A 112894-nucleotide genomic window follows, 5' to 3' on the forward strand; every position below is an offset into this window, starting at 1 on the left:
CGGGGTGTCCGGCGAGAGACTGCAGGGGGTGAATCCGACTGGCCAGTGGCTCACTTCCTGCCGTCAGCTCTTGGTCCTATTCAGCTCGGCCTTGGGGTCATGTGACCTCCCAGGCAGGTCACTCTGTGTCCGGAGTGACTGCCCCTGGCTCTGCCTCCAGTGAGGCCTGGAGTCCCTTCTCCTGCAGGGCCCCAAGGAGGCCTAGTGATCCGGGTGGCCTGCTGCCCCGGGCACCCGGGGCCAGATGCACTGCCTCACAGCAGGCCCTGCCGTCAGTGGGGGACCTCTGTCCTCAAAGGCTGGACCCGTCAGCCAGCAGCCCCAAAACACACCCACCAACCACACACTTGGTGTCCCCACGGGCAAAACTGCCCCCAAGAGGAGAGTGGAGAGGCCCAGACTAGCTCCGGCTCTCTGGGTAAAAGCCACATGCAACCTCTAAGAAGCCTGGTGAATGGACAGACAGACAGATGAGCCTCCGTGAGACCCAAGGCCCCACAGCTCCTGGTTGAAAGAGGAAAGAGACAGACAGGGAGGGAGGACGGTTTGGCCACAGGCCGAGTGGCCTCCTGGTCCTGGTGTCCTCGCCATTCAGGCAGAGTGGGGGTGGGTTGTGGCCCTGGGGCCAGGAGCCCCTGGACTGGACCCCGGCTCTGCCTCCTAGAGGCTGTGTGTCTCCGGACGGTTTGCCGGGCCTCTCTGTGACTGTGCGTCCTCGCCTGTTCCCTAGGGGTCAAAGGGCACAGACCACTGAGGGCCGTTAGGAGGGGTCAGGGAGTTAGTGCTTACTCAGCACTTATAACAGCACCTGGTGCAGAGCAAAGGCAGGGTGACCGGGCCCTCACAGCGTCACCCAACCACCCCTCCATCATTTAGGGAATGTTTCCCCGTCAGGAGCTGGTGCCAGGCCCGGGCTGCGCCCTGTTGGAAGGAGATGAGCCAAAGGGAAATACGGCACACGTACAACTGCTAAGGAACCCGAGGGGCAGGAAGGAGCTCTGGGGTGGTCCGGGAAGGCTTCCTGGAAGAGGAGCACTTCAGCCAGGTGGGAGGCACGGGCTGGCAGCAACGGGCTGGTGGCTGGAGAGCGACATCTGGGGGCTGATGGCCTCCCGACCCCCGGCCGACCCCGCTCTCCTCAGGTGCGTCAGTGAATCCTGAGGTTGGGGTCCCAACGCGCTAGCGCGACTCATGAGGCAGGACCCCTGGGGGCCTGGCCTGCCCCGACCCTGTGCAGTTCTGAGGTGTCAGGCCCGCAGGCCTCCGGCCCTTGCCAGGGCCCACGGCCATCAGGAGGTGCGGCTGAGAGCCCTGCTGGGAACCTGGGGCCAGCCTGGGCAGAGGCTTCGCCCGGGAGCAGGTGGGCCGCGCTGACTCCCCGGAACACAGCCAGCCCACAACACGGGCCCGCACCAGCCTGCCCCGGCAGGCCCTCGGCCCCAGCTCACCATGACACAGCCTTTGGGGCCCAGCCCAGCAGCCACTCCTCTGGGAAGCATTCCCGACCCCCAGGCTGGGCTGGGGTCTCCATGGAGTCTCTGACCTCGGGGCTTTTCTGTGTGACATGGACGGAGAGCACAGTCCCCCTCTCCATGAGAGGAGAACCAGACCAGCTCAATCGGAAGAGGAAACATATGAACACACTCACAGCCAAGCCTGGGGCACCCTTCAGGCACGGCTGGATCCAGGACTAAAGGGCCCTGCCTCCCTCTGTGTTGGCTCATGTCACCGCAGCTCCGGGCCCACATGCTCCCCAGCCTGCAGCCCTGGTAGGACCAGAGGTTTCGTCTGCCCAGCTGCTCTACAAGCCATTTCAGAACGGGACTCACTGGCTCAAGTTACCTGCCAACCCCTGAAGCATGAGGGACTGGGGTGAGCCGGACCTGGACCACATGGCCTGAGAATGGGGGGGGAGGAGCTGGCAGGGCAGCACCCCAACAGGCTCCCGGCACTGGCCTCCCCTCAGACCACCTGCTGCTGGGGCAAAAACAGTGTGGAAACACCTGTATGCCAGCGTCGCCCAGCACTGGGCCAGCCACCGAGCAAGGGCTGGCGCCCACTGGTTTGGGGCAGGCTCCTCGGGGCCCAGGCACACGCTGTTCCCTCTGCCTGGAACAGCCCAGCACCTCCCGGCGAGCACCTCCTTTCCTCGCAGGCCTGCGCTCCTAACCAGGCACCTGCCCTTCAGCTCTGGTGCTCGGCCTCCGGACCGCCCGCCCTTCATGGGTCCCGCCTCCTCCCCTCTGCCCTGCACCCTGGAGCACCGCTGCAGGTCTGTGCTCCGGGTCAACGGTTCTCTCCCCGGCTGTTCCATTCATGGAGCTGAAGGTTTCAACATTGATATTTTCGTTTGTAAAAGTGCCACTTGGTGGCTTTTCAAACCGGCGTGGTCTCTTTTCCTAATAGACTCTCGTACCTTTTTGATCCTTTCCCTTACCCCATCTTGTATCGCTTCATCTGCTCCAAGCATTCAGCTGTCTGAGGTTTGGGGGGTAGCTCCATCTTCGTCATCGCTCCGGACTCTCCCCCATGATGGCTTTTCCCCTGTTGTCCCGTTTTTCTTTGTATTGGGTCTCTATTTGGTTGGGCACTGTCACCTCTTGGAACCCCAAGGCCTGACAGGGGACGCTTTCCCCCAGCCAGCGCTCACAAAGGGGCTCCCCAGTTCTGGGGCTGCTCTTCCGCCCCTGGGGGCCCCCAGCTCCAGCTCTGCAAGGGGTAACGTCTGCTCAGGGGAATCAGCAGCTCCCCTCCAGGTGCGCTCCTGCAGCCCTGAGGCAGACGCCCTCCCTTCCGGCAGGCGGGGTGGGAAGGGACCACGCTCTCTGTAAGGGGGTCTCCCCCGTTAAGGATCTCGGCTCACGAGAGAGGAGTCTCAGGGCCCGTCCTCCTCACTACCCCCCCGCCCTGCTTCCATCCTGTGGGGTCGAGTGTCCAGCAGACGCTGGTGTTCCTCTGCCTGTCCCAGCTGTTCCTGGGTTTGTTTCTTCAGGAGCCTGGCAAGGCTGTGAGGCTACGAGTGTGGACAACGCCGGGGTCCCCCAGCAGCGCTCTGGCCTCTTACGGCACCTGCTCGCCCCACTGTTGGAAGTCAAGTCCAGCAGCAGCTATGCCCGTGATCTCTGGGCACTACCGTGGGAGTCTGTCCCGGATTATCATGGTGGGCCCAGCGTCATCAGGAGGGTCCTTAGAAAGTGGGAGCGGAGGCAGAGAACCAGCGCCAGAGCGAGGCAGAGTGAGGGAGGCCCCCCACCCCGCCCCGTGCCGGCCCCTGCTGGCGTCGAGAGCCAAGGACTGGCCCAGCCCAGGAGGCGTGTGGTCTGAGAAACAGGTCAGGCAGGGGAGCAGGTGCCCCCACCCCGGAGCCCCCAGAAAAAACACTGTGCCGCTCTTTCGGCCGAGACCCATGTTGGACCCCCGACCTCGGAACCGCAGGATAGAAAGTGTGTTTCTTAAGTCACGAGGTTTGTGGGCTGCTGTTACATCAGCCATAGGAAACGAATTCACCCTGTTTCTCGGGGGAGGGGACAGAGGCCCAGAGAGGAGAAGGGACCTGCCCAAGCCACAGCTAGTGGCACCGCCAGGCCCCCTGCCTCCTTGTCCGGTGCTCCTTGTCCAGCCCACTCTCCTTCCCGCACGGCGGTGGCAGGCCAGACACCCACTGCCAGTCCCCCAGAGGGGAGAGGGTGGTGAAGCGAGCCGGGTCCATCCTTCTGGGCGCACCGGGAAGGCACATGCCCCCTGAGTCATGCGAAACACACAATTAGCCAATTTCAACAGAAGTTGGGACTTGTAGGAGCCCAACGCTGTGCCAATGGCCTCTCCTTGTCCTCTGTCCCCTGACGTAGGCGGTGGCAACGTGCCACAGACGTCAACAGAATCTGGAGCTTCTCAGCTTCCTGGGCACCCAGCACCCCACCTCCTGCAGCCTGGAGGCCAGCCAGGCGGCGCTGGCCTGTGGACAGTGTCCTCATCCATCTCCACGCCTCTGGGTCGGGGCACGGAGATGGACGAGGAGGACATGCCTGTCAGTCTGCCGTCCTGGGAAGCTGTGGGCGTGGGGGGGCTGCGTATCTCGGCGGGCAGGTCGCCTCACTGCAGCAGGGCCCCCGCCCCTGCATCCCGGGCTCCCTGCTGCCTGGGGCCGGAGCCAGGGCCTGGGCAGTACAGCCGTCCCTGCACCCCCTGGGTGACTCCAGGAGCCCCCCCAGCCCTCAGACCAGCTTTCCCAAGGGGACCTCTGCTGGCCCTGGTGACAAAGGGGCCCCTCTCAAAAGATGGCCACCTCGGCCTGCCTTTCCTGCCCGGCAAGGCAGGCCACCAGGGGCCCCTCACTGTCGCTGGCTCCTTAGGGATGGAGCCTGTTGGCTCAGAAGCCACTGGTCTCTGACACACCATATCTCGTATCTCGGTGGCCAGGTGGCCAAAGTCCCTGTGCTCCCTGGAATCTGGGACTCCCTTTAGGCCCGATGGCACCGCACCCTGGCCCGGGTGGAGGCAGAAGTAGCAGGGCCGTCGGGCTCAGGGTCAGGCTGGGGGACAGGGTGCTCCCCGCCCCACCTGGTGCCCCAGGTCCTGCCCCAGCACCCTCGACTAGCGGCTCTCTCCCTGTCCTCATGGCGGTGGGCCCTCCTTGCTGCCTCTGGGCACCCGGAGCTGAGCCACAGGCCTGTGCTCTGTCCCCAGCACGTCCCCACGGCAGGCGCAGGACTCCGGTGCTGAGTGTGGCTCAGGGGCTGTGGCCAGGGACATTTCATCACCGCAGAGGTGAAGACAGCTGTGACCTTGCAGCCGCTACTTCCTGGAGCTGGGCCTTTGAGGTGCCGTCTCCCCTCCCTGCACCGTGCTGTGTCCCCCAGATGGGGGGCACTGGGGGCCCTCCAGGGAAGGGGACCCCTGCGGGGGATGAGGTGGGGGAGGGGGCTGGCTGCCCCATCAGAATGCCTGCTGTGTGCGTGGTACCCCGGCTCCTCTCCAGCCTGAGGCCTCTCCAGCCACCTCCCATCAGCCACAGGGACAGTTTGGAAGTGTAAGTCGCCACACAGCCCCCTCCTGCTCTCAGCTGCCGCTGTCTTCATGCGATGCCCAGGAAACCCCGAGTCCTGGCCGTGGTCCTTGGGACCCTCCCCACTCATGCCCCCACCCCCGCGCTCCTGCCTCGGGGCTCCAGCCCTGGCTCCTCCTGGCAGGCTCTTCTCCCCGTCGCCGACCTTCGTGTCCGTCACCCGAAGCGGCGCGTCTCCGTGCGCTCACTGCCCGAGTCCTCTCGTGAGCGAACCCTCTGCATGAGGGCAGGAGCTGCGTGTCCCATTCCCCGTGGGGTGGGACGGGCAGTGAAGGAATAAATGGATGACTTCGTGAGTGAGCGGGGCAGGAGAAAGCGGGGGGCAGGGTACCAAGTGCCTGGAGTGCCCCGTGCCAAATGGCTTCTAAGAGCGGGTGGGGGCCCCTCCAGTCCAACCGTGGCGTCAGGGGGTGGGTGACGGTGTCTGGGAGGGGCCTCGGCCTGCCTCACCCCACCAATCCTGCCGCAGGCCGCTGCTAGCGCCCGTCCCTGTACCCACGGGGTGGGGGGCAAAGAAAGTCCCCCAGCACAGTCCCCCGTGAGCTGGTGATGACAGTGTGGCCGAGGCTACAACGTCAAATATAAAAACAGACAATAATTTCAACAACAGGCTGTGTGCAGTTTTGAAGAGAGAAGGGCCCCAGGTCGCCTCCCCCCACTCCAAGGCGAAGGCCCTCGAGAGCGGTCAGAGGGCGGGAGCGGCCGAATGCCCACCGGGCCGAGGACGCACTTGGCGGGGCCGCGCAGCGTGGCTCAGCCGGGCCGGGAGCGGCGCCGACTCCTGCCACAGCCGGACCGTCCTGGAAACACTGTGCGAGTGACAGGGGCGGGACACGGGGGGCCACGCACTGTGTGGTCCCGGTTTTCAGGTGAGGAAACAGGCGCGTCTGCCGAGGCAGGGCCCCCACCCCCAGGTGGGTGTGGGGGCGGGGCTGGAGGGAGGCCTGCGGTGGGCTGGGGTTTTTACAGAGGGGGGATGTGGGGGAAATGACGCTGGCAAGACGGCACCGCCCTCCACGTGGGCTCATGAGAACGCAGGTGTGCGTGTGCGTGTGCGTGGTGGGGGGTGACGTCAAGGACCGCGGCTGTGACGACAGTGACAGAACCAGGCTGTGTCCCTCTGTGGACGCTGGCACAGCCGAGTCCCCCCGGTGGCACCCATGCTCCCCTTTCCTGCCCCGCACAGACGTGGCCCCCACTGGGCTCCGTTCCTGCCATGGGAGACCTTCCTCGGAGCCGGGGGACTGGACTTGGCCGTTCTTTGTCCGTGAGTTCAGGTCATTGTGTGGGGTGGGTGACCGGGCCTGGCGGGAGAGGTCTGCGTTTGAGCCCCAGCGCCCCCACCCCCAGGCCTTGCGCTCTGAGCCTCTTTGCCAGGAGTGCAGCAGAGCTGTGCCCTTGCCCTGCAGAGAGCCCAGGAACCGGGTGTGGCCGTGTGGGGCCCCAGGGGCCACCCAGCCTGGGTGTTCACGCACCCTCAGCCTGGGTCCTGTCACCCTGTCTGCCACCTGCTACCAACCCCCTCCTGGGGGCAGCACTCGAGGCCTTGGTGCAGGGAGAGAGGTAGGCACCCACCGTCTCCGGCAGGGCAGAGACTGTGCTCGGCCACTAGAGGCCAGTGCAGCCCCACCTGGGACCCCGTGGCCTGCCTGGGACAGGTTGGGCGCTCCCTGGACAGGGTGGGGTCCAGCTGCCTTGAGTCCCAGGTGCCCCGGGACATGAGACCTCGCCCACAGTGCCCCTGTCTGTAATTTGGGGAGCCAGGCCCTGGGCATCCCAGCTTCCAGAAACTTCAGGGAGGCCCTGAGGGGGTGGAGCTCTCCAGGAGGGCCTCCCCTCTGGGGGTCCCAGAGACCACCCACAAGGGCCCCCGAAGCCCGAAAAAAAACCCCGAGGCCATGTTTTAATGGCTCTGGCAGCTTCCAAACAGAACAATGATTTTCCATTTGTCAGGATGTCATCTGGGCCTCTCTGGGAAGTACAACCGTGGATGGGCCACGGGCGCGACAGGGCCCCTCATGGCTCTGCCCTGCGAACGTGCTGGGGAGGCCCAGTCCCACTCCTGTTCCACGGTTGCACTTTCACAGTTTCCCACGAGCCACGCTGCACCAAGGGGGGCCCTGCCCGGGGGGGCGGCAAAGGAGCTCTGTCCCCGAGAGACTTTCCCTCTGAATTCCGAAAAAAGGGCGAAGTGGAGCCCAGCCCAACCTGCTTCCCACCTGCCACTGATGGGAAGCTCCTGCTGGCTCCTGGCTGCTGAAAGACGGGCCCAGGAAGTCAGCGTGGGGGACGGATTCCAGAACTGGTGCGGGTTCCGGTCTCGCCCCTGGCAGGAAAACGCCGGGAGCGGCGGTTCGGATCAGGCGCGGCACTGCAGACCCGTGGCTCTGTCTGGTTTTGCGTTTCACTTCAGGTGAAACACCCTGGGGTGCACGTCAAGTATAAACATCAATTACGGTTCACCGGCCGAGGAGCGGCGGCAGCTGCGTTGGATGTGTGCCGCGCCCTTCCTGCCCCGGCTCTCAGGGACCTGGACGGAGCCATGGCTGGACTCCGGGCCCCCCACCCCGAAGGTGGCGGCCCTCGAGGTGCCCCGAGAGTCAGTGCAAGGGAGGAGAGACCAGTTTGCTGCTTCTAGTCACCCCCCTGGGGGGAAGCCGGTGGGCAGGACACGGCCTCTCAGGTGGTGCTGGCCAGGCTGCCGCCCACCCCGCGGTCCTTCCTGACACCCCAGGCCAGTGCCCGCGCCTTCCAGGCCTCAGTTCCCTTCCAGGGACGCCCTGGGGGGGGGACAGGACCCCTGGCGGAGCCCAGGCCCCCCCAGAGTCAGATGAAAGCACTGCCCCTGCCTGCCTGTGAGCACGGCCTCCTGCCCCTGAACCCGCAACTTCAGCCACGACCTTGGAGACAGTGATGACCTCCTGCTCTGTGACAAGAACACAACAGTAAAGCTTAGCCCTGGGAAGTCTGCCCCTGAGCCGGACCCTCGCCAGCCTCATTAGACGGATGATGTCGTCAGCCTCCCACCAACACTAGGAAGCTAGACTGTTGTCACCCCCAGTCAGAATGAGGAGGGAGGCCCCTGGCCAAGGTCACCCAAGTAGGGAGTGGTGGAGGAGAACCTTGACCCCGGAAGGCCTCAGCCACCACAGATTTGTGGTCAAGGTTGTGCTGAAGCAACTGGACGGCCTGCAGCCGGGTCACGGCACAGCCTGCGCTTTAATCCCCGAGCCCACTTCAAACCGCGCCCGCCTGCCGAACGGTGCCCAAAGCACATGCGCAGAGGTCGGTGTCAGGTCACAAAGCAGATGCTTCGCTGACCTTCGGGTCACGACATGGATAATCTCCGACCCCCAGCCCCCTCCGACCACACCTGTGTCGTCTCCTTGCTGCTCACAGCCTGTCCACCTGCCAGGTGTGGTGGGGCTGGCCCTGCTTCTGCTGAAGGGCGACTGGACCCACCGTTGGCTCCTGGCCTTTTGCTGGACACCCTGTTAGGGAGCTGTGTCCCTGAGTCCCCTCCCAGGCCCTGGGACAAGGAAGTGGCTCGGGGCAGCCTCTGCTGGTACCCTCCAGCCCGCAGGTGTCCTATTGCAGGGAAGCCTGCCCACACCCAAACTCACTCGCTGCCTGTGAATCTCCAAACACCAGCAAGTACCATGCAACAGGACCTTCTGTTTATTTAAACCCAGCCCCCCTACTTCAAGTCCTATTGCGTAACATGAAGTCCCCAGTTCTTCAGGTGAGCCCCAGAGTCTCTTTGCCCTGGCTGGCCAGGGAGCTGACCCCTCTGAGACTCCAGCGGGTCCTCTGGGCTTGCCTGGCCCTGGCACGCCTGCCCTCTGACCCTCTCCAGGAAGAGGAAGGGAGGTCTGGGGAGGTCCTAGAGGGTCACAGTTGAGGGACAGACTTCTGCCTTCCGCCCCTCCCTCCCGGGCGCTGGCCAGTGGAAAGTCCCGGATTAAAAGTTCCCAAAGTCAGGCCACCTTCCAGGTCCATGGTAACGTCTTCGGACCGTTGCTAATGGGAAGAAAACACTCCTGTTTGGCTTCAACCCGGAAACATCGTTTTCTGCAACTTGGAGCAATAGTGGTTGGGGTCATTTATTTATTTGTTTCCATCCGCGTTCCACACCCACCTGCCCTCAGCTGTGAAAGGCAGCAGCCCAATCGAAAGGACCCGCACTAGCGACCAGTTTGAAATATCTGATCGCCCCCCCCCATTTCTACCCACCCCGGGGCCTTCTCTGCAGGAGCGTCCCCACCGGCACCGCCCCAACGACCCGGGCGGAATCAGTTCTAGCGCCCAGAGCTCTAGGGCGGCGGGGGGTGAGTGGGTCCCGGCCAGGGGGGCACAGTGCCCAGGCACCACTAGCCTCCTCCATTCCGCGCCCTCAGCCGGGCCCTGCAGGAGACGGGGGCGGGGGCCGTGCGGTCACACGGTGCCGAATCCCCCAGGCGGTTCCTGCTTCTCCGCTTCTCGGCCCCCCGCCCCCCCCCCCCGCGACAGTCCCTGCGGTCTGGATTCTGGAGTAGCCGCCGGCTCCGGGACCGGACAGCGGGTCCGGGGACCCTCGGGCCATGGCACGTGCGCGATCGGAGCTCGCCTCGGTCGACCCCGCTCCCAGAACCAATTGTCAGCCCCGACTTTCTCTTTCCGTTAAAAGTGCTTTCAACCAAGTGGGACCTGAATCCAGTTGCTTTCATATTGGGTTTCAAAGCCCGAGTTTTTCCGGGAAGGGGGGGCTGTGCGCGGAGGCACTTTAGCCTCCCGCTTTTGCTGTGAAGGTGTAAATGCGACGGGCAGCCGCCTCGGTCCTTAACGGGGTCGCGCGCTCGGCCCTCTCACCCAGACCTCGGTCCGAGACTCTCTTCCCCCCGGAACCCGCCCGTGCGGAGGCGGGGCAGCGGTTCCCGCGGAGCAGTTCCAACCGGGAGGGGTGCGGGGGCCTTCGGCCTAGCCGGGCCCCCGACCAACCGAGCCGCCGCCCCACTGGTAGCGGACGCCCGGGCCTCGAGCCCCGCCTTCCCCGGCCCGGCCCCCTCGGCCCCGCCCCCCAGGGAGGCAGCAGATGAGTCGGTCCGCCCCCCCCCCCCTGCCCGGGCTGCGCCCCCGCGTCTCCATAGCGATCTTCCCGGCGCGCACCTCTGGGCCGGCTCCCCCCGGGCTGAACAATACTCGGCTGGGCCAGGGGCGGGGCCGGGCCGGGGGCGGGGAGAGCGCGGGCGGAGGGGGCGCGGGGCGAGCGCACCGCCCAGGCAGCAGCCGGCCGCCGGGGTCTGGGCGGCGCGGAGCGACCCAGCCCGCTCCGAGAGCGCAGCCCCCGCCCTGCGCCCGGCCCGCCCCGCTTCCCACGCCGCCCGGCCGAGCCCGCGCAGGAGCCACCTGGAGCCGCCGCCACCGCAGGTTGATGCGCGGCGCCCTCCCGGGACGCGAGGAGGAGCCATCTTGAAACCAACTTATCAAACTTTCGCAAAGTGCTCTCGAAGTGGAAGCTGCGGGGGAGACCGGGAGCGCGGCCCCCGGTGTTCCCGCCGGGGCCCCCGGGGAGGCAGGGCACGGGCCGCCCGGAGGATCGGGCACCGGGCGCGCGGGAGCCGCCCCCCGGCCGCGCCGGGTGGATGAGGAGCCGCGCCGGGTGCATGGATTGTGCTCCAGCGCCGGGCTCGGGCTCCGGCTCCGGGCCATGGCGCCGCCGCCGCCCGCGCTGCCCGCGCTGCTGCTCCTGGCTGCCGCCGCCGCCCTACCGGTGTTGGGGCTTCGAGTGGCTGCTTGGGAGCTGCGCGTGCCCGGCGGGGCCCGCGCCTTCGCCCTCGGTCCCGGCTGGACCTACGCGCTGGACGCCGCGCGCACCCCCCGGGTGCTACGAGAGCTGCTAGACCTGAGCCGCGACGGGCGGCTGGGTGGGCGTCGGCGAGGGCCGGGTGCGGGGCCCCGGGGCTGCGCGCGCCTTGGGGGACGCCCGCTGCCGCTGCAAGTGCACCTGGCAGCCCGCGGCGCCCCGACGGCGCTGAGCCTCCGTCTGCGGGCGCGCGCGCACGGTCCGGGCTGCAGCGCCCGGCTGCGGCCTCGTCGGCCGAGCAGCGCGGAGCTGCGCGCGAGGGCTGTGCTCACGGCGCCCGGGCCTGGCGCGGCGCTCTGCTTCCCGGCCACCGCGGGCGGTGGGGCCGTTCTGCACTCGGCGCTGGCGGCCCTGACCACCTTCCCGGCCTGCAGCTGCCCGCTGCACCCCGGACGCCGCTGCCCACGCCTCGCCGTCTGCCTGCCGCCCGGTGGCTCAGCCCGCCTGCGCCTGCTGTGTGCCCTGAGGCGCGGGGCCGGCGCCATCCGGGTGGAGCTGGAGTTAGAGGCGGCAGCGGGGACGCCCTCCCCGTCGCTGTCGCCCAGGCAGCCGCCGCCAACCGGGCCCCAGGCCGAGACCCAGGCGCGGGCGGCGAGGCGGGCCCGGCGGGGCGCCGGCGGCAGCACCAGCCCGCAGTTCCCGCTGCCCAGCTACCAGGTGTCGGTGCCTGAGAACGAGCCGGCGGGCACCACTGTCATCGAGCTGCGCGCGCACGACCCCGACGAGGGCGAGGCCGGGCGGCTGAGCTACCAGATGGAGGCGCTGTTCGACGAGCGCTCCAACGGCTTCTTCCTCATCGACGCCGGCACGGGCGCGGTGAGCACGGCCCGCCCGCTGGACCGCGAGACCAAGGACACGCACGTGCTCAAGGTGAGCGCCGTGGACCACGGCTTGCCGCGGCGCTCGGCCGCAACCTACCTCACTGTCACCGTCAGCGACACCAACGACCATAGCCCGGTGTTTGAGCAGTCCGAGTACCGGGAGCGCGTGCGCGAGAACCTGGAGGTGGGCTACGAGGTACTGACCATCCGTGCCACCGACGGCGACGCGCCCTCCAACGCCAATATGCGCTACCGCCTGCTGGAAGGCTCCGGCGGAGTCTTTGAGATCGACGCGCGCTCGGGCGTGGTGCGCACCCGGGCGGCCGTGGACCGGGAGCAGGAAGCCGAGTTCCAGCTGCTGGTCGAGGCCAACGACCAGGGCCGGAACCCGGGCCCGCGCAGCGCCACGGCCACCGTGCACATCGTGGTGGAGGACGAAAACGACAACTACCCCCAGTTCAGCGAGAAGCGGTACGTGGTCCAGGTGCCCGAGGACGTGGTGGTGAACACGCCCGTGCTGCGCGTGCAGGCGACAGATCGAGACCAGGGCCAGAACGCGGCCGTGCACTACAGCATCGTCAGCGGGAACCTGAAAGGCCAATTCTACCTGCACTCGCTGAGCGGCAGCCTGGACGTGATCAACCCACTAGACTTCGAGGCCATCCGGGAGTACACGCTGCGCGTCAAGGCCCAGGACGGGGGCCGGCCCCCGCTCATCAATGCCTCGGGGCTGGTCTCGGTGCAAGTGCTGGACGTGAACGACAACGCGCCCATCTTCGTGAGCAGCCCCTTCCAGGCGGCCGTGCTGGAGAACGTGCCGCTGGGCCACTCGGTGCTGCACATTCAGGCGGTGGACGCAGACGCGGGCGAGAACGCGAGGCTTCGCTACCGCCTGGTGGACACGGCTTCGGCCCCCGTGGGCGGCGCCGGGGCCCAGGACCCTGCCTCGGCCGCTGACTTCCCGTTCCAGATCCACAACAGCTCGGGCTGGATCACTGTGTGCGCGGAGCTGGACCGCGAGGAGGTGGAGCACTACAGCTTCGCGGTGGAGGCGGTGGACCACGGCTCGCCGCCCATGAGCTCCTCCGCCAGCGTGTCCATCACGGTGCTGGACGTGAACGACAACGACCCCGCGTTCACGCAGCCCACGTACGAGCTGCGCCTGAACGAGGACGCCGCCGTGGGGAGCAGCGTGCTGACACTGCGGGCCCGTGACCGCGACGCCAACAGCGTGATCACCTACCAGCTCACCGGCGGCAACACCCGCAACCGCTTCGCGCTGAGCAGCCAGAGCGGCGGCGGACTCATCACGCTGGCGCTGCCGCTGGACTATAAGCAGGAGCGGCAGTACGTGCTGGCGGTGACCGCCTCGGACGGCACGCGCTCGCACACCGCGCAGGTCTTCATCAACGTCACTGATGCCAACACCCACCGGCCGGTCTTCCAGAGCTCCCACTACACGGTGAGCGTCAGCGAGGACCGGCCTGTGGGCACCTCCATCGCCACCATCAGCGCCACCGACGAGGACACGGGCGAGAACGCCCGCATCACCTACGTGCTGGAGGACCCCGTGCCGCAGTTCCGCATCAACCCCGACGGCGGCACGGTCTACACCATGACGGAGCTGGACTACGAGGACCAGGCCGCCTACACGCTGGCCATCACAGCCCGAGACAACGGCATCCCTCAGAAGTCCGACACCACCTCCCTGGAGATCCTCATCCTGGACGCCAACGACAACGCGCCCCGCTTCCTGCGCGATTTCTACCAGGGCTCGGTCTTCGAGGACGCCCCCCCGTCCACCAGCGTCCTCCAGGTCTCGGCCACCGATCGGGACTCCGGCCCCAACGGCCGCCTGCTCTACACCTTCCAGGGCGGGGACGATGGGGACGGGGACTTCTATATTGAGCCCACGTCGGGCGTGATCCGCACCCAGCGTCGGCTGGACCGCGAGAACGTGGCCGTGTACAGCCTCCGGGTCCTGGCTGTGGACCGGGGGAGCCCTGCGCCCCTCAGTGCCTTTGTGGAGGTCCAGGTGACAGTCTTGGACATTAACGACAACCCCCCAGTGTTTGAGAGGGATGAGCTGGAGCTGTTTGTCGAGGAGAACAGCCCCGTGGGGTCCGTGGTGGCGAGGATCCGAGCCGAGGACCCCGACGAGGGCCCCAACGCGCAGATCATGTATCAGATCGTGGAGGGCAACGTGCCCGAGGTCTTCCAGCTGGACCTGCTGAGCGGGGACCTGCGCGCCCTGGTCGAGCTGGACTTCGAGGCGCAGCGTGAGTTCGTGCTGGTGGTGCAGGCCACCTCGGCGCCCCTGGTGAGCCGGGCCACCGTGCGCATCCGCCTCCTGGACCAGAACGACAACCCGCCGGTGCTGCCGGACTTCCAGATCCTCTTCAACCACTACGTCACCAACAAGTCCAACAGCTTCCCCGCTGGTGTGATTGGCCGCATCCCAGCCCACGACCCCGACCTCTCCGACAGCCTCAACTACACCTTCCTGCAGGGCAATGAGCTGCAGCTGCTGCTGCTGGACGCGGCCACGGGTGAGCTGCAGCTCAGCCGCGACCTGGACAACAACCGGCCGCTGGAGGCGCTCATGGAGGTGTCTGTCTCCGGTGAGTGGCCCTTGGGGCTCCTGCCGAGCCGCCCGGGAGCGGCGGGGCCCTGCCAGGGGCCTGCCCGGCGTGCTGGGGCGCATCCGGGCAGGGCCCAGGCAACACTTCGGGGATTTGTGGCCTCTGGTGGGGAGCTGGGAGCGGGAAGGAGGGGGCTCCCCACCCCCTCCAAGGGAGTGGGAGGGACACGGCGCTGCTTCCCTTAGCATTTTTTCTGGGAGCAGGCCTGGGCTTCTTCAAGTTCAAGACCAGGGCTTCTTGGTGCTTTCCTCGGCTGGCCGTGGCTGCCGTGCTGTGCTAGTAAAATCCAGTCTCGGGGTTTTCTGAGTCATCTGGTTTGCTTGGGAATGCTTTGCAGTCAGCCACACACCTGTCTGGAAAGATCAAAGGTCACTGCCCACCTCATGTGCCAATTAGTTTTTGGGTGGGACGGCTGGAAATTGCTGGCTGGGTCCCTGAGTCACCCTGTAATGCGGCTGCAGTCACTCCCTGGTGTCTCTTTCCTGTCTTCTCCAGATAATGACAGCTGGGGGGGGGGGTGTGCTCTGTGTGGGGGTGCTGTGAAAAGCAGAGCCACGTTTGATCTCGGTTTCTGCACCAGACACAGGCTCCTCACCCAGTTGGGATGCAGCGACCGGCCCAGGTCGCTGGGGGAGCTGGAGCGGGCCCCCCCCCCCCGCACTGGGGCTGGAGGGGGAGCAGGAGAGGGAGGAAGCCTCACCCCAGCCAGCCAAGTGCTTGGCGGCAGTTGGTCCCCAGGTGCCCTGCAGGGCCTGTGGGGCCGGGGAGAGGGAGACCAACCTGGGTGTGGGGTGGAGGTTGGGGAACAATAAAGGGACCCCTGACGACTGCTCTGGGGCCCATGTGAGGACGTAATCAGCTGGTGTGGACAGGTACTGCAATTATCACTAAAAAAGTTTCGGATCCGAGGGTCGAGTCAACGTTTCACCTTGTTTGCACAATAGATTATTAGGATACACTATCACCGTGGGAGCCCTGGAAGAATTAAAATGTTTATTTTCTAACTGCTTCTACAGTTGGCTGTAGCTCTTCATATGCTGAGGGTGCTTAGCAAACAGGTTCTGGCTGTTTGCCTGTAAGAGCTGGAACTTGCGGTCCTGCGCTGAAGGGGTGCGGCCCTCGGACCCCGATTCGGGCCGTCGGGTCTCTCTGCAGATGACCGTTCTAGCTTCGAGAGGCGGTGAATGTGTGTGCAGAACACGGAACAGCCGCTCGGGGGGGATTGTTAACGAGGGTCACGGCTACTCGGAGCAGGGACACGGTTTTCTTCAAAACACCTCTTTCCTAAATTCCACTTGCACGTTCTTATTATTGTACCTGGGAGATAAAACAGAGCAGGAACTTTAGATTAAACGCCACTTGGCAGGACCACAGGGTGTGGATTTTGCAGGGATGCAGCGCCTTAGTGGGAATGGTTGCCTGCTGGGATCAGGGATGTTTTAGGTCGGCAGCCTCTGGAATGTGGGCCCCCCGTGTTGGCCGGATAACAGGGTTTAGGGGGGATTTCATTCAAAAGAAGATAGTTACTGAAGGCTGCCTCGCCTACGGGGGGGGGGGGAGTCCGAAGTCTAGACCAGGGTGCAGGGTGGGTGGGGCAATCCATGCACTTCGCAGCGGGTGTCCCTGGGATCCAGTTCTGGGCTCTGACTCCTATGGGGCCCCCCCTCGCTTGACCAGGCGCCGGGGCTCCCACGTTGCCCCCCACAGGTCATGATGAGGACCTCTCGCTGGGTGTCCAGAGTTTCCTATGATTCGTATTTACTGTGTCACTCAGCATCCTGGGAGGCTTAGTGGGGTTCACCTGCGGCCTGTGTCACTGAGGAGGGGAATGGAGGCTCAGAGGGGCTGGCTGCCTTCTGGGCCCCCACAGCCAGGGAGCGGGAGGGCCAGGGATCGACCTGTGGAGCGAGCCCACCCCCTGCTTCCCCGAGTCAGAGTGTTTGAGAAATGAGTTGCAGGGCTGCTCTGTGTGCATGGCGGACCCTGCCTCCAGTTAAAGTGGGCACCTGTGGGTGCTCTGTGTGACCCGCCCCCAGGCCGCTGGACTCGGCTTTCACGCTCCCAGGATGCGAGCCGCCATAAACCGCGAAGTCTGCAATTCCAACAGTAATGCACTGTGTAGGAAGGAGACAAAGCGGAGGCATCGGCCCTTGAATAATTACCCGGAGCCGATTCTTAAGGTTTATTGGGGAACGGTGGAGAGCTGTTGTTTCAAACCCAAAGGCTTCCCGTTTACAGCCGTGCCCTAAAGCCTCTGATGCAGTCTTACCGCCCTGGGGGTGTGGCCCCAACAGCCCAGGCTGGGTTTTGTGGGCCCCTGGCCAGGAAGGGCAGCGAGCCTCCAGCCAGGCGCCTGCTGGGAAGGTGACTGTGGGGGTGGGTGGTGCCATGGGGGCGGTGCCTTTTTGGGCGGAGCCTGTGGGGGCGGGGCCTGAGTGGAGGTCCAGTACTTTCCTGGGGGCGGGGCTTCAGCAGTCACTCCCTCTGTGAGTACGTGGTATGGACCGTTTTTTTGTAGCGCACCAAGGATGAAACGCTATCTGGAGCTCTTTTGAATTCCTGATCTAGTCCAGTTCAACTAGCTGCCATTTTGGAGTGGCATCCAGCCATACAAGACGTGTCCTTTGCACGCGATGGGTTTTGAATCACATTTGAAATTTCGGGGTCGGGACTTTTGGTCATAAATGTTTAGGAAAACCGTGTCTGAGTTTGTCGGGGCACTTGGCCAGTGACCCAGGGGGGCAGCCGAGCATGGAGTGCTTGGTGCCTGCTTCTAGATGTTGGTGTTTGGGTGACAGTGACAGTTTTAACCCAGTGTGACGTGGCTGCAGAACATGCCATTGGGTTGCTGCTGGCCCTGCGTTGGGGTGTGCGGCGGACCCGTGGACAAGGGGAATGGAGCGTTTGTGGGGTAAACGTGATGGGCGGGCGAGTTGTTCACACACGCCAGGAAATACTGCAACGGTGAGGTAGGCTGGGCTAACCTTGCTGCCGTTTACTTTGGTGGGGAGAACGTGGTTTAATGTCGTCCGGGCCGGATGAAGTCTTAGAAAGGATTTGCCTGGTTAAATACAGGATGTCGTCGGGGCCCTTACACGGGCGGCTGCAAACGAGGAGGCAGGAGGGGGCTGTTGTGCCGGGCAGCTGCTGAACCATTTGCTGCTGAACCTCCGAGGCTGTCCAGCCGGGCTCTCCCGCGCCTTGGAGTCAGGTGCTCTGGGGAGCTTGTTCACTGCCTAAGGGCTTGGATAACTCCGGGGAGAGTTTTTCGCCAACGTGCTTTAGAAACAAAGGAGTGTCTGTTCACTTGTTGAACACTACTGTGTGCCAGGCCTACTGTGTGTGAGTCCCTGGAGAGCCCTTGTGGAGGCTGGGTGGAGACTGAAAATGTATAAATGCGTCCCTGGCAGGGGGAACCTGGGAGGCCGGCTAGAGGGTCTGGGGCAGGGGGTTGGGGAAGCTGGGGCTGCTGACGGGGAGGGGGAGAGGGCCTGGCCGGGCTCAGGTGCTGGGGGGTAGGGGTGACGGAGCGGCCCTGTGAGGTTAGATGGTCAGATGTGGACGTGATGTTAGCTTCGGTCTCCAAACGTTCGGCGTGCTGGGAGCGCCCCCAGGCACCGCCATGGGAGCCCGTGCATTCCCCAACAGCAGCCTTCTGGGGGGGTCTCCACCACCCTGTCCACCTAGTCAAGGAATGAGCAGGGCCCCCGGGGCTGGGGCTGTGCTTTCTAGGGCAAAGGACTCTGGGAGCATGAGGATGCGGGTGAGGGAGGTGCATCCCCGGCTCGGGGGCCTCGCGGGGGTCGGCTTTGGACCTTCTGCAGCTGCGGCACCTTTGAGATTGTCACAAAGATGGTCAGACCTTCAGGTCTGGGTCAGAGACCCCAGCTGGGGTCACGGCCAGGGGCGGTCAGCCAGGCTGACAAACAGATGGTGGGGGCCAGGCTGGTCGTGACCTGCCTGCGGACGTGTGAGGGCGGCAGGGCAAGGAGGCCTGTGATGAGGATGGAGATGGGCTCAGGCACCGCCTCCTGGAGCTGTGCACGGAGTGGCCTGTCGGGCGGGAAGGACCAGCGCGAGGGCTGGGGCAGGAGCAACCCGAGGGCCTGGGGCCTTGAGGGCTGGGGAGATGGAGGGTTCTGGGGGGTTGCCAGTGGCAGGGACCCTGAGGACAGAGATGTGACTTGGGTCAGCCAAGGGGTGGCTCTTGGTGGCCTTTGTGACAGCCAGAGGGTGCTGGGGGGCTTGGGAGCCCGCTGGGGGCGAGTGAGTTCAGAGGGGAGGCGGGATGGTGGTGGAGACTTGGGCGCCGAGGTGACCTGGGTGGAGGTGGCGGTGAAGAGGTGGCTGTGTTACCTCACACAGTAGTGCCAGCCCGTCCTCGACTCCGCCCACCCGTCCGGGGGCGCGCCCAGCGGGCACGGCGCCTTTCGGGGTCACTGGGTGTGGAAGCCTTGTCTCGATGGTGACCATGAGGCTGTGTGGCCACGCTGAGTGTGGCCAGGCTGCAGGATGGGGGCGGGTGGGGATAGTGATGACCACTTCCTGTTGGGTCACACAGCCACCGGCTGGCAGGTGACCTGAGGCCTCCATCTGGCCTCACCTACCAACTAGGCTGACAATTTTTTTTAAATCTAGGAAAAAGCCCTGGCTGGTGTAGCTCAGAGGATTGAGCCTGGGCCTGCGAACCAAAAGATCGCGGTTCGATTCCCAGTCAGGGCACATGCCTGGCTTGCAGGCCAGTTCCCAGCAGGGGACGCACGAGAGGCAACCATACATTGATATTTCTCTCCCTCTCTCCTTCTCTTCCCTTCTAAAGATAAATAAATAAAAAACCTTAAAAAAATCCTTGCTCTTATAAAAAAAGTCGAGGAAAAGTCCCAGGTGCCTGAGCCCCCCAGGGGAGGGTGGGTTGCTGAGGTCACACCTGGGAAAGTGACATGTTGTTGGCAGGGTCTGGTGCCGTGATGACAGCCGCTCTGGGCTGCGCACACCTGCCCGTGGAGGAGCTGGCAGGTGGGACGACGGGTGCCAGGCCTTGGCTGCACCGCCCGAGCCCGGGGCCCTGCTGAGCACTCAGGAGTGAGCAGGGTAGATTTTATCTGGCAGGCGGAACGTGTGGAAAATATTCCTGGGTTTGGCGTGATTCCGTTCAGCTCGAAGCCTTGGGGGAAATAGTTTTCTGGTTTTTCTTCTTGTAACCAAACACGTAGGCTCCTAGGAAAGTGCTAGAATCAGATTCCTGGGGGCGGGGGCAGGGAGTCCTCTGTCCTCTTGGGTCCTGCGTGTTGGTGTGGGACTCGGGGCCGGGGGTCCTGAGGAGATGCCGGAGGGCCGGGGTCTTGGCTGTGGAGGTCGGGGGGCCACCTGATATTCGTGGGGGATGGTGGGGGCACACCCTCTGCTCGCTCCTGTGGGCCTGGCACACAGTAGGTGCTTGGCCAGTACCCGTGGGGACATGGGGGCGTCCTCGGCACTGGGGCCCGGAGCAGAGACCAGGAGGACACGGGTGCCCGGGCTCCCCTGTGGCGGGGGCCCTGCAGCCCTGGGCTCACAGGCCCGGCCCCCGTGCACCGTGACGCCAGCAGGCGAAGGGTCTGGGAGGCCTGAGCAGTGGCCACTTCCCCCGGAGCCTCTCCATGGGGCCTCACTGTCACTGCGGGTGGGCGGGGGGCGAGCAGGGGACCCTGCCTGGCTGTCCTTTCCCCAGGAGTCCGCAGGGGCCCCAGGATAGCGAGATGGGAGAGGCTGTCGCCCCCTGCGCCCTCTGTGTAGAAAGTGCCTAGGAGGGACGGGTGCCCGAACCTCTCAGGCCACCCCTGCTGCCTGGCCGGAGCCAAGGTCAGGTTTTCGGGCCCTGCTCCTGAGGGTCCCCACCCCCCACCCCCGGAGCTGATGGGGCGGGTTTGCTCTGTCCGGTGTTTGGATTGTTACGGACACACCCGCACACGCCATAGTCACACTGTGCAGAAGGCTGCTGGGCCGGGGGACTCGGACGGACTGCCGTCTGGGCTTATGTATGAGTGTGGGAACCCCAGGTCCCTCTGTGCCTAGTGCTGGCTCTGAGGGCACCCCTGAACCACTGCCCTCCCTGGTGGAAGCCATCCCTGTCCCCCCTCCCCCAGTCCTGGGCTCTGCCCTCCTCCGCTCCCCTGGGACTCCGAGGGCCGGTGGGCGGGTGGTGGCTGACCTCTGCAGACCTGGGCGGGCCACCGTGGAGGAGCTGCCCCACAGCTGGACGGAGCACCAGGCGGTCACATAAGAGCTCTGCCGCCACACTGTCCCGGTCTGTGCGTCACTCACTCCCCGGGCACGTGCCCGGGGTCTGCCCCCGCATCTCACTGAAATTGCAGAGGACCCGGGGTCACAGGCAAAGGGAGGCTGGGGAGCTCATGGCAGCGGGCAGAGCTCACCCCTGTGGCTGAGCACTCTGACCCCTGTGCGACGCCCCTCTGGTCACACTGAGGGGTGACGGCTGAGCCCTTGGGGGGGGGCAGGGCTGTGTCCCGGGGACAGAAGCTCCATGTGGGAGCAGCCACGTTGCCCAAAGCAGGAGGGCTGAGGGGCCGTGTGCATCGTGCCAGGTTCCACGGAAGCCCCCAAGCTGCCTGCCTTGTCCCCTCCTGGTGAGCAGGGGCGGCCGGGGGGCCACACTGCAGGATGGAAGGGATGGGTCCCGGTGGAGCGTCCCCCAGTCTCTGAAGGGTCGCCCGTGGTGAAGTTGTGTTACAGGAAACCAAGGAATGCAGGAGCGGTGTGCACCAGGTGCAGGGAGGGACCAGGTGTGGGGTCGGCAGACACTGGTGGCCCCCACATGCAGCAGTCGGCTGACATGCGCCTGAGGGGCTTCCCAGCTCCCGCACGGGTTTCTCTGGACTGAGAGCTGCCTGCCTCCCCTCCTTCCCTCCACCCCACCTTCCTCTCCCTCCCTCTTCCGCCCTCCTGCAACCCATTGATCAACATCTTTCTTTTTTCTCTAGTGGTCTGTTTTCATTGTCAGTTCTGTATCTTTTTTTTTTTTTTTAGTTCTGTATCTTTTAAAAATCTTTTTAGGATCTTATTTTTAGAGAGAAAGAAAGGGAGGAAGAAAGAGGAAGAGAAACATCTCTATGTGAGAGAAACATTGATCAGTTGCCTCTTGCACACCACACCCCCCGCACTGGGGACCTGGCGAGGAATCGAACCGGCAACCTTTCAGTTCATGCTCGCGCTCAGTCCACTCAGCCACACCAGCCGGGGCTCTTTTTAGGATTTTAAAAACGTCTAATCTAAATGATACTTTGTTAAGGTAAACTAACTCAAGTAAAATCACACAGGACGTTAACATTTGGAGATAACAACTCTCTCCCAGGGCAATAAACGTTGATCGGTGAGCTGATTGAGAAACACGGTTTTCTCAGAGCGAAGGGGTGTCTGTGGTCGGTGGAGACGGCCACCCAGGGCCACGGGCCCAGCAGCTGCCCCTTACCCTGTCACGGGGCGCCTCTGGTGCCGGAGAGCTCATGAGTGTGCGCTGGCCCTGACGCCTGCCCACACCCACTGTGGCCGATGGCTGACACTGGTCAGGGCAGCCTCTCGGGGACAGTCATGGCCCAGGCCCCGGCCTCCTTGTACGTTGTTCTGTTGCTTAGGGATCAGAATACCAGCCCGGGGGTCTGGCTGTGACTGGGGACCCTTTTCTTGCCATACCCGTTGCAGGTGCTGAGAAAAGACTCTGTCCCCTGAATTAGCCGAGCGTGGCTCGGGACGAGGCCCCCCGTGCGTTGTCGGCAGGGGCTCCTCTCTTCCTAGACCACCGAGGAAACGAAGCGGCCTCGTGGCTTGGTGGGCGAGCCCCTGCCTCCAGGGGTCCCTCAGGACAGAGGGGCCGGGCTGTGCCTGCGGGGACTCCAGGCGGGCGCTGAGATGACAGCGCAGCCCGCAGGGGCCTTCCTGCCCCGATGTCAGGGGCACAGCTGTGGGCGTCGCCTTTCCAACTCTGCTGTCTCTGGTGAGCGTGGAAAATTCCCTGACGTGCCACTGAAATTCCCCTGCTGCTCCCCCCCCCCCCCCCCGTCAGTCTTCAAAGAGAGGATGGAACATATTCAGGTCTGCTGTTGGGAGAGATTTCCCGTGCATCCGGCACGTGGCCGCCGGAGGTCAGGGGTGCGTGTGTGTTTGGGCAGGACAGGAAGGCCAGGGCCCCGAGCGGAGGTGTGTTTGTGCGACAGGGGTGCCCGGGAAGGCCCTGAGTGACTCCACCCCCACCGCTGGACGGCGCCTCTTAGTGCAAAACAAAATGATGACCACCGATGGGGTCTGCTCCCAGGGAGACCCGGGCAGGGGACCCCGAGCAGGAAGCTGGGGGCTGCGGGCAGGCAGCTGCCCGAGTGCCCGGCCGGCCAAGGAGCCCGTGGTGTTTGCAGCGGGAATCCTGTTTCCCTCCGCTTGCTTCCGTCACTCACCGGCCTGGCCTTTTTTAAACCCAAAGCGAATGTGGGACCATGTGAAAATGACCGAGCTCCTTCAGGGGCCAAACTTGTACTTGGCAGCTCCTTTCTCTGCAGCTGGGGAAACTGAGGCAGGGGCCTGGGGCCGGGTTTTTGTACCTCTGTGCACGGACCCACCAGGCGAGGGCCCACCTTGGCCAGGAGGCTCTTGACTCTCCTTTCCTGGACCCCAAGCTCATTAAAGTGCATGCTTCCCCGAGGTCTGGTCTTCGAGGTCGTCCTGCAGGCTCTTGGTCAGAGGCTGCTGCCCCCCGGGCGTGGAGCGGCCTCCCCGGTGCCGTCTGGGAGGGGCCTTTGGTGCCTCTGGCGAGTGGCCCGGTCGCCCAGGTCTGCAGCATGGATGACTCCTGATAGCCGTCTCATGTACCATGCGTGTGTGTACGTGTGTGCGTGTGTGCCCACGTCACAGTTCACGAGACGTCAGGGCCACCATGTCACAGTGGACAGTCAGTTATGGCGGCTGTCACTTTCTGGAACATTTTCATCATTCCGAGATTGTATCCTTTTTTTACACTTTAATATCGGATGGTGTTTTCCAAACCGAACATTCACAACTGTCTCTTATTTATTTTATTGATATTTTATGGTGTCAAAATATCAACATTCACCTGTGCCGAAAGGTGGGGGTGGGCTGCTGTTAGCCGCGTGGAGGTTGACTGTGTGCTGTGGCCGGGGGCCTCCGCTCCGACCGCATCGGCTCCGGAGGCCTGGCTGTGCTATTGTGTCACGTGGGACCCCTCCCTCCGGGACCTGCTCCTGGAACTCGTGCCGAGTGGCAGAGGGGAAACTCACTGTGCTGCCCCCTGGACATTGCGTGTCCCCTCGGCCCCCCTTGTCTGCCCTGCTCCTCCCACTGCCCCTGAACCTCCTTCCTGTCCAGGCCTGGAGCTGCCCAGAGCCCCGGTGAGCTCTGGTGCCCACTGAGCCACAGTGCATGGTGGTCCCTGGACCCCGGGGCCGGCCACGCTCTGGAGGTGCTGGGAGAGGCCAGTCTGGGCAGGTGTTTCCAGACGGGGGAGGGCTGGGTGCTTCCCACAGGAAACCTGGAAAACCTCACCCTCCGAGGTGTCCTCTCCACCCCTTGCTTTTAGAAGGTGAGTTTCACTCACCAGATGGACCGGTTGGTCCATCCGGGAGACAGACGCCTCTCTGGGCACCTCGGGCTACGGCGAGGGCTTGTGCGCTGGCACCGGGGCCAGAGGTGCAGAGCAGTGGTCGGATCCCACTAGGGCCTCCGTCCCCCTCTGCACCGTGGGGGACAGGTGACGTCACCTTCTTTGGGGTGTCCGTGCTGGCAGGGGTAGGGCCAGGTCAACGGGCCAGGACACTCCTTCAGGACACCCTGTCCTCACAGGGCATTGAGGGTTTGAAGATGACCCATTCCGATGGGTGCCTAAGGGGGAGGGCCGGGAGGGACCTGTGGGCCACCAGGGCAGCCTTGGCCTTGAGGACGAGCACAGGCAAAACCATGGTGTGCAGGTGCCCGGTGGCCCCTCCTCATCAGGTTGGGTGTGTGGCCCCATCCCTGCCTTCCGAAGGTGCCTCGGATGTGGCCTGCGGAGATTTCGGTGGCCACCAGACGGAGGGGCTGGCGGGCTCAGGCGGGCAGGCGGGCAGGCGGGCGCCCAGGGCCTTTCCTGCAGCGACTTGCCTGCCGCCTGCGTGGGGATGACTCAGGCGGTGCCCAGGCCGCTGGGTCCCCGAGGCGCTTTGCCGAGCGGGAAGCTCTGGGCTCCTGGGGCGGCTCTGACTTCTAGACGTCGTGCTGCTCTTGATGCCCTGACAGGGGTGGGAGGAGGAGGGGCAGTGCACAGGGATGGGGCGGGGGGAGTGACGGCTGTTCGTGGCTTCCGGTGGGGATGCGCTGAAGCAAGGTGTCTCCTGGGTACATGTCCCCCGGCCTGGTTCTGCTGCTTGGCAGCCAGGGAGGCTGGGTCTCGGCCTCCGGGTCAGATGTGGACTGAAGCTGGGCCTGTGGCTTCACCCAGTGGGACATGAGGGGCCTCGTTGGATGCTGGGGCTTCCGTGTCCCAGGCTGGCAGTGCAGGTGCGGCACAAACAGCGAGGCTTAGGCCCCATCACCTCGCAGCCTCACTCCGTCCTCCGCACGTCCTCTCGGGGCCTCGGTGAGAGGCCCTGGTGTTGGGGCCAAGCCGGGGCGAGAGACCCACGGCCGAGGTCAGAGCACGGTCAAGGTCAGAGTCAAGTCCGGTCTCAAGGACATGTTCTGGGGCTGGGAGGTGAGGGAGATGCGGACGTGACAGGTGAAGAGCTGGGACAAGCAGCAGCCAGTCTTTGTCAATCTCAGGAAATGCCACTTAGCTGCCCCTGGGGCCGTTTCCCAGCCAGGAGGTGTTGAGAGCTCTCGGTGCAGAGGACCCGGCCTGGGGATGGAAGGACAGACAGGATGGCAGGGGGTGGCACCCCCAGGCAGCGACTCCTCACAGGGGGCCCTCGAAGCTGCTCTCCGTCCCCGAGTCTCGGGCAGAGGACGTCACTTCAGGTCCTGGAACAGGGACCTGAGTGCGCAGGTCACCTGCACATGCTCGTGGGTGTCACTGCCCCGGACCCGGGTGCGGAAAAGAACTCGGCCGACCTGGGGTCCTAGAAAAGCCTCCCTCAGGAGCCCACAGGGGGAGGTTCCGGATCGTCCATTTCTACCTCCCTGTGCACTCACAGGCTGTTGTGCCCACAGCCCCGGCTTCCTTGGGGCTGGCCGCTGCTGGGAGAGAAAGGCAGCAGGTCCACATGCCCCTGAGGGCCTCCTGCCTTCGGGTCACTGCGCAGCGCTGGGTCCCGACCGGGGAGGTCACCCACTGTGGTGGGGCTTCCTCTGCACCCACGGGCTGTGGGGTGGCTGGACGCACGACGTCCCGTGTCAGGCAGAGGCGGCCAGCACTCGGGGCCACACGGGGCTGCTCCAGGGAGCTCAGAGTGGCCCAGGGCCGGTGGCAGGCAGACCTCGCGGTGACGAGAGAGGGGTGGGCCTGGTGTGTGCTGTTTCGGGCTGCATCCTGCTGCACGTTCCCCTTAGGGGCTCCGCACCTGCGCACCTCGCCTTCCCCACCTGTGAGTGCGGCGCGTCTGCCTCTTCTCGTGACGGAAGCCCTCAAGGATGAAACACTCGCCAAGGGACCAACAAGCCTGGCTGCCATTGTCGCCGCTGTTACCGGTGTGACCCCTGGGGCCCCTGGGCCACCCGACTCCAGGCTGGCCTTGGGGCCAGGCCTGTGCCGGCCCAGGGACCGCAGGACAGAAATGACTTGTGCTTCCCAAGGCAACGGGACGGGGCCTGTCGTAGCAGAATGGAACTGGCTGACGCCGGCAGGAAACCCATCACTCCACAGTTACGTGGCCGGACAAGGGCTTGGGGAAGCTCTCACTGGGTGCCTGGGCTGAGGCCTGAGAGGAGAGGCCGGCGGGTCGGCAGCGCCCGGGGACTGCAGGGTGGATGCTGGGGGGCCCACCCTTGTCAGTGAGACAAGGTCCGCTGCTGCCCCTCCGCCCTCTGCCCTCAGCCTCACCACCCCACCCCCCATGCCCCATAATGCCTTGCTCACTCTAGAAAGGTCTGGCAAGAGGGAGAAGCATGAAGGAGAAAGCAGGAAACCATCCCAAACCCCAGGCCCAGAGACAGTCCTCGTTCCCCTCATGCAGGAGGCCCTGCCTGCCTCCGGGTGGTGGCCCGGACTCCTCCCTGCCTGGGGACCTCACCTTCCTCCTGGCTGGAGGCCTGTTGCCATGGCAATGGGCACTCCCTCTGCTTTCGGGAGGCAGCTCGGGCACTTGCACTGAAGAGCCGTCCCTTTGTCCGGGGACAATGGGGTCCTCCGGGCTCACTTTAATTACCTTGGGGGGGGCCGGGTCGGAGGAGCTGCCCTCTGTGTAGAAGGAGCCTCGTTTCCCGAAACGCGGACGCTTGGATCCCCTGCTTTCTGAGCCCCGTGTCGCATTCCAGGTGACTTTTAGGACTTCAGCTTCCAGGGCCAGAGACAGGGTACCAGGTGCGCCTCCCGCCCGGACGTCTGCCTTCTCCTCTGGGCGCAGAGGGTCCAGAGCCGGCGTCGAGGATCAGAGGAGTGTGTGGCTGCTGCCCTGTGTCCCGAGCCCGAGGACTGGGCACTGGGGCTGGGGGAGGTGGGGGGCACTCTGGGCCTTCCCTGCCTCACCCACTCACCGTGTGCCGACTCTCCACAGCCTCTGTCCCCAGGAGTGCCTCGATGGGCCTCGTCAGGCCCCTTCCCCAGCAGGAGGGTGTCCCTTCCTCAGAGGGCTCCCCGAGCCGGCTCCCTGAGGCCGGCGGCAAAGGGGTGATGAGGGCCGCTGTGCACGAGTCACGAGAAGGGGCATCCTGGCACCCCGGCTGCAGGCCCGCCGGTTCTGCCCCGCTCGTCCTGTCCCTGTGGTGTCCGAGAGCCTGGCTGTGCCTGGTCCCCCAGTGCTGCGCTTCGGGGCCATCTGCACCGCCCTCCCCAGAGCAGGCCCTGGAGATGCTGTTGACTGTCTAGGACTGGAGGGAGGGGCAGGCACAGGGAGGGACACTCAGGAGCGACGGGGCGTGACAGCTCCTTTCAAACAGAGCAGAGCGGACACTGGGCCCTGTGCTGTCCTGCCTGGGATGGCAGTCAAACCCGAAGGTCCACAGCGTTCCAGAACCTTCCCGCCACTCGGAGGGTGTGGTCACAGCCCTAGAGCCGCTCAGGTGGCAGGTGGCCTGCCCTGTGATCGTCCCCGTGTCCCCGGTTCCCAGACACAGGCCTGGCTCAGCCGTTCAGGGCCCATTCTCGCACTGCGGGCTTTCTCAGCACCCCCACCCCGTGGGAATGTGCTATTTATAGATGCCTGATGCGTTCACGCCTTGGAAGCTGGCATTTCTCAGCCCCGGCCAGACCCAGACCCCCACGCTTGGTGGCTCGGTTGCTGGGTCATTCGGCCACTGTGGGGAAATGGCACAGGGAACTGGGCCGCAGGCTGACCACGAGCGAGTGTCTGCGGTGAGGTCAGCAGTGTCATTGTCCCAAGCCAGTGCGGAGGGGGGAGGCCGCTGTGAGGGTGTCAGGGACACTTGGAATTCGGCAAGTAAGTGAGTCCTTTAGGGATAGGGACGGGAAGGGCTGCAAGTGCGTGACAAATGCCACACAACAAAGGCTCTCCCAGGAGGCCACAGAGGGGCCGCTGGGCCAGGGACCGGTGGCCGGGTGACCCGGTGACCAAGCAGATGATGAGATAACAAGAGAGAAAGCAGAGCCGCCTGCTGCTCTGAGTCCCCCGTTCCCACAGGCCCCCCCCCGCTCCACCTCCCCCCAGGCGCACAGTGTGGGCGCAGGGGCCCAGAAAGCACGCCCGCCGGGGGGCCAGAGCCGGCGCCCAGGAGGCCTGGTTGGGGCTGAGAAGGCTTCCTGCACAGATGCCTGTGGGGGCCTGCCCTGAGCCCCGCTTTCTGGGGGAGGTGGGGGCCCCACATGGGCAGGGGCCTCCTGGGCTGGGCAGCCCTGTCCTGTGTGCCCACCTGGGCAGGGGCCGCCGTGGGGGCCAGGGGGCGGTTCCCACCGAGTGCAGAGGTCTCCAGGCCTGTCCCAGCAGCCCCACCGGGGACGCCCCTGCCTGAGGGCCGAGTCTCAGGGACCCTGGCCTGGTGGGGGGCTGTGGGAGACCCTGGGGCCAGGACCAGCCGGCCCAAGACAGCAGGCACTCCGCATGGGCACTGCGGCATGGGGCTCCCTTCAAGGAGCCCCCCGCCGGGGAAGGCAGGTGAGGGGCACACAGGGGACAGCATGGGAAGGTGGACGGAGGTGCTGGGGGCGGGCGGGCACATTTCTGCACCAGGGCAGCCAGCCCATCTTCACTGGGCACCGACGCCGTGTCAGGTGGTGTTCGGTTTGGGGGACATGGCGGGGAACAAGCAGGAAGCCTGCCGCCCTCACGGTGCTCACCTGGGGTCGGGGCCCTGCCTGACTGGATGGCGGCTCCCCAGTGCTCCAGGGCTGGTGGGGGGCGCGGCGGGAGAGGAGTGTCCGGGACAGGTCAGCTGGGCTGGGGGCTGTGAGCTGGGGGGAGGAGCGACCTGAGGGGATCTGCACTCCCAGGACAGCCCTGACCCTGCCACTGACCCTGACCCCGACCCCGCACGTGACCCTGACCCTGCACTCGGTGCTGGATGGGGCTCTCAGCACAGGGTCCCCTTCTCCGCCCCCCCCCCTCCGGACAAGTGCACATTTGCCCTCTGGAGGGGAGCTGGGGACTTGACCTTCATGGGGGCCCGGCCGGCCCCTAGGCTGCCCTCAGCCGTTGCAGGCTCGGGGCGGACGGAGACACCCCCTCCCTGACTGTGGGTGCCCGGCTGCTGCCCTGGCCCACTCCACTGGCGCCGGTTTTCACACGTTTGGGGGAAAGTGCCTACTGTGCGCATGGTGCATCCAAGCTGTGCAGGCAGCTCCCCCCCCACTGCCTCTGCTCCTGGATACTGGGTCAGGGTCAGGGTCAGGGTTAGTGGTGGGGTCAGCGCTGGCCTCCAGAGAGGCCCCCTGGTTGGCTGCATGCCGATGACCACAGGGCTCTGAGAGTCAGAGTCCAGCGCCCGGCCTTGGCCTGTCTGCCCGTCGGTGAGTCCTGGCCTTTTGCTTCCCTGGGGGGCTGTGTGCCCAACGACTGTTCTAGGGCTTCCATGCTGTATGTTCTAGAAGCTTCCTCCTGAAGGAGCAGTCTTGGAAAGGGGTCAGCATCCTAGGAGGTGAGACACCTCTGTGGACCTGCTGGGACCTGGGTGGGGCCGGGGCCAAGGGGACCCCTGGCACCAGGGAGGGGGGCAGCGCAGGGGAGCCCCTGTCCTGCGGGTGTGGCGTGCTCTCAGCTGCCCTGGAACATCTGGTGTGACAGGGTCCCTGGGGGCCGATGCAGAATCTTTCTGGCTGGAGCGGGGCCTCAGAGAGCCCCTGCTGATGGACCCTCACTCCCGCCCCGTCGGCAGGCTGGGTTCCTGGTGAAGGACGCCGCTCCCGAGGGTGCCTGCTGGGAGCCCGCTGGGTGCTCAGGTCCTGGCCCTGGAGGAAGCCTCAGGGGGCTGCAAGAGCCACCCTGTCACATAGTCCCTGGAGCGGGTGGGGACAGAGCTGGGTAGTGTTCCAGAGTCGCCCTGGTAGAGGCTGCGTCCAGCGGAAGTCCTGCAGGTGCTGACCAAGAGCCCTGGGGTGTGGGGGAGTCCCCCCCCCGGCCACTCCCAGGGGCGCCCTCCTGTGCCACCCTCTGCCTGGGGCGGGGACGTGTCCGAGTCCCTGTGCGTCCCCACGGAGTGTGAGTCCTCCAAAGGGCACCTTGCCTCTGGCTTTGGCCCAGGTCAGTCCGGACCCCGAGGGGAGGGGGGTGGGGGCGGGTCAGAGAAAGGCAGGAGAGTGTGGCGATGTGGGCGTGGGGACCTGGCAACCCGGCTGTGCCACCTCATGTCTCAGAACCTCCATTTGTTCCCGTGACGAGGGCGTGGTCCCTGTCTCACAGGTGTTTATAAAGCAAAGTGCTGCCCCTGTCGCCAGGGTCCTGGCAGAATCGTGCTTGTCACCTGTGGTTTCGGTGGCTGATCTCCCAGTGAAATGCCTTCTCTGGCGTAGAGCGGTTTTCTGAGCAAAAAATGTAACGGACACCCCCCCCCCTGCCCCTCAGGATCGGTGAGTCGGTGAATCCCAGGCCCTCACTGCCTCCCGGGCCCGCCCGAAGGACAGAGCGGGTGCGGGTTCCATTCTCTCTGAGAGTTCAGGACGCGCCGACCACTCTGCCAGAGAAGAGTCAGACAACGTCAGGCACCGTTGGGGGGGAGCAGCCCTCCCAGTGGACGGGCAGGTGCCTTCAGTTCGTCCTCACTGGGGGTGTTCGGTGTCTCAGGCGGCGGTTTGGGTTTAAAAACAGCGGTTTAGTCCTGCCCTCGTTGGGGGCGAGGGGGTGCAACCTGCGATTGGCTGTGCGGCCACATCTCGGGGTTGGGGCAGGGCCACTAGTGCGGTCAGAGCCCCGGCCAGGCCCCAGCCGTGCTCCGCCACCGCGGTGGGGACAGGTCGCTGAGTCCCGTTCTGCCCTAGAAGGCCCGCAGCCGCCCTGAGCCCAGATCCGACACGGCCGTAAAGGGCGCTTCGGAAAAAACAGTGTGGGGCGTCCAAGGGCCCGCAGAACCGTTGTTGTGAAGCCCCCCAAAGGTCACGCAGCGCAGGTGTGGGCCCGCTGACCTCTGTTCTCCTGTGACAGCTTACCGGCATCGTCCACGCCCCCTTTGGAAGCCAGGGTCCCACCCGTCTTTTTGCCGGCGGCCTTTGTGCTGGGCTCCCATTCAGCCGGCGGGGTCTGAAAAACCACAGGGCCGCCCCCTGTCATTGTCCCCGAGGTTACTCCTCGGCCGCCTGCCCGCTGGCCCGTGTGGGGCTCCCCATCTCCGTGGTTACCAGCACCGCTGAACATGCGATCCCAGAGCCTTGGGGGAGGGGCCGCACAGCTTTATATAAAAGGCGTCTCCAGCAGGCAGGTGAAACCCGGCACCACCAGGAGCTTTCCTTGTGTCCCTCTGTCCCTCAGGGGCTGCGAGCCCCGAGCCCCGCTGTCTTGTTGGAGCGGGGCTGGGGGGTCACAGCGGGAGAGACCGGCCCCGAGGGATGGCGGGCACTCCCAGGGTCCTGGTGTGGTCTGGAGGCAGGCAGGGCTCTGGCTATGGGGAGGGGGCTCTGAGGGGTGAACGCAGAGGATGCTGGGAGCTGTGGGGAAGGGTGGATGGGCGAGGGGCACAGGGGAAAACGGACTCGATGCCGTTCTCAGGTTCCTGCAGAGCACGCCCCATTCTGGGGTGTTGACGGACCTCTGGGTGTGTCCCTTCGAACTCTTACAGCAGCGCAGTGGCCGTCCTGGGGACAGGAGTGGGCAAATGTGCCGGGGCTTCTTGGAATTGGGTGCGCGGATTGGATTTAGCGCGCCGGCAGAGGTGGGGCGTCTGAGTTTTGTTGACTTGCCAAATCGCCTTCTAGAGACGCCTCGCTAGTGGGCGTTCTTGCCGCCAGCTCAGAGGTCTGCCCACGTGCCTGCCCCGGGCTCCATGCTACGGCCGTCTAACGTGCCGGCCCCTCTGATGGGCACCGGCCAGTCCGCCGTTCAACTTCGCCCGGCGCCTCCTCCGGGAGCTTCTCTCCAAGGCCGCGCTGGCCGTTGGCACTTCCTGGGCGGCCCGCCGGTCCCTCGTCTTTCCCTCTCGGCAGTTTCCAGTTTGGGGCTTAGCATTCCTGACCCAGCACAGAAAAGCGTCCCGTGTCGTAATTAAATTTTTTTACAGTCTTAGGGTGTGTGGCTCTGTAAGTTGCCGAGTTCATCTTGGGGAGATGGTGTGAGGGAAAGGCTTAGTGTTCCCAGCTGTCTCGACACCTTTCGTGTGCAGAATCCGCCGCCCCTCTCCTCGAAACGTCACCCTGGTCACAACCTGCACAGGGACAGTCCCGTCCCCCACGCCGTGGTCGGGTTAGAGCGCGTCACGAGTGTCAGAGGCGCTTGCCTCCTGCCATCATTCCCGCGTGGCTTTGCCAGGCTCTGCCTGCCCACGTTCTCTTCTGTGTGAGCTGAACCAGTCAGCACTGAAGACCCACTGAGTTCTGTGCAATCCCCTTGGCATTTCGCAGAGAATCAATCGCATTGTGTTCACGGGCCCCTTTGTGTGGTGGGTTGAACGGTGCCCCCGGAAAGGTGAGCCTGCCCGGATCCTGTGGTTGCGACCTTCTGCACAGCCGCAGGGTCTCAGGGTCGCAGATGCAGTCCGGCTCCACATTTCCTGTGAGAGTATCTCAAGGCAGGCAGCCCTCACTCCACGGCAGATGCTGAGGGGAGAAGATGCAGGGCAAGGGCCACGCGGAGACACAGCAGGGACCGTGGGGATGTGGCCTGGCGCCAGGGGTTGCCCGGGATTGCCTTTCCCTCCAGACACTGGCTGGGGAGAGCCGAGAACACGAGTCAGCCTCCGGCCTCCGCCCTGTGAGGCCTCCACCCTGTGAGCCGTGCCTCCTGTGGCCACCACCCACGTGGCGGTGGTTTGTTACAGTGGCGGCAGGAAAGGAAAGCGCCTCGAGACAAAGTAGCATCTTCGTAATATTGTCTTTCTACTTAGAAATATGGTCTGTTGTTTCTTTTCTTAGCTCCGTGTGTTGTGTGTTGCAGTAAATTAGTCCTGGCCTCCATGTCGCAGGCTCATTTCTAGGGATCGCTCGGGTTTTGGCTGCTGTTGCGAAAAACACTCGCTTTCCATTGCGCACCCCCGGCCGGCTCCTGCTGGGTGCTGGAGAGCCGGGAGCTTCGCCCAGCGCTGTTGCAGCAGCCACCTCCTCCAGCTCTCTCGTGAATTAAAATAATTTCTCAGTCGACGCGTCCGGGAGAGTGTCTCATCGGCTCCCAATAACACACGTTCTCTTCTTCTCTTTCAGCTGTTTTCTCTCTTTTCCCCACAGTCTTACTCTGTGGTCCGCTGGTCTGTGCTGTCTCGGGCCCCGCACAGCCCTGTTTATTTGCTCACCAGCAGGATTTGGACCTGCTGGGCCTGCCCTGGACCCCAGGCTGTGGGGGACACTCGTTGTAGGTAGTGAATTAGCTCGCTTTTGGCAGCTTGTGAAAACTTAAATTGTTCATTCACCCCATCGGCATTAATTTAGTTTTTACTCTTTGCCAAACTTTGCTGTAGATGGTGGTGTACAATGTTGTATTAGAAATCTTAGCCAATGCAGTAAGACAAGAAAAATAGGTGTCCTCATAATGAGGTAGATATATATATATACACACACACACACACACGCCAGTGTTACAGATGCAATGGTTACCTACAAGAAAAATCCGAAAGAACATTCAAATAAGCGATTAAAATAATTAATGAGGCCCTGGCTGGTGTAGCTCAGTGGATTGAGCACGGTCTGTGAACTAAGGGGTCGCTGGTTCGATTCCTAGTCGGGGCACATGCCTGGGTTGCGGGCCGGGTCCCCAGTGGGGCCATGTGAAAGGCAACCACACATTGATGTTTCTCTCCCTCTCTTTCTCTCTCCATTCCTTCTCTCTAAAAGTAAATAAGTAAATTTAAAAAAATAATAATAATTAGTGAGTTCAGCAGCAAGATTGTTGGACACTTGGGTGATTAAGAAATCAACTGTGTTTCTGTACATCGGCAGTGAGCGGAGCAGCGGGATGTAATGTCTTCGATAGCAGAGAAAGATCAAATAACCAGAAAGAAGTGCAGTAAAAATAGGCCCCAAACCACAAACCGTGACTGTGAGAAGTTCAGCAGGACTTAAGTAACTGGGGATTAACTGTTCTGGGGACAGGCAGACTCGGTACCGTGAAGATGTCACTTCCCCCCAGACCGCTGTCAGGGTTCTGTGTCAGACTACCCAAAACGCGCAGGGTTTTTAGGGGAGATGGAGAAAACATTGACAAGCTGATTCTAACATCCGTATGTAAAAACATATGACTTCACATGCATGAATACACACTAATGTACATGTAGTTTCTTTGTATAAACAAAATTGTATGCAAATTTTATACGTACATGAAATTGGCCAAGAAGAGCCCAGGTGGTCTCAAGGCGGGGGACCGGGTCTGCCGGAGGCTGAGGCTGTTGGAGAGTCACTGTGAGGAGCAGGGTCTGCCGGCAGGCAGGGACCCTCGGGGGACCCTCGGACCTTCGGGCAGACCACTGGGGTCAACTGGGAGCCCAGAAAACCGACGCCCCAGGTCAGAAAGTGCGGCTGATTGAGTAATGAGGAATAAAGAATTCACGGAGCTGAATGACACTCCTGGAGGATGATTCTGGGCCGTTTTTTTCCCCTTATATGCTTTATTCTGAATGTGGTCTCCTGACTTTCTGATCCGCTGGGTCTGATCTATCCTTGAACCCAGCAGGTCCTGCCCCTGATGGCGAGGGGCCGATGCGGTGGTTCCTCAAGGTTCTTCCAAGCACCTGGGCGCCCCAAGGTCACATCACCTTGGGGCCCAGTCTGTAGCTCTGCCTGGAACGGGCGGGTGTGGGGCCCCAAGGCTTTGTAGAGGGACAAGCCCCTCCCTCCGCGCTCCCTGGGGGCAATCGAGATTCCTGCAGGGTTGGGAGGGGAGGGTTACCTCGGGGGCAGGTGGTGCTCTGGTTGGCTGGAAAGGATTTGGTTTTTAGTCTGTTTTCTTAGGTTCTTTTTTCCCAAGAAATGTTCCATGTTTTCCGTGTTTATTATGTCTACCTTTTAATCTCTCGTCCTGATACCGGGAGTTATGTCTAGTCTGGAAGGAACTGCATCTTGGCAGGAACAACAGCAGGTCCTGGCTCCGGAAAGCAGGCCTCTGTTCCGTGGACCAGAGTCGTAAAGAGGCCGTTTTGCTCCTTGGAGTTAGGGCAGGAGGACTCCTGCTGGGGCCTGATGCGGGGCTGTTTCTGAGTGGAAACTCCCTCTGCTCCCCGAGGCTTCTTTGTATCAATAATGCAGACGAGTGTAACCAAGACCACTGGCGGCCAACGTGTTGTCAAGGTGAATTTTGCAATGAGAAGTGGACCTTCCGCTTTGCGACAGGACTGGCCCGCGGGCACGGCCGTCTGTCTGTCTGCAGCCCCCGGCTCATTCCCAGCCTCATTCCCGCATCTGCCTGCAGCCTGGGCAGTGTCCCGGGGGCGGACGTCGGGCTTTGGCCACCGTGGATCCTGGCGGTCCGCCACCCCCTTCGAGTCTGCCTCCAGGCTGCCCAGCCTGGTGCCGGGACACCAGGCCCCGTGTGCATTTTAGCTCAGCCTCACGTGCCCGCGTAAGAACAAATGGACCTCATCTTTCTCCTCTTTGCTAGTTTGCAAGAGAAACTTAAAAGAAAAAACCTCCGTTTTTTCAAATTACAGTGGTTCTCAGATGGGGGTGATTTTGTGCCCCAAGCCCTCAAGACATTTGGTGATGCCTGGAGACATTTTTGCTGTCCCAGTGGGGACGGGAGAGTGTTACTGGCATCTAGAGACCCGCAGGGACGCTGCTCAGCGTCCTTCACGCAGGGGACCCCCCTCGCAACAGAGAGCGCCCGGGTGCGAGCGTCTGCGGGGCCCGGGAGGAGCAGCCCGGCCTCGGAGGCTGTGCGCGGCCTGGGTTTCCACTCTGTGCTGCGGGCGGGTCCCACTCTGGGTGTGGGGGGACGCAGCAGGGGCCCAGCGCTCCCCCTCGGACCTGGGTTTGCATTTTGGCACGTCAGTAACCAGCCCAGCGACCATGAGCCAGTCAGTTAACCTCCTGCTCCCCGGGGCCTGGCATATGAAACGGGGCAAATGCAGCTGCCTCACTAGGGCCCTGGGAGGAGGAGGGTGGGCACAGGCTGGGCGGAGGCCCAGCAGTGGGCGGGGCCGTGAGGATGGGGTGCCGCCGGGAACCCGGCTGTGCCTGAGGACAGGCGTCTGCAGGAGTTTGGGGTAGATTTTTCTGTTGTTTGAAGAGTGAACCCCACTGCCCGCCCCCCACGTCTACAGGCTACAGCAGGTGTTCCAGAAGCAGCCGAGGGAGAGGCCCCGCACCCCATGTCACCGGTGGTCATAGCCCCAGAGGGCACGGGTGAGGGGTGTCTTTGCCTGGACGCTCACTGTGACATGACACGATTAGACCAAAAACTGGAACCTTTGAGTGGGGGCTGCAGGTTGGGTTGCAGGAGCCCAGCTGGGCCACAGCCTCTCTGGGGAGCTTGGAAAATCTCTCCTCGGGTCCTGTCCTGTCGGACGTGAAGGAGAGCCCAGGGTCTGTGCTTCTGAGGGCCCCCGTTGGCCAGCGGGAATGGGGACCGTGCCTGCGCTCCAGGGACTCTGTGAGTGTCCTCAGAGCCTTCGTCTCCCCGTGGCTTTGCCTCTGCCCGGGCTCCTCCTGGGTGGCACTGAGCCCCTGGTGCCAGGCAGGCCTGTCTTCAAGCGTCCGCCCTTCTCAGGGGCCGGCCGTGGGTCAGGGACCCAGGTGGTTAGAGCCACACTCCCCTTTGACAGGCCCATCGGGCCCGCACACGTGCACACACATGTGCACACACGTGTACGCGCACAATTCTCTGGGGCCTCCGTGGGTGCCCCACAGGCCACGTTTCCCCGTGCTGCACACAGTGGCTCAGCCGCCGATCTCCCAGGAACACCTGGGACACACGCGTCCCTGCTGGCCGCTGTGCCCTTGAGTTTGGGAGGGGATTGCCGGCCTGCAGTGTATCTCTGCTTCGTGTCCGGGGGAAGGCCCCACAGCGGCCATTGTCACAGGTGAGGCGAGGGACAGGTGGACACCGGCCCGGGACACTGGCCCGGGGCACATGCTGACCACAAACCCTGGCTTGGCTGCGCTTCGCACCCCAAGTGGCCGGTGGTCCTCCTGCAGCCGAAGCTCAGGACGGCCACCTGCCACTGCCCCCAGGCGCCCCTCCCCCACCTGCCACTGCCCCAGGCGCCCCTCCCCCACCTGCCACTCTCACCCTGGACGTCCCCCAGGACACTTTCACACAGCGCTTGTCTGAGGCCCATCTGTCGCCCGGCCTGGCTGTGGCCGCCCGGAGGGCAGGGCTGGGGGCTCCCTCTCCGCTGCCAGACCTGGTCCTGGCACACATTCGACGAATGTGCACATTCGCCGAATTATCGAGGGAGGACAATTCTAATTAGCTTCTCTGTGTTTGGGCTGCAGATTTGGGTCTTTAAAGGAATCGCTGCCGTAATCATCTCTCATTATCGTGGACTGTAAACGAGTCCCCAGTGGTGTCCCGGCAAACTTACACGTCCTTCTCCGGACCCCAGGGCACGGCGGAGGGGCTCCAATGGGCTACTTTTAGGTTGTCTCTTAATCACTCAGTAACAGGGTATCTGATACTAGTCCGATCTCTTCCGTCCGTGGGGACCCGGGCACACGGCACCGGGAGAGAACTTGGAGCAGGGACTCTCCTTCGGAAGCTGGGCAGTGTGTGCAAGTGTGCACGAGTGGGACTGTGTGAGTGTGTATGTGAGTGTGCACGAGTGCAAGTATGTGTGTGTGCACAAGTGTGTCAGTGTGCACGTGTGGGTGTGTCTGTGAGTGTGAGGGGGCATTAAATGGAGGGTGGGTGGGGCCGGGGGGCCGGGCCACGTGCACAGTAGGTGCTCAGTGGAGACCCCTCCTGGGAGCCAGGTGGCCTGTGGCGGGGGAACAGAGAGGGGACCCAGCTGCCACAGGGAACAGCGGCCGACAGGTAGGGGTGCAGCGGGTATCGGGCCAGGACGCATTGCAGCGAACATTCCGTGTGGACTGTGCGCTCATGGGACTTTGTGAAGGACCTGAAACATGAAGGTGTGTGAAGATCGGGAATAGACTGGGCAGGCGAAGGGGTCATTGTCTTATGATAACGTCCCACAGCGGTTCCCCGAAGCAGAACCCGGTCCTGTGTCCCTGTCTGCCCGAGGGCATCCAGACCACTCCAGGTCTGGTCCATTCTGCGGACACAATGGTACCGCCCACCCCCGTGAACCCGGGGTGCAGACGTAGCTGGGCACAGACCGGGAGCGGTGCCCACTGCCAGTCTGGGAGACGCAGCCTCAGCCCCTCGGCAGTTTGGAGCACCAGACCCGTGTTACGACAGGGAAGGTGTCAGCCAGCCAGGCGTTATCGTCAGCTTCGCCAGGCTGTCCCCTCCCGTCCAGCTCCCCGACAGTGAGCCAGACGGACGCTGCCCCACGGGCCTCGTGCCGTCCGAGTGCCGTTCTGAGCCTCCTCGCATCTCCTCACCCGCAGACCTCAGAATGGGCCTGCTGCTTGTTAATGACAGGCAGTGGGGGGGCGGGGGGGTGCTAACAAAGGCAGAGGAAGGCGGCCAGTGCAGGACAAATGTGTGGGGGGGGCGCAGGCTGCTCTCCCGCGAGAACCAGGTCCAGGTGGGGAAGAGTTTTCGGCTGCCACTGGAGACTCTGGGCTGAGCTCCCCATCTGGGGGTGCAGGGGGCACAGAGGCCTGAAAGGAGACTCAGTCGCAGGAAGGCTTGTGTGTCGGTGGTGGAACAACGGCGAGAAGAGCGGGCGCCCCAGCTCGAGTTCCCCTGGCTGAGGTTTTCTCCGGCTGCGTCCACGGAGGCCTCTGGTTAATCATCTCAAGCCTATTCTCACCGTCCAACCTCATGCTGACTCAGCCTCTTGAAATTCAGGATTGGAATTTTCTTAGCAAATATTTAACCAGGAAAAAAAAGAACACCCCCCTTTTCTGTTCTCAGACGTTACGATGTAAGCTACAAATTAACAGCCGTCTGGGCCAATATTTGAGCTTTTCTCTAAAAGAGAATGACTCGCTGGCTCTTCACTCACCTGGAGGGAGGGGGTCCCTGAAAGTGGCGAAGAAGATCCGTGGGTGGCTGTCCCCACAGAGAGCGGGGGTCCAGGCCCGGTGCCGCCCCTCGCCTGGCAGCGTGTGGGTGACATCCCTGAGGGCCCACTCCAGTGTCTCCGATGGCCATAGGGACACTGCCGGCCGTACCTCCTGCCTGACCAGAGTGGGCACGGCGGGGCAGTCCTGCCTCAGGCCGTCCTGGGCGGCCCCACCTCCTGTCCGACCGGAGGTGTCAGGGGTTCAGCAAAGCCCCTCAGTGGCATTCGCGTCTCAGAAGCAGTGACAGTGAGTGGGGAGACATTTCCGGGTCAGGAGGTGGCCCCTCCAGTCCCCATCCCATGCTGAGCCCCCTGTCCCTTGCAGGAGGCCAAGGCTGCTGAAACTGCTGCTGGGGGCTGAGCCGGGCTGGGGGCGTGGGGCTGTCCCCTGCAAGGGGCGAGCAGCCAGGCAGGAGGGCCATGGGGACGCCAGGCCCCTTGTCCCCGCCCGCCGGCAGCCCTGTCTCTGTCACCCCCAAGTGTTTGGGCTGAAGTGCCTCAGGCCCTGCCCTGCAGCCGGGTCAGGTGGGGAGCGGGCAGTGGAGCGGGACCTCTGCCTGCGTCCCGCCCGAGGGCCCTGTGCTCCCTTGAGTTTACTTTCCTGGAGGCAAAGGAAACAGTGTCTGAGGCTGCTGCTCCAGGCACCTTTGTTGTTACCCATTTGCTCTTAATAGGTACAAATTATTGGTATCGAGGTCCTGGCGGCTCCTTCTCCTCATTAAGCCTCTGCAGTTAATAATCACTTTCCCTCTCAAAAGTGCCTGTGGACAGCAGAGCGGGGTGGGGGTGGGGGGTGGCCCAGCCTCCCTGTGCCATTTCAGGAGGATCGGGACGCGGGTCCCTGTGACTCCAGGGCTGCGTGTCCTGGGCACCCCTGGGCCCCAAGTCCCTCATCACGGGGCCGCAGAAGCTGCTCTGCCCATCACAGGGCCACAGGAGAAGCAGGAGAGAGACTCATGTGACTGTGACGTCGTCACACACCTCGAGGGGTCTGGGACCCTGTCGTCTCGGGTTAGCTGATGGGGAAACCGAGGCACAGCGCGGTCCGGGGCCTTGTCTCCGGTGGTCCCCAGACGCAGCCAGCATTCGGAGGCACAGCTGACAAGCCTGGGTGGTTGAGGGTCAGACAAGGGTCTGGGGGGTCACGTCAGAGAAATGGAAGCTTCCAGTAGCAGACGAAGCACTGTCCACCCATGCGGGCGACATGGGCAGCGCTCCAGGTCAGAAGCGAGGCGGAGAGGCGGCACACGCGTGCACTCACCCACCTGTCACCCCTCTCCGGGAGACGGGCAAGGCCACCACCGCTGGACTGTCCGGGAGGCGGGAGCGCTGCTCGCCGGTGCTGGTGGAGGTGGAGGCCTGGCCGAGCGCCCTCGGGCTCAGCGGCCGACAGGCGGCGGGGTCAGTGTGTGTGAGAGATGACGCCCTGCCCGCACTCCCCAGGGCTGTGTCCAGGGCTGGAGAGCACGGGGGTGTCCTCGGCAGGTGGCCGGGCCACATGGTCCTGCTGGAAGGTGCCCTTTGGCTGAGGAGAAGGCCAGGCGCCCAGTTGCTCACCGGTTCTTTTAAATCTGTTTTGGCGATTGATCTTGGCCTCTGGGATCTTGGCCCGGGTCCCAGGATGGGGCAGCAGGGCGGAGGGGTGGTGGGGAGGCCGCCAGGAGGCTCGGAGGCCATGGCCGGCCTCCTGGTGGCAGAGCCTGGGTCAGCCTGGCCGCCGCCACCCTCACCAGCAGGGCGGGGAGTGAGGTCAGGCTTCCGGGTTCCTGCAGATTCTTCTGTTGGTACTTGAAATGCACGGAAACCAGGACGGCAGAAGAGTCTGGCGACTCTCGGCGTGGCCCCCCCCGAAGCTGGAGGTGGCGTGTTTTTGCCGTGGCAGGTGACCCTCCCATGTTCAAGGGTCTGTCTGCGGTGTGGACAGCTGCCTGGGCAGGAGCCCGGCACTTCACGGGAGCCGGTGGGGTCCCTCGTGGCCAAGGGGGGAGGTGAGGACTTGGGCTCCAGACCAGGAGAAACCAGGGCCTGGGCTGCCAGGGGAGGTCAGAGGGCCCTCCCTCCCCGTCTTGGCAAACACGGGGACAGGGAAGTGCCAGGCAGAGCCGCGCCGCCTCTGCAGCCACACCTGGACGATGCCTGCCAGGTGGGGGCCGCCGGGTCAACAAAGCATCGAGGGCCAGTGCGAGTCCATCTGGGGTTTGTGCTACATCTGCCGAGCAGCCTCTTCACCAGCCTGTGTGCCCGCCTGGCCTGACACCAGCATCTGTCCCCTCCGTCCCCTGAACGCTCGTGGGACGTGAGGAGCCTGTGTCCCGAGGCGCAGGTTCCAGGCTCAGATTTTCTGCCCACGAAGAAGAGAAACCAGATGCTGGGCTGAGTAGGGTCTCGGCGATGCGAGCCCGATAGGAACGTCGGTGCAGGGCCCCCTGGGCGGGGCTGGGCCACGGCACAAGGCGCTTGCCCTGTGTCCGCCCGCCAAAGCCGGGAGGCCGGCGGCACCGGAGCCGCCCCACCCCAGGCCCGCCAGTCCGGCTCCCGTCCCCCTGGCGCCTCCGTGCGGCGGTATTGGGGGTGGGCCCGAGCAGGTGCAGCCGAGGAAAGCTCCGAGAGGGCTCGCCGGGGTTCGGGCCGGCCCTCACCCCACACCTGGGGGACACACCAGGAGACCACAGGCGAGGGGCAGAGGTGGGAGGGACGCGTCTGCTCGCCAAGGAACGCCAGGACTGCCGGCCACCACAAGAGAGCCACGGAACGGAGCCACAGAACGGAGCCTCCAGGAAGAACCGCTCTGCGTCCCCCGGGCTGGGGCGCCTGGCCCCCAGACCCACGGGAGAGTCTGGGCAGCCCCGGACAGCCACGGCCTCCGTGGACCGCTGGTGCCAGGCCTCGCTGGAGGGCCATTTCTCCCTTTGGGAGGGGCCCCACCCGTCCTCGGAGACCCACCCTCCCCCTCCTCCCGCGTCAGCGCCGCGTCTTGCACATGCAGCCCAGGGCCTCTGCCCCCGGGGGTGGGCCCTCCGGAGGGGTCGTGACCACGGACAGCCGTTACCCCCGAAGGCTGCACCTCCTTGGGTGCCTGGTCTGGGGTCTGCAGGAGGCACCTGCCCACGAGGGTCCCACGGGTGCACACTCTGCCATCTGTTCTGTCTCTTTCACACCGTGACTCATGGACAGCTCCCTGGGTCAGAAATCCAGCCTGGGCAACAATCACAAAGCAGATTCGCTGTGTCCAGGCACAAAGTGTCTGGGACGGTTCGTCATCTTGGAAGGAACTGGGGGGGGGGGGGTCGGACAGAGATGAACAAGTAAGAATAAAACCAGCTGCAACGGACGAGGAGGCCAGCGCTCCCGGCAGAGGACAAGGTGCTGGAAGGCCCTGGGGCAGAGGGAGGGAGCCTGGTGACATGGAGGTGTCACTACGACGAGGAGAGGGAGGGTGACATGGGGTCAGCGGCGCCGGTCTTATTCTAGGTGTTGTTGGGGCCACGAGGAGGCCGCTGGGACTGCGGAGGGAGGCAGAGGCAGTCGAAGGTCCGTCCCCCCGCCGCCCCCCCCACCGGGGAGGAGGAGGAAGGGCCCGTGGACCCCTCGGGCTTTGCCATTTTCTCTCGCCTGTGTTTACTTCTCTCACTCCTTGTCCACAGTCACCATGGGTCCCTGGCATGTGAGCGGCAGACGGGGTCTGGGCTGCAGACAGAGCAGCCTCTGCTGGACGGGCCCCTGGGTCTGAGACCAGCCTTGGGGTCCCCTCCCCTTGCCCAGGTCACGCATGTGGTCAGATCCACGAGGCCTGGCTGTGGCAGTGACGGGGCGCCCTGCGGGGAGCGGGGGCTCATGTTCTCAGGCACAAGGGGGCCGGTGTCTCAGCTTTTCTCACCCGTCCCGTGGGTGATGCCGGTTTTCTCGGAATCTGTCACTGCGACCGTCCCCCGCCCCCCGAGCGCCCAGTGTCTTGGGATTTGTGGGGTGCGGTTCCATTCCTCCATTGTTTGCTTTGTGCTTCACGAGGGTGGAGGGCTGTACAGAAATGGGGGACACAGGCAGGGAGCCACGCTGGGGGGAGGGGAAGGGTGCGGGTCTGGCTGCAGGGACACTGATCTGAGCAGAGTCACAAGGATGTGGCTTTGCAGGTTTTCTCGAGTCCCTCGGTGCGTTAGAAGTGGGCCTGGGAGGTGGGTGAAGGTCCTCTGTGTAGGGGGGCGCCGTGCTGGTCAGGTGCTGGGAAGGCTGACGGCTGCCCCCTCGCCGTCCTGGGGAGCCCCTGGGGCCAGCCTTGGACAACCCCTTGGTTCTGGGCTCAGAGCCGATGGTGCTCAGCCCTGGAACCAAAACATCCTGTCCTTTTCTGTCTCAGAAATCCACGTCTCACGACTCGTTTGCTTGCTTTGGCTGAGATGTGTCCATCTCCCACCCCGTGTTGCCAAGCGTGTCCTGGGTGCTGGGCACACAGAGATGAGGCGGGAGGAGGGACCTTCGCTGCAGCCCGCCCAGGCGCGCCTGGGTGGGACGGTCCTCAACACTGGGGGGGTCCGAGCTGGGCCAGTGTGACGGGCAGGACAAGGGGTGGGGTCTCCTGGTGGCTGGAACAGCTGCAGAGGCACAAAACTGGGGCTCAGGGTCCCCACGTGCCTGGAGCGGAGTGAGTGGGGGGTCTCAGGGTGACCAGGGGCTGGATCAGGGTGGCCGTGGGATGTCTCACTGAGCGGTTTCTGAGCAGGAGGGATGTGGGGGGGGCTGGGCTTTCGGAAGCCGGTGTGGAGGGAGGGAGAGGAACACGGGGGTGGCTCGCAGGTGGGACTGGGCCTCCCATGGGCAGGCACCGTGTGACCCGCCCCCGCTTGTGTCTCGCAGATGGCGTCCACAGCGTCACGGCACTCTGCACCCTGAGGGTCACCATCATCACGGACGACATGCTGACCAACAGCATCACCGTCCGCCTGGAGAACATGTCGCAGGAGAAGTTCCTGTCCCCGCTGCTGTCCCTGTTCGTGGAGGGGGTGGCCGCGGTGCTGTCCACCCCCAAGGACGCCGTCTTCGTGTTCAACATCCAGAACGACACGGACGTCAGCGCCAACATCCTGAACGTGACCTTCTCCGCGCTGCTCCCCGGCGGCGTGCGCGGCCGGTTCTTCCCCTCGGAGGACCTGCAGGAGCAGATCTACCTGAACCGCACGCTGCTGACCGCCGTGTCCGCCCAGCGCGTGCTGCCCTTCGACGACAACATCTGTCTGCGCGAGCCCTGCGAGAACTACATGAAGTGCGTGTCGGTGCTCAAGTTCGACAGCTCGGCGCCCTTCATCAGCTCCACCACCGTGCTCTTCCGGCCCATCCACCCCATCACCGGCCTGCGCTGCCGCTGCCCGCCCGGCTTCACCGGCGACTACTGTGAGACGGAGATCGACCTGTGCTACTCCGGCCCCTGCGGCGCCAACGGCCGCTGCCGCCGCCGCGAGGGCGGCTACAGCTGCGAGTGTGCGGAGGGCTTCACAGGTAGGTGCCGCCCGCGAGGGCCCCGCGGGCGCGGCTGGTCGGGGGAGGGGGGGGCTGCGGGCCCCTCTGCCCCGCCCGAGGCCCCAGACTCACACATCTCAGGGTTCTCGGGGACGGGGTTTCCTTTGTCCACTGCCCTGCTGGGGACACAGGCCCCGGGCCGGGGTGTCCGCCTGTTCCCTTTTCCCGACAACGGCTCTGAGGTCCCCCAGACCCAAGTGGCATCTGTCACTTGTGAGAACAGACTTCTCCTGGGGAAGGTCTGCGTGCCTGGCTATGCTCCTCGGAGGTGGCTTCCGCGGAAGGCACTTCTTCCCGGAGGATTCGGGCCTCTGGTCTCGGCCGGCAGCACAGCCGAAGTCGGGGATGGAAGTCAGAGCCGGTGATCACTGGGGCCTGGAACGAGGTCCCAGCTTTCACACCCGGCTGTCACCGCAGAGATGACTCACCTTCTCTGCCGGGAACCGCTCCTGCAGTCACCGGGACCCAGAGCAAACAGGGCGGCGTCCTAGGCGGCCCAGGCTGATTTTAAAAACGCAAGCCCGCCCAAAGCAGCACACAGCCTCGAGTTCCTGCCTTGTCTTCGCCGCCCCCACGCACGGGGAGCGGGGGGCACGGGGGCACTTGCAGAAGGAGCTTGCGGTGGCCCCACTACACGCTGGCTGGCTTTTCAGGGAGCCGTCTGGGGATCAGCGGGGCTGGATTCACACGGTGGGGTGGCTTTGAGCTTCTTCCTGCGACTGTCTGCTGTGTCCCTGCTTTAGGTGAATGGCTGGGAAGCCGTCGTCCGCCCGTGCGGCCTGAGTTTACCGAGCTCAGACGGGTTTACGGCATTAGCAGGCAGTTCTGAAGCCGGAAGAGCCAGGGAGCCGGGCTGGGCCCTGGAGGAAGCAGGCGGCAGCTGTGCCCTGAGCTCCCGTCAGACAGGAGGGGCGGCCGCCCGAGGGATCGGGTCTGGCAGCCTGGGAAGGGGGTGTGCACCCCAGCTTGCCAAATCGTCCGGTTTTCATCTGGGGGGAACAGCCCAGGGGCGGTGAAGGCGCGCGATTACCTGGCCCACGTCCTCCCCGGCCCTGCCGTCAGCGGCCAGCTGTCCTTCTGTCCCCCCAGCTGTCCTTCTGTCCTTCCAGTCGGGTCCGCAGGTCTCTCCCCACTGTCTCACTCAGTGAGTGTTGTTAACCCGAATTCCTGGCTGCACTGGGGCTCGGTGGTGAGCGGGGAACACGAGGGAGACCCCTGGCCCCTTCCTCCCTTCTTGAGTTTGTCGGGGGCTGGGGAGGGGGCTCTGGTTCTGCCCAGGAGACCTGGACGCCCCCCCAAGTGTTAGTGGCACCATGCTGTGAGGAGGTCACCACTGGGAAGGTTGCTGTCCCTCCCCACTTCACGGTGTGGAGCCGGCCTCTCCGCCGCTGTGGAAGTGGTGTGTCCTGGGACCCCCGGGACGGGCCCACCTCACTCCAGGGAGCCGTCACCGTCCTACCACACGGGGATTGATCGGGTACCTGCTGTGTGTCCCCCCAGCTCGCACTGGCCCGATCGGTGGGCCGCCCACGCCGAGCCGTGAGGTTGGCCCTTTCCCTGGACGAGACGTGTCCATGGGGCCCTGGTGGGGGAGACCCTCCAGCAGCCCCTGCTCTGGTGGGGGGCCTAGGCTGGGGTCTAACAGGGTCGAGGGTCCCAGCACCACCTGGTGGACCGCAGCAGCGGGCCTGGGTCTGGGCAGGGTAAACCGAGGCTGCTAGGGACCCACAGATGCCCAGGTCCTCTGCAAAGAGGGGTTGATCTGTGAGCTCCCCAAGTTCTCAAATCTCGTTTTCATCTCGGGAGTCGTAAATAATGACCAGGAGACGGCCTGGCCTGTCATTGCCAGAAGTCCCGCTGGCCTGGTAGGGAGGCTGGGGGGCGAATCGGAGCGTCTCGGGCGCTGAGACGAGGGTGTGTGTTTCCCTCGGAGATGGGCTGATTCGGGCCGATTTCCGCTCCTTGGCTCCTTCCTCTCTTCCTTCCTCTCTTCCTTTGAAGCCCTTGCTCTCCTGCGTGGAGGTAATTGAGCCCATTTCTTCCTGGTGAAAGCGGCGCTGTCGTCGTGAGGGTCTAATTACGTGCTCCGGGTAAGCCGAGCCGGGGCCTGGCGTTCCGGCAGCTTCCTGTGCTGCCAACGCCAGCTTGGTGGGCGGAGGGAGGGTCCGTGGGCTCAGAGATGCCCCTGTCGGCGCTCCCGTGGGTCCTGAGTCCGCCTTGGCCTGGGGGAGGTTCCGAGGTCCCGGGAGAGCTGTCCCCGCTCGCTGCCTCCCTCAGAACCCCCCACAGAGCCACCCCTGCTCCCGGAAGTTTCTGGAAGGGGTCCCGCTTCCTCGGGTGCCATCGTCCCTGTCCCTCCGGGCTTCCTGGGGGTCGTGTTTATGTGTTGGTGGCTCCCCTCTCTCCCTGAGGGTCATTTGCTGACCTCCCTGTCCCTCAGGCCGGGGGGTCAGGGGTTAACGGGCTCGTTCCTCACGCTGACCCGAGCACTTTGCTGCTCTTGTCATCGCGCTGGAGAGGACAGGACACCCTTTGTTCCTTTGCCCCTTTCTGTGCGGACCCCAGGATGACCGTGGCAGTTCGGTTCTAGCCGGGGCGGGCCCCGTGCTCACTGCACGGCGGTGTGTGACTCCGCCGAGTGCCCGGGCAGGCCCTGCCCCTCTGTCTCAGGGCGCCGTCCCTCCCACTGTGGAGACACAGGCCCGATCTCATCTCGGGCCAGGCTGGGTCTGCCCACAGGGCACAGTCCCGAGGAGGCGTGTTGGAGGGGAGGCCTGGCGTGGCTCCCACCGTGCAGCAGCCCCCGGTGCCTCCTGGGCGTTTATTCTTGAGCCTCTATAGCCCCCCGGGCAGCCTGCGGCTCCCAGAGGGGTTTTGGGGACCCCCGCAAACCGTGCTGCCTCTGGGAGGCATCCCGGGGCTTCCAAGCCCCCTGTCCCAGGGGACAGACACCGTGTCACGACGGCAGCGGTTCAGCTGGGGTGTGACCAGGCTGGGGGGCCCGCAGGTCTGTAGCCACTCAGGAGAGTGTCAGCGAGGCCGGCTTAGAGCTTCGTACCAGCTCCCCCAGGAGGGGACGCCCAGCTGTCCTGTGTGAGGGATTCCCTGGGACCCTGGCTGTCCCCCACGGTAACGTATTTCCACTGTCATGGTACCTACGACGAACTCCCAGAGTGATCCCGGGCTGAACCCCGTGCGTCCATGTTCAAAGTGTCACGTGGGCTCCGAGCTGTGCCCTCCCCTGTGGAGGGACGGCCCCAGGACTCGGGGACTCGAGGCTGCAGAGGTGCAGGGTTAAAGCCCTGCTCCCAAGCATCCGTCCTCACGTCGAGTCTGGTGCTTAAACCAGGGAGCTCTTCCGGTTCAGAATGGAAAGCGAGACCTAGTCTGGAACTAAGTGCTCAGATAAAGCAGGCGGAGTCCTGCCTCTGCGGTTCGGTTGGCTCCTGGGCCACTTTCTTTCCCTGGAAGGTCGCTGACAGAGGCGGTGGTGTGGATGCACTCAGCCAGCACCTCCTAGGAGCTCTCTGCGCAGTTCCCACCCATCCCCCACCCCCAGATCCGGGGCTCTGGCTGCATCAGCCCCTCCCCCCGCTGGGCAGAGTGCACAGGACAGCCAACTGCCGTGGGGACAAGGTGGAACCCCAGAGCGACCTGCGTTTCTCCCCGGGGCTGCATGAGCGTCCCAGGCTGCTGTATTGGAGGCCACAGACCTGGGGGCTGAAAACTGCGGAGACCGACTCTCTCCGGGTTCAGGAGGCGAAGGCCGAAATGAGGGTGCGGGCTCACTCACGCTCCCCCGGATGCTCCAGGGGGCGGTCCTGCCTGCCCCTTCCTAGCTTCCGTGGCCCCGGGCAACCCTCAAGTTCCCTGGCGTCTGCGGCAGGCCAGTCTCGGCCCCTGTCCTCTCACGGTCTCCTCCCTGTCTGTGTCCCCTCAGAGTCCTTCCCTCCTTTTCCTGCAAGGACACCGGTCACTGCACCAGGCCCTGCTCACCCAGTGTCATCTCATTCTCGCCTGGTCCCATCAGCAAGAGCCTGCTTCCAAATACGGTGGCCGTCACTGGCTCCCGGGCTCAGGCCTGGGGCGTGCGATTTGGGGGACCCAGTTTCACCAGCTCAAGGCTCTGCTGGACAGCGGCCACTTCTTGTCACCTGGCTTGTCCAGCATTTGTTCACCGGGGCCAGAGGACACACTGGGTGGGGACAGGCTCCGTGGCTCGTTTGCCTGTTGGAGATTTGAACTCGAGAGCAGGGAAGCGAGCTCCATGTCCCACTCGGGTCGTTCTGGGCATGAGGGATGAGTCAACCAGAAACAAAAGCCGGCACCACAAGTCTGACCTTGGCTGGAGAAGCGGCTGAAGACACACCTCGCACAGTCCGGACCCCTCCTGAGGCCCCCCTGTGCCATCGGAGTTGGGCAGAGGCTCCTGGGCTGGTTCTGCGTGGGTCCCCTCCGCAGGCTCTGAGCGCCCAGCGTGGCGGCAGCCGGCTCATCCTCCGTGGCCACAGGTCCTATTCCGGACCCTCGTCCCCCTCCCTCTCCTGGGGACCTTGCCGTTGCCTCAGGCCCCCAGCACCTCCAAGTCGCCTCCCACATCAGAGTCCCGGTCTGAACCAGCCCCTGCGAAGCCCCTAGTGCCCTGAGGTCACCTGTCCTCAGGCTGCCGGGAAGGAGGGTGTGGACATCGTGGGGGCCTGCCGACCAGGCCCCTGGCTCCCACTGGGCCTGGCCCCTCAGCGCTCAGCACGTATTTGCGGCAGGAATGAGTGACCCAGGCCTTGGACATGGGCACCAATGGGGGGGTTGGCTGCACCCACTGTTTCTCTGGAGGCACGGGAGTGGCTGGGGGCCGGGCCCGGGCACCCACACCTGGGTCCTCTGAGTCATGTGGACGAGTGGCTGTCTCCCTCTGGCTCTCCTGGGCGGGGGTCTGCAGGCTGGCGGTGGGGGGCAGACTTAGGAGACGGAGCTGCCGTTACAGCTGGAGGGGGGGCCAGTGGCGAGCAGGGCCACTGGGCTGCCCTGTGACTCCAGGTGATGAGGCAGGAATGCACGTTCTCGGTCTGGCCGTGGACCTGGCCCCAGTGGCTGCCCCCTCTCCGGGCAGGAAGGGGGGTCTGCACCGCGGGGGCTGAGCCGCTGTCTTGTTCCGTGATGGGGGTGTTGGTTAGCATTCCAGCTGCGCCGGGGCACGTCGCTGTTTGAGAGTTGGCTCCAGTCCCCACCTAACCGATAGCGCAGGGAGGGGGCGCCCCTCCCAGCCTCGAGGCACAGCTGCTGGGGCCCCATGCCACCAAGGTTGTCTTTGCCTGCCCGGCGGGATTGAGCCCAGAACCCTGCTGCCCCCCCCCACTCTGTCCTCCCGGGTTGGAAGTCTTTCAGGGCCATGGTGTAGCTGACTTGGGGGCTGGTCATTTTCTGTGCCCCCACCTCACCGTGAGCGAGAGGAGTGGAGGGCGGGCCGAGCCCCCTGGGCTGAAAGGACAGGTCCCCAGCGTGGGCGGGGCTGGGACTGGCTGGCCAGGACCCTCTGCAGTGAGTGCCGGGAGGTGAAACCGCCCACAGCTCGTCCAGGGGAGAGGGTCCGGCCCCCAGACCTGCAGGGCCTCCTTCAGGATCCGCCAAACTGCAGGTTCAGGGGAGTCTTTTTTTCTGCTGGAATGCACTTTTAATTTATGTTTTTAAAATGGGTGTGTTCGGGGTTCTGGGAATTTGGTCCAAGGACAATACCAAAGTCACAGTAAGAAGGCCCCACCCAGGACCAGCCTGCGGGGGCCCCAGCTTCCGCCTTCCCTCCCTGCAGGTGCGACACGGTGCTGGAGGTGGGGGCTTGGTGGCCTGGGAGGGGAGGGCCCGGCAGGTGTCTGGGCTCCCCCAGGTGGTGAGAAAGTCAAACAAAGTTGAGAGGAGAGGTGTGTCAGGCAGCTGGGGCAGGGGAGAGAGAAGGGGGGTGGCCCCAGCCTCAGGAGCCCCGGGGGCCAAGGGCTCACCGTGGGGCTTTGCGGAATTCGCTCACTGCTGCCGGACACCAGCCTTCCCCACGTGCAGGGCAAGAAACAGCACTCCTGCCGTCTGGGAGGGAGTACAGCCAGGGAAACTGAGGCCCTGGTCAGGATCTTGCTTGAAAATCTCCGTCCCAGGCAGTGGCATGGTGGGGGGAGGGGCAGGGGCTGCAGGGGTGCTGAGGCCCGCGGGGGCCGGAGGACCAGTGGGCGCATTTTCAGTGTTGAGTCATTGGGGACGCAGCCACCCCCTCTCAGGCACCCTCAGGTGCCTGTCCTTTGCCTGGGACCTTGTGCCGCCCCTGCTGGAGCAGGTCTAGACAGTGGCCACAGCGTGTCTCTGTGAGGGTGAACACCTGGACAACGGGCTCAACTTCCGAGTAGGGACGGGCTTCCACAGGGTGGGGTGGTCTTCAGGCTGCCGCGTCAGGGGGTGTGCTGGGCCCTCCGCGCCCCACGTGCATCCCGATCTGGGCGCACACTTCCCACGCTTCCCACGGCCTTCGGAAATTCGGGCTTTTCTAGTCCCAGTCCCTTAGCTGTTTCTTAGGACTGGAGGCAATTTGTCTCCTTGCTGAAAAACACCAGTCGTCAAACCTGAACTGCCCTTCCCCTCCCCCGCCCTCCCAGCTCCCCACCACCCGGGGGCTCGGCCCGGCTGTGTGCCCCTGTCTGCCTGGCCCCCATCTCTGTCCTCCCCGCCCCGCCTTCCACACACATCCCCGTGCAGCCCGGCTGCGAGGCTCCCACCCGGGCGCTGTTTTTCCATCCCGATTCCTTCGCCTGTAAAGAATTTCCTTTTGTTGTGAGTTCTATTCTCTGGGCTCCGCCCATGTCCCGGTTTCTGAGGTGGGGGCGTGTTGCTGGGCCTGTGCTCCGTTCGTGACCCTGAGCTGGTGGCTGTGCCTGTGAGCTGTGGGCTCGAGTCCTGTGGAGCGGGGGGCTTCTCTGGAGGCCTGGACGCCTCAAACCAAGGGTCTGTGTGTCTGACACTGGCTGGGGGCCCCTGGGCAGTCGGACAGTGTCGCCTCGCCCCCAAGCCTGGTGTGGGACAGGCGTCCAGTGACAGGGACTCGGGTGAGGCTTCGGGGTTTGGCTGCTGGAAGCTTCTGTGTTGTAGTGATGCGTTTTTTTCATGGAGGGGTCACGTTTTCTGTTCGGGGCTCTGCCGGAGCTGCCCTGTCTGTCATCCCAGGGGCCGGGGGGGCTGCATGCATTATTCAGGGGGGTATCGGTTTGCCCAGGTGAACCCGATCCGGGCGTGGGGGTGGGGCCCTCGGTAATAGCGGGCGTAGAGGGAGGGTGGGATTTTCCTCCAAGTTTCGAATGACTCGGGAGCATGCGTGCACCCCAAGCAGAACACTGGGACGAAAGGAGGAGGCCGAGTTTATTGAGAGTGAGAGTTCCTGGAAAGAGAAAGTTAAATCTCGATAGTAGTGCACCTCCCAGAACGGAGATTTCATTCAAGCCCTGTCTCTCGTGAGGGCGGTGTAATGAACACTGTAGATACGGGACTCACTCAGCTCGATCCCAATCACTCACCTCAGATCAGAGGAATTTCAGAATTAGGAACCATTGTGTTCTGTCTCCTCCCGACTCCTCGCTCAGCGACATCATGGGGGCAGTTTGACGTGGGCTGTGATGGGGGTGGGGGACGTGCCCCATGGAAATGACCAAGAGCTACAAACCAGGGCGCCCCCGCCGGGCTGGCTGGTGGGATTTGCTAACACACCACTGCATGAAATATATACATTTAAGGGAGCACAGAAGCGGGTTAACACACAGTTTAAACAAAGCCAGGGTGGGCGCTGTGGACTGGGCAGGAGACCCCTGGTCAGGCGCCCGCGTGCACCTGGGCCCTGACTGAAGGCTCCAGAACCGGATGTGAGACCCTGACCCAGCCGGCCCAGTTCACCCGAAACCCAAACGCCGAGAGTTCTCACTGCCTTTTATTAAAAGGGCGTGTTTGACTGTAGAATTCTTCGTCTATTACATCAACATATTTCCAACCCTATATGAATCAAATGCATGAATTATGTCGGTTTTACAGCTTTTCACAGCTTTCATTGTTGGCTTGGCGTTGGGAATCCCGGCATGTTATGACTTCACTTCACAGGCGCCCGGCCCCTCGGGTCCTGCCGGTCATTGGCGGCCCCTCTGCGTGCTGGGCCGTCACGCATGCCCTCCACGCCGGAGGTGATGGTTAGGTGCTCACCGTGTGCCCAGTCGTCTCAGATCTGGTCCCCAGACAGACCTGGCCCCGGCCCCGGAGCCTGCTGAGTAGGGGTGGCCGCACCCCACATGTGTCCCCAGAGCTGTGACCAGTCCTCTGTAGAGGGGAGACCCTGGGCCCATTGGGAGTCTGTCCTGGGCCCCTGGGCTGCTCTGGCCGGTGGGCAGAACCTCCAGAAACAGCCAGGCACAGGGAAGCCATCCACGGAGGCCAGGAGACATGACCGGAGGAGGGTGCCCACTGGGTCCTGGTGGTCAGTAGTGGTGAGCCCCTGCATCGGCCCGATGGACCGCCACCCTGCAGACTCCATGTCCAGCGTGTGGGGTCGGTGAGTGTAGGCTGTCTGGGCAGGTGGCCGAGGGCCAGCAGGCCCCAGGCAGAGGGACATCACGGAGTGGAGGGGTGACCCTTGGCTTGGGCCAGCTGGGCCGACCTTCCCAAGAGCCCCGCCCTGTGTTACTGGTGAGCCAGCCAGTGTGTAAGGCGCTGGGCAGCTGGCGGGGGGCAGAGGCCCGAGAGGAGGTTGCTGTGGTCATGTGGGGGGTGGAAGTGCAGACCCGGGTGCAGGCCCCCTCGGTTTGCCTCGCTGAACAGGCAGTGACCCCCCCTCCAGGTGGGAGACCCCGAGGGGAACAGAGGGGAAGATCGGGTTTGAGGCCGGGCTGCAGGGGAGACGTGGGCGGCCGTGGCCGTGGGACGCTGCCTGGCCCGGGCCTGGCCCCGGGGCTCCACCCCGTACCCGCCCAGAGAGAGGGGTAAAGGGCTGGGTGAGAGCCTGTCCCCAGGGCACAGAGCCCAGAGCCTGGCGAATGGCTTGGGACCTGGGGACATAGCCCCTGCATGGTCACACGCCGCTGCGCCGCGGGTCCCAGTGTGTGCGGCCACCAGCATTTTCCATGACCGTAATTTTAGGGCAGACACAAAGGGCACTGTGGTGTGCGAGAGCCCCCCCCCCCCACATCAGTGTCTGGAGCCTCGAGACGTGACTTCACTTGGGAACAGGGTCTTCCCAGGTGTAGTCGGTTAGTTGTTGAGATGGAATCAGTGCTCAGGGTCCTTACAGAGAGAGGAGAAGGACGTTCGGGATGAAGGGCGGACGCATGTGACAATGGAGGCAGAGACCAGATGGTGGGTCCACGAGCGGGGGGCACCCCCAGGGCCGGAAGAGGCGGGAAGCACCGGCCCCCAGAGCGTCGGGGAGCCTGGCCCATCTGCTCCCGGATGCGGGGCGTCTGGCTCCAGACCGAGTGAGAACGAACGTGTGCCGTGTGAGTCCCTGGTTTGTGGGACTTCTGTGCAGCAGCCCTAGGGGACAGTACAACTGTCCCACCTGAAACGAAACAAAAGTAACTTCAGAGTCGAAGCAAAATAAGCACCCGCTTCATGGAGACTGAGGTGGTGTTTGCAGCTCATCAGAAGCAGCAGGTCCTCAGGTGGCCGGAGGAGGGTCCGCTCACTTCCTCAGCCCCCTGCAGGGGGCATGCCGGATGCCTGAAGTCAGCCAGAGGCAGGGCCCCCACCCCCGGCGTGCCCCATTCCCAACGAGGTCGCCCTGCGCCCCTGGAAGCTGCATTTGGAAGCAGGAACTCCAGTGGTGAAGTCAAATTCAGATTCTTCCGGACAGTGAAGATCTTGCTCCCTGGCTGTGCAGGGGACCTGCCTTCCTCTGGGCCGAGGTGACAAGTGGCCTCCTACAGGATGCGGCGGAGGCCGGGTGGGGCCAGCCAGCCTCCGGAGCACAGGGGGGCGGTGGGGTGAGTCCAGGCTTCCCGGTCCATGGCAAAGGCAGAGCTGGGCACGGCGGTAGCCAGCCCGGGGGCGTTGCTCTCACCTGGGTGCACGACGGACCCACTGGACCGGAGCCCGGGTGGTACGTTCTGGAACGCCACAGGGCGGGGTGCCTGGGAAGGGCTCGGCTGGCCTCCCTTTGTTTGTCGTCACGGTTTGGGGAGCACGCCCCACCCTGTCCTTTCACGGTGGCTTTACTTTGCCAGCGTACACTGTACTTGGCCACCGAGACGCCTAGCAAACACTCCCGAATGTCACCGGTATTGTGAAAGCAGAGATTAGAGAACTTGAAGCCTGTGAGGGCATCTAAAGTTGACGCACAGAATTGCAGAAGGCTGCAGAAGGGGCCAGGAGTGCTGGTTCCTTTGTGTGTGTTTGTGGGGGTGAGCGTGTGGGTGCACACGTGTGTGTGTGTGTGACTGAGTGTGGCTGAGGGGTGAGTACTCATGTCGGACACATGATAGAAACATGAGCGCAACAATCACCGGGCGTTCCAAGGAAAGGAAATGGATGTTGCGCATAAAATGCAAAACGGTGCTGAACCTCATCAAAGCTACATGCAAATAAAACACCTTTGAGATTCGGTCCTCCTTAATGCGGAACCCTTCTCGGACTGGCCGTACCAGGAGGGCGTGTAAGTTGGGCAAGACCAACACGGAGACCTCGGTAGCTTTCCATTCTGCGCTTCGTGACTTTTCCAAAGACAGGTGCTGGAACGCTATTTGAAGTAGAACAGAACCGTAGCCCATCAACTACAGAACAGGGAACACGGCGGTTGCGGCTCTGACGGATGCTCTTCACGGAACACGACTCGGCCCCTAAAGAGGAATGAGATCTGTGCTCCGACGGGAGGACCCAGGACCCAGCGCTGGGCAGACGCCGGGATGGTTCCCTGTGGGGGCGAGGGAGTACTTTTATTTTAAAATGCATTCATTTAAACATCAGTCATTGGCAAGGAGTGTCCATGGGAGAATTTCTGGGTGAATTTCTGGTTGTTGGAGCTGCTGACGGCCAGCAGGTCTGTGAGGGGCATGCGGCGTCCACCCTGTGTGGGTGGGGGCCGTCCTCAACGCCCAGGACCACAGGGGCCCCCCAGCCAGCCTGCTGTCGCCTGGCCTGGTGGCCGGCTCAGCACCCACGGGTGAGCCCAGGGGCCCTCCCCACTGACAGTCTGAGTGTCCTGGGTCCGACAGGCCTGGGGGAGCAGGGGGTCAGCCTGAGCTGCCTGGTCATCCTGTGCGGAAGCTTCTGGAGCCCTCCTGTCACCAAGGGGTCAGGCTGCAGGGAGGACACGGGCACAGTGGAGCCTCCTCCCGGTGAGCTCACAGGCTGGTGGGACAGACGCGTGTGATCGAACAGACTGGAGTTCAGCTGGGGGGCAGGGCTGTGCTCGGGAGGCGGCCAGGAGGAGGCCCGGGCGCCGTGTGATGCCAGCCAGCACGCTCCAGGGACTCGGTCACGGCTCTCAGGCGCCCGACTGTTGCAGCGGGCACGGGCGTGGGGAGAGAGCCCCCGGCTCAGCCATCGAGGGATCGGGTGCCGAGCAGGGCTCTATGCTGCGAGTTTCTCTGCCCGCTGGGAACGGGGACCCCAGCCGGCCTGGGACAGGGACAGGGACAGGGCTGGTGTGACCCGGGCCCCTGACAAATCCAGGGGGAGCTTAGGGGAACCCGCCGACCCCCACCCTCTGATCACCCCCTAGAGCTGGGGGCCATGCTTCCCATGAAGACACAGGTCCAGTGGAGGCCAGCCCCGCTGTGTCCCCCGGTGACTTGCCCGTCTCAGCAGCGGACCCCCAGGTGCCTTTCGGGGGCCCCGGGCTGGTCTGCTGCTCCCTCGGGCCACGGCGTGACCCCCGTCCTGCACCCCTCCCCCACCGCAGGCGAGCACTGCGAGGTGAATGCGCGCTCCGGCCGCTGCGCCCACGGCGTGTGCAAGAACGGCGGCACCTGCGTGAACCTGCTCATCGGGGGCTTCCACTGCGTGTGCCCCCCCGGCGACTTCGAGCGGCCCTACTGCGAGGTGACCACACGCAGCTTCCCGCCCCAGTCCTTCGTCACCTTCCGCGGCCTCCGGCAGCGCTTCCACTTCAGCGTCTCGCTCACGTGAGTGTGTCCGCGAGGACTGTGGCGGCGGCGGCGGGCTGTGTGCTGTGCTCGTGAGTGTGCGTTGGTGTCTCTCCCCCGAGAGAGTTCGGATGCAATTTAACTTTTACCAATCCGCCATTCCCAGTTACGGAGTTTCTGCCACGCTTAACTTAGTAGAGTGGGCGGCGGTTTTACATTTGGTCCTTTGTGCCAGTGTCCAGGGGGACCCTGAGGGGCACGGTCTCCCGGTGGGAGTGCTGTGTCCTGGGTCCCTCCGAGGGGCCCCCTGGGCCCGGGCGGCTCCTTCTCTGCTGACCTCTGGAGATCAGGGCACCACAGGCTGGATGGAACGGGCTCCTCTCTGGGGGCCCCACCCCTGAAAAGGGGGTGCAGCCGGCCAACAGGCCCTGTCGGGTGCTTGTGTGAACAGTCCGAAAGCCTGCACCACCATCACCCCAAAACGCAGCAGAGCCAGAGGGGGGGCTCTGGCTTGACTCCAGGGAAAGGGGGGCGGGGAAATACGGGGCGCCTGCCCTCGGTTCACTGAGTACTGTCACACGCGGGGTGGTCCTCCAGCAGAGGAGAATCAGAACCATCTCCAGAAGTGTCCCCAGGGGGCTTCGAATGGAGCAGGGGAGACCCACGGAGTCGGTGCTGGGGAGCGCTCCCACAAAGCAGACAGAGCTTGGGGCGGCCGAGGAGCCTGCTCATGGAAGCCCCAGTGAACCTCAGAGCTTTGCTGGCTGGGATGTTGACGTGCCCACGCCCCGGCTTGCTGACGTGTCCGCGTGCACGTCCCCCGGGTGCCCCACACGCAGCAGGTCCCAGGGGAGCCCCCTCAAGCCCATCTCAAGTCCCTCCACCTCCTGTCTCCCACATCCGGGCACTTTTCTCCTTCCTGTCGCCCAGCACTCGGCCACCCCCACTGTCCCCTCTCCCTGTCTCCCCGGTGACTCCTAGTGTGGCAGCACTGGGGTCCCCGTCCACCAGGCTGCTGGCCCACCTGCCACCTGGGGAAGAGCCCAAACTTCTTCAGGTGCACGGGGCCCTCCGTGGTCTGATCCCTGGTGACGGCCGGTTCTGGCACCTTGCACTCTGGGACGTGGTCACCTCACTGCCTTCTCGTTGCCTGGACCTGCCCAGCCGCGAAGGGCCACTTCCTCTCCCGGCTCCGGCCAGCCCTGTCCCTCCCCACTGCTTCCTTCAGGAAGCCCTCCTGACCTGGGCCGGCAAAGCCTGCATTCCAGCTCTGGCGGGAAGGCCCGGCCACTGCCCGCTTGTCCGCTGCCTCAGGCCTCTGCCGCCCTTGCTCATGGGCCCGGCCTCCCGCCCCCGACTGCCCGCACAGGCCCTGTCGCGGGCACTTGCTGGACGTCCAGCGGGTTCCCACGTCGTGGCCGGGATCTGCCTGGGATTGGTGGGGGTGGGAGGCCGTGCCGACTTCCTGGGCCTGACTTTTGTCCTGGTTGTCAGATTACTGGATTGTGCTAAAGTCTCCAAAGCAGATGCCCATCTTTCCTGAAACCTTTAGTTAAGTGGCCACGTAGGGTCCCTGGCTGCCAGCTGCAGACCCCCAGAGGGATAGCCGTGCCTGTCCCCTGGTGGTCCTGGAGCTCCTCAGGGGCCTTGCGTCCTGTGTCCCTCCCCTCAGGCCCCAGGGCTCAGCAGTCTGCCACAAATGGTGAAGGCGCCCTGGTGCCGGAGGTGGGCAGGGCGGGCCCATGGCAAACCTGCCGGAAACAAAGGAAGTCTGTTGACTCCAGACTTAGAGATTGAAAAATAAAATGTTTAATTAAATGTCCATGCGACATCACGTTCTGCCTGCTTGCTTGTCAAATATAGTATTTTTAGATGCTCTCATTTGACGGCAATTTATGGACGCTCTCCGGTACAAGCGGTGTTGGCCAGGACGTGAGGACCACTGCAAAACCACGTGTGTTTTGTAGGGAAACTGCCCTCAAAGCAAAGTCACACACCTCGGGCAGAAGTGCAGCTACACCCGGGGCGGGGCGGCCTTGGGTGGGGCCTCGAGGGAGAGGGGGCCTGGGCCTCCCGAGGGGCGCACCCGTGAGAAAGGCGGGCTGGGGCACTCGCCCGCCGGGGCTTTTGTTTCGGGCGGTTACTTTCTCTTGCGGCTTCTCCTCTTTCCAGTCTCTGTTTGCCCAGCGCCTGCCCCCCCAGCGGCCCCCCGAGTTCCCAGCTGCCTCTGCGCCCCTCCTCTCTGCCCCAAGCTTTGTTCTCTCCTTCCCGGCCCTGCCCCCACCTCTGGCACCATCAAGACACCCCCCCTTGGCCCTGGGTTCGTTCCTGAGCCCTGGTCTCCAGCGGGTCAGTGATGCCGACCTGGGGGTGCCCTGCGGGGCCACCGGACAGGCTGGCTCTCACCCTGGTCCACAAAGGAACCTACAACAGTGGGGCCCCCGAAGGGAACAGGGTGGGACCTGGCGAGGCGCCACTCGGGAAACGAGCCTGCCAGTTGAGTTGGACCAGTCTTACTCCCCCCCCTTCCCGGTGCCCGCTCCCCGCGCCCGCCCCCTCCCGCGCCCGCCCCCTCCTCCCCCTGCCCAAAGCCCTGATTTCAACTTCACCGCGCAGGGTTTTTCTCGAGCTTGTCAGCAGCTCTGCCGCGGTTTTTCCGGAGGGATCCGAGGTCTGACGGAACCGTGGCTGTGCTGTCACTCCGGGCTGAGGTCCAGTGCCCGGGGCTGGTCCCGACAGACTCTGGGGTCAACCAGCCTCGAATCAAAGCGGGGCATTTCCCCCATTAAATCTCCGAAGAGACGGACGTTCAGTTAACCCAGGAAATAGCCCCAAGTTCACTCGGGAGGCCTGGCAGGTTCTCTGTGACGGGGGTGTCGGGAGGTGCGAGGTGGCCCCAGGTGCCTGGACCACGGGTCAGGGACCCGTGGGCCTGACCAATCGGCTGCCCCTGGACTGTGGGCTGGGAGGGGGCTTCCTCTCTTGTCGTGAGTGGGTTCTACTGCTGGAGGCGCAGAGTCCGACAGGCCTGCTTGTGCTCGCCCACCTGCCGCCCCTCACCTTCCTCCTTGTCCGTCCTGCACACGTCACTGAGCCCTCGAGTGGACGGGGCCCTGCTGTGGACGCCGGGACACAGCAGGGAGCGAGGGCCACATGCTCTCAGACGCAAGCAAATAAGGACGGTTTCAGAAGTGCCCTGAATGGTGTGACAGACCAATGGGCTGGGGGACGCCAGTTAGATACGACCAGTGGGGGAGCAGGCCCTGGAGGGACCCTGAGAGGCCTGCAGAGCCGGGGGCTTCCTGCAGGGGTCGCTGCGGGCGCGGGGCCCTGGGGCCGGAGCACGCAGTGTGTGCGTGAGGCCGCAGGGCCCAGCACGGCCGAGGGTGGTGGGGGGACCGGGGCCCTGGGTCTGCCACGCGGGGTCTGCATTTCGTGGCCAACGGTGCCCTGTGTCTGTTGTGTCCAAACGTCTCCGACGGGCAGGGCGGCTTCCTAGAACGGGGCACAAACGTGGCCTTTCCGCGCGGCCTCGGCCGTGGCAATCAAAGCCGCCCGCGGAGTCCGGTTTGCCTCCCCCAGAGGGGCTCTAAGCAGGTTTGATGGGCTGTCAGCACCCGGTGGGCAGAAGGCACCTGGGACTCGCCTTCCCTGCGTGTGGCCCTCGCCCTCGCCGCCTGGGGGCCGGCCCGGCGGGCGGCGTCTGGGAGCCCGCGGCCTCCGTGACGCGCTCCCGCCCGGCCCGCAGGTTCGCCACCCGGGAGAGGAACGCGCTGCTGCTGTACAACGGCCGCTTCAACGAGAAGCACGACTTCATCGCCCTGGAGATCGTGGAGGAGCAGGTGCAGCTCACCTTCTCGGCAGGTAGGGCCTCGCAGGGGACCCCGAGATTCCTCTTCCACACGCGGGGTCTGTCCGGGGCGAGAACCCGGACATAGGGAGATGGCGTCGGTGACGCCGACTCTGCGGAAAACCGGCCCAGGTGGCCAGAGCCGGGGCCGGGTGGGAGGGAGGACATGTCCTGAGCCGTCAGCGGGTCATCGGGGTTGTGAGGGCCCGCACACGGACTGTTGGGGGACCTGCGGCCCTGGTGGGCCGCTGACCTCTGTCTTCTCTGCTCCCCAACTCTGCAGGCGAGACCAGGACCACGGTGGCACCACAGGTTCCCGGGGGCGTCAGCGACGGGCGCTGGCACTCGGTGCAGGTGCAGTATTACAACAAGGTAGGGCGGGCGCCGCGCCCACCTCCCGCTGGACCCCAAGGCTCCCCAGTCCTCGGACTTCATCCTCTGAAATGTTGAAAATGCAGCTCGAGAAGCCCCTTAGGGAACGAGCGTCCGTTGGGGGGCTGTGCAAACCTGCCGGGCAGGGTGCCGGGCGGGGCCCACCCCACGGAGCCCCAGGGAGCGGGGTGGGGGCAGGAGACAGGACCAGAGAGCGCCCTGCACCAGGGGGAGGATGCAGAAATGCATTCGCTGTAGCCGCCTTGGCCCAGTCATTGCCGGCGTTCAAATGCGGCTCCGGTGTCAAACCACCCCTCTCCCCCGGAATAACCAGAGCGCCTGGAGGTCTCCGAGGAAACGCTGTGGAGGTGCGGCCACTTTCGCTTTCCTTTGGTTTTGCTGTTCGCTGACCTGTGAGGAAACACAGGGTTGGTTTTTGCATCAACACACTCAGGTCTCCATCACTGTGGCTTCACCAACCAGACTTCTCCCCCCGGGAAACTCGGGGCGTCTTCCCCTCGGGTCTGCCTGGGCCTCGCCCCAGCCCAGGGCGCTCGCAGGGCTGGGCCTCTGAGGGACGGGCGGGCAGCCTTTTCTTCCCTCCGCATCGCGGCATCTCAGGGGTTCGCCTCACCAGGGACCGGCGGTCCTGGACCTCATCTCCCCAGCCTGTCACCGGCTGCCCCGCTGCCCCCTGGAGCTGCCCTCACAGTTCACGTCCTGCCCTGGGTGTCATTTCCCAACTGCCCCAAACAGGCCCCTGGCGATGATCACCCCGCTCGGTGACCCCAGTTTCTGCTGGATGCCCCTGACCCGTGGGTGGGAGATGCCTGTGTCACCCAGGCCTGGGCCGGGCAGCTTCTGACCACACTGGGCCTGTGGGCTTCGCTCACCGTGAGGGTGAAGGAGAGTTTTCGGGGATCTGGGGCACCCGTCTGAAGTGACTGGTTGGGGGACCGGCTAGTGTTCTCCTGGGGATGTTGAACTCTCCTGTCCAGGCAGGGCTGATGAGGACCCTGGTGGGCAGCAGCGGTCCCGTGATAGTGACCCCTCCTAGTCCAAGGACAGGGACCAGGGGCCAGTGGTTTTTCAGCCCACAGACATCCAGGTTTTCATCCCGACATTGCCTACACTCTCGCGTAGAGAGTGGGCGCTCTCGACTGCCCGCTGCTCCAGAGTGGACAGTTGGCGAGAACGTTCGTGTCCCCCGGGCGGCCTGGGCTCCCCTCTGAGCTGGAGTCCACTCTGGCCCTGCCCGCTGTTGGCGGGCGCAGCCCCCGTGGTGTGTGCCTCCCGAGGCCTGCGAGCTGAGCCGGGCAGGGTGCAGGCCAGGCAGAAGGCCGGGCGACCGACCCTCTGGGGGTCATGCTCTGTGTCCGGGAAACTGAGCATGTGCCACGTTCCTGGTGTGGGAGCCCGTCCCCCAGGGCTGGCGGAGGCTCTGGCTGTGACGGAGCCAGCCCCGTCAGGGAGGCTGCGGGAATTGGCTGCCGGTGGCTAGAGCAGCAGCGGGTCGTGGTCTAGCGGAGACGGCACTCCTGGCATGGCCACCCCGGCTGAGGTCCTCCTGCACTGCCATCCCTCTGCACACCGGTGCCAACCGGGGGGCCTGCTCACTGGCAGCAACCCCCCCAGCGAGCCCTGAGCCGTGTGTTCGCCACTGTAGAGGCCCCGGAGCGTCCAGAGGGAGGAAGGGCCTCGCCGGTGATGACAGGCAGCTGTCATCTCCGGGGTGCCGCTGGGTGCAGCTGGATGGCTGATCCTGCCATCCTGGCAGATCCTTCTGTCTCCAGGGGTGCTGTTCAGCGGCGCCCCAGAGTGGGATTAAGCCCTTCCTCTCCAAACCCAGCTATTTCTTCTCTCGCCCACGGTGGTTTGGTGGAGGAAACTGAGCCCTGTGCGCTGTATCTTGCGGCCTTACTATGTGATTGGGTTGGGCCCTGCACGGGCAACGCGCCAATTGTGGGGTCGGCCTGCAGGGCCACTGGGACTTCTGTCTTGGTGCTTGGTGCTTAGCCAAGGAGGCCCCTTGGTCCCCGGCCTTCTCCTGCACCCTACCCTGTGCTGTCCTGTGACCAACGCGCTCTCAGGTGCCCTCTGGAACCCCGTCTCTCCGGGGTGGAGTCTGTTCACGGTTTCACGAGTCCTGGGTGGAAAACCCCTGGGGCCCCTCGGACCCTCCCCCAGTTGTCTTGGGGGCCCTCCCACCTGGGCTGTTAGGCAGGGAAGCAGAGGGACCTTGGTGTTATTCCCAGGAGGGCTTCTGACCCAAGGGGGTTTGTGGGGAAGTGCAGGGCCCGGGCTGTGACCATCCTTAGTCCCCGAGGAAGGGGACAAGATGGCGTGATGCCAGAAAGAGGGGGTCATGGGGAAGAGCCACCCTGGCAGAGCTTTAGCTGGCGGTGAGGGACGCAGCCAGCCGAGGCCGTCCTGACCGCTGTCCCCCCAGTCCCTCTGGTCTTCCGCTGGGCTCCCTTTGGCCAAAGCTGGCCAGAGGCTAGAGGACGGGGACCCCTTGGTAGGGACCACGTGGGCTGGCCCCCAGGCAGGGAGCAGGGCAGGCAGTTTGCTTTCTCCACCTGGTGACATTTTACGTGAGAAGGTCCGTTGCCATTCGTCACCATCAGTGAGACTGAGGGCCCGCAGAAGTCGGGCATCTCTCCTGGAGGTGATTTTGGAGGCAGGCAGTCTGCACAAGCAGGTCGGCCCCGTCCAGAGCAGGGGGAGCAGCAGAGCCCCGCCCCACACCCACCCACGGAGCCGCCTGGGGGCTGGCTGGGAGGATTTGGGGTCATCCCTCGTCAAAGATGGGCATTTTTCTCGAGGCTTTTGTGTAGGATGGGTAAACCTTCCTCCCCGCAGTCTGGACGGGAGTGAATGCACCGGGTGGGGCATCCGTGTCTGGAAGCCATTCCGAGTGCTTCTTCACACCGGGGACTCAGGTGTAGCTGGGACCAGGGCCTTTCAGGTGTCTGGCCAGTCCCTGCCCCTCCGCCCCACCCTCCCCCCGGGCACAGGCCAGGCACAGGGACATCCATGTGGCTGTGTTCTTTGTCATAGGGCCCCAAAGTGCCTGACCTTGTCATAAGTGTCTGGGAAGGTGGAAAGTGGCTGTCAGCAGGGAGTACCAGGAATGTGCTTTCTCCCCCCGACGGTGGGAATGGCAGCAGCTGGATTTGCCATTTTCCACAGGAGTGGGTCCGCGTCTCGCGGAATCGGCTTCTAGAAACTAGCCGAGCGCATGTGCCAGGACGCGGGTTGTGCCCCGGAGGGTTCGTCCGCCAGCTGTAGCCTCCGTGACAGCCACACCGGTGCTGTCGTCACGGTGGGGGCAGCGGCGGTCTTCCGACTCCGCCCGGCCCTCCGAGTTCAAGGTCAGCTTTTCACCGGCTTGCTTCCCGTTTGCTTGTGCTAGTGGCTTCCACGGGCTCCTGTTCAAGGCAAAGCACTAGCAGGCATTGTTCCCATTGCCACCGTGCTCAGATCATTCGATGTTTGGCCCGCGGCTGAGATTTGGCTAAAAGAACACGGGCACAAGAGCCGGTCTTTTGCCCTGGCTGGTGTGGCTCAGTGGACTGAGCGTCGGCCTGCGATCCAAAGGGTCACCAGTTCAATTCCCGGTCTGGGCACATGCCTGGGTTTCGGGCCAGGTCCCCCGGTTGCAGGGCACGTGAGAGGCAACCACACATGGATGTTTTTCTCCCTCTCTTTCTCCTTCCCTTCCCCTCTCTCTGTAAATAAATATTTTTAAAAAAAGAAAGAAGAGCGAGCCTTTTGACAGCCCCCCCCATCCTTTTATTAGTGCTCCGCTACATTTTGGCACAAAAAGACATTTCGTGCTTGTTTTGTATTTCCCCAAGCCAGCCCTGGAATCGGCCATTTACCCTCAGAAGTCTGGATTCTTTCAGGAAAGAATGGTATTTAGAATCCGAGGCACTGGGGTGTGGTGGGCTCATCGCTGGGGTGTCCCCCCCAGTCTCTCTCTCTCTCTCACGTTGGGCAGAGCCTGCACACGTGTACATATGAACATGTGTGTGTGTATAGGCATGTGCACACACTCATATACACACTTACCTGGACTGAAATTCGCATTTATTTCTACCTCTGATTGCTGAAAATCTTGGATTCCATACAACACTATGGAGTTCATTCTAGCTTTACGCCTTTATATTTATAATCCTTTTCTCTCTCAGTATCAAACCTTGTTCCCATTACCCTCAATGTAGTTCTTTCTTTTTTCAGTCATTATTTAAATCACCTCCCCTGCCACGAGCTCACCGCCTCACTCCACCACCGCCCCCAGCCCCGCCCCGCTCCCCCTGCAGCTGTCCTTCCCATGCTGCCCTGGGCGTAAGCTGCTGCCTTGCGGGCCTTGCCTGTGCCGGCTGACTTCAGGGGGTGTTGCGAATCGAAGGCCTGACGGAGATTGATGGAAGCCTTCAGTTACTCACAAAAAGAGGGAGGAAGTTGGTTAGGAGTTTTTACAGATGTAAACAAAATGAAATGCAGAATAGCAAAACGTGGGATACAGCTAATGCAGTGCTGAGAGGAAAATTCATAGTACCAAAAATCCATGTGAAAAGAGAAGTAGTCTCAAATCAATCATCTAAGCACCTGCCTGAAGAACCTGGAAAAAGAAAAGCAAAACAAACCCAAAGCAAGTAGGAGGAAGGAAAGAATAAAGAGAAGAGCAGAAACCAGTCAGGTTTTTATTTTTTTAATAAAAAATTTTATTTATTTACATTTTTAAAGAGAGGGTAAGGAGGGAGAAAAAGAGGAAGAGAAACATCAATATCAATCAGTTTCCTCTCGTACACTCCCAACTGGGGCCCTGGCCCACAACTCAGGCATGGGCCTTGATCAGGAATCGAACTGGTGACCTTTCAGTTTGCTCAATTCACTGAGCCACACTAGCCAGGGCAGAAACCAGCCATGTGGAAACCGTAAAAACAACAGAGAATCAGTGAAACAAAGATCAGTGATCAGCTTCGGAAAGATCAGTAATGTTGACAGACTTCCAGCAATACCGACAAGGAGAGAAGACATTAATTACTAACATCCAAAATAAATTCCCAATTCCTCAAAAATGACAAACTACCACAATTCATCCAATACGGAAAGTAATTTGAATGACCGTGTTACTTTTTCTTTAATGTTTTATTTATTTATTTTTAGAGAAGGAAAGGGAGAGAGAAAGGGAGAGAAACATCAATGTGTAGTAGCCTCTTTAGCGCCCCCTACTGGGGACCTGGCCTGCATGTGCCCTAGACTGGGAATCGAACCAGTGACCCTTTGATTCACTGACTGGCTCTCAATCCACTGAGCCACACCAGCCAGGGCAAATGACCATGTTACTGGTAAGGAAACGGACTCCGTAATTTAAAAACTTTCCAAAACAAAATCTCCAGTCCCAGATGCTGTCCCCGGAGGATTCTAGCACCTTCTTAGAGAGTTACATGAATTAGAGTTCTCTCTTAGAGAGAACACGGGTGCAGCCACTGCCGGCTTCCGGGCCTGCACCCGAAAACAGCTGTGCGCAGCAGAGGTTTTTGCACCCACCCCAGCCAGGGGCCGGGGCAGCAGGGGTGGCCGGGGAGCGGCGGCCCGCGGGGGCCTGGTGCCGACGGAACCACTCCGGGTGCTGACTGTCAGCGCCCGCATCTGGCTGCGACACTCTGCTGCCCGTGGCAGGATGTTCGGCCAGGATGGAAACTGGGCGGCAGACACACACACCAGGTCCCTCCATAGTATTTTTACTGGCACGTGCACCTAAAATGATCTCGAAATAAAGCGCTTAGTTAAAAGGACTTTGAGGGCTGTACGGACATGTGCTGGTATGGGCGTATGTATGTTCGTCCTGAAGGGTGGCTCCCCTGCCTGGAAACACGAGACATTTGTCCTCCTCCACGGCCCCCCTGCAGCGGGCGCTGTTGAGGCTCCTCTTGTGGCTGTCTCCCCACAGGAGGCTGCCTTTGGGAATGAGGCTGGGGAGGAAGGAGGCCGCTTTTGTGTTCATTTTATGCCTTTCTGGGCTGTTTTGGGCATCGCACAAGTTCTCGTGAGAACACGCAGCCGGAGCCCTTCTGGGTGATAGGATTTGGAACCATTTTTGATTTCTCACTTTAAACTTTCTGTTCAGAAGGAGACATCTGATGGGAAGAACGTGCGAGGTAAGGAAGCTACACTGTTCTACCGTTTAGGCGAGCCTCTGCCCGGGCCCCGAAGGCTTCAGTCGGGGCAGGGCCAGGCGGGCGCGCTTCCCCCTCTGCACCGGGGACTCCCCGGCAGAGCTCCGCCTGCCGACCGTTGCAGAGTGGACAGTGGCCAGGGGAACGTGTGGGGACACCCCACGTGCTTGCTCCTCCCCTGCAGGCCCCCTGACCCAGGCGGGCGGACACTCGTTTTTCTCCGACTGTGTTTCCTGCTGACCGGCCGTCTGCTGGGCGTGCTGGTCTGCGTGGTGTCCGCCCCCGTCCATTACTACTGAATAGCCCGCTGCCATAGCAGGTGGGGCACTCCCTGGGCCTGAGGGGCCAGAGGGTGAAGCATGTCTCCCTGGAAACAGCCTCCGTGGGGGGCCAGGCCAGCACTGGGGGGCGGGGGCGGGCGGGGAGGCAGGCGCTGCGGCCGGGTCACCTGCTTCCTTTCCAAAACACGGCCGTCAGATGGCAGAGAGTCACCTGCTACGGAAACAGTTATTCCCAGAGACAAACGCGCCCCACCCTGGCCCGCGTGTCCGCCCACGACTGTCATGGAAAGTCCCGCAGGCCTGGGCAGCCGCCGACTGCCCCCCACCATGTCAGGGCCCCATCCTCACCCAGTTCCTCCCCTCGCTGCCAAGGCTTTGAAATGGAAAGCAACCCAGCAACCCCCTTCCCCCCCGGCTCTCTGCCCTTCCACCCTCTGCCCCCACCCCCGGGACAGGGGCACTTAGGGTCTGAGGTTCTGCTGTCGCCCTCGGAAGGGGAGGAAATGGAGGCCCAGAGCCAGGCGTGGGGCCTGGAGGCCGTCCCCTCGCCCCGTGTGCGGCGCTGACAGTCCTCCCGTCCTCCCCCTGGCCTCTCCGTGCTCCCTCCCAGCCGGCTAAGCGGCCCCCCGATTTTCACCTAGTGCCCAGCATGTCGCCTTCACGGCCCGTGGACGGGGAAGGCAGGGAGGGGGTGCTGGTGGGGTTCTGGGGTCTCGCTTCTGTGCAGACTCCGGATAGAGGGGGCTGGGTGGGTTCCCAGCAGGAGCAGGCTGGGCCTTGCAGGAGTGTGCTCGTGTGCACAGGTGAGTGTGCACTAGGGGGTGTGTGTAGTGCGAGCACACACACGAGTGTGCGTGAGGCTGTGAGCGTGCACGTCGATTGTAAGCCCTTCTCCCTTTGTCCGGGGAGGCTTTGTGAAGACACGTCCGGTGGCCTGAAGTCCTCGTGGCCCGGACTGCCGCTCTCCTGTCCCGACACGGTCTGTGCTCTCATCCCGAGACAGTGCAGGCTCAGCCGGGAGCCCCCCAGACACCAGGTCCCTGTGCCCGCCCCTCCCCACCTCCAGTCCAGCTGGAAGTGGGCAACAGTCAGACTTGTGGATCCCACTCGTGGGGGACACGAGCCTCTGTGGGTTGCCCAAGGCCCCAGTTTTTGTGAGGCAACCACAAAGAGATGTCTTCCCCAGCACCCCAAGAAGGTGCTGTTTAAATGGATGGACCCCCCGATGTTGAGAACTGGACATGTGTCGCTGGACAAAGGACCCCTCTGATACAAACTCCCGGTTCCCAAAAGACGCGGGGGCCCTGGTGGCTGTGCCCAGCGGGGACAATGGCTGGGAGCTTTTGTCTGGTGAAGGGCTGGGCGGGGGAGAGGCTGGCACCGCGCCCCAGGGGTGGTGTCCAGGACACAGGCCGTTCCCACGGAGACCCCTGTGGCCCGGGAGACGCACACACACACGCAGTGTGCAGCCTCGGCCTCCTGGGGCTGAGCATGTCGTCCGTCCGTCCCTGTGTCTGCGTCAGACTTGTCAGTGAACCCGGATTCAAAGGCAGCTCTGGTGGGATTGCTTTATAGGAAACTCCAAGGTTGCTCTGAGCATAAGGGAATCTTTCCTTTTTGCCGCCGCCCCGATGAACAGCGTCTGCCGGCATCTTCCAGCGTGTTCTGGGCCTGCGGGACTGAGGAGGGGCCGGACGCGGCAGGTCGCCCTGCATCCGGGCCCAAGAGCAGCCTCGTGACACGCAGTTATGCCCCGTTGCTCCTTTTTTCTTTAAAGACGTAAAAATAACTTATCTTTTTACTTATTTAAAAAAGTTTTAGTTGTTGGATTTAGAGAGAGGACGTGGGAACAGAGAAACACCGATTTGTTGTTCTGCTTGTTTATGTATCGGGATGACGCTCTAACCAATGGAGCTGCTCAGCCAGGGCTGATGTAATACGTATAAGTGTTTGTGTGTGTGTGTGTATATATATATATATATAATATATATATATATATATGAATTATTTGTAGAGAGAGGGGAAGGGAGGGAGGGAGAGAAACATCAGTGTGTGGTTGCCTCTCACACGCCCCCTACTGGGGACCTGGCCTGCAACCCAGGCATGTGCCCTGACTGGGAATCGAACCAGCGACCCTTTAGTTCACAGGTGGGTACTCAATCCGCTGAGCCACACCAGCCAAGGCTGAAATTGTATTTTTTAGTGTAGAGAAATCGAGACAGAACTGCAGTGTGAACAGGCACTTGCGCATTTCTGGGTTTTCCCTCCGTTTTTCTAGCAACCACACGGCACAGCGAGCTCGTGTGGACCTTGCCCCTCCACGGACGGATCTCATTCCGACCCACAGGGCGGCGTTACTTTAACCCCCATTTTAGCCGAGACCCGGGCACAGGAAGCCAGGGACTTTCCTGAGTGGAGTCGGGATGCTCCCTGGACACCCCGTGGCCCCCCAGCCGTGGCCCTCCCGGCGGGGCCCTGCGTGGGTGTGTTGGCCGGCCCAGGGCAGGCTCTCTTCCTCCGTCCCCAGGTGACCGTGGAGGCGGTAGCTATGCACTTACCTGGCTTCTGGGAGAGGCCGCCCCTGCTCATGTGAGGGAGGCGGGAGCCGCTGCCCCCCTCAGCCGGCACTGCCGGCAGCAGGAGCCGGCGTTGTCTCCCGTGGGGGGAGTGGGACCCGGCGTCCTCTCTCGAGCCTGTAAGTGGCCGTGGTTGCCGCGCACGCCCTGAGGGGACGCCTGGTCCTCCCCGGGTTGGCCCTTCCGGCGTCTTAAAGGAAGAAGGTCAAGCGGGGTCTGGGCTTTTTTTGTCCTTAACGTCCAACTCAAAAGTAGTAAATATTTTCGCAACTGATTTTTGAGGAACCCTGAGTTCCTGCTGACAAGCTAGCTGGCTGACGACAGCGAAGGGACTTTCTGACGTTGCAGAACTGCACCCCCGCCACCAACTGAAAATGGGGGTGTGGTGGACAGGGAGGCTCCGGGCTCGGCCCCTCGGGGCAGCTCCAGAGGGAGGCCAGCGCCAGGCCCGGAACAGCCGTTCTGTGCTCAGGGGGACACCAAGTCCTGGGCCGAGTCCGAAGACGTGGCCAGTTGCACGGCCTTGGCGAAGCTGGGACGGTCAGCGCAGGTCTTGCCGTGGGGCAGATGCGGGGTGCGGGCGGACTGGACAGGCGTGGGGTCCCTTCCTTTCGTCTGGGCGCGGCCGAGCTGTCCTGGGCCCCGGCATCTGGTGTGAGTGGGCCGGTGAGGCCCCTGCAGCAGGAGCTGGGGGTAGGGGGGTGGGCAGGTGTGCGAGGCCAGCACAGATAAGGAAAATCCTGGACGAGACCCAGAGGGTCTAGGTGTGAGCAAGGGGGGGAGTGTCAGGGCACACCTGCCAGGTCCCTTAACCCGCCTTCCTGTCTGCCCCCTCCCTGCGTGGGAGTGGGGGGGTTGGCTCCCCAGCTGCTCAGCCCCTTGGGCCCGAAGCACCAGTGTGGAGGGGGCTCCTGGGAGGGACCCCAGCCTGCCTGAGAGACAGGAGGGGATCATATCCACCCACGTGTTACTGGTGGGGAAGCTGAGGCTCAGAGAGCGGCCACCTGCCTACAGGCGCAGACCCCTGGCGGGGCGTTTGGGTTCTCAAAAGCCCATGGGAGGCCTCTCGGGAATTCGGTTAGGATCCTGGGAGCGTGCGCATCTGGGCCTTTTCCCCCTGTGATCTCATCCACCAATGAGCTTCAGAGAAATGCCGTGTGTGCGCCGAGGGGGCACTTGTCATGGTGTGCCAGGACCGGCGGGGTCTGCCCACGTTTCTCAGGGCGACGGCGGCCCCGCACGCTGTGCTCAGCTCGCCCACCCGTCGCCGGGGCTGAGCCTCGCGCTGCGAGGAGCGGCGACACGGTGCCCGTTCAAGGCTGCGTTGTGACCCTTTACGACATCCCTGCCAGCCGTCCAGCCGTCTGTGAATTCTTCGATGTGGAGACTGCTCACCCGTCTGTGACACAGAGCGTGAGTCCATTTGTGTCCCAAGACACGGCCCCGCTGGCGTCTGGTTTCAAGGCGCCCACGCCCCTCCCCCTGCACCCAGCATTTGAAATCGAACCCCCACCGGCCTCCCCAGGAGGAATCGTCTGCAGCAGGTTGAAAGGCTGTGGAAATGTGAGCGCTTCGTGAGGGCCGCACGCCTTTGTGCACCGAAAGCCCCGCCGGCTACTTCAGAACCTGGAAATGGAAGCCGCGGGCGGGCCTGCGCAGAGAGGGGGAAAAAGAATAGCGCCCCCCCCCCCCCCCGCAAGTGGTTACTCTGGCTGCTTGGCCGAGAATCAGGCACCCAGATCTGCACAGACTGGCAACGCTCGTGGCCTTGTGGTCCCCCCTGCAGTACGTGGCGGCCCTACGGGGGTTTTCTGAGACGGTGGCAGCAGTGAGGACAGCGGGTCTGTCCTCGCCGGCCCCCGGCCCCCCGCCTGCGCTCCTGGAGGGGGCAGGCCTCACCACCTGGCGGGTTCACCTCCAGTTCACACATCCTGTGCCGGCCTCGCCCCTGCGTGTCCAGGCCTGGAGCTGCAGGGGAGGGCGGGGGTCCCCCGGGCTTTGGATGGCTGCCCCACGGGGCCCAGCCAGGCCCCAGGAGGGAAGTGCAGGGACCCTGGTCTTCACCTGCCCTGTGCCCGGCACCTGCCTGCTGTGAGAGTGGAGAAAATACTCGGACGCGGCCATGCCATCGTCCTGTTCTGCCAACGTGGGGCAACCGTGGAAGATCCGTCTTAGAAAGGCAAGGGGCAGCCCCCCCCATCCTCCTCTTTACACGCTGCTGCCCGCCACCCGTGTCGGCCAGGCACGCGTCCCCATCGACCCGCACCGTGCCTCATCCTCCGTACTGCTCAGGCCGCCCCAGCCCCTGCCTCCAGCACGAGAGGCTGCCGCGTGGACCTCAGCCGGCCACTGGCGTCCATGCGTCTGTGTGTCCTGTCCTGATTTCCGCCCTCCAACAAACGCCTGTGACCGAGCCCAGGTCGCGCACGCCTGCGGGCGTCTTAATTCCCCCCCCCCCCCCCGAGCCGCCTGCCGGTGCAGTCACTTCTCACCTCTGGGTCTAACAGACAGCTTCCCCTCTCCCACGGCGCTTTGTCGTCGCCACCCTGGAGACAGGGAGGCTGCGTCGTGCGTCTCCCCTGCTTTCACAAGTGAAAATGGGGGAGAAGCTCCCAAAGGTCTCCCAGGGCGAGCGTGGTCAGGGGCATGGGAGACCCGCCCAGGAGACAGCGTTGGTGTGGAGTTCACACACACAAAACGAACCGCCCGAGGCAAACGAGGCGTAGTGGGCAACCCCGGCTCTGCGGAGACCGAAGGTATCTCCTCACCCCAAAATGCAGCTTTGCACCCGTGCACTCACTCCCAGTGCCCGCAGCCCTGCAAATCACGGTCTCCTCTCTGTCCACGGACTTGCCTGTTCTGGACATTTCATGTAAACCGGGTTACGCATGCCACACGTAACCTTCTGTGACTGGCGTCTTCCACGGAGTGTAATGTGTTGGAGGTTCATCCACACTGTAGTGGGTGTCGGTGCTTCGTTCCTTTTCATGACTGAGTAATATTCCACGAATAGACATACCACAATTTGTTTATCCACTACTCTGTTGATGGACATTTGGGTCATTGCACCTTTTAGCTCTTGGGAACGTCTGTGAACAAGCTTTTGTCTGCGAGTCCCTACCTATCTTCAGTCCTCAAGGGTCTGTCCCCGTGAGTGGAACGGCTGGCTCATGTGCCGACTCTGTGCCTGACACGTAGAGGACCCGTTCCATGCATCTGAGTGAACGGCAGTGCCCTTTGCCTGTGACCCACAAGCTTTCCCCACGCCCCCCATGTCCTTGTGGTGACAGTTGGCAGGAGTGTTACAGCAGGTGGCCCTTCCTGCTGCTGGTTCTGGAGCATCAGGAGGAGGAGACGGGTGGTGCCCCATGCAGTGGGGAGCAGGCCCCCAGGTGGCGTGGCTTCCGCCCGACGCGTCCCTGTGCGGCTCTCTGGCCGGTCCTTTTCTTCCTAACGTGCAAGTGCTCCGCGCTGCGGCCCGAACGGCGCGCGGGAGTGGGAACAGAGGTCGGGGCACCGGACGCGGTCTGCCGCAGACCAAGCGCTGCCCTGCCAGGCGGGCTTGTGGTCGGTTGGGCGGCGCCCGGCTCGGAGGTCTGTCTGAACAGGGGCAAGTGCTGCTCTAAATACAGGGGTTGGCTTAGTTTTCTCTCGCCTCCTGTTTTTTCTCGCTGTTTTTGCCTGAGTGCGTAGCTCTGAGCTGCTGACGACGAGCAGCAATTTACAGTGAGTGCGGTTTTGTAAACAGCGGCTTCGTGCCATCAAAGCTTCCGGCCCAAGTCCCGTTCCCTCGGAGGCTCACACCCACCCCAACCATCCAAATTACAAGTTGTGGGGGAACACGGGGCACGCGCAGCCTGGGGACCGCGCTGTCGGGGCGCACCTGCCACTTAGACACCCCTAATGGGCGCCGTCCGTGTTTGCGGCCCGGGCCCCTGGCCCAGAGCAAGGAAACGGGTTGTTTTTATTCTCACCCAACTGCTGCTTAACCGAAGGCGAGCCCGTTAAGGACGCAGCCTCGCAGACCTCCTGCCGCACGCGGGGAGAGCGTCCCGGAGCTGGGAGGCCAGGCGGGGCGGTGAGTGCTGCCCGCCCTGGGGATCGCCTGCGAAGGCTCCAGGGGGCACTCCTGTGGGTGCCTGTCACCCTCCCAGCCCCTGTGACGCAGGAAGGACAGGCATTCTGGTCTCGTGTCCTCATCTGGTAGAGAAACTGAGGCACGGCGACAGGCGTGGGCCCGGTCGGTTGGTTGCCCGGAGTGGGGCAGGAGGCTTCCCCAGGGGTGCTGTGGGTGGGCGGGGCTGCCTGGCTGCGCCCTTGCCACCGAAGCCCCACCTCCCACCCTCCAGCCCAGCGTCCTCAAACATATGACGCTTCTCTCTTACCTGGTTGATTACTTCCCTCTTTTTTTTTAAGATTATTTATATTTATTTTCAAAGAGAGAAAGGGAGGGAGAAAGAGAGAAATATCAATGTGTGGGTGCCTCTGGAGCGCCTCCCACTGGGGGCCTGACCCACAACCCAGGCCTGTGCCCTGACTCGGAATGGAACTGGCGACTCTTTGATTCACAGGCCGGCACTCAATCCACTGAGCCGCACCAGCCAGGGCTACTTCCCTCTTAAAAGGCACTGAGGGTGGTTCGTTTGTACTCTCTGTGTTTCTACAACGGTCTGTGTCCAATGTTGCGGTACGAAAGCACACGAGGGCATCCTGTCGTGAGCTCGGGGTGTCCTCAGAGCAGCGTGTGGAGGCGTGGAGCCCGCTGTTTTGGGGGAGCTGGGAAGGACGTGGCTCCCCCTCTGCCACACTGGACGAAGGGGGTCTCTCCGGCAGGGAAGGAGCTGCTGCACCTCCCGAAGGCCCGTGTGGGGCCTTCCAGGCGAACCTCGGGCCGCCCACAGCGACAGGGCTGTTGTCAGGCCGTGCGGACGGGGACGGGGAGGGGCGCTGAGCGGCCGGTGCACGTTACGTGGTCGGCACGCACGGGCGCAACGCCTCCCACCGCAGTCCTGCCTGCCTGCCTGGCGTCCTTGCAGGGCAGGCCAGGAGACAGGTGGGGGCTGCCCAGGTAGACAGGGCGGGCCATTGGAGGCAGCCCCCCCAGGAGGGAGCCTGCTTCTTCCGGGGGTGGGCAGGTCTCCCCGGAAGTCGCTGTCTCCAGACGAGTTCCTGTAACTCGCCCTGGGCAGGGACCAGCGTGTGAGAGACCCGTGGGGATGGCCCTGGAGCAGAGGACAAGCCCAGGAGGGACCCTGGGGGCTGGGCGGGGGCGTCCTGGTGTCTGTGGGGAAGGCACACGGGCGGGGTGAGCGGGAACCCGGTAGGCTGCACGGACTCACTCACAGGCAGAAGCAGATTTTCAGGGGGACGGTCCCAGGGCTCCAGTGTGGGCAGCCGAACAGAAAACCACCAAACGGGGGGCTTTGAACAACAGGCTCACTGCCCCTGAGTCTGGAGGCCTGATGTCCGAGCCCTGGGTGCCGGCAGGGCCTTGCCCCTCTGAGGGCTTCGGGGGAGGGTCCCTCCTGCCTCGCCCAGCTCCCGGTGGCCCCAGTTCCCGGGCTCCTGGGCTCCTGTCCCACCACTCCCGTCTCTGCCTCACTGTCATGTGACGCTGTCCCACGCGTCTCTGCCTCTGTGGCTGTCTCCTTAAAGGGACACCGGGTGTTGGATTAGGGCCTGCCACACCGCAGTGAGACCTCATCCTAATCAACTACGTCTGCGAGACCCCTTGCTCCACACAAGGTCACGCTCTGAGTTCTGGGGAGGGGTGCCCTCTAAACCCAGAGTAGCTGGTTTGGGGGACTAAAAACTGGGCTGTGGGTGCCCCTTGTCACGTGCCATCCTGGTGTCCCCATCCCTCCATGCGCGGGGGCACGTGTGCAGGCCAGCGTGTGGGCCGAGCACACCGGTGGGGGACCCTCTGACACCCCCTGTGCTTTCTCATCCGACAGCCCAACATCGGCCGCCTGGGCCTGCCCCACGGGCCGTCCGGAGAGAAGGTGGCCGTGGTGACCGTGGACGACTGCGACACCGCTGTGGCCGTGCGTTTCAGCAGCTTTGTCGGGAACTACAGCTGCGCAGCCCAGGGCACTCAGAGCGGCTCCAAGAAGTGAGCATCCCGGGAGGGGAGGCAGGCGTCCAGCCCACCACGGCCACGGCTCCAAAGGGGGTCACGGGGCAGGACCCCCACGCAGCACACTCTGGGAGCCCCAATTTGGGCCGGAGGCAAATTCCCTCTCCTATGTGGGGGCACCTTCTAGAACCTTCTAGAATCGGTGGCCTTAGATGCACCTGCCATGGTTGCGTCCAGACCAGCCCAGGGCAGTGACGGCTGGGTTGCCAACCCCGGAAACCGTCCCCAGCCCTGTCCCCACTGGATGCATGGCTGTGTCCCGCCACGCACTGGCCTCTGTGACTTGGTGTCCGGTCAGTAGAGCCCGTCCGCGGCCCCCGCAGACCTGGAGCTTTAACTGTGACTCTGGAACAAGCGCCAATGCAGACACCGTGGCACTCTCGGGGGTCCTCTCTGTGGTGCGGCTCCGGAGGTTCTCAGTGGACTCGTTCCCACCTGGGCTGTGGCAGAATGTGACTAGGTTTTGAAGGCCACGGTTAGAGCGGTCTGAGCGACGCTGAGCACCTGCTGTGGGCTTGAGACAGTCCCTGGCCCATCTCACCAGATCCCACCCGCCCCGACCTGCGACCCGGGTGGGACCACGCCCATTTTACTGAGAAGGCACCCCTTCCGGGGGATCTGACCCCTTGCCCGTGGCCGTGTGGTTGTTCACGCAGAACCAGGGTTCTGGTCACTAGGGGCTGGAGGAAGGTCGCACCACTGACTGGGCCTGACTGGAAGGTCAGGGTCAGATGCAGGTGCAAGGAGACTGGGTCTGGGGGGCGGGAAGTAGGGCTGCCTGCCTCCCTGGTTCCCTGCTCCATTGATTATTGGCATTCAAGGTGACAGGTGTGCCGTGATGCAGAGGCCACGTGACATCACAGCGGGGCCCTGTGGTCCCCGTTCCCACCCGGCGGTCACAGAGGTCGGCTTTGCCTCCCCAGGTCCCTGGATCTGACGGGCCCCCTGCTCCTGGGGGGCGTCCCCAACCTGCCCGAGGACTTCCCGGTGCAGAGCCGCCACTTTGTGGGCTGCATGCGGAACCTGTCTGTCGACGGGAGGAACGTGGACATGGCCAGCTTCATTGCCAACAACGGCACCAGGGCAGGTACGGCACGCCCGCCGGGGTCACGGGCCGTGGTGGCTGTACCACACGGGGGAGGGCGGCGTCCACGTCCCGGGCAGTAACTGTTCCTAGAACCAGGCCCGAGTGTGTCGGGCCTGTGCCTGCAGGAGGGGAGCCGGAGCCCAGGCTCACAGATGTGCTGTCTCCGGGACTGGGGGTCCTGCACTGTGGGGGGGGGGTGACTCTGCCCAGCTGGCCTGCCACCCACCCCGGGGCGGCCCGGCCAGCTGGCAGGGTGGCCCGAAGGCCGGGTCTCTGCCCCTGGTGGAGGGTCTCGGGGCTGCCAGCCTCTGGCTGCCACTCACTGGGCTCAGAGTCCCCGCAGCAGGGTCTGTGTTAGGGCACAGTGACAGCCCCTGTGTCCGGTTTCTGCTCTGTCTAGGCTGCTCTGCTCAGAGGAACTTCTGTGACGGGGTCTGGTGTCAGAACGGGGGCACCTGCGTGAACAGGTGGAACGCGTACCTCTGCCAGTGCCCGCTCCGCTTCGGGGGGAAGAACTGCGAACACGGTGAGGGCCGGGCGCCTGGGTCTGGCGGGAAGGCCCGGGCTGGGGCCGGAGGCTGGGGGACTGTGGGAGCGTCCCAGCTGGTGGGACTGGACTGGGGCGGGGCATCTGGGACAGGGCAGGACAGGGCACCTCAGTTCAGTTCCCGCGGGGCCAGCATTCAGTTCAAGACCCGGAGGGCCAGGCAGGTGGGGCATCGAGGGCCACTGGTGAGCTGCCTGCACCAGGCTGAGGCCCAAAGGGACGGTCCCCAGGCCCCGGCCTCGGGGGGCCCTCCAGCCAACTGCTTCCTCACTGGACCCTGTGGGCTTCTGCAGAGCCCGTGGCCCCTGGGTTCGGAGGGTCAGACTCCTACAGGCAGAGGGCTGAGACTCACCTTTGCACGAAAGTGAAAAAGGCCCAGATTCCTCAGCCCCCACCCCAGTCCCACCTCCCCGGGAGCTTGTCCCCACCCCACCTGACGTCAGGAGGTCCCGTGTCTGTGTCCACAGTCATGCCGCACCCCCAGCGCTTCAGCGGGGAGAGCGTTGTGTCCTGGAGCGGCCTGGACATCACCATCTCCGTGCCCTGGTACCTGGGGCTCATGTTCCGGACCCGGCAGGAGGACGGCGTGTTGCTGGTGGCCACGGCGGGCGGGTCCTCCCGGCTCCATCTCGAGGTGGGTGAGAACCACGTGCCGCCCTGGACCCGAAGGACAGGTGACGGCTGAGTGACGCAACCAGAGCACTCGGCAGCACCGCCCCAGAATCGCGGGCTGCCCAGTGCCCGCACAGAGGGCACCCCAACATGCCACCGTCCCACACCGGCCCGGTGGGCTCTCCCGTGAGGGGGAGAGAGGAGACACAGGCACACTTTCCCGGGTGGCCGCACAGTCGTGCGCACACCAGGGAGAGGAGCCAGGAACACGGTGTCAGTGACCACCCACCGGGCAACCTTCCAGCCCTCTCTGTCCCCCACCGTGTCCGGGGCACAGAGCATGTTCAGAGCTGGGTGGACCCCGGGCCCAGCCCCCCAGGGCTCAGCCGCAGTGTGTCCTGACCGGCAGCCTGGGCTCCGGGTGTTCAGACTGGAGGAGGCAGTGGGCACCTCCGGGGGTACATGGCAGGCTTCCGTCGGCCGTTCCTTCCTGGAGGCGCACCCGGCTAGCAGCTCCCCGAGTCTTCCCTGCAAGTCAGCTGCCTGTCACATGTGTTCTCTTCACTTTGGCCCTTCCTGCTCCGTTCATTTAAAACGTTAGGTGAGCAGTAGAATTCTGGAAGACTTTGGAAAGATTATTGGAACGCACGCGGTCCCCTGGTTTTTTCTGCCCCCTTCCCAGCTCCACAGACACTTCCCTCCAGGAAGCAGCTACTCAACTCCGGGGGCTGCCCTGTCCCAGTCCCTGTCCTTGGGGCAGGTGCCCCGGGCAGACCCCGCCCTCCCTGCATCTAGGAGACACTGCATGTGAGGTGGCAAACCGGGGCCTAGAGGCTCTGAGCTCCGGGTGCCATGGGTCGTGCATCATCCAGGTGCTGCGACACCCACAGGGCCGCGTCCCGTCACCCGAGGGCTACCCATCTGGGAACGCTTCCCTGTGGCAGGGGCAGAGGCAGGGGACAGAGGCGCTGCCCAGCGTCCCCTGTGAGCTCCCTGCTGGAGGACCATGGGGACAGGGCTCCCAGTGGGCTGGCGGATCATGAAGACAGAGCCCCGAGGGGCATCATTAGCCCTGCCGGGCAGGAGCTGGGGCCCGGAGCCCGGACCGCGGCCTCCGTCTGTGGGCCCACCTGTCCCTCCCCTGCGTCACCGCTGAGAGCGTTTTCGGACTCGAGTCGGACCGTACCGACGGCCCTTGTGCATCCAGGTGGTCGCAGCCGACGTTTTGCCCTCGTTAACTTGTCATCTTCTCCGTGCCCCGGCAGCCCCAGGAGCCCGCTCTGGGCCAAAACTCGGCAAGGACGGCTCTGCCCGGGGATGGCGTTTTTCTTTGCGGTTGTTTTACTGTTGGAACAAATTAAACGGGCTGTTTTTGGTTCAGGGGATGAATCGGAGCTTGCACGTCGTCATTTGGCACCAGGGTCTCTGTCGGAAAAAAGGACGCTCCCAGTAGGAACAGCCCTGAGGCCACAGGCTCTCATATTGTTTGAGTAATTATGTTATGGGTGGCTGATCCAAAAATGAAGGGTTTTTTTGCCTGCGAGAGTGGGGGCCTCTGTGTGTGTGTGTGGGGGAATCTGCCAGGCCCCAGTGGCCACCCAGAAGGCCACCCCGGGGCAGTTTCCAAAGGCAGGTCATCCGGGCGCTCCGGGAGCACTCTGGCTTATTTCCGCGGGACACACGTGGAAGGCGGGCCCCCCTCAGGTGCGTGGGCTCCGCGGGCAGCAGGGTCTCTCGGCCTCCACGGGAGGCCAGACGAGCGGCGTGGTCGCCCTGCGGCGTAGGCCATTGAGTGATTGCTCCCCGGTGCCCTGCATCCGCCCGCACGGTCAGTGGGGTCACCGAGCTATTGTCAAATGCCACTCCTAAATCCGGTGACAGACCCGCAGTGGCAGCAGGTACCACCTTGGTCCCGGGATCGGTCCTGCAGGGACCGCCAGTGTGTGGGGGCGTGTGCCATTTTTATTGTTGCCCACAGGCTTTGGGTTTGGTTAGGACGGCGAAGAGCCAGCAGGGGCCAGTGAGGCACAGGCTCACGTCTGCGGGAACAAGGAGGCAAAGTGCAGAAAGGATGAAACCCTGTCCCGAGTGACCGTCGACCAGGACTCAAGACCGGGACGTGTTACTAGTTGCATTTTCTTTGTGGTCGGCTGCAGTATTTCCTATTTTCCGTCATGATTCTTCTCTGGTCCATGCGATGTTTAGGGAGCACTGGTATATTTTGGAAGGAGCACACAGGCCCACTTTCTGGGGCGTTGTTCTGGACTGTTCTGGCACAGGTGCAGGTCCGAGAGCGTCCGCGCGGCATTTCAGAGCCGAGACCGGTGCGGACTTGCTCCCAGCGCGGTGCAGCCGTCGTGACTCCGGCGGAGGCTGAGGAGTGTGTGCCCTGCGGCCGCTCTGTGTGCATCGGGCGGGGACCCTTGCTCACGGGCATTTGAATCTTCTGTGTTCATCGCTTTGTTTCATTTTGTTCTCTTCTCAGTTACCGAGAGAAGTGAGTTAAAACTCTCCAACCTGCCCGGCTGCTGTGGGTCAGCGGATTGAGTGCAGGCTGCGAACCAAAGGGTCGCTGGTTTGATTCCCAGTCAGGGCACAGGGTGGGATTATGGGCCGGGTCCCCAGTAGGGACCACCTGAGAGGCAACCACACACTGATGTTTCTCTCTTTCTTTCTCCCTCCCTTCCCCCCTCTCTAAAAATAAATAAATAAATAAAATATCTTTAAAAAGTTCTCCAACCTTGATTTCCTGGCTGGGCCAGGTGGCTCAGTGGTTGGAACATGGTCAGGTGCACCAGAAAGTTGTGGGTTCGATACCCTGTTTTGGGTGTGATCCCTGGTCGGAGTGTGTGTGGGAAACAACTGGTTGATGTTTCTCTTTCTCTCTCAAATCAATAAACTTAGTAAGATTTTTAAAAAACACCAACTTTCATTGTGGGTGTATCTCTTTAGTTCCGACGGGGTGGGTTTTGAGGCTGTGTTGTTAGATTGTACGGAGTTAGAGTTGTTTTCCTGGAAAAATCGATTGTTATCGTTATGAAAACGCTCTCTGTCCCTGGTGATTAATTTGGCCTAAACCCCACCTTGTCTCGGGTCACGGTGGCGACACCAGCCCGCTTCTGGTTGGTGTTTCTGGGACGCATCTGTCCCTCCCCCTTTACTGGAGCATTGCCACGTCCTTGCATTTTCGGCACGGCTCCCGTGCATTCATAGTTCTGTTTTTTTTTTCTTTTTTCCAAGTTTATTGGACCATTTTGACACAAAATTGTGACAGCAGTGTGCTGTGTGTCTGCTTTTAGCAAATTCTTGTATCACCGTTATACAATTTGGAGATGCCACGATCACTGTACCAGATTTGCCGGAGATGACACGCTAAGGTGCCATGTTCACCAAAAGGAAAGTTAAATGCCCTTGATGGCGACCATGTCCGAGGAGGTTTGTTTTTACTCTACCTCAGTTGCAGTTGCATTTAAACGCGAGGTTAATGTCAGTGTTATTTTCCGGCCTTTCTCACATGAGTGTAAACATGGTAACTTGGCTCTGATCTTACGAGATGCACCTTTACCCTTGGAAACGATGGTCTGGTGGTCGCCCGCCCGTGCCCCAGGTCATTCTGTGGTCCCGTCATTTGCCTCACGCCTGCGTCCGATGAGCCCGCTTCCAGCCCTTTCCTGCCTACCCTGGTTTGCAGGCCCCTTGTTGGGTCTCTGGGCACTCGGTTGTCTCGACCGGGTGCTGGGTGCCATACTGAAGAGAGAATGGGGCGCCGGCCCGGTGGTGGCACCCTGCCTCTCAGGAGCGCTTGGACGACAGGCAGCCCGGCCGGGGCTACCTCCGAAACCCAGGGCTGCCTGGCTGGCGGCCACCGGGGGCACCCGCCCAGCTCCTCCCTGCCACTTTCTGCTTCCTCACTGGCGGGGGCTCTGTCACTTGGCGGTACCTTGACCTTGAGTGCCTCTGGTGCTTTCAAACGGGAGGCTTCATTCTCGTTGAGTTTTCCCAGGTGTTCTCGGGAGGGGGCGAGGCCCCATCACCCAGTCCTTCCTGAGGGGACGCGTGATCTTGGCATTGCCCTGGCTATGTGTCCTTAAAACGTGACTGTCCCCGGCCGGTTATGGCGCTGGATTCTGTCTTTCTGTTCCTGTACTTGAACAATCTCATCTCCTAAAGGGTGACATTTGCTTCCAAAATAGGTAGTCACCGTACTGTGTGGCCGTTCCCGTACCTAGTTCTAATGAGAGCTTGTCCTGGACCTCCGTCAGCCGCTGACATTTCTCCCCCTAGACAAGGGCGCATGCTTCTGAGGGGTGTCATGGGCAGGGAGAAACGATAGGTGCCCAAGTGTGCAGTCTGCCCTGGGTGCGATGCCCGTAGTCACTCTGACGACCCCCCCTCACAGATCCTAGACAGCCACATCCAGTTCGAGGTGTCCCACGGCCCCACGGACGTGGCATCCATGAGGCTGTCCAGGTCACGCGTGACTGATGGGGAGTGGCACCACCTGCTGATAGAGCTGAAGAGCGCCAAGGAGGGCAAAGACATCAAGTACCTGGCGGTCATGACCTTGGACTACGGCATGGACCAGGTGAGTTGGCGCCTGCACCCTCTTCGGACAAGGCCCCTGCGTCGGGTCTGGGGGAAGACCGAGTGACCCTTCATGCACTAGGACCCTTGGAGATTTGGGGGTTCACACCCTGAGCCCCCCGGAGTTTCAACCTCACATTCTGCCTTACGCTGAGGCCCCGGGCATCTGCACCTCATCCCTTTTCTTGAGGGTCAGCTCCTGGGGTCAGGAACTGGACTCTGCCCATGTGTCCCAACGTGTGCTTTCAGCAGGGGTCTCTTTTAGCAAAAGTGTCTTTTGAGATACAGTTGTGTGCCCTGCACTGGGCCTTTGGGTGCAAAGAATAATACCGCCTGGGCTGCTGCCCTCAGAGTGGACGGTGTATGCAGGTGGGTGAGCAGTGAAACCCAGGTCCCTGGGGGGGTCCCCGAGGAGCGCCCGCCCCAGAGGGCACGTGCGATCCCAGGCAGGGTGCACTGGGAGAGCCCTTGCTGAACCCCGAGGATTTCCATGGTTTGCAGCCAGGTAACAAGAGGCGTGTCCTACAGGACGCCCACACTTACGGGTGATTGCCAAGTGCTCTTGGCGTCCAGATCCGCTCACACCTGGTGCTGAGAGCAGACGGCAGGCCCTAGTCCACGGCCACACCTTCCCAGCCCAGGCCTGGCGGGACCGCCTTAGGCCCTCCAGCAGTGGACGTATTTCCTTCTGCTGCTGACTCCCCCCTTTCACCAAGCCCTTCCTCACACAGTGGCCGGTTTTGCAGGTGGGAGGTTTGCCCCCGCCCCATGAGTAGACCGTCTTGATGGGGCTGGGATGCAGATGTGCGCCATGTGTCTGGGTTCCTGTGCCCGCCCTTCACCCACAGACTGCGGCGTTTCCTCTGAGAAGGCTGAGCCCGGCCCCCCGTGGAAGGCCCAGGTGGCCTCGGACTGTGGGACATTTGTCAGAGCAGCCATGTTTGGGTTTTGAGCACACTGTTCTCAGCCCGAAGGTGTTTCCAGAATGGTGGATGTAGCCCCTCCTCTCCGCAGGACACGGTGCAGATCGGGAACCGGCTCCCAGGGTTGAAGATGAGGAGCGTTGTGGTGGGGGGCTTGTCTGAAGACACAGTCTTGGTGCGCCGTGGGTTCCGGGGCTGCATGCAGGTAGGACGGGGTGCGGGGCCATGCCTCTCGCTGGCTCGGGGCCTTGGGCACCGCACCGGGTGCTGACGGTCAGACTGCTAGTGTCCGGCAAACTGGTACTTTAAGAGCCACCCCAACCTGAACAAATGCAGTTTCCAACATCAACCCCTCTTCCCCACGTTCCCCACCTTCTCTCCCCGAAGCCCCCGACTCCCTGCCACAGTCGGCCACCTACGGCTCTGCTTTCATGGCATGGCCAGAACTGGCCCCTCACAGCCTGCACCGGCCCCACCTGGCCACCTCACCTGCACAGATCCCACACTTGTCCCCTCATCCAGCTGTTCCAGCAGCTGCTCGTAGAATAGCCCAGCTCATGGCCCCTGGGCTCCCACTGCAGGGAAGTAAACTATATTCCTTCACCTCGCCACCACCCCCGCCCAGGCCCTTTCCCTGAGCCCCTCCCCCGGCCCTCTGCTGTGCTCTGGCCACCGGCCTCCTGCCCTGGACCTCGCCGGGTGTGGCCCCACTGCGGTGCCTTGTGTGGGGGCCCCTCTTCCCGGGATGCCCCCTGCCCTTCACAGTCATACCTTCCGTGACCTTCCTTGCCATGCGCACAGGGGTTACTGGGGCCTGGGAGCGTCCTGTCTTCATTTCCGGGGGCCTTTCTCCCCACCTGGAAATGCAGCCTGGTGGAGGCAGGGTGGCCTCGTTCTGCCGTCACCCCACCTCCTGTCCCCTTCAACTCCACCAATCCCAGGGTCACAGATAAACGACGTGTTGCTTTGGAAATGAGGGACCGGGCAGAATCGGGGTTCCTTAACCCCCAGGGCCCTATCAGGGTTCCTCCAGCCCCAGGCCTGTGACTAAGTTGTGGGCTGCCCTTTCTTAAACTCAGGGTGTGAGGATGGGGGAGACGTCCACCAACATCGCCATGCTGAACATGGACGACGCCCTCAAGGTCAGGGTGAAGGACGGCTGTGACGTGGGGGACCCATGTGCCTCCAGCCCTTGCCCTCAGCACAGCCAGTGCCGTGACACTTGGGACAGCTATGTCTGCGTCTGTGACAACGGTGAGTGCCCACTGCCCATCCCCCTCCCTGATGCCTGTGAGCCCAGCCGAGGGTGACCCCTTTGGTATTGCAAGTGCAGTGAGGAAAGCTGAGTGGGGTGGCGGCTGCCCCACCAGTTCTCGTGCGTCTGGGAGCCCCGAGCTCTGGTTTGGAACCGAGGAGCGGCCTTCTCTGCTTGAACGTGTCCCATCCTCACTCGGCAGGGGGGCCCTCCGGGCTCCATCCTCAGGGCCTGTGAGGAGATGAGGGGGAAAACATCAGGGAAAAGCCCACACTTTAACAAGCGTACTTGCAGTGTTTGCTCTGAACTCTGAGGTGCCATGGTCGTGCCCAACTTGCCCCCCCACCGTGTGTCCTGGGGTGGCCAAACCCTGCTATCCCGTTACCCGCTGTCCTGGGGCATCGGGAAGCCCTCTGGTCTGTCCATCCGAGTCTGACCCACCGAATGCACGTGCTCCCTGTGACTTTGCCGGGTGGCCTGGCTCGTTGTGTCCGGGGGAGTGCACGTGCCAAGATGTCGTGCACAGAGGGTCTGGTCCCGGGAGGCGGGCCTGCCCCGCCAGTGCCAGCTCTGGGGTGGGGGTCATGCCGGCCTGTCCCCCCAGGGTACTTCGGAAGGAAGTGTATGGATGTCTGTCACCTGAACCCCTGTGAGCACATGGCAGCCTGCGTGCACAGCCCGGGTGCCCCGCGGGGCTACGAGTGCGAGTGTGGGTCCCTCCACTACGGGCAGTACTGCGAGAACAGGTGAGAAACGCCCCCCGCACCACCACCTCCTGTCCCCACGGGTGCTGCCCTGACACGGTGGCTCCTCTAGTCACTTCACCCGAATTACGTGCGATTCTGGGTGAAGGACCTATTTTTTCCTCAAACTTGGCATGAAATACATGAGCATCTGATTGGGCATCCCAAACTCAGCCTCGGGGAGCAAGCTCCACTATTGAACCTACGAACAGCTCGTTTACCTGGAGCCCACTGGGCTCAGAGCAGGCCGGCCCTGAGACACGGGAAGACGTGTGTCGCCGTGCAACACACTGTTGCTGTGCCTGACGTGCACGGAAGTCCCGGGGCCGTCGCAGGCAAATCGCTTTCCCCAGCTGGGTGCCTGCTTCCCCGCTGGCCGTGGTCCTCAGCCCGCACCAGCCGCTTGGTCACCTGGCGGGGCCTGGGAGCCGCGGTGGGAGGAGGCTGCCTGCGGAGCCCAGTGGGCCAGGCCTGGGGGCTGTGCTGTCCCACCGTGTCCTGCGCTTGGGAGGCAGACAGGCCAGGAGGGGCCTGCTGTGCACGTGGGAACAGAGCTTGGCTCTGTGGGGGCCTTGGGGCCAGGGGTCTGGGGCTCAGAGGCCCCGGTTCCCTTACGGAGCAAGGTTGGAGCAGGCAGGAGCCAGAGTGGGGGGGCAGCTTGGAGGCCGCGCGTGTCCCCAAGGCCTGGTGCTGCAGGCCTTCTGGGCTGAGGAGGCGGTGAGAGAAGCAGGCAGCCAAGGCCCTGGGGTCCCCACACGGTAGGTGCAGGGCCATAAACACCAGACTGGAGCCCCCAGGTTCAGGAACTTCACTCTGCTTGTTTTCGTGGCTCTACTGTGTACACAACCAGTGCTCAATGATGGCTCATCAGGTGAACGAGAGTATGAGGTAGACAGGTACGTGGGTGTGGTGCCACCAGTCAGGGTAGGAAGCACTTGATCTTGAGAAACCTGAGGGATGTTGGTGGGGTGATGTCACACAGGTAGGCGGGTCTGCAGACGATGCTCAGGTGAGCCATCAGGTCAGGAGCAGTGGTAGGGTGACCGCAATAGGCAGCAGCCAGCACCTGGGAGGTGGTGCTGGCCTTGTCACCTTCAACATCACTCTCACCTCAGTCTCCAGGTGCAGGATGACGAGGTGGAACTGGGCGGGTGGCGATTCGGAGCCCATGGGGTCTTGCCCCTGGTTACTCGGAGCTGAGGCAGGTGGCATTCTGTGCAAAGCGGCTCTGAGCCTCCGTGGGCCGGCGTCTGTCCCTGGGGCCTGGGACCCAGGCTCAGTGTCCTCTGTGTGGGGCCTGGGCCAGTTGTCCCTGAGCCCATGGCCCGGCATCATAGTGTGGGTGCTAAGACAGAGTCAACACGTGTGTGTCCTGCTGACAGCAAGCCTGGGCTAGGGTTCTCACCTGTGTCTTCCCGGGAGAAGAAAAAAGGAAGCAAGCTATTTAAAAGTAGCAGTTCTGTAGGCAGAACCCTTCCAGATGCGGGTCCCTCAAGGCTGGGATTAGGCCACGAAATTCTAAGACCCCTAAGGGCACAGGCAGGTGGGGGAACCTGAAGCCCTGGAAGGGGAAGGCAGGCCCAGGACCAGCCGGCGAAGGCCCCGCCTCCAACAGGCCTCTCCAAGGACCGTGATGCACCCTTCCGCCTGCCGCCTTATCTTCCTGACAGGGTGGACCTTCCGTGCCCCAAAGGCTGGTGGGGGAACCCCGTGTGCGGACCCTGCCACTGCGAGGTCAGCAAAGGCTTCGACCCCGACTGCAACAAGACCAGCGGGCAGTGCCAGTGCAAGGTGAGGCCCGGCCCACAGGTGGCCAGCGGGGGCGCGTCCCCCACCTGCACCCTGAGTGCTGAGCCTGGGGGATGGCCCCACGTGTACCTGGACACAGTCACACATGTCCTGAGCCCAGGGAAATCAGTGCACACACACACTGTTATGGTTGAGGGTTTGTGCTGCCCCCCGAGGGGCTGAGTACCCCCAGGCTGGTTTTCACCTGTGAGCTGGTTTGGACCCTGGGAACTGGGTCCTCAGAGCCACAACCTGTAACAGGAAAGTGAGCTGCTGGCTCGGCTTTGGCATGAGCTACAGTTCTCCTAGCAGGCCATTGTCCTGGTCTTTTATCCAGCCAGCATTCAGTGACGCTCAAAACTGTCAAATATGAGAAGCCTAGAACACACCCCACCTCCCCAGTCGGACTCCTGTTTGTGATGGCGCATGCGGGGCCTCTTGTCCCAGCCCAGAGCCACACTGCCACCTGGAGTCTGAGCGCAAAGCTCTGCCCTTCACATCCTGTCTAAGCGCAGAGCCCCGCCTCTTGCTTCCTCTCAGAGTGCAGAGCCCCGCCCACTGACTCGTGTCAGAGCGCAAAGCCCCATCCCTGCCTGGTATCTGGGAGCAAAGTCCCATCCCCACCTGCTGTCTGAGTGCAGATCCCCATTCTCGCCTCCTGTCTGAGCTCAGAGACCCGCCTCTCACCTGGAATCTAAGTGCAAAGCCCTTTAGCGCCTACTGTCTGAGCAGAGCCCCGCTCCCTGACTCCAGTCTCGGTGCAGAACCCCCCCCCCCATCTTGAGTCCTAGTGCAAAGCCGAATTCTGGTCTCCTGTCTGAGCCCAGAGCACTGCCCTCCACTTTGCGTCTGAGCACAGAGCCCCATCCTTGCCTTGAGTCCAAGGATGGCGGGAACCTGGAGGTGGCCCAGGACTCAGCCCTGGCGGCCCCGCCGGCTCTGGAGCCCCACACGCTGCTCCTGGCGTTTGTAGGAGAACCACTACCAGCCCCTGGACCAGGACGCCTGCCTGCCCTGCGACTGCTTCCCGGACGGCTCCCACAGCCGCACCTGCGACATGGACACGGGGCAGTGTGCCTGCAAGCCCGGCGTCATCGGCCGCCAGTGCAACCGCTGTGACAACCCTTTCGCCGAGGTCACCACGCTCGGCTGTGAAGGTCTGCAGTGCCCCTTGACCCCCTTCAGGCCGTGTGGTGGGCACAGGCTGCTGGGCATGTGTGTCTGGGTCTGGGGAACACTCAGTAGCTTCAGGGTCTGGCTGTGCCCACGGGGCCCCTATGAACTTGGCCCATCACCAGAGCCGGGGTCACCCCCACCCATTCTCACTGCTGGGTGAGAGGCACCAGGGGTACGTTTTGCTGGGGGCAGAGGGCTCTGCATGTGCGGGGCGTGGCTGAGGGCTTTCCTGCCTCTGTCCCCCAGTGATCTACAGCGGGTGTCCCAGAGCGTTTGAAGCCGGCATCTGGTGGCCGCAGACCAAGTTTGGGCAGCCCGCTGCAGTGCCCTGCCCCAAGGGGTCGGTGGGTGAGTGCCGTGGCCTGTGACGTCCACTCGCAGCAGGAAATTCGGGGGGACGCATGTGGTTTGCGGGAGAACTGGGGAGGCAGTGGAACTCATGTTCAGTGTTGAAAACCTTGTTCAGCCAGAGTGTTGGGGGAAAATAAGGAACTTTTTCCCCTTAATGATAAATGGGAAAACCTGGGAAGGGTGCAATGGCCGCCCACAGAGCGCTGGAGACATGTGAGCTGTTTCTCTGCTCAGCCTGGGGGTTCCCTTTGCAAAATGGGGTAGGAGCTGCATCCACCCTTGAAAAGGTGTCGGGAGAGGGCACAGCTTCTGGCAGGAGTGGGGTGTGCGTGGATGTGTGGGCACTCGGCTGACAGTTGAGCTGGCTTGTGTCACAGACTTGTTCCGATGTCTGCTCCTTGTGGTTGTGGTCCCTGCTCGGCCCTGGGCCAGCGAGGGGTGCACATCTCCCCCAGGGTTCACACCCCAGGCAGCACGTGGCGTTTCAGTACCCCCCGGACAAACACACGTTCATCAGCAATTGGAACTTCAGGTTTTGCGAGTACGCTCTCTTCCCCAGGGAACGCAGTTCGGCACTGCAGTGGCGAGAAGGGCTGGCGGCCCCCTGAGCTCTTCAACTGCACCTCGGCCTCGTTCGTGCAGCTCAAGGCCACGGTAGGGGCGGGCATGGGGAGGGGCCGTTGGGATGGCTGGGCGTCCAGGCAGCTGGGGCCCTGCGGCCAGACATTGGCCTGGCTCAGGGCACATCTCCTCTTTCTCCCTGGAGACCCAGCTCTGAGTCTGATTCTGCAAGCTCCGAGTCCCCAGGGTTGAGTCCCTGGGTCGTGTCCCCGGGCCGAGCCCCAGGGTCAAGCCTGCCTGGGCCCCTTTCACCCTTCCCCTCAGCGCCTCAGCTGGTGTATTTCTCCAGCTGCTTTTCGGCCCAGCCTTTTCTGTTCCGCAGTGGTCAGCCAGGCTCACTTTGGGATTTGGGGGTTTTCTCAAGTTCTTTCCTGACAAGGCAGTTTCCACCGGAAAGTGGTGTGGGTTTCTGAGCAAGGAGGACCCCACGCAGCCACACGGTGGGTTAGCAGACATCGCCTTTGCTCCCTCGTTCCAGAATGAGAAGCTGAGCCGCAATGAGACCCGGCTGGACGGCGCCGGGGCCCTGCGGCTGGCCAAGGCGCTGCGGAACGCCACGCAGCACACGGGCGCGCTCTTCGGCCACGACGTGCGCACGGCCTACCAGCTGTTGGCCCGCGTCCTGCAGCACGAGAGCCACCAGCGGGGCTTCGAGCTGGCTGCCACTCGGGACGCCGACTTCCACGAGGTAGGAGGGTGGGGACGCGTCCCTCGGGCAGCCCCACACGGGCAGGGTGGTGGCCGTAGTGCGTGCTGGGTTGTGCGAGACCGCTGTGCCCAGCGTCCTCCTGGCCAAACTCCCCTTCACAAACGTGAGCCCAGGCCAGTCCCTTGACCAGTGAAACTGATTACGGGTGTGAGAGCATCTCAGGAAGGGCGCAGGCGGGTCACCATCGCGAGGACGGAAACAGGGATGGCCGCCAGCAGCTGATGGTTTAGCTCAGGCCAGGCGGTGCTCTGTGTGGTTTACGTGAATTAGCTCACTGATTCTGCACCCACATCCGTGATGTGGTATAGACACCCCTCAGCTTACAGGTAAGGAAACTGAGGCACGGAGCACCAAGGGCGCACAGCTCCTGAAAAGGGGGATTCTGGGGCCCCTGCTCCGACCCACACCCCCTGAGGTCCGGCTCTCGGAAGGCATGGCCTCTCCAACATGGACCCTCCTGCTCACCCATGTTAAGTCATTGGCTCCTAAGGAACATCTGTTCAGAACGAATGGGGAGGAGACCTGTTCCTCCTGATGTTTGCAAACTGCACTTGGGGCACAGTGCCCCCTCGCTTCCACTCCTGTTCTCTCTAGGGTTCCATGTCCACACAGAGCCCCCGGAGATCCCCCTGTCCATGGAGAGCCCTGGGGGGGTCCTCTGTGTCTGCACAGGTCCTTGGGGGTCCTCCCTGTCTGCACCGAGCACTGGGGGGGTCCCCCTGTCCACACTGAGCCCCGGGGATCCCCCTGTCTGCGCAGAGCTCTGGGGGAGTCCTTCATGTCCATGCAGAGCCCCAGGGGGTCCTCGTTGTGCACACAGGCCCCCAGGGCCCAGGCAGGGAGGGTCCCCTCACCTGCACTTCAATCCAGGCCTGAGAGTTTGGGCCAATGGACTTTGTCCCTGCTCCCGATTCTTTGAGAACGCAAGTTCCCCTCCTAGTTTCTGTCTTGGGCTGGGCTCCCGAGCCCCGGAGACCCCCGAGTGTCTGCCCCTCGTTGCCGCAGCCCCGATCACACAGACCCTGCGCGTCACCACACTGGCACCTGCTGTCTCCTCCCCGATCGGGCCTCCTGGGCCGGCCGCACCCACACGCTAAGCAGGTCTGTCCATGTGCCCCCCAGGACGTGGTGCACGCCGGCAGCGCCCTGCTGGGGCCGGGCACCAGGGCGGCGTGGGAGCACATCCAGCGGAGCGAGGAGGGCGCGGCCCGGCTGCTGAGCCGCTTCGAGGACTACCTGGACAACGTGGCGCGCAACCTGCGGAGGACCTACCTGAGGCCCTTCGTCATCGTCACTGCCAACATGAGTAAGGTCCCGGAGCCGGCATGGGCGGTGGGCACGCTCCCTGGGCAGGACTGGGCCATCCGGGTGCCCCACCGCAGCTCTGCCGTCTCTCAGCAGGGGGTCGACAGCGCTGACTCCCTTTTCCTTGCTGTAAAATCTCCACACTGGACCTTCTTTGTCCAGCCTGTTCACGGGTGACCTGTAGCAATGCCCACGTCCTCCCACATGCCCAGGAGTTCGGGGACCGGCATGGGCAGAGGAGGCGAGGTGCCACTGTCGGGCCCTCCATGGTCCTCGGTCCTTTCGGAGCTGAGGGGTGGGCCCGGGGGCTCAGGCCCAGGGAGGGACTGGGTGGCAGACAGGGCCAGCGCCACCAGGAAAACAGACACCTCGTGAACTGAGTCCCCCCAGTGCTCAGGACACACTGCTCTGGGGTCAGGGGTCAGGGGTTAACCAGTCAGGTTCCTTAATTAGAAGTGCCCCTCCCCCCCGCCCACAGCCGGGCGGTGCTGGCATAGCCCCGGCCCATAGGAGCTGGCCAAGCAGGAAGCTCCTCACTGCCCCCCGCAGGTGCAGGGGCGCTCAGGTGGACCCAGGGATTGTCCCTTCCCGAACACGGCCCCTTGGTTTGCCCAATTATCTATCACTGGACCGGTCTGTGACCCACGGCGTCCCTGCGAGGGAGGGGCGGGGGGCGTGCACTGCTCACAGGTCACGCTGTCGCCTCCGATGCTGCCCTGTGAGTCCGGACCCTGACGGTCCTCAGGTGCCTGGTCAGCGACCGGACCTGCCGAGTGTTCTCTCCCCTTCCTGCTTAGGACACCGCTGCGTGACCTCGGGTTTAAAGAGCTCAGGGGCACAGGAGATTCTGGTTTTCAGACTGTGGGTCGGGGCAGCGGTCCCCGACAGCTTCCGGGGCAGGGCTCTGAGCCGCCTGTGACGGAAGTCACTGTGCCTACAGTCCTGGCCGTCGACATCTTTGACAAGTTCAACTTCACGGGAGCCTGGGTGCCGTGGTTCCAGGACGTCCGTGACGATTTCCCGGAAGAGCTGGCGTCCTCCGTGTTCTTCTCAGCCGACTTCTTCAAAGCCCCGGAAAGGAGAGGTGAGGCGCCTGAAAACCAGGGGGACCCCAGCGGTCCTGCCGCCAGGGGCAGGCGCTCTGCGGGGGGAGGGGATACCGGCTCACAGCAGAACACCTCCTGGGGACGCGTGGCGCAGGCCTCCCTGGAGTTGGGGGGCTGGCCGGGGCGTCTGCTGCTGTCAGACCCGGGTGGCAGAGCTGTGTCACCTCCCACAGCTGCCTAGGTGTCCCCCAGGAGACCGGCTTTCCACCACCCCCACCACCCCCCATAGGTCGACTCGTGCTTGGCCCACCTTCCACCTGCCTCCTCGGGCATCCCAGGCTGGCGACCTCCACCCTGGGACCCTGACCTCCCTCGGGGCCCAGGTCCCTTCTCTGCCCTGACTGTCCCCTGGGCGGGCTCTCTGCCCAGCCCGGGCCTCGCCGCCCATGCCCACGCCCTGACCCACTCTCGGCCCCGACAGCGGAGGGGGTGCTGCCTGCTCTGCTGGGGTGAGGCACCCAATGCCTGGCCCGCGGGGGGCCTCCCAGACCCCCTGGCCAGCCTGCTGGTCAGCAGGAGACACGCTGAGCCCGTCGGGTTGTGGGAAATGGAGGCTTTAGACCCAGTGATTTATTTGCGGTGGTGCGAGCCCAGGAGGAGATGGACTCGCTGTCCATGCCAAGGCCGCTCCCGAGAGGCTGCCGTGCCCGGGACACTGTCCGGCGCCGCCTGGCCCCTTGTGCGACACTCCTGGGGAGATGGCACCAGCCCTCCAGTGCCCATGATTCCGCCCCGTCTCCCGGTCCTCCTGTGCGGGGACGAGAGAGTCCCGGGCTGCTTGTCCCACTTGGGACAGTATCCTCGAGGCCTGTCCACATGGAGCCGGTCGCTAGGCGTGCAGCCCCCACCCTCCCGCTGTTGCTCCCGTTGCAGACGGCCCCGCGGTGAGGCCCATCGGTCGGAGGGCCGCCCCGCAGACCCCGCACCCTGGGCCCAGCACCGAGAGGGAGGCCCCGTTCAGGAGGCAGAAGAGGCACCCGGAGGAGCCCGGCCAGTTCGCCGTCGCCCTGGTCGCCATCTACCGGACGCTGGGGCAGCTGCTGCCGGAGCACTACGACCCTGACCGCCGCAGCCTCCGGTAAGGCCGCGGGAGTGCGGGCGGCCCGGTCTGGAGGGGCCGGACTCTGCGCATCAGCATCTGCACCTCCCCGCCCTGGCTGGGTGGTCCGTTGGAGAGGTTACGGGTTCAATCCCCTGCCCGGGTGCGCAGGGGAGGCAGCCGATGGTTGTGTCTCTCTCACGTCGCTCCTTCTCCCCACCCATTTCCTCTCTCTCTAAAAATCAACAAACATCCTCAGGTGAGGATTAAAAAAACTCTCGACTGCCCAGAGATCTGTACGGGGGGCGTCTGCGCCCTGCGGTCTCCCTCCGTCGGGGGTCCTGGGCCTGTCAGGCGGCACTGTTTCTGGTGTCTGCCTGGAACGCCCCCGGAAGTACGCCGTCAACATGCGGGTGGGCTTCACCATGCGGTCCCCGCTCAGGGGGTCTGGCCCTTGCCCCGTCTGCCTCAGGTCGCGTGTGGCCCCAGCACCAAGGCTGCCAGTAAGCACCGGCTGGAAAAGCTGGCGCCACCGGAGGGGCTGCGTGGCCGTGGTCAGGAGCGGGCGTGCCTGTGGCTTCACTTTTTCGGCGTCACTGTCATTTTCCCGCTGCTCCCCGGGTCTGGGTACTCACCCTGGCTAGTTCTGGGTGAGTGTTCACCATGGGGTGTGATTATTCCAGCAGCTTCCGTCCCTCGGCGGCAGTTTTTTCTGGTGTTTCTGGTGCTTTATGTAATGGGGTCGCCGCCGTTCGTGCACGTAACATCTCTTTTGTTCTCAAACTCCGAAGTCCACCTTTGACCTAGAGGTGGCCCCTCCCTGAGCACCTGCCATCAGTGACAAAATCGGCACCGAGCCCGATGCAGCTGCAGCCCGGGCTCGCCTCCCGTGGGGCCGTCCCTCCCGCAGAGACGTCTGTCCCGTGTCCCCGGCACGACCGCACGCAGGTGCCGTTTAAACAAGGTTTGCTAAGCGGTCAGCTGCTGTGCTCTCGTCCCCGCCGCAGGCTGCCTAACCGGCCCATCATCAACACGCCGGTGGTGAGCGCCGTGGTGTACAGCGAGGGCACCCCGCTCCCCAGACCCCTGGAGAGGCCCGTCCTGGTGCAGTTCACCCTGCTGGAGACCGAGGAGCGCACCAAGCCCGTCTGCGTGTTCTGGAACCACTCCATCAGGTACGGGCGCTGCCGCCGCCTGCCCCTGAGCATTGCGTGTCCATGGGGGGGCTTTGCTGAGGCTGAGTGCGTCCCATGTGCCCCAACTGCACTGGAGGGGGGGCGTCTCACAGGCATGCACATGGACACACATAGGAAACACATGTGTACACATGTGGGCTGACACAGAGACAGGCTACTCACCGGCCGGACTTGCGAGACAGTGCCGCCCACGATTGCCCAGGCTGCTGCCAAACCAGGCTGGGCTGACGTCCAGACACACAGACAACGATCAGCGACTGGGCCGGGGGCCCTCTGCAGACAGAGGGAAATCCCAGATATGTGGGGGTGGTCCTTGTGTCCGTGGGGGGATCGTGACCTTGCTGGGGCCCCCATGACGTGAGACCAACACGGCAGACCCTGGGACTGGTTTACTGTGCAGCTGGGAGTGCGGTCCTGTGCCCCCAAACATCCCCCCAACTTGTGGTTCCACCGGGGTGAGCGAGCCTGGCTCGGCTCCAACAGACCCCACGTCCACCCTTCCCTCTTTCTGAGCTTCCTGAATTCTCGTAAGTGAGCATGCAGCGGTGTCCGCACTGCACCGGACCCTTGGCTCACAGAGGGGCGAGCACCAGCCCGCTGTTATGGCAGGGACCCGTGGGGCGCTGCGCGGCTGCGGGAGGCACGGCTGTCCCTCAGGGTGACCTCGTGCCCCCATTTTAAATTCTAGGCAGACACGCATTCACCCTTGGGTCCCATTTTACAGATGAGTAAACTGAGGACCAGAGAAATGACTGGGCCTCCCGGAGGCCGAGACGGCCCTGTGGTTGGGGGTTTCCCGTCAGTGAGACAAGGGGATGGTTTGGCTCTGCTTCCAGGCAGCGGCCGTTGACGTTGCTCAGTCGAAAGACGAATGTCTAAGAGGAATGCAGGCTGCCATCTGTCCAGTCACCAGACTCAAGACTGGAGGACAAAGCAGCCGTTCTGACACTTGACGCCCCTGTCAGCTTGACTGGGGGAAGACACTTGGGGGGCTGTCCCAGGGGTGTTGGAGAGGCCCCCATTACCAGCCAGGAAAGGTCAGGGAGAGTGTTCACGGCCCAAAGGGACCGCAGCGGCTGTGGTCCTCACAGCTGGTGACTGGTGCGGGGCTGGGGCGCCCCGAGGGTCCCCCGTGGCTCCAGAGAGGGCAGGAGGCCCTTGGGGACCCCAACGGTGGAGGGAACCAGCCCCCCTTTTCTCCGCAGCCCCGGCGGGACTGGAGGCTGGTCGGCCAAGGGCTGCGAGCTGCTGTCCAGGAACCGCACCCACGTCACCTGCCAGTGCACCCACACGGCCAGCTTCGCGGTGCTCATGGACGTCTCCAGGCGCGAGGTGGGTGCCGACCCCACGGGCAGCCCTGCCCGCCTGGCGGGGGCGTCCAGGGGCCTGCATCTCCCCCGACCTGCCCCTCCGCCGGCTGTGGCTTTCCTTCCCAGTGCCTTGGCCAGACTCTGTTTGCATTTCCATAGCAACCCCCCAAAAGCGCTTTCTTGGGGAGACCAGGTTGTAAATTAAAAGCCCGAGGCAGCAGGCCCTGAGCCTTGGACTGAAAAGAGGCTCCCGCAACACACGCCTCCCTGCAAAGCAGTCCTTGCGGCTGCCGGTGGCGCTGCGTCGACCTGTTACAGGTTTTAGGGAAGAAAGGAGCCGGCTGGCGGGAACCACGGAGTGTCCCCTTCCGCACGACGCCCGTGGGCCACAACACAAAGGAAGCTGGTGTGTGTGTGGGGGGGGAGCCTTGCCCGGTGGCTCGTGTCCAATGCCCAGCCCGGGAGTGCGATGGCGGGGCCGCGAGGCGCCGCGGGGCCATTCTCCTGGGCGCCCAGTGCTGGCGCCCAGGAATCAAAGTGGGGGCCCGGGTGACTGGAGTTGGCTCTGCTTCAGGCCTGGGTTTTGTCCCCAGAGGTGAGGCCATCGTCCCTGCCCAGGGCTCTCTGGTGTGCAGCTGCCTGAGTTTCTGCTGCATTCTCGGGAGGGTGAGGCAGCTGTGAGCCACCACCGCCAGGCCCTGGGTGACAGGAAGAGATGGTGCCCTTGGCTTTCCCCAGGGAGAAGCGCATTCGAGGGGCTGCACCGGGTCCCGGCACTGGGGGCAGGGGGTCAATTATTCGTGGTCTTGGCCCCTGTAGGGTTGCTTTCTTCCCCCGGGAAGCTGGGCAGGGCCAGGAGCAGGCTCTGCGGCGGAGGAAGCTGAGCTCCAGGCAGAAGAGAGAAAAGCAGAGTCGGGACCAAGGCTCGCGCTCACCCCGGGGGCCTCAAAGCCAGCAGCCTCTGAATGCCCCCAGTCCTGGGGGACCCCACTCTCCCACCTTGGTGCTGCCCAGGCATCCCCTGCTCAGAATTCCATGGGTTTAGGGCACTTTCTGGAAGTTTCCAGAGACCGGGAGCTTCCTGTTCCCCAGGTGTCAGAGCTCTGCAGGGCGCCGCGTCCTGGACGCGGGCGACATTGGCGAAACGGGGGAGATGGTGGCTGCCCCCCCCGCCTGTCTTTGGGGTAAACTGAGCCAGTCTGGGAGGCCTTGCCCGAGGGGGGGGGCTCAGGCGGACAGACTCGTCCTCCCCCAGACGGCAGGGCCGATGGGTGAGGGGTTTTCTGTTGTCGTTTTTATTGCGGCGTAACCTAAAATCCAGCGTCTCGGCCACGTTTTCCTGTGCGCAGGTTGGGGGCACTCAGCCGGTTCACGGGTAGCAGTGGGGCCACCACCACCGTCCGCCCCGGGAACCGCGTCACCACCGCACGGCTCCCATGCTGAGGAGTCTGTGAGGCATGAAGGTGGCCCCAGCGCACGGCCCTCACGCTCCGGTCTGTCGCCCGCCCACAGCACGGAGAGGTCCTGCCCCTGAAGATCGTCACCTACGCGGCCGTGTCCTTGTCCCTGGCCGCCCTGCTGGTAGCCTTCGTCCTGCTGGCGCTGGCACGGACGCTGCGCTCCAACCTGCACGGCGCCCACAGGAACCTCATCGCGGCCCTCTCCGTCTCCCAGCTGGTCTTCGTGATCGGGGTCACCCAGACGGGAAACCCGGTGAGGCCCGCCCCCCCACCCCCCGCCCCTCTGCCCGGGCCCCACGTGTCATGGAGGCAGGAGCTGGGCGGGCGCCATGTTGTGCCGTCCAGCGGGTGCCATGGGCGGCTCTGGGAGGTCGGTCGGGTCCCCGGCCTGGTGGGCAGGCTCTGTGCCCAGAGGGATGTCCCTCCGGGGCTTCCACTTGCGTCACCTCCTAGTTTCGTGACTTCGTCAGAAAGTGCAGTCACTCATCAAAGCTTAGAGCCCTGCGACCTGAGCTGTAGTGGCCCGAGGACGCAAGGGGCACCTTGCACCTTGTCTAGGAGGCTGCCCATCCAGCTCCCTGACTCAGGGCTTCCACAGGAGCCCCGGCCACGTGTCCTCCCACGAACGCCCGTGTGTTGCGAACACCCGTGTGCCCCGTCCCCCCCGGCCCTGTGCTGTGCCGGCGGACGGGGGTGGGGGGGGACAGGCAGGGAGGCTGCCGAGAGCGAGCAGTCGGGAGAGGGTGGGGGGCTTCCGTGCGACCTGGTCAAATACGGGGTGCCTCTCTCCAGCCACCCCAGGTTGTGTGGGTGCGTGGGGTGTCACCCGTGCTCGTGGGTGCTGCGTGACAGTCATCAGTGGGTGGCTGGGTCGTGCATCAGGTGCCACCCTGCAGGCACGTTGGGAGGAGGGGTTGTGCCGTCAGCGAGGCGACCGCCTGTCGTTGGAGCCAGCGCACTGGGGACGGAGGACACGGAGGCGTGGGAGGCAGCAGAGGGGCTGCCCTCGACGGGAGCTCAGCGGCCAGAGGGGGAGCTGGGGCTGGGGGGCTTCTGCAGGACTCCAGAGATCGGGGGAAGACAAGCTGGTGGCCATAGCCACCCGGGAAGCGGGGCAGGGACCAGTTTGCAGGGGGAGTCCCAGCCCCCTGAGGAGACAGGAAGGGAAAAGCCGGAGGAGGGAGGGAGGGCGGGCAGTGGCTTTGGCAGTCCCCGGCCGGTTTTCCACTTCACAGAGAGGATTTTGAAAGTACAGGTGTCACAGCAGGGTGGTGAGCGGGGCAGAGTGGGGGTCTGTGAGAAGGAACCGCAGGCTCCGGAGGAAGCAGAACGGTCGAGGTGGAACTGGGCCTCGCGGTCAGGGCCGCCCCTCCTCGGCTGTAAGTGGGACCCTCCGGACCCTCGGGAGGGCAGGTGGGCCGTCCTGCCTGGGAGGCAGAGAGAGGCGGGGTACGGAGGGGAGCGACTCCCGAGGGCAGGGCCGCACCAGTGACCTCGGTGGCGTCTTGGCCACGACACCGGGAGCGCCAGGGCAGACCCAGAGGACAGACCCGTAAGCCCGGTGGTGGCAGGTCCTCCCTTCCCCTGCACCCAGCCAGGCGAGCCAGGCGCCTCCACCTGCGTCTGGGCCTATTGGTACATCAGACAGCTGGCGGCTCTAAGCCCCGGGACTCCTCCCAAACCCTTCTGGTGTGTGCCTTTCGTGGTCCCCACGGAGGGCACTGCAGAGCCGGGTGGGGAGGGCCAGCCACTCCCTGTAGGGGGGACGGGGGCCAGGATAGGACACCTCCGCCCCGCCCAGCGCTCACTGGAGCCCGTCCAGCAGTGGCCTGCGGTTCTGTTTCTCTCCTGCTTGCTTCCCGCCTGTGCTGTGTTTGGTGAATGTTACTCCCCGGTGGTCCCTCGGTCACCTCCGTCGGGATTTTGTTTCCGGAGAGAACGTGGCCCTTCGAGGTTTAAGTGGCAGCGGGGTCACCTGTGTTCTCAGCCAGACGGCCCCGTGGGCCCCCCACGGGGCCACCTGACCTGGCTCCACTGTGGGTCCAGGTGGCCCTCTCTCCGTTCCCACCTTCCTGTGTCTGTGGGGATCAGAGTGTCTCCCGGGAGGGGACCCTGAGACCCAGGCGTTGGGCTGAAGGGGCAGCAGCGGGGACTGGAGACCTGCCTGCCGAGGGTCAGGGCGGGCAGGCCAAGGCCACGACCGTGGTGTGGGGCCCTCAGTCTGAGCAGACCGCTCCGCAACACTCAACTTCAGATTAGGTGCCGAAGGCACATTGGACCGGGATGGGAAATGCAGACTTGTACCTCCTACTGAAGTCACGGCGGCTCCCCCTCCCGCTCCTCCCCTGTCGGGCTGCAGAGGGGACCCCATTCCACACGGGGGTGGCGCTCAGCCACTGTGGGGCCGGCCGGCGCTGAGCGGCCCCTGTGCCCGCAGCTGCTGTGCACGGCCATCGCCATCGCCCTGCACTACGTGTACATGAGCGCCTTTGCCTGGACCTTCGTGGAGAGCCTGCACCTCTACCGCATGCTGACCGAGGCCCGCAACATCGACGCCGGGCCCATGCGGTTCTACTACGTCCTGGGCTGGGGCATCCCGGCCATCGTCACAGGTGAGGACGCCCGGGGCTGGGGACCCACCCCCGGGGGGGGGGGCCTGTGTCAGAGGAGCCGGCACCCCCGGGCCCGGGCAGGAGAGCTCTGTGGCTGCCCCCCTGGCCCCGCTCAACCCGCCCTCCCCTGCAGAGAAAGCCCCAGCCCTGCCCACTCGCTGCTCACAGGGGTGTGGTCACTCAGTGCCCACTGCGGGGACCTGTCCTCTGTTGAGCGTGAGCCCCTTGGGAGCTGGATCTGGGTCTCATCGGGGTTTTGTCTCTTGCTCCAACAGAGAAAAACTGTCTGTTCACTGCGTGGACGGGTGGCTGGGTGGCTGGGCAGGGGGATGGGTGAGTCCCAGAGAGAGTGACGGGTGGGTGAGAGAGTAAGTGAGCCAGCGAACGGGCGGGCACGACAGCACATCTCCCTCCCACACCTCTCAGGAAGCACCGGCAGGTCAGGGTTTGCATCCTGTCGGGAAAGGTCCACACTTGGTTCTCGAAGGGCCCGCTGCCCCGCCCCTCAGCAGGCCCTGGGTCTGAGGGTCCTGACACACAGTCTGAGGCTCGAGGCGGTGGGAGGAGAAGGGGGTGCTGCCGCCCCAAGTTCTGCCCGCTGCTCCCTGGGGCCAGAGCCGGGCAGGTCACGTCCATCCTGGCCCCCTCGGGAGCCTCCCGACCGGTCTCCTCTGCGTCTGCCCCCACCCAGGCAGCCTGGGCAGGGCTGTTCAGATGTGAGTCCTTGCCTTGTCCTCTGAGGGTCACCCCCATGCAGAGCTGCTGAGGCGGGGGCAGGTGGGCCCCCCCAGACACACAGATGGGACGTGGCAGACACATTGCGACGTCCGTGTCCTTGTCGGTCCGTGAGGGAGGCGGCGGAGCCCGGTGGTCCCCGAGTCCCAGAGACCTGGGGCACAAGGCTGAGGGCGGAGCAGGGGCCGAGACTTGGGAGGTCCCCCTGACCCCCGAGTGCCGAGACCCCCGGAGCTGAGGGCCCGGTGGCACCCGGGGCTCAGGCCCAGTCAGTGCCCTGCTACTGCTGGGTCTCCTTTAGTGACCAAGTTAAGCTCAGAAGCCACGAGGTCATATTTTATTCACGTCAAGTCCTGTGAACATAAACAGAGAAGTAAAATCGGAACCATTTGCTAGTCTTACAAAGGGGACGTTGGAGTTCCGCTCCCTGGTCGTCCGCGCCCCAGGTGAGCATGGCCCTGCTGTCTGGTCTGCACTGTCCCCGGTGGCCGGCTGGCCGTCCGCAGCCCCGGGGCCACGGTGAGCCCTCATCAGCCATCCTGCGTCAGTCCCTGACAGTGCCTCCGGGGTGGCTCGGGGCCCAGCGCAGGGAGGGACCTGCTGGCGGGCGGTTCCGAAGCTCCAGGTCAGGTGTCAGTTTGCCGGGGCTGCGTGACCCAGGGCCATAAGCAGGGGGCCTAGGAAACCAGACGTGTACGGCCTGGGGACCAGAGTCAGGCCTGGGTGCGGGGGTGGGGGGGGCAGCCACACCTGTGGACACCAGAGCAGAAGTGCCTGTCCCAGCCTGGGCACCCCGACATCCAGGGGAAGAGGGGGGCGGGGCCAGGGAGGTCGCAGGGAGGGTCACACAGGTCACACCTGCTCCCTTCTCAGCAAGGCCTGTGTCGGACCCCGAGGTCCGCCTGACGGCTCAGTGAGGACAGGGCCCTCCCGCAGCTCGTGCCCCGGTTGTTGGAAACCGGCCGTGGCTTAGAAAACATGAGCAACTCCTCACCTGCACAGGGCTCGTGGGGGATGAGCGGTTTCTGGGCGGTGGGGGGGTCTGTGTGCGTGTGTCCCTCACGGGCACCCCGGCCCCCTAGTGGACCTTCATGGCTGGTCCGCCTGGTCCCTTGGCTCGTCCTGTCCACCTCGGCAGCCCCGGCCTGGCTGAGCCCCCCCACGTCTGCCCCACCGCATGGCCAGGGTGGGCCGTGGTCTGACTTTGCTCTGAGGGCACCTGGGCCTTGTCACGTCCCAGCTCTTTGTCACGGGCGCTTGGCCCTTCCCTCCGAGGGCGACACTGGGGTCCCGGGTCCTGCCCGCGTGGGGCTGGAACGTCTGCTATGGGTGCCCTGGCTGCCCTCACCCCTCCTCTCTGATGGCCAGGACTCGCGGTGGGCCTGGACCCCCAGGGCTACGGGAACCCCGACTTCTGCTGGCTGTCCCTCCGAGACACCCTGATCTGGAGCTTTGCTGGGCCCATCGGGACGGTCATAACTGTGAGTCCAGCGGTGGGGCCCGGAGGACGTGCTGAGCTGGCTCTGCTGAGCGGCTGGGGCAGGGGCGGGAGGGGCTGACGTCACCCCGACAGGGTGGGGGGGTGTCCTCAGGCCCCTGGATTCCCAGTTCCGGGTGCATCCACGAGAGAGGCTGGTGTCCGGCCTCAGGGGTCCCACACGGACAGGTGGGGGTCACACGTGGGGCGGACACACTCGGACGTTTCGTGAGGACGCAGACTGTTTTCAGGTCAACACGGTCCTGTTCGTACTGTCGGCAAAGGTCTCCTGCCAAGGGAAGCGCCACTACTACGAAAGAAGGGGCGTCGTGTAAGTCGGGGCTGATGCTGACGGCGGGTGGGACCGAGGCGCAGATCCCTGGGCGGGGCCTGTCCCCCCCCCCCCACAGAGCCAGGCCCCCGGCTGCTCCCAGACCAGCTGCGGCCACGCCAGGGACCACTGGCACGGCCCATCCGGGGGACTGAGGTCAGCTGGACCTCGGGGCTGACAGGCCACCGAGGGAGAGGCGGCCGCATCTGGGCCCCGTCAGGGCGGAGTGGCATCGGCTCTGAGTGGTGTGCGGGGAGGCGGGTGGCAGCGGGCACAGGCCAGGCCCGGGGACGGCAGCCTGGGCTGGGGCGGGGACGCATTGAGATGCAGGGTGTGTAGGGTGGAGAGTTGCCGCCGAGGGCAGGGGGCTGCGTCCTTCAAACCCGGGACGGCATGGCCGTGGCAACGGACGCGGCCAGAGGGGGGCCGACCGCAGCGGCTGGGCGGGGGAGCCGCGGTGATGCTGTAGCCCCAGGAAGGAGGAAGGGAGCGCCCAGCAGAATGGGGGCCCAGCACAGGGAACCTGCAGTGTTCTGGGGTGCAGAGGGGACCAGCTCACAGAAAAGCCTCAGAGGGTGGAGCAGGGCATCGGGACAGCTGGGCAAGCAGTCCTGGTCCCAAGAAAGACTTGGGGTGACAAGGACGGGCAACCCGTGGGTGGGCGCTGGGGCTGGGAGGCAGGCAAAGGGGCGGCACGCAGGAGGGGTGCCAGTCCTCAGAGAAGAGAGGTTCAGGGAAGGGGAGGCCAGCAGGCGGGTGGGCGGGTGGACAGATGGGTGGACGGACCAGCGGGCGGCTGGACCAGTGAGTGGCTGGCGGGGAGAAGGACTGGAATCAGGCCAGTGATTCCCGCTCCGCCCCCAGCTCCCTGCTGAGGACCTCCTTCCTCCTGCTGCTGCTCGTCAGCGCCACCTGGCTGCTGGGGCTGCTGGCCGTGAACAGCGACGTGCTCACCTTCCACTACCTCTTCGCCGTCTTCAGCTGCTTACAGGTGAGCGACCCGGGGGCGGTCTGCGTGGGCCAGCCCCGGGCAGGGCGGTCTGGGTCCCCCGTGCTGCTGCCTCTCTGAAAGGCCTGGACCCCCCGGGGCTGGGAGGGTTCCCGGGGAGATCCTGGTCCCGGCTCTGGGGCAGGATGAGCGGCCGCAGTGGGGTCAGCCTACCATACAGGGTCCCGCCTGCAAAAGAGCCTGTTGCCCCAGACGCGGCCCTGCCAGAGCCTCGGGCCCTCCCTTGGTGGCTGGGGCTCAGCCAGCGCAGGGCCTTCTCCCCTCCCCACACATAAATCCCTCATGTGTCCCCAGGAGGGGTGCTGGCCATTGACGGCTCACACCAAGGGTTCCCCAGGAGGATGGTTAGACGTGACGTGGGGGACTCCAGGGGGATCCCAGGGCCTGGGGTGGGCCTCCAGTCCCCGAATCCAGGAACCCTGGCCAGGCTCCCCGGGGAAGCCCCTGCAGGGGGAGGCCGAGCCCAGGGGCCTTGCTGGGCTGTGCTCTGCGCCCCACCCCCGCCGGCTGCTCTCCTGACCTGCCCCCCTCAACCTGCAGGGCCTCTTCGTCCTCCTGTTCCACTGTGTGCTCAACAGGGAGGTCCGCAAGCACCTGAAGGGGGCGCTCTCCGGGAAAAAGCCTCACCCGGACGACTCAGCCACCACGAGGGCCACCCTGCTGACGGTAGGGGGTGCCCAGGGCCACCCGCAGGCCTGGGGGCCGGGATGCCCGCTCACCAGGGGTGTGCTCTGGGCTTCGGACCCCGTGGGAGACGCGGCTCCGAGCTGTCCGTGCCCTCACAAAGGGCTGGGCTGTCCCCAGAGTGCGGCGTCCAGCATGGCCAGACGGGGTCTGTCATGGTCGCAGACTGCTTTTCAAGGTCTCAGGAGGCCAGGACCCTGACCAAAGCAGTGGCTGGGGGTGGGAGGCGCCCCCTGGCCGTGGCAAGGCCACTGCACTCTGCGCCCGGCGGGCACTGGGGCGTCCCTAGGGAGGGCGGAAGGGCCGCCCTCTGCCCTGGCGGTCTCGCCTCACCGATACCCACACCCCGTAGCGTTCCCTCAACTGCCACACCACCTACAGCGAGGAGCCGCACCTCCTGCGCACGGCCCTGGGCGAGTCCACTGCCTCACTGGACAGCACCGTCAGGTGGGGCCTGGGTGTCGCCCTCACTGTCTCCCAGGTGGGGGGCGGCCCAGCTCCCATCGCCTGCACCCTGCTGTGCTAGTTCACGGGGTCCAGTGGGCTCACAGAACCTTCCAGAGCCCACGTGGCCGTCCTGACGGCATGTGGCCCCCTGGACGGGGGTGCTGAGCCCACCCTCCCCTCTCTCCCTAGGGACGAAGTGGGCCAGAAGCTGAGCGTGTCCTCCGGGCCAGCGAGGGGCGGCCCCGGGGAGCCAGACCCGTCCTTCCCCCCCAGGAGCGCCAAGAAGCCCCACGGTAGGTGTGCCCCGGGCGCAGCCCCTGTCGGCCTGGGGGTCGTGGGCGAGGGCTCCTCGCGGCTCTCATCCGTCCCCCAGAGCACGTGCAGCCCTGAAGGGGCCTGACCTCCGCCCAATGCCCCCGACCCAGGTGGCCCTGCTCTGCCTCAGGCAGGAACCCCCCCAATCTGGCCTGAGCCCCGTCCCCCTGCCGCCCGCAGGCCACGACTCGGACTCCGACAGCGAGCTGTCCTTGGATGAGCAGAGCAGCTCCTACGCCTCCTCCCACTCGTCGGACAGCGAGGACGACGGCGTGGAGGCCGAGGACAAGTGGGACCCGGCCCGGGGCCCCGTCCACAGCACCCCCAAAGGTGAGGGAGCCGCCCGGCGGAGGGCGGGGGCCTGCCCCAGCCACCGAGTGCAGGCAGGGCAGTCTTGGGGGCTCTCGGGGGGCTCTCACTGCCAAGACCCACCAAGTGGCTGGTGGGGGGCAGCAGAGGGGCCGGGGGTTGGCTGCACTGGGGGGTTGCGGCTGTGCCCCACGGTCTGGGCCGCTCAGGGCACACGCTCCCTGGTGGAGGGACGGTTGGGAAGCTCTCGGGGGGGTGGGACCTCTGCTTGCTGACGGTGGCCTTTGTGCCCCAGTGGACGCCGTGCCCAATCACATCCCCCCCGACTGGCCGGACGGGAGCCTGGGGGGCAGTGACAGTGAGGAGCCTGGCGAGAAGCCGCCCCTGAAGGTGGAGACCAAGGTCAGCGTGGAGCTTCACCTGGACCAGCAAGGCAGCCACTGCCGGGAGCGGCCCCCTGACGGGGAGAGGGGCAGCCCACCCAGGCCTGCGGGCGCGCCCCCCATGCAGCCCCCGGAGCAGAGGAAAGGTGCCTCTGGGTGGCCAGGGCCTGCCGTCTCAAAAGCCCTTGGTCCCGAGAGGGAGGGGGTGGAGGCGAGGCCAGGGGGTGGGGCGGGGCTTGCTGGGTGGGTGGGGCCAAGTGGGGCTGGGCGGGGCCTGCCAGATGGAGGTGGGGTGGCTGGGATGGGGCCCTGGCAGGCAGGAGTGGCCGCCTGGCCTCACCACCCGGAGCTGAGACTCGGAGGCAGGCCCAGTGTGGGCACAGGGCTTCGGGGACCTGCAGGAATTGTCTCCCCACCCATACCAAGTCCACGGCAGCCAGTGGGTCAGCCTGACCATCACTCTTGCAACGCCTGTCTCCCAGGCATCTTGAAAAACAAAGTCACCTACCCGCCGCCGCTGACGGAGAAGACCCTGAGGTCGAGGCTCCGGGAGAAGCTGGCCGAGTGTGAGCAGAGCCCAGCGTCCTCACGGTCGTCCTCCCTGGGCTCCAGTGACGGGGTCCACGGTCCCGATGGTGCCATCGCCGTGAAGAACCCTCGGCGGGAGCCCGGGCGTGAGCACCTCAACGGGGTGGCCATGAACGTGCGTGCGGGGAGCGCCCAGGCCCATGGCTCTGACTCAGAGTGAGTAGCCGCAGGAGGGCCTCCAGCCAGCCTTCCGTTCTCACCCCAGGGTCAGTGGTCAGCAGCCTGAGCACTGCAGCAGAGATTTGGGGCGCCCATGCAGAGGGGCACAGGGGCCCAGGGGTTGCGGGGGGGATGGGTACCTCGGTGGGAGCGGCCCCAGCCAAGGGCTCCAGTGCGGATGGAGGAACAGAGCAGAAGTGGGCAAATGTCCCATCCTGGGTGCCCCGTGTTGTAGTTGAGGAGACTGAGGTTCAGGGGGTGCCAGGCTGCAGACCGGCCCTTCTACCGACCCTAAGGCGGGGCAGAGTGGGCGCCTTCCTAATGAGTAAAGTGTGAGTTTGGGTGCCGACCTTGCCATGCGTGCTGGGGTGCCAAGCCAGCTCTGCGGGCGCTCAGATGGGCCCAGCAGTCAGGGTGCAGGCCCGGCCACCCCTCTCCTGCCTCCTTCCTGGTAGCTGTCCACACACGGGCTTGCACTCGCTGGAGCCTTGGTCCCTGGAGTCGGAGGTGCTGCCCCTATGTGACTTGGGACCTGGCCCAGTCCTGAGCTTCCTGGGGGCAGAGGCCACCTCGCTGACCCTCCACCTGCCTGGTGGCTTCTTCCCACGCACAGAGGCAGTAACGAAACTTCAATTTGAACCATCAGGAATCCGTGAGACCAGCCCTCACCTCCGCCCGGGCTTCCGGGCTGCGTCGTGGTGCCCTTGGACCGTGGAGCCCGAGGGGCCACCACCATGACAGTGAAGAGGGCCCTGGGGGTCTCTGAAGTGGCAGCCCCATGCCTGGCCTGACCCACAGTCCAGGCCTGACCCCTGGGCTGCTCCAGGGGCTTGGGGCCATCGACCCTGTGACAAGTGCCAAAGGCCACAGGCACGAGGAGGCGGGGATACCCGGGCCGGCACAGCTGCTTTCTTAGACTGCAGACGGAGCCAAAACCGGGCCCTGGCCTCACCAGGGGAGGGCTCAGCACCAGAGCCAGCGGGGCCAAGCTGGCCAGGCACGCGAGGGACCGCCAGGCCGGGCTTGCCGGGGTCTGGGGACACCAGGCGCAGACCGAGGAGCAGAGCCCGGCTGCCCGCCCCGCCCATGTGGGCATCTCCCCACAGTTGGGGCCCCCTGCCAACGGGCTGTGCTGAGCAGCCCCTCAGGAAGGCCGCGGTGCCCCCCCGCCCCCGCCCCGTGGAGCTGGCGTAGCGGTGCTTTCCTGTGTCTGATGGGACTGTGGGAAGGCAGAGACCCGTCTGCGTTTGGTGTCTGTACTGACTGCCGGCACCCGTGCAGTGGTCTTGTGGTGTTTTCCGCACAGGGAAGAGGGCACGATTGTCCTTGAACCTGCCGATACATTCGGTGTCCCAGCAAATCCAGGACGGGAGTGTTGGGGAAGAAACTGGACCGAAGCCCCAGGCAGAGGTCCCTCGGCCACTTCCCCTGCTGAGCAAGGAGCCTCGGGCGTCCCCTGCGCAGCCCAAGTTCACTGCTGTCTGTGGCTGGGAGGTTGGCTCTCCACTCCCACCAGCTCCAGCCACTGTGGGTCTGGGATGGGGTGGGCTGGCCTGGGCAGGACTGGAGGAGCCCTGCTGAGGTTGGCGTAGAGTGCAGCGCCGCACGGCCGGGACTGTCCCACCGGTCCTTCCCTCACCGCTCCCCTGGCTCCTTTGATATGAGCTGGATGTAGGCCTACAGGGCCTCCCCGGCCCCCTTCGCAGGGACTGGGTTCTGCAGGTGGGGGGCTCCATTGTCTCTCTGCTCCTGGTCTCCGAGGCATTTTCAACCGTTCACACACGTCCCCGATTCAGAAGGAGGTATGAGGTCTTCCAGGATGTCACGTTCCTTCCTGCCAACTCCCCGGCTCTTTGAGCCGCCAAGAATCTCCAGGCAGCCTGGGCTGCACCCCTCCCCACTCTGACCAATTACTTCATTTTACTTCAAATGGCCAATTGTGCAGAGGGACAAAGCCACCGCCACCCTTTCAGTGGTTACTGAGCTGTTTTTGGAAACTCACACCAAGGACCAGCTGTGACTGTCCCTTTGTGGGCAGCCGGCCCAGCACGGCCCGAGGGGCTGTGGAACGAGGCCCAGAGTTATTCAGACACGTTTTATTTCAGTGTTTTCTCTGTGGTTCAAATCAGGTGCCCAAATAAAGGCTCAGCACAGCTGCTTCCAAGTAGGCGCCTCACCACGTCAGGGCGAAAACCGAGTGAGAGGCAGAGATTTCCACCACCACACACAGCCCCCCCGCCCCGCCCCCGTGTCATTCTGATGAAAATGGGAGCGGGGTCCCCTGCCGTGGGAGTGCAGACGCGCGTGCCTGAGCCTGGTCAGGGACTGCCAAGGGCAGCAGCGACGGAACGAGGCCCCGGGTCTCCTGCCCCGATGAATTGTGAACGTGCCTCGGCGCCCGCGGCCCGTGGGACGCGTCTAAGTACAAGCAGGTGTTCCTGTTCTTGAGTCTTTGAACTGTTTTTGTGGGTTGTGCCTCTTGAGGTGTAGTTTTTAATGGGATAGAATCACTACCAAAAAAACAGTGGTCAGTTTTATGAAGACAGGAAAGATGTAAACCTATTTTTGTGACAAGACTGAGAGATCAAACACTGGAGGTTTTTTGTGTTGTTTTGTTTTTTTTTAAGAAAATGTATATTTATTAATGTTCAGAACACTGGAATGACATCACAAATGAGAAAATGTCTACAATAAATTAAGATTTTTGAATCTGTGCCTCTGCTGGGCTGGTCTCCCCACCCCTCCCTTCCCGGGGCCGCCGGGGACGGGCCGGGCGCTGTAGGCCGGCAGGACCTGGGCCGGAACTGTTTGTTCTGGGGGTTTCCCGGGAGCCTTGCGTTTACGTCCCTCGCCCAGCTGGGGAGATTCTGGGCCAGTGCTCTGCGTCTCGGTGTTCCCCTGCACCGCTCTCTCTCCTGTCCCCGAGACCAGTGACAGTTGTTACGCCTTTGATGTTGCCGTCCCTGACGCTCTTCTGTTTTTGTTTCTCAAGCTCTTTAAAAGAATTTTAAAATTTTCAGAGGGGAAGGGAAGGAGAGAGAGAGAGAGAGAGAGAGAGAGAAGGTTCAATGGTGGTGGCCTCTCCTACGGCTCCTACTGGGGACCTGGCCTGTAACCCAAGCACGTGCCCTGACCAGGAATTGAACTGGCGACCTTTCGGTTCACAGCCAACGCACAATCCACTGAGCCACCCCAGCCAGGGCTCTGTTTTTCAGATGTTCCCATTTCTGGTAACCAGTCTGCATGTTCGCTGACGCGCCCCTCTGCCCCCCACTCTGTTGAGCCCACACAAAATATCTGACTGCAGATACCCCCAGCGTGAGTCCCGAAACCTCCACCGGGCGCCTTTTATAATTGTCGAGGCCTCCGGTTCCCCGTGCGGTTCTACAGTGTTCACCTGCGTGGGCCCCGGCTCCGTAGCCGCTTTTAAGCCTGACCATCTGAACACCTGGGGCTTCCTGGGGCGGAAACCTGGCGTCATCTCGCTTGGCTTTTTCCTGGCTCCTCCTACGCCGCTCGACTCCGGAGCGAGCCCTCGGCCCCCATCCTGGACGCCGCGAGACTCAGTCCGGTCGGAACCCTCTGGCAGGTGCCGTCCCCGCTCCTTTCAGCAGCAAACCGCTGGTCGCATTCGGGCCTCGGGCTTGGCCTCGCCTTCCCTGAGCCTCGGGTTCGGTGTCGGCTCAGCGCCCAGGGCCCCAGCTGGGCTCCCGGGTGGAGTCCACCGGCAGGCCAGCCGCTCGCCGATTCTGGGGCAGGGTGGTGGTTTCAGGTCCTGGTTCTGTTGTTGAAGCCTCTGATAAGCTGCCCTGGGTCTGCTTCGTGGGCCCCAATTCGGGGGTAAGCCTGCACACACGGGAACAAGGGGGTCCACTCCTACAGCCGCTCCCCCAGGGACTTGCCTCGAGTGCACTCCGGGGGCCCCTGTTTTGGCCCCACGGTCCGGAGGTGGGGCTGCCCCAGAGTGCTAGCCACCTGCACCGTCACCCACTTCCAGCCAACTGGGGCCACACTCGGGGGAAATTAGAACAAAGAGGAAAAAACTGGGTCCCCTTTTCCCAGGCCTCTCTCGGAGGCCAGCCCGGATGCAGGCCCCACAGCCCAAGAATTTGGGAAGAAGGAAAAGGGAACCCCCACCCCACGACCTCCCCCCACAGGTCACTGAAGTTCTGCTGCTTCCTCACACACCCGCTGACGCTCACTGGCCAGAGGGCTTGCTCAGCAGTGCACGGGACGGGCTGGCGCTCAACCCTGAAGCCCTGCTCACTGGGAAGAGGTGGATGGACCTGAGGGGCCCCTGGCGGAGGGGGAGCAGCAGCTGGGCCCGGAGTCTGTGTGTGGACACAGCGCACCCCCCACCTCAGATTCGGTGCTGCAGGCCGAGACCAAACCAGCCCCAAGCGCGGCCCGCACACCAGCGCAATGCTGAGCACCAGCAACCACGGACACGGCCGGCTGCAGGGGAGCCTGCTGCCTCAGGGGTCACAGCTGAGAGGTCACTCCCCTCCCCGCAGGCCAGGAGCGCAGAGACACCTGGGCTCGCTTCCCGGGACACGGAGGCTGGTGGAAGAGAGGCCAGGGTTTGGCACTGGTGGGGGCCCAGGGAAGGGGCCTTCCAGGTGCAGTTCTGGGGTTCACCTCACTAGAAGATTCCGGAAATGGTGGTGGGGTGCGGGGTGTCCCTTTCTTTGCATCAGGCCTGAGCCGAGGGTGTGTCTCCTTTTTCTTCCCTGCTCACATCAGTAGATGCCAGGAAGTGGCCGCGTGGCAGCTGGGGTGCCCGCGTCGGAAAGAGGGCCAGGGAGCCCGTGCCCCACTTTCAGCCCCCAGCCCCTCCGGTCTGCCCAGGGTGCCCAGGGTGTGTCCTGCCAGCCGGCCTGGGAGTGTGCAGGCCCCAGCGATGCTCTTGGCCCGGTGGTGCCCCCTGGCGGACAACAGCTGCTATTGCTCTGAGCAGCGCCCGGCCAGCCGCCTGTGGGGCACAGTGAGGCCACGGTGCCCAGTGGAGAGCAGGAGGCATCACCAGCTGAGAGGACGCCCAGCATCAGCCACGGGGGAGGCCCGGGGGGCCTGGGGGCAGTGGCAGGCCTGTGCCCCACCTTCCGCCGTGCTTTACTGGCCGGCTGGGGGCAGAGCCCTCCGAGGCTGGAAGGGCGCCACCCCCACTCTCGGCAGCCCATGCCTGCCGCTCTGAAGGTCGGCCATGCGCAGAGCAGGGTGGGCACCCTAGCGGCTCCCGGACAGGGGCGGCCACGCAGACCTCCGTTCCCAGGGCAGTGAGTCCGGAAACCCAAGCCCAGGGCGGCTCCTGAGCCCTGAGCTGGTGGAACAAAGGTTCCAGTCCCGGCCTGCACTCTGGCGGACGGTCCCCAGACACCGGGGCCACTGCTGGCCGCCCAATCCCCACTGCCCAGCACACTGTGGAAGGCGGATGCCAAGCTGTGCCTGCCCCCCACCGGCACAGAGCAGGGCACCCCCAGCCCAGGAGTGACAACGGAGCAGCAGCTGTGGGGCCGCGGCAGCCTGAGCCCTGCCCTCTGCCACCTGTGGGCCACGTGGTGGCCCCGGCCCGTTCCCCATCCCCAGGAGACCCTGCTGGCTGAGGCCTTGAGTAGAAGGGGCTGGGGCACAGCAGGCCTGGGTGCCCTGGGGGAGGGGCTTCAGCTCTGCAGGTGGCACCGCACCCTCCAGTCCCAACTCGGGAGGGACAGGAGAGGGGCTCCTCTGTGGGCACTGTCCTGCCCGGGACGGCCGAGGCTTCCTGACTGCCCTGCCCTGTCAGGAGCCCGGCCCACGTGGGGCTCTGGGGGTTGG

At 63.8% G+C, this 112894-nt stretch overlaps 1 protein-coding gene across 3 annotated transcripts; it reads left to right on the forward strand.

Moving 5' to 3' along the window:
- The first annotated feature begins 10216 nt into the window (after positions 1 to 10216).
- On the forward strand, positions 10217 to 109703 carry CELSR1 (cadherin EGF LAG seven-pass G-type receptor 1). Of its 3 annotated transcripts, none has more exons than XM_053662029.1 (35): positions 10217 to 14349; positions 44065 to 44703; positions 56633 to 56855; positions 60565 to 60680; positions 60950 to 61038; positions 76038 to 76195; positions 77143 to 77306; positions 77707 to 77832; positions 78321 to 78487; positions 82865 to 83050; positions 84064 to 84177; positions 85052 to 85226; positions 85832 to 85973; positions 87641 to 87761; positions 88732 to 88915; positions 89181 to 89282; positions 89845 to 89939; positions 90385 to 90594; positions 91738 to 91921; positions 92861 to 93004; positions 93900 to 94104; positions 95073 to 95240; positions 96467 to 96593; positions 98084 to 98284; positions 100469 to 100643; positions 102747 to 102859; positions 103107 to 103186; positions 104051 to 104177; positions 104736 to 104861; positions 105232 to 105326; positions 105516 to 105619; positions 105822 to 105971; positions 106246 to 106479; positions 106816 to 107077; positions 107694 to 109703. In XM_053662029.1, the coding sequence occupies exons 1-35, from the start codon at positions 10752 to 10754 to the stop codon at positions 107716 to 107718; spliced, it is 9129 nt and encodes a 3042-aa protein (XP_053518004.1). In that variant the 5' UTR covers positions 10217 to 10751; the 3' UTR covers positions 107719 to 109703. The 3 variants fall into 3 exon arrangements, with proteins under 3 accessions (XP_053518004.1, XP_053518005.1, XP_053518006.1); XM_053662030.1 differs by having other exon boundaries at positions 107727 to 109703; XM_053662031.1 differs by having other exon boundaries at positions 60950 to 61020.
- The last annotated feature ends 3191 nt before the right edge of the window (positions 109704 to 112894 follow it).

The sequence above is a fragment of the Artibeus jamaicensis genome, unplaced genomic scaffold (assembly GCF_021234435.1).
Source record: "Artibeus jamaicensis isolate MK-2021 breed Jamaican fruit bat unplaced genomic scaffold, CSHL_Jam_final contig_233, whole genome shotgun sequence".
Lineage (NCBI taxonomy): Eukaryota > Metazoa > Chordata > Mammalia > Chiroptera > Phyllostomidae > Artibeus > Artibeus jamaicensis.

Coding starts and splice junctions, on each gene's coding strand:
- CELSR1 (XM_053662029.1), top strand. CDS start 10,752: ATGGCGCCGCCGCCGCCCGCGCTGCCCGCGCTGCTGCTCCTGGCTGCC. Junction 84,178..85,051: donor GGTTCCGGGGCTGCATGCAG/GTAGGACGGGGT, acceptor TCTTAAACTCAG/GGTGTGAGGATGGGGGAGAC. Junction 104,862..105,231: donor CGAGGGCCACCCTGCTGACG/GTAGGGGGTGCC, acceptor CACACCCCGTAG/CGTTCCCTCAACTGCCACAC.